Source organism: Podarcis tiliguerta, assembly GCF_965153285.1.
Source record: "Podarcis tiliguerta genome assembly, chromosome: 2".
Classification (NCBI taxonomy): Eukaryota; Metazoa; Chordata; class Lepidosauria; order Squamata; family Lacertidae; genus Podarcis; species Podarcis tiliguerta.
Genome location: NC_139535.1, coordinates 53,969,554 through 54,113,732, shown reverse-complemented (window position 1 = coordinate 54,113,732; position 144,179 = coordinate 53,969,554). Strand labels below are relative to the sequence as shown.

At 44.5% G+C, this 144,179-nt stretch overlaps 2 protein-coding genes and 1 long non-coding RNA gene across 9 annotated transcripts; 1 reads left to right on the top strand and 2 right to left on the bottom strand.

Moving 5' to 3' along the window:
- Nucleotides 1-40,797: 40,797 nt before the first annotated feature.
- On the top strand, nucleotides 40,798-46,347 carry LOC310670063. The gene is made up of 4 exons (XR_014507505.1): nucleotides 40,798-40,921; nucleotides 42,018-42,154; nucleotides 44,932-45,122; nucleotides 45,390-46,347. It is a non-coding gene; the product is annotated as an uncharacterized lncRNA (long non-coding RNA).
- Nucleotides 46,348-69,392: 23,045 nt separating this feature from the next.
- On the bottom strand, nucleotides 69,393-120,693 carry MST1R (macrophage stimulating 1 receptor). 4 transcript variants are annotated; one of them, XR_014508516.1, is made up of 21 exons: nucleotides 120,027-120,693; nucleotides 115,168-116,485; nucleotides 97,587-97,775; nucleotides 96,798-96,920; nucleotides 94,753-94,923; nucleotides 92,296-92,474; nucleotides 87,345-87,519; nucleotides 86,204-86,349; nucleotides 84,386-84,547; nucleotides 83,680-83,773; nucleotides 81,746-81,973; nucleotides 80,958-81,104; nucleotides 78,914-79,079; nucleotides 78,562-78,654; nucleotides 77,912-78,103; nucleotides 77,167-77,247; nucleotides 75,896-76,077; nucleotides 73,281-73,390; nucleotides 71,483-72,543; nucleotides 71,058-71,449; nucleotides 69,393-70,067 (listed from the first exon to the last, which is right to left on the bottom strand). XR_014508516.1 is itself a non-coding variant. In XM_083429338.1 (21 exons), the coding sequence occupies exons 2-21, from the start codon at nucleotides 116,374-116,376 to the stop codon at nucleotides 69,833-69,835; spliced, it is 4,188 nt and encodes a 1,395-aa protein (XP_083285464.1). In that variant the 5' UTR covers nucleotides 116,377-116,485; nucleotides 120,027-120,693; the 3' UTR covers nucleotides 69,393-69,832. The 4 variants fall into 4 exon arrangements, 3 of the variants coding, with proteins under 3 accessions (XP_083285464.1, XP_083285466.1, XP_083285465.1); XM_083429338.1 differs by having other exon boundaries at nucleotides 71,058-71,194; nucleotides 72,378-72,543; nucleotides 77,912-78,106; XM_083429340.1 differs by having other exon boundaries at nucleotides 71,058-71,194; nucleotides 72,378-72,543.
- Nucleotides 120,694-125,529: 4,836 nt separating this feature from the next.
- Nucleotides 125,530-141,175, bottom strand: MON1A (MON1 homolog A, secretory trafficking associated). Of its 4 annotated transcripts, none has more exons than XM_083429427.1 (6): nucleotides 140,657-141,175; nucleotides 135,509-135,653; nucleotides 132,767-133,471; nucleotides 129,790-130,555; nucleotides 128,388-128,535; nucleotides 125,530-127,944 (listed from the first exon to the last, which is right to left on the bottom strand). In XM_083429427.1, the coding sequence occupies exons 2-6, from the start codon at nucleotides 135,630-135,632 to the stop codon at nucleotides 127,804-127,806; spliced, it is 1,884 nt and encodes a 627-aa protein (XP_083285553.1). In that variant the 5' UTR covers nucleotides 135,633-135,653; nucleotides 140,657-141,175; the 3' UTR covers nucleotides 125,530-127,803. The 4 variants fall into 4 exon arrangements, with proteins under 4 accessions (XP_083285553.1, XP_083285556.1, XP_083285554.1 ...); XM_083429430.1 differs by having other exon boundaries at nucleotides 132,767-133,234; nucleotides 135,509-135,679; nucleotides 140,657-141,170; XM_083429428.1 differs by having other exon boundaries at nucleotides 132,767-133,234; nucleotides 140,657-141,169.
- Nucleotides 141,176-144,179: the final 3,004 nt, after the last annotated feature.

Here is a 144,179-nt window from a genome sequence, read left to right as displayed (position 1 = left end):
TATTTCTGATTCAGAACTTAATGAATGTGTGGTGCGAGGGTTGGGTACAGGTTGCTACGGCAACCCTAATAGTCCTTGACAGCTTAACCCACTCTGAAATCACATTGTTCTGTTCGTTGTTGGCAAAGGACGTTCATACTTGCAGGGGAAAGGAAAACATGTTCCAAAACACATCCCTGCTTCTGAAGAAGTCAGCCTCCTGGGGCTCCTTCTTTCTCAGCCAGATTGATTATTTGGGGTTGAGAAGAGGCCGCCTCAAATTGTCAAGGGCAGCCAATCTGCTTGGCAATTAGCACGCTTAAAGGTGGGATGGTGATGTCTCCATGCGCAACACCTCCTCTCCAAGTGTCTGTGGAGCAAAGACAAATTTCAGCTGGAGAAGCTCAGAGCGCTTTTGCCCTGATGCCTTTACCCCCGGGGTACAGTCACCGCAGAATGGCAGGCTCTTGCGAGGTGAGAGAAGTGCTATAGAATACCCTGTGACCTCTGTATATGCAAAGGTCTAAAGATGCCAGGACTAAAATAGCAAGAAGTTTTGTGATGGGATCAATGCTGCTTACAGCTCCCGTTCATATACTGTCAGAACCAGGCTGGGTTTAGGCATATGGGGAAGTTTAATGTCAGGTGATGACCCGGTTCTCACTGAGATGGTTAACTGTGTAACGGGTAACAGGTGGAAGCTCATGAAATTCCATTTTTAAAAAAACAACAACCTTCCTTGCACATAGAAAGCTAGCATATGAGGGAGAAGGCTAACCTAGAACTCTTCTGCCTGCTATCTATTTTTCTAGGATATGGAACACACAGTCATGTCAGCTGCTACCTTCAATCTGAAATTATACAGCCCTGGAATAGATTTGTCACCTCACTGAGAAGTAAGAACGGGAAATGTTGGATGTCTAGGAAGCGGCTTACAGCAGAACATTGGGCCAATAATTCCAGAGTAAATCAAACATGGATTCTCGGGCTATACTAGGCCTTAGGACGACCCCTAGTGGTAAAGGCAAGCCACACCATTTCAGAACCAGACACTCTGCCCCCACACCTAGATTAAGGTTATGCTCCTGCATTTGTTTACCCCATTAGGCAGAATTCAGAAATAAAGAGGGACTTAGAAACACACACACACACACTGCACAATCACAGAAATGGAAATTTAACCAGCGAAACTGAACTGTGACCAGGAGAAGCTGAAAGTGAGGAGGACAATGTCAGGTGCTACCAGAAAAGGAAAGAAGATAATACCACCAAGTCAGGCACTACTAAATATTGGGACTGCTAAGGAAACACTCTGTAGCATCTCATGGGTTTAGGAAGGGTAATTACTGTTTGAAGAAAACTTGCAACAGGACTGCCCTAGTGCCAGGAAGCAGCAGGAGTCATTTATTGGTGAGCAAGAGATCAATAGCTCAGCATAGCAGCTAGGGCTTGCTACACAGGCAAGACGCCAATTAGTTTCCAGTTTCTCTCATTCCCAGTATTTTTCTTATTGAATTGTATGCATTTTAGGCTGGGTTTGAAACCCTATTTGGAGTTGAATGGTGGAATGGTTGGGACAAGTAATGCTGTCATGTAGGCATCAGCAGTGGCATCTTGATGTCTATAGAGCTTTGCCACCTGCAACAGCTTCCCAGGAGGTAACAGGCAGGACAACCCAAACCTAGTCTGGATAGCGGTGGGTGCGATGAAGCAAATAAAATGAATTTCAGCAGAGGTAAATGTGATGTTCTGCATTTAGGAAGGAAGAATCAGATTCACAAGTACAGGATTGAAGACGCCTGACTTAACAGCAATACATGTGAAAAGAGCTTATGAGTTTTAGTAGACAACAAGTGGAATATGAGTCAGTGCCATAACATGATGGCAAAAAAGGGCTAATGTAATTCTAGATTGCATCAACAGAAGGATAGGATATAAGAAGAAATAGCACCACTCTGTTTTTCTGTGCCCAGACTTTACCTAGAGTACCATGTCCAGGTCTGGGCACCACAATGTAAGACAGATTTTGAGAAGCTGAAACATATCCAGAGGAGGGTGAAAGAAACTAAGAGGCAAAGACCTAAGTGAAAAGTTCTGTTTTTGTCTTCTGCCCCACTCCATTTGGTGCCATCTGCCCATCTAATGCTTCTTCATTGAAGTTATTTGTAAATATCTTAAACAGCATTGGGCCCAGGGCAGAACTTCCTGGCACCCAACTTCTCCAGGTTGATGAGGAGCTAGTTCATCAACCAGATGTAGATTCACCTAACAGGAGCATCATCTTGCCTACATGTTAACAGATGGTCAACAAGGATATAATGGGAGATCTTGTCAAAAGCATTGCTGAAATCAAGATATATTATGTCCACAGTATTCGCCTGATCTGCCAAACTAGCAAATCTATCAAAGAGTGAGATGGGGTTAATCTGGCACAACTTGTTCTTGCAAAACCTGTGCTGGCTCTTTGTGATCACAGTGTTTTTTCTCAGTGCTGACATTCCACCTAATGATCTGCTCTACAACCTTCCCAGGTATTGACATCAAGTTGACCAGTCAGTAGTTGCCTCACTCCCCCACTTGGAAGATGGGAGTAATTATTGTCCACCTCCAGTCTTGTGGCACTTCACCTGTTCTCCAGGAATTGTCAAAAAATATAAACAGAGGATCTGAGTTGACAGCTGCAAGTTTCTTTGGTACAGTTCTAGGGTGCAATTAATCAGGACAGCACCTGGAATCTGAAAACACCAGATTGGGACACCTGGCATTGATCTGGAATGGCAAATCCACCCACTCTCCAAGCCAGTTCTCCGTAGATTGTTGTAGCTGTTCCTTGCCATTTACATGCCATCACACTCCTCCAGGCACTGGAAACTGGATGGTCTGATGCCTAATGATGGCTCTCTACTTCCCTCAACCCAAGAAGGGCAGCCTTCTCACAGTCCAAGTGTAGAGATAGGGGAGCCAGGTTTGGCATCTATGCATGAGGTGAGCTGCTGAGCAATGGCGGCAAATGATAGCAAGTGCTCTCATGATAGAGAAGCTGTTGATTTCACACCTTCTCCTGGGAGAGGGGGACTTATCTGGACATGAAAAGCTGCTTTGTTCCTCTCTCAGCATATGGTAGAGATGAGTCAATCTAGAATTGATTGGATGGAAACACTGTGTTAACGGAACCCTACAGCAATTAGATATATAGAGTGACAGATATGTGAGTGATACAGCACTCAATGTAAAGATATGGAGCCTAATCCTGGAGATTTAACAGGTTTCTTTATGGGTGTGAAAGGAAATGCAATAACCGGCACTCCCTTTGGTATCTTATGCCTCTGAATGGTGTCAATACGCTGAATTCACCAGTGAAGTGGCCTTTCCTTTGTGGCAGAAAACCTTACACTAGGCGACCAGCGGAAACTCAAGAAATCTGCTTGTTGAAAAGGGTCTTTCATGGTCAGTCTCATTGGGACACTGCAGGAACTCTCATACTTGTGCAGATAGGATTCTGGGCATGTCCCCCTGTTCCCCACAGCACCTGTAACTCTGATGTCCTGGAACTGTGGCCTTGTTTGAGCGAGAGACTCGCTCCCGGAGTGCTTCCCAACTGTCTGAGATTCTGCTCCTCGGTGACATGCGACAAGAGTGTTGCCATCTGACTGAGTCACCCCTGCCGAGAACCCCCTGAGGGATGGGACTGTGAGTCAGACTCCTCAGCAGAAGCAGAAGCAGATCTGCAGCAGGGTGCCCCAGGGAGACAAGCTGCAGCTTCTCTGCATCCTCCTTTGCCTAACTGAGGATAATGGCATTCGAGGCTCTGTGCACCACATGCATACAGGTAGGCAGGCTGGTGAGCAGGGCTCTCTTGTGATGGACATTGGTTTAACTCAGCCATTTGCATTAAGGGCTCAGGTACGGCAGGCTGACATACAGCAATCAGAGCGCCAGATGGGAAAGCATAGGAACCGAGCCATGCAGTCGTTAGCAGATATCAGTTTTCTTCTCTTCGATTCATTTATCATGCTAATTCACTCCCGTGGCTTGTGGGATTCTTCCATGCTGCGATCTCTCTACATTGTAACAATATTTGCAGCGCTCTCTAGTTAAGCGCCTAATCATCTGCAAAGAAGAAGAAGATGAAGAAGAAGAAAAAGAAAAGGGAGAGGGCAGGGAAGTAAACAAAGGAAAGGGGGTAGGAAATGGGGGAGAAAATGTACATTTTGGGGCCAGGCAACCACCAAAATATGGCACTACAGTTACCTGTGCCATTGCAGAGGCATTTTAAAAAGTCACAGGAAAGTGGCAACAGCAATCAAGTGAAGGCATTGCATGAAGTAAAACTGAGCTGGTATATATTTAAAGGTAAAGGTACCCCTGCCCGTACGGGCCAGTCTTGACAGACTCTAGGGTTGTGCGCCCATCTCACTCAAAGAGGCCGGGGACCAGCGCTGTCCGAAGACACTTCCGGGTCACGTGGCCAGCGTGACATCGCTGCTCTGGCGAGCCAGAGCCGCACACGGAAACGCCGTTTACCGTCCCGCTAGTAAGCGGTCCCTATTTATCTACTTGCACCCGAGAGTGCTTTCGAACTGCTAGGTTGGCAGGCGCTGGGATCGAACAACGGGAGCGCACCCCGCCGCGGGGATTCGAACCGCCGACCTTTCGATTGGCAAGCCCTAGGCGCTGAGGCTTTAACCCACAGCGCCACCCGCGTCCCTTATGCACACACATATATATTTATGCACACATAAAAAGAGCCCTGCTGGATTTAGCTCAGCATCCTGTTTCCAGTAGTGCCCAGCAAGATGCTTACAGGAAGTCCACAAGCAGGGCCTTAAGGTACCTGCCCCTGGCACCTGGTTTTCAGAGGTATACTGCTCTGAACTGGAAAGTTCCACTTAGGCACCATGGCTAATAGTCATAATCCCAATCATGGGCATTCTCCGTGAACCTTTTATAATCCTCATTTTAAACTGTCTAAGCAAATAGCCAACAGCACACATCAGAGCAGCACACATTCCTCAGATTAATTATGAGCAATGCAAAGAAGTATTTTCTTTCCTCTGTTTTAAACTTCCTGACATTCAGTCTTACTGGATGGCCCTGGGTCCTTGCGTTGGAGAATCTCTATTCATTATCCACACCCTGTTCATAGGTTTGCAGTTCTATATCATGTAGCTCTTTCTTGTCTATCCTTCCCCTGTTTATAATACATCAGCCTTTCCCAGTCTGGGACCCTCCAGACAGGGCTGGGCTAAGAGCTTTTGGTACCCGAGGTGAACCACAAAACGGTGTCTTGTGCCCCCCATTAGGGAAGAAGATCTAGATCGGAAACAAGGGGTGAAATCATATCAACCTTACCCAACAGCTGAAGTGGGAATCAAAGGCTGTTGCAGGTGCAGAGCCCAGTAGACTCCAGGGGGCAGGCCCCCCCCATTTCATCCCTAGGGGTGGGAAGAGACCAGCAGCACCTCCTAGAGGCCACTGCAGAGGAAGCACTGGGGTGGGGGGACCTGTCAAGGAGGTGGCAGATCTGGCCTCCAAAGGAGTGCACTGCAGCCGTCAGTGCTACTGCAGCAGCAACAGCAGCATCAAGCAGAGCATTCCTTGGACGCTGGATCCTCTGCCCCCGTGGGTCTTGCTACCTGAGGTGGCTGCCTCACCTTGCCTCCTGGGTGGGCCGGCGCTGCCTCCAGATGTCATTGAACTCCAGCTCCCATCAGCCAGTTGTGACCAATGGTCAGAAGCAGTGGGAGTTGTGGTCCACAACATTAAGAGGACACCACATTGGGGGAGGCTGCAATATGTTATTCCGCATTCTGTAAATCATAACAGAAATCTTCTGAACCCAGCGATGCTGTTTAACACTCTGTTTGTTTCTTGAAACTAATTGCTCCGGCATTTCTCTGGAGGGAGAAAAAGAGACAGAGCATTGAGCTTGTTTAAAAACAAAAACAAAAAAACCTTTACCTAATAAGCCCAAAAGAAGGGTGGCAAGAAAAGCAGGAAGAAAGCAGAGAGAAAAGGGCAGGCATAAATGCAGAGAGATTTATAGAATCATTAAAGGCACTGGGAACAAAAAGATTACTTTCTTGGTCTCTTGTGGCTCAGAAATGACAATATCTTTGTGGTGCTCAAAAAAAGGACTGTGTGTGCTTGGTTTGGCCTAGAGCACTCCTGTCTACATTTATATTCAACCTAGTTGGATCATAAAAACTGCTCTGAGCAAGAGGTGACTTTTGGACGACTGGTTTAGCAGGCATGGCACATAGGAAAATCGTGCTTCCTGATTTGACCCCCAGAGTTGAAATGGCTTAATAAGAACTCATGAATAGGAGGTCTATATATGCAGGCCTTTTGTCCCCAGTGGACAGCTCTCCCAACTCAGCTTCCTTGAGTGATTTCTCAAGATCCATGTCTTAAGAGAGCTGCAGAGAAAGATACTCAGAGGATCCTTTGGCAGTTACCATAAAACTACAGAATATTTCCTATAAGGACTGTCTGGGCCTTTATATTCTAACCTGATCTCTGAAATCATCCACATTAATTGACCTAAGAAGCCCAGCTGGCTTCAACTGGATGTCAGGTGTTTATTATTGCCAGCTCTATGCTCTTGGCACACGCTTCCAGCAGAGATTCAGCCGGCAAACTCACCACTGATTTTCAGAGATCTCTTCTATTCTTTAAACTTTCTCAAGATGACCCAAGTTTTTTTAATGATTATTTTGCATTGTTTTTATGGTATTTGATGTTCTATTGCACTGGCATATTTTGTTGTGCGTTGCCTTGATGTGTTATATGGGGTGGGGCAGCCTCAAAATAGCTTTACAAATAAAATGGATAAATTAGTAAACATTTAGCCTGGAGCTGGAAGACAAAAGGTACTGTGGTCCTCTAGGTAAGAACTACAGTGGTACCTCAGGTTACAGACGCTTCCGGTTACACACTCCGCTAAGCCAGAAATAGTGCTTCAGGTTAAGAACTTTGCTTCAGGATAAGAACAGAAATTGGGCTCTGGCAGCGCGGCAGCAGCAGGAGGCCCAATTGGCTAAAGTGGTGCTTCAGGTTAAGAACATTTTCAGGTTAAGAACAGAACTCCGGAACGAATTAAGTACTTAACCTGAGGTACCACTGTACAGGCAAGGGACAGGGAGGGGGAGCATAGTTCTTATCTTCAAAAGACTGCCAGAGCTCCTTGATATGAATAGGGCTTCAGGTGTAACGTGTTTCAGAACATAAAAATGGAAGAAGAGCCTTGCTGGATCAGACCAAAGGGCTATCTGGTCCAGTATCCTGCTCCTCACAGTAGCTGATAGGGGGCCACAAGCAGGACATGAATGCAATTCATGCAATTCCCACTCTTATCCCCCAGCCACTGGCATTCAAAGGTCTGCTGCTTCTGATACAAGAGACACCATAGAGCCTCATGACTATCTGCCACTGCTAGATTTATCTTCCACGAATTTGTCTAAGCCTGTTTTAAAGCCCGCCAGGTTGGTGGCCTCGCAGCAGCAAATCCCGCAGCTTAACTCTGTGCTGCGTGAAGGAGGGCATTCCTTTTGTCTCAGCTTTACAGATATGATTTATGAACAGATGGCTAGAAATACTGGTGGCTTGTATTTACAAAAAGAAATTGTGCTGCTGGTTTTTAATTATCGAATGGAAGAAAAGAAGAAGAAACAAAACTCAGTTGTTTGGTTGTCTGACGCCCCCCCCCCCCCATTCCAAGCCATTTGCTTCCTCAGATATATAACTGGCTCTTACAGCATTTTAAAAAGAGAGAGATGCAGTTAATGTTATAAACAATCTTATTTGGTCTTTGATGTCAATGTGAAACCATTTCTGCATTAAATGTAACCACTGGCTGGCACAATTTGAAATTCAGGACCTTGGAGAGCGACATCTGCAGCACTCTGTGAACTCACATAAAGCATATTTATACACCAAATTCTCCTGACTCCCTCTCCCCAAAAAAGGTACACCTTGCCTTGCCTTGTATGCTACTTTGGCAGCTCCCTTGAGTAACAAGTAAACTGAAGCCTCCTTTCCCTTTAAAAGTGCGTGAAGCCCTTGCTTTGCAGTGTAACTTACAACAGGCACACTTACAATATCAAACTTTGCCTGTGTTACCAAAACACCTTTGCCAGAAATCACCAAGGGTCTCCTTAGCTCACATGACTTTATTTTGCAGACTTTATAACCAAGAGAAACTTTAAAGAGGGGGAAATGTGGTGGATTATATCGTGTTGTCCTGCTCTCCTGCTTTTTTAAAAAAATAATATTTATTGATTTTTCCAATAACATAACACCAAAACAAGAACATATCCACAAGAAACAAAAAAGAGAAGAGAAATATAAAATAGTAAAAAGAGAAAAGAGTAAAAAACACCCCAAAAAGGAGACCCTCCTCCCTACCCCCCAACACAAAAATTCCCAGTTGCGTTGTTTGGGTGTTTTTGTGTTTGCCTGCTCTCCTGCTTTTTATGGGGTCCAGTGTGTGCTTCGTTGTGGCCACGGCACTAAATGAGAAATCTATTATTTCCTTATGATAACATCCTTCAAGTTAACTAATAATCATTGTTAACTAATAATCAATGTTAACTAATAATCATTGTTAACTAATCTACCCAGTGTTTACATTTTACTCTGTTGTGTTTGCTTGGGTAATTGCGGGTGGCAGGAGGAGAGACATATCCCAAGCAGGGACAGGAGGCCGCGATTGCCACCAACTTGGATGGCTTTAAAAGAAGATTAGACAAATTCATGGAGGAGAGAGATAGCTGTCGGTGGCCATGAGGGATGTGTCTGACCTCCCTTGTCAGAAACATTATGCCTCTGAATATCAGTTGCTGGGAACCACAGGTATGCTGTTGGGCCTATGGCCTGCTTGCAGGCTTCCCATCAGCATATGGTTGGCCAACAGGATACTAACTAGATGGTCCACTGGCCTGATCCAGCAGGCTTGCTTTGTGTTCTCCTGATGGAACACCTACGCAATCCTTAACCTGGCTCTCCACAGCTAGGAGAGCACATACTTTGAGATCAGGGCTGGATGCCTTCAGAAAGCAAGAGTATTTGTTTCCAACCTGTAGGAGAAGCATCAGGAAGATTAAAAGCTCAGGAGGTCTATCTATCTTTTTCGGTTTCCTTTGTGCACAATTGCCTTGACTGTTCACACCTTCTTGTCACTCTCAAGAGGTGGCTTGTGAAACATTCATAGTGCAGGGATCTGTCACAGCAGGTGACACTTCTAAGGCCAGAGTACAAAATTAAGTTTTAAAAGCAGCTGCTGGGTGCCAGCAGGGGTGGGCTGTGAGCTGTTGCTGCTAATGTACTAGCAGATGTGAACAAGTCAAGTGTTCCCTTCGCTGGCCTGTCACAGCAAGAGAATAATATTGCTCCAACACTGTGCAGGAGCTCTGGATTTGGCTGTTAACTTCCTTTGCCCCCTGGGGCCTGCATTGAAACCATGCTGCATCACAGTGTAAGAAGACAACTGTCAGCCCCCATGCGCGTGCGCGCGTGCGCACACACACACACACAGATGCCCCCTGCTCTCTCTCTCTCTCTCTCTCACTGTGTGGTGCAGATCTCTTGAGACTTTAACATTTCAGACTGCAGATGAGGACACTGTTTGAATTCCACTCCCTGCCAGTTTATTTACAGGTAAAGAGGTCAGGACTTTACTGCCTTTCCTTATCAGAACAAGGTAAGAGGTTGAGGCCATATTTTTCCGATTATTGACAGCTTCCGGGAATTCAGAGTGATTCTCATTATATTGCATTTGTATCTACTTCTTGGGTGTTTGCTGTTATCGTTACATAACACATTCAAGTTATGCAATCTAAGCATGATGAGCTTAGCGCTTTATGGAGACTTGTCAAGCTATGTTTTGCTATGGCATCATTGTGCCAGCCTGCAAGGATGTGAGACTTGATATAGGGGTCAGGCTCAAGCAGTAGCAAAGGATTGATGTTGGACAGTTTAACTTAAGCAGGTAGAATGAGAGGGTATAGTTTGAAGGTAAGGAGGACTGGGCCTGGTCAGTGCCTGGATGCGAACTCCACATTTACCTCCTTGAGTTCTAGGTTGGAAGAAGGGCAGAATATAAACGTTAAGAAACTATGAATAAATGAAATGTCATCAAGTAACCTTCAGTTAAGTAGGAAGTTCTACGAGTCTTTCCTGGTTTCCCCCCTTTTTTTAAAAGGAGGGATTTATAGCACTCCTTGTTTATTTGCAGGTTACTTAATGAGCTATCGGATATTGACTTGTGTGATCACTCCCACAGCCTATCATACCAACAAGGTTTGTCTGTTGCAAAATACTTCAGTGTTCAATCAACATGATTGGCTGAACTTTCTTTGGTGCTCTTGAATTTAAAATTGGCCAAGCCTGAGCTTTCTAAGGGTCAATGTAAGTTCCTAGGGAGATTTTCCTCATACAGGGCTCCTTCCTTTCACTTTGTTGCTTTGGTCTGTAATATATTTGCATGGAGATTGGCTTTTGTTTCTAAGACTTTGGATGCGACAGCTCTCTATTTGAAACCAGATGCATCCGTTCACCACATCACGACCATTACCATGGCAACAGAATTAGGCTTTGAAGAGAGAGTGAGGACCATTCTTCTGCGTTACTGGTGAGGACACAGAATGTGTGTCACTGCACTTGCCTGGGAGTAGTTTGAAGACCCACACAATCTACTTCTGCGTGTTCAGGAAATAAGTCCTTTAGGAGCATGAATATCTGGGGGGTATTTAGCTGAAATGTGCTGGAGGAACTGTTTCCCACTGAGACCCTGGCTCTATATTGTCAGCAGACAGGCTGCTGTCTGTCTGGTAGAGCTGACCTAGAAACCAGCACAAGACACAGTACATAGCGATAAAGCACAAAACTTTACAATAAAAACCACATTAAAAAGTTTAAAACAAGCATCGATTGGTGGAAGGATGTATTCTTAATTGCCTGCACAGGCCTGGTGGAATAGAAAACCACTCAACAGGCATTTAAAATTTGGCACAGAAGGCACCTGTTTAGTCTCTAGTGGCAGGGAGTTCCACAGGACTGGGCTGATGACGCTTTAGGCTTGCTTTCCTGCTGTTGTCCAATGAGCCTCACCAACTCAGGAAACTACCAATGACACTCCTGTGGAAGATCTCTGTGAAAGAGCGGGGTTGGATTGCTCTGCAGTCCCAGTTTCCAGTCCTGCCCCTGACCCAATTTAGAGCACTGTAAATGTTCCAGCCCTGACAAAAAGAAAGACAACTATCTCATTCTTCTGGGCAAAAGAGTAGGTCTGGATGTGGTTTAAAGTATATCTTGACATCTCAGGGCTCTCTATAGCCCTTGGCTAAGTGATGAGGTGTTGCTTTGATTAGCTTGGGAACTGAAGGAGGACTGAGCATTCTTGATTTGAGCAGGTCCCATGCCAGGGTACAATGCAGTCTCCCCCAACCTGGTACCCGTCAGATGCTTTTAGACAACTCTGATCAGCCCCAGCCAGCGGTCCGAGAAGATGGCAATTGTGTTCCAGAACATCTGGAGGAAACCAGGGTAGTATAAAAGGTGAAGGTCCTTCTTTGTCTGTCTCAGAAGAAAGTTTTGATGGGAAACTTTCAAATATACTTTGTGTTGAAGTTCCCCAATCACTCAGTTACAACAATCCTAGAATCTGCCATGTAACAATAATCAGGGTGGAATCTGTTGTTGTTGTTGTTGTTTAGTCGTTTAGTCGTGTCCGACTCTCCATGACCCCCTGGACTGGAGCACGCCAGGCACTCCTGTCTTCCACTGCCACCCGCAGTTTGGTCAGACTCATGCTGGTAGCTTCGAGAACACTGTCCAACCATCTTGTCCTCTGTTGTCCCCTTCTCCTTGTGCCCTCCATCTTTCCCAGCATCAGAGTCTTTTCCAGGGAGTTTTCTCTTCTCATGAGGTGGCCAAAGTATTGGCGCTTCAGCTTCAGGATCTGTCCTTCCAGTGAGCACTCAGGGTTGATTTCCTTGAGAATGGATACGTTTGATCTTCTTGCAGTCCATGGGACTCTCAAGAGTCTCCTCCAGCATCATAATTCAAAAGCATCAATTCTTCGGCGATCAGCCTTCTTTATGGTCCAGCTTTCACTTCCATACATCACTACTGGGAAAACCATAGCTTTTGCTGTATGGACTTTTGTTGGCAAGGTGATGTCTCTACTTTTTAAGATGCTGTCTAGGTTTGTCATTGCTTTTCTCCCAAGAAGCAGGCGTCTTTTAATTTTGTGGCTGCTGTCACCATCTGCAGTGATCATGGAGCCCAAGAAAGTAAAATCTCTCACTGCCTCCATTTCCTCCCCTTCTATTTGCCAGGAGGTGATGGGCCCAGTGGCCATGATCTTTGTTTTTTTGATGTTGAGCTTCAGACCATATTTTGCACTCTCCTCTTTCAGCCTCATTAAAAGGTTCTTTAATTCCTCCTCACTTTCTGCCATCAAGGTTGTGTCATCTGCATATCTGAGGTTGTTGATATGTAAAATAAAGTTGTGAAAATGCTTTCCCCCTCAAACGTTTTGAAAAATATATTGAATTTGCCATAGCTCACCATTGCCATCTAGTGTCATATTTGTATAATGCCCTTTAGCTGAGTCCCTGATGAGCACAAAACCGGTGTGGCAAATGTAGAGATTAGCACCAACTGAATTTGCCCCAGTGGAAACCCAGGTATCTTGGAATTTGGCCTATAGAGGAGCAGAGTCTTCAGCCTTCTCACCACTCGCTTATTTGCCTTGTTGTATTTTCCACCCTCCCTTTCTCCCCAATAGCTGTGATTTTGCATCTCTCTGGTAGCAGGCATGGTAAGTGGCTGGCTGGCTTTTTTCAGCTACAACAGGACAAACACCAAAGCTTTCACTGGCTCCCTCAGGAGGATGTAATGGGTTTCTTCAGCATCATTAACTTGTTATCTTAAGGGGGGACAGACTTGCTCCTAAGTGCAGTGCCCTGTTCCCTCTGAGCAGGCCTGGAGTGGAGAGGCACCTACTTTTCCTGGGCATCCAGCAGAAGCAATAGGGAAGCTTCACCAGCAATCTGGAAATAGACTTAACAGCCTGATTCTATGCAGGCTTAAGAGCACCTAAACACATTCATTTTAATGGGCTTAGGGGCACAACTGACTCAGCAGGGGTTGGGCTGTAGGTCTCCCAGCTGTTGATTAGAATGCTTGTTGAATAATATTATAGCATGGGACATTGAAAACAACCAGTTCTCCCTCCCCCTCCCCACTTTTAACCCATGCGCTTTGACATTTAGAGCCACCACGTTGTGAAAACTGACATACACAGTGAACTGTGTAGCCAATATTAATTGAGATAGGGAGATTTTTTTGGAGCTTATTTAATGTGTGTTGACTGCTTAGGTAGGGAACCTTTGGCCTTCCAGATGTGTCGGACTCCCAGCAGCCCCAGCAGCAGGGTCAATAGTCAGAAATAGCAGAACAACATCTGGAGGGCCACAGATCCCCCCTTGCTGGTTTAGAACATTAGATATTGTATTCCTATGGGAAATGTATGTGCATCTGCACAAACACACACACACACACACACACACACACACACACACACAGTGAGCTATTCAAATAAATAAGAGGATAAAGAGATTGCAGAGAATTTGAATGAATTATTTGCATCTGTCTCCACAACAGAAGAGATAGCACAGATCCCAGTGTCTGAACTAATTTTTGCAAGAAGGGATTCTGTGGAACTGATACAAATAGTGGTGACAAGAGACAAAGTTCTAGACCTAATAGACAAAATAAAAAAACTGACAAATCACTGAGTCCAGATGGCAGCCACCTGAGAGCTCGTGTGGATCAGCAATTAGTTAAGTAACAGGAAGCAGAGAGCAGGAATAAATGGAAAACCCCAACAGAGGAATGTAGAAAGCAGAGTCTCCCAAGGATTAATATTAGAACCCGTGTTTTTAAACTCATTTATAAACCATCTTGAGTTGGGGTGAGCAGTGGGGTGGTGAAGTTTACTGGTGCTGCTAAATTGTTCAAGGCAGCTAAAACAAAAACAAAAAAAGGATTGTGAAGCATTTCAAAGGGACCACTTCAAACCGAGTGAATGGATGATAAAATAGCAGATACAATTTCATGCAAACAAGTGTCAAGTGATCCATGTCACAGCAAAATACCTCGATGTCAAAGATAAGGTCATGGGGTCTGAACTGGCAGCCACTGCCCTGGAATGAGACCTTAGGGTCAAAGCGGATAGATTGATGAAGAAGTCGACTCAGTGTGAGGCAGCTGTGAAAAAGGCAAATTTCATACTAGGCATCATCTGGAAATGAAATGAAAAGAAAACTGCTGGTTTCACTATGCCGTCGATGGTGTGGCTGCATTTGGAATACTACATGCAGTGAGCCCACCTCAGGAAAGGAAGAAGGTTCCCCAAACAGCACCAGACTGATCAAGGGAATGGAACAACTCTGCCAGGAGGTTACAACATTTGGGGTTTTTTAGTTTAGAGAAAAGGCAAGTTAGAGGAGGCGTGAAAGGAGTTTATAAAATTATGTGTGGCATGGAGAAAGTGACCACAGAAAAGTTATTATCCCTCTCTCACAACACTAGACCTCATGGACACTGAATGAAGTTGAACGTTGGAAGATTTGGAACAGGCAAAAAGAAAGTGCGTATTCTCTTTAAAGCCCTAAACGGCCTTGGCCCAGTATGGCTGAAGGAGCGTCTCCATCCGTATCGTTCAATCCGGACACTGAGGTCCAGCGCTGAGGGCCTTCTGGTGGTTCCCTCACTCCGAGAAGCAAAGCTACAGGGAACCAGGCAGAGGGCCTTCTTGGTAGTGGCGCCCGCCCTGTGGAACGCCCTCTCGCCAGGTGTCAAAGAGATACACAACTACCTGACATTTAGAAGACAACTGAAGGCTGCCCAGTTCAGGGAAGTTTTTAATGTGTGACATTTTGATGTATTTTTAATCTTTGTTGGAAGCTGCCCAGAGTGGCTGGGGAAACCCAGCCAGATGTGCGGGGTACAAATAAATTATTATTATTATTATTATTATTATTATTATTATTATTATTATTACATGGTGCATAGATAAACTATGGAGCTTGCAGTGAAGGCCACTAACTTGGATGGCTTTAGAAGAGGATTAGACAAATTCACGGGGGGTAAGTCCATCAATGATTACTAGTAACGATGGCTATATATTACCTCCAGTGTCAGAGACAGTATGTCTCCAAATACCAGTTACTGGAGAGCAACACTGGGGAAGTCTTATTTGACTCATGTCCTGCTTGCAGGCTTCCCATCTGGTTGGCCACTCTGAAAACTGGATGACAAACTGGATAGGTTTTTGATCTGATCCCACAGGACTCTTCTTAAGTTCTTATTTATGTTACTCCTTCTTCACCTTGAGGATGGACAGGGGCTGCCAAGTGTTCCCTGCTGCTGTAACCCTCTAAGACCTCTTCCCAGCTGTGAGCCTCGGACTCCCCCTATGCATTCTTATGAGATTATTGTGGTTTGTAAGTTATTCTGTCCCCGTCCTCCACTCCCTTGTCCTTTATCCTGCTTTAATATTAGTAAATGAGCACTTCGTTGGCTCTCCCTGACAATTACTTTGATATATACACATTACCTGTGTGCATCCCGAGAGCTGCCTGGCTGGTAATTAGCTCGGTAACTCAGAGGAAACAGAGAGGGCAAAGCCTTTATGCTGCTTGAATTCAGGTTTGCAAGGCAGCAAAAGGAAGGCCGAGGCTGACTCAACAGGAGGCCTGAGTCAGGGCTAATGCTTGGCCTCACAGCTTTGCATCGACACATAAATCTCTTAACATGGCTTAGGAGAACTTTAGCAGTAGAATATAGCCAGGTTGACCAGACACAAGAGAATACTTAAAAGATGGGAAAATACGAACAAGAGAGCTGGACACTAAGGTCACATATACAACATATATTCAACACACATTTGAAGCAAGCAACTCCACCCCCCCCCCCAAGAAGCCTGGGAACTGTAGTATGTTACAGGTGTGGGAAACTATAATTCTATAAGGGGGAAAGTACAGTTCTCAAGGGTTTTTTTTAGAGGAAATCATGTGCTTTCAATGTTCTGATACAGTGCAAAATGAATATGCAGACTGCTTCTGGGTGCAGTTCTGGAGATGGCCATAAGTGGGTTACCCAAGGCCCTTAAGCACTTTATCCTAAGGATTTAAGTTTGAGTTGTGGCCCCAGACCCCTTACCATTAGCACAAGAAGAGAGCAAAAGGGAATATATAGGAGCAAATGATGTAGAGCACAGTGTATGATGGTGCCTCTTTGGCTGTTGTAACACAACCTGTTGCTTACACTGCAGGGGTTGAGCTAGCTGCTTGTCCATTACTTATTGTATGGTAGTAAGTCTTACAGCAATAGTTTTACTTCCAAACGCAAGATAGGTGAAACATGTTAGATTTGAAGGGGGTCACCTTACCCAAGGAAATACTCATAAACATACCTGTCAACAGTCCCTTATTTGAAGGGACAGTTCCTTATTCCAGCGCCATGTCCCGCTGCTGTCCCTTATTGATGGATGTCCCTTAAATGTTGTCCCTTAAATTTCAAAGGAAGCAGCTCCTCTCCCTCCCTCCCTGCCGGCCAGGGAGGAAGAAGGCTCCAACTGTGTTGCTTGGCTGTGTTGCTCACACAATAAGAAGTCTAAGAACGACTGGGGGGTGGAGCTTGCATGCCTTGTGTGTGGCTAGTTAATGCAAGCTGAGGGGTTTTTTGAATGCAGGACGCCATTTTGTTGCACGTGCTGCTGCAAACTTTGCAGTGCAAAGCCAGGCCGGGGAGCCATCTTAAGTTGAGGCTGTATAGGCCTTGTGGTGCATGTGATTCAGATTCTATTCAGTTGAACCTCTGGTTACAAAGTTGGTTGGACAGTGTTCTCGAAGCTACCCAGCATGAGTTTGACCAGATTGCAGGAGGACAGGAAGACTGGAGTGCCTGGAACAGGTGAGGCTGCAGGTCCCTTATTTTGGCTGCTGGTCCCTTATTTTCAAGGCTGCTGGTCCCTTATTTTCAAATCTGTAAGTTGACAGCTATGCTCACAAAGTATGCCCCAGTTTTTGGAAGCTTCATAAATCCTGTCCATGCCACAGTTTGCCTCACTTAAACAATATTTTACAGTCTCTCCATTCCCAGAAATGGGCTGCAACCATACTTGATATGTGGTATCATTTCTAGCATTGCTCCCAAGATGGTCATCAGCATTTCTGTTCTGTTACAAAGTACTGCTTAGCATGCAAATGGTTTGCAGTCATCTACAAATTCATCCTCAGAGGGATCTTCTCTTTCTCCTTACAGTGGTACCTTGGTTCTCAAACAGCTTGGAACCCAAACACTGCAAACCCCGAAGTAAGTGTTCTGGTTTGCAAACCTTTTTCGGAAGCTGAACATGCCCCATTTTGAGTGTTAAGCTTCTGATTTGAGTACCACACTTCCATTTTGAATGTTACACTGAGGTCTGTCTGTTTTTGGTATTTACTGTATTTTGCATTTTTGTGGCTCTTTTTGTTTTGTTTTTGTGACTGTGTGGAACCCAGTTCAGCTACTGACCGATTGATTGTGTGACTGAAGTAGATTATTTTTTGCTTTCATTTTATGGATCAATGGTCACGTTAAATAGTAAAATTAATGTTAAATTGCTGTTTTAGGGGTTATTTTTTTAAAGTCTTGAACGGATTAATCCTTTTTGCATTACTTTGAATGAGAAAGCATGCCTTGGTTTTGGAACGCTTTGGTTTTGGAACAGACTTCTGGAATGGATTAAGTTTGAGAACCAAGCTACCACTGTATTATGCATTGGTTGATCTTATGATGGGGGAGGGGAGGTGTGGCCATCACCTGCCCCTCCAAGCTTAAGGGTATTCTGTTAAAGGAATCTGGATGTGTGGATCTTGTCCAAAGTCTGGGGCTGGGCTAGGGCCTTGCCATGACCTTGTCGGGAACCCAGAGGGAGCTTGAGTTGGTTTACATAGACGAGGCTCCCCCTACTGGTGGTTGACCCTTACTGGACTCCCTGCATGACGGGCAGGAGTCAGATATAGTCGGGTCAATTCCAATGCCTAAGCCAATAGCGCTCACATTCTGTAACCAATAAAGTTGTGGCCTAAATTTGCCCAATAACATTAACCTAATATCTGTGTCCTTGTGCCTTATTCATCAACGCGGGGGTGGTCTCAGGATCTCGACACGCAAGGGACATCCCAGGGCAGAAGCAGTCTTACCCATGCACAGCCAGTGAGGATGCAGATGTGCCATGGGATAAACAGGCATACCCACCTGGGGATACTTATTGGGACTCCAGCTGAGTACTTTCTCTTTGTGAAGGAGAAGAGAATGCACATCCCTGTCCAAACAATCAACTGCTGGACATGACTAGCTGTAAAACTGGACAATTGGAGACACAGTGCTAAATCATTTTACAGCTATTCTGAAAATCCAGGGAGAGCTTAGACTGGTGCATTACAAGCAAGAAGGCACTTGGCTTAGCTTGTCTTGTTGGCTGAGTCCATGAGACAGCGAAACAGCACTGACTCATGCAGCATGTACATGACTAAATTACAGCAGCTCCTCCAAACTGCTTTAAAGCAGCCCGAGGTTCATAGTGCTTCCATGAAGTTCTTTATGGTGGCACCACCGCTGCTGAAAAATGCAGTAATTCACAACAGTGCCCATGACTAGTGCTGAAGGGAAGCCATAGCGGGTTGCCAAAAGTCAGCAAAGCTATGTCCAAAATGCAACTTGACTCTAAAAGTTTCTGAAATGCAATAGCTGGTGCCTACCTACCAGACTAGACAAGAGGGATTCATCTACCTGCCACTGCTAGTTCACTTATGGTCCTGGTTAAGGAAAATACCTCACTACTGAAAATGGGAGAAACACAATTTAGAAAAATAGAAATGTCAAGCTAATAGTCCCCTACCTAAAAATGGGCTATTATCTACTTTTACTCCTTAACAGAGTGATGGCTTTTTCACTGGAAAAAAAAGTTTTGCTCTTTTTGAATGCAGATGTTGACTAGAATGTACATTTAATTTTTAAAGTGTCTCTTTTCAGCTCTCCATCCCACATTAAGAACATTTGCACAAATAGTGCAAAAGAGACTCAAAAGTGCCCTTACAGTCATGTGCAAAAAAATGTTCTCCATCATATCAAAAGCAACTCTAAAGATGTTCATCCAGTTGTATTTTAAAATGACAGAGGCATTAAAATTTCCCTTTTGTCTTAACTGTTTCTGACAAAGAGTCCCTGATCTCTTCTTTAATTGGAGATGTTGCTGAAGGCTAATGTATTAAATGAGACTGATTTTTCTCCCCAGGATATGTCACTCCAACTAAAAGAGTACAAGCAAGTAGAAGTGTTTTTTTGCAAAAGCCACCCCAGACCCATCACTCCCAAACAGCACGTCCATTTAAGATGGTTGTTTATGCGAAGCAGAGATGGTGAACTTTTGGTCTTCCAGATGTTGCGGGACTCTAACTCCCATCAGCCCCTGCCAGGGATGATGGGAGTTGTACCAGCAAAATCTAGAGCAGCTTTTGCCAACCTGGTACCTTCCGGATGTTGTTGAACTCAGTGCTGGCTAGGCTGATGGTGTTGTGATCCAAGAACATCTGGAGCACAGCAGGTTGGCAAAGACTGATGGAGGGTGCCATGGGTTACCAATCCCTGCTGAAAATAAGCTGATATGTGGACTAATGGTGCACAATGCTGATTTAGGGGAAGCCGGACGAGAGAGCCAATTTCAGATTCAGAGAGTAATGGCTCAAACTTGGGTTCAGAGTGGGGACACTTGCTGCAGTAACCCTCAGTGGAGAACAGTTCCCTATTTTCCTCCTTGCTCCTGTCAGACTGTAAACACAAACCTGAATGTTCGCAGTACAAACAAACAAAATAAAATAAAAACTCCCTCTCAGGCATGTGTGAGCTTAAAAGCTTTCATGGCTCCGCTTGGTATAAATAGCCCTGCTTGCTTCTTACAATGGTTGGCTGGCAACTAAAGCAACGCACGGCTGCTTGAGACATCAGCTGGAGTTTTGCAGTTAAAGGTGCAATGCTATGCAACTTTAACATCCAAAGTGGGTATTATAAGCCAGCCTTTCTCCTTAAGGAGTTTCATAGCAGGGGAAGAGATCCTTTTCAAAAGCCACCACCTGCAGAGTGTGCAGTTAAGATACAGCAAGGAACATGACCTGTTTTGTGCCCTTGGTTGGTAGCCGGGACATTTGATACCAAGCCATCACAAATAAATGCAGACAGTATTTTGAATACATTAGATTAGTATTAGGAGACAACCCTCCTGGATAGTTCACTGTTCTTGAGATGTTGACAGCAAATCTGACATTTCCCATAAAAGAGGTGCATGTGGTTGAACAACCCATGGGTATGGCGCACAGGGGAGCTCAAATCTGTGCATCCTGAATATTCATCAGGACAACAACAACAACAGTAAAAGGTAACCTTTAATGCAAACAAATAACTTTCCATTGAGGCTTTGTACCTACTTCAGAGCTCTTTAGTTCAGGTTCCAGAAAGAGCAGGTGCTTTCAAAACCCTGCAGCTAATTTCATCCGTGTTAGTAGCATGCTTGAAGAGAATTCTGCCAAGGCAAAAAATGAACTTTTCAACATGCACAAATGAATGATAAGTCATGAGAAGGAATGTAACTAGATCTTGGAGCCCGCTGTGTAAGTACCCCTGCTTTCTGTCAACTCGTACTTAGGCCAATATGTTCTGCAGTTTCTGAGCAGTAGAGCTCTAAATATCATCGGGGGTGAATTATCAGAGCATCATCACTGGCACAGAATAGATCTCTAATTAATTGCTCTCCAAACATAAACGCAGCTGTTTTCCAATAAATTTAAATATGACACCATCTGCCCAAATCTGGATTACAATACCTTACTCCACATCATTTGATCTAATACATTGAAGGCCTCAGGAAGTGCTGAAAATACTCACCATTTTTTATACCCCAAGATGTTGAGGAAGTAACTGGAGAAAGAAACATTTTCTGTTGTTCGTCATGAAATAGCCTTGAGAATGTTTATAACTGAGAGGCTTTTAAGCATTGTGTCATGGATAAAATGGTGCAAAATGAAAGAAACTGAGTGTGATGTCCTAAGCCCAGGGTGGACAGCCTGTGGCTTGAGGAATGTATGCAGCAATCAGCCTAATTTCATGTGGCCCTGAGCATAAATTCATGTGGATGACAAGAGGTGCAAAGATACTATACATCTAAACCACATTTACCCCCTCCCAAAGAATCCTGGGAACTGGAGTTGGCCACTCACAGTTCCCAACACTATTAAGAAACTACAGTTCCCAGGAATCTTGGGAGGGGTGCTTTAAATGTATGGTGTGTACACAACCAAGGAGTGAGAAAACAAGAAAATGGATGGACATGTAAAAGGGTAAAGGAGTATTGGTAAATGATTTATAATGAACTGAAAAAAATGTTTAAAATTACCTTCCCTCCAAAACTGGAGTCCTTTCTGTTGGGGATAATTCGGACTGAAATTCCCAGGTGTCAGAAAAGGTTATTTATGTGTGCAACAACTGTGGCACATGTTTTCTTAGACCCAAAATGGAAAATGAGTGAGGACCCAACCAAAGAAGATTGGCAACTTAAGTTGACAGAATATGCATAACTTGAAGACTTAACATATGGAATAAGAGAACAAGAAGAACATACATTTAAAGAAGATTGGAAAACATTTATAGACTATATGGAGAATAATTGTGTACAGCTGAAAACGCTGGCAGCATTAAGATAAATTCAACAGTGTAAATAAGTTTTGAAGGATGTAATAATGGAAAACTGATTGGTATAGTTTTTGTAAAATATGCAGGGATATAATATATGTAAAGTGAACCATGGAAAGAGAGGAAGGGAAGTCATTGATATCTTAAGTATGTGAAATGTTTATCTGAAATTGTAAAACAGAAAATTTAATAAAAATCATGTATATAAAAAAGAGAAAGAGGGTTGGCAGGAAGAGAGAGAGGAAGAAGGAGACAGAGAAGGAATATGGGTTGCCTCAGCCACCGCTGGCTCTGACAGATTACCCCTGAGGGAATGTGCCCTTCAACAACAAGAAAAAGTCCCACCTCCTGTCCTTAGGGAATAAAACTCCAGCAAAGTATGCAAGTTCAAATTCAACTTTTAAATTCTGAATGTGATTACATGTGAGGATTTGCCAAACATGTCTTCCTCTTAGCTTGTTTCTCCCTTTTGTCTGGAGTTTGTGCTTCTTCAAAGTCCATGACGCCTTTGGTAGAGGCTTTTCTCCAACTGGAGTGCTCATGCACCAGTGCTTCCCAATTACCTGTGCTTTTACTGCATTTTATTTTTTTAGATTTGCCTTGAAAGTGTGAATGAGACAAATGTGTTTTCAAAATACATGCAATTACACAGGCAGAGAGCCAGAATAAGTTCTAGCTTTCTTTGAGTTTCCCACAATAATGTATGCTGCTGTCCTAGTAGCAAAACCAGCAACAAGACTGAAAGGGAATCTGGATGAAAGTCATAGATGAAGATTGGAATATGGCAAGAGGTAGGAATCCCTGTGCAAAAAGAATCGTTCCCAGTACAAAACAGCAATCTGAAGGGACATTCTGAGATTTCAGATTGAGAACTCATATTTAGAAGCATGGTGTGGATACAGAGATAATACAGAATTTGTAAGGTCTAGGAAGATTCCTTTCACTGATAGATAATATTTATCTATGGGGATTTTAATTGGGAATCTGTTTATGAGCAAGACCTGATGAGCCCAGAAACACTGGATGTGTATCTGAGGACTGGAATTGGGGGACACTGGCTGCTCACTGAGTAATGTCTGTTTCTCACCACCCAGCCCAGCCCAGCCTCTTCTCAGCTCCAGCAGCACTGGCAGGTTCCCGCCTGCTCATCATGGACCTGCTGCTACTCTTTCCTGAGCAGGAAAGTTACTAAATATTGAACAAAGGTTTGGCTGGAGTTTTATCCTCTAAATAAATCACAGGCTTGAGCGGCCGTCAACAGAACTTCGTTGTGCTGAGCTAAGGAAATCAGCTGAGCTTTGCCTTTGATCTTCCCTTACAGCTCTACTCTCCCTTCTCTTGGTCTGTGGCATTAGAATAAATAGTTTGGTAAATTAGTTTGCTTTGTACTTTGTATCACAGAAGTACTTTTCATCATCTCTCTCCCCCCACCCCCCGTCCTCAAGCTCCTCTCTCCTCTCTGCTCCATTCCTAAACAGCCAGGCCTTGAGAGAAAAGTGGCCTGACTTATCTGCTGAGTGCCCATTGAACGTGAAGCCTGTATGAGTCAGGACCCCATCTCTCCCTCTCCTGTTTCCCTGCCTTCATGTATTATAGATGGCTTGGCTGTCAGAGAGCCCAGCTCACTGCCTCAATAATTGATGCGCTGCAGCTCCTACCTTCTGCGGGCTCCTGGGTGCCTGCCACAGCCATAGCTGCAGCAGCACACTAGTTCTGGGGGGACTTACTTCTCCATGGCTACTTGCAAAGAGAGCGAGAAGGATAATATGAAAGAAGCAAGCTCGGGCATCATCAGAATGGAGCCATTTTGCAAAGGGAGCATCCAAGGTTGCTGGACTTCCAGCAGAGTTGATGGGGATGGTCTGAAGTTCTACCTCTTCCTCTCCTAGAGCCTGATGGAGCGGCTGCTGATAGATGGCGCTTGAGGGAGGAGTCTGGATGAAGTTGGTCTTTCTGAGTGGAGCAGATGGAGAGGGTAGTCATAGTACACAGAAATCTGTAACTTGCAGCCAAGAGCCAGTCAGGAAACGATACCTGGGAGGCAGACAGAAGGTGCCTAAGCTTCTCGAGACTCAGCCCACCTACTTAGCTGAAGTGTTAGAGGAACAGCAAGGATAGATTGCAGCAGCCCAGTATTCAAGCTCTCCGCCTCTTCAGGTTTTGTTTCTTCCCCATCTTCAGATTTCATCACATTTTTCACCACGCCCTCCTAATCTGGCTCCCTCATCAGCTTTGTAAAAGTCTGCTTTCACAGCATTTGTTGCACGACCCCATGCATGCTTACTCTGAAAAAAGTTTCATTGTGTTAAATGGAGCTTCTTCTCGAATAAGTGTGCATAGGACTGAAGTCATAGTCTTGTTTTATTTTCAACACACCAAGAGCAAGTGCAGATATTCCCCATAAAGAAAACCACTTGAGACTGAGGGATGGAAAGTAGACAACATGTAAGGGCCCCATATCTGGAGCCCTGTGTGAGAAAGAGCTCACCCAGCAATGAGTTGATGGGCTCCTCAATGCCAAGTATCCATAGATACATCCCATTGTGGTAGAGAGTCTCCCACTGTGTGTTGTTAGAGTACTGGAGCACGCTAGCATGCTCTGGGAAGGGCTGAGATGTTCCTTGGAAATATTGTCTGCTTCCACCATGATATGATCATTAGAATAGGGTAGTTCTCTGCAATGTGGACCCATTTGTCAATAAATGGGCACTGATAGCAAGCCAAAGAAGAGGTAAGACCATGCCAGGATTTCCTAGGGCAGCTGGGAAACAGCTGGCAGGTGCAGTGGAATTCCAGCAGAATTGCTATTGTCCAGGAAGCAGAGCCCCATCCTTGAGCCATGTAAGGGGAAAGGAGGAAAGCTGAGAGGCAGTAGTAAGCAAGCAATCTAGATCTAAAGTCCATCTAGACTGGCAACACATTTCTAATATTGACCAGTCAAATGCCTCCAGGTAGCTTGTGTTCCAGCCATGAAGACACACAAGGGCCTTTCCTTGTTGTTTGTCTCTATCATGTTCTGACAGCAAGCAAAAGTCCAGAGGTTAAGAAGTGGTCTCTGAGAGAGGAGAGGGAAGAAATGTTCAAAGGATGCCAGACATAAATCAGTCAGTTGCGAGAGAAGGGATTGTCAGATTGCAGCAGCAGGGCCTTGGACAGCACTGAGATGGAAACTTGCTCCAAAAAGATATCAAGTCCAGCTGAGATCCACACTAGAAACTATACTATTGGGCAACTGGCAACTGTATGAATGGATGTTAAAGAAATTAATAAATAGTGGCAAGGGGGGATCTAGATATGGATCCTGTTGAGAAGGGGGAATAGGGACTTTGCCCCTTACTGAGGTCTTGATCTGGTCTGCAGGCCCCACACCTGATTTCTGCATTAGGAAGATGGCTCCTACTGATCCTGATCCTACATTAACCTTTCCATTGGGAAGAAAGCTCTTGTGGGTGCCCCAAACTGAACCAGAACCACATCAAGGGGCAAAGGGTCCAAATATGGGTCTACTTACTCTAAAATCAGCCTCAGCCTCAGAATCATTATCCATCCTTATTTTAGTTCCTAATGGTGCAAATGGTGTCACATCTAGTTTGACCCTGAGCCCATATATTCTCTCCTAGGCTGACTACCAGTCCTAGGTCCCACAAACTCGAGGGTGCATAAAGAGGTCTTCCTATTGCCTGGTGCTTTGTACCACATTGATCTTCAGTTGTCTTTAGTTAGCATTGTCATATTCACCTAGTGTGGGGTAGAGTGGAGATCCATGAAGTCAAGGGCACTGCTTACTTGAGGGGTCCCAGCCTGAAGCTTTCGAGCTCAGCGAGCTCCATCCCAGGGACTGGGATCAGGTGTGGTGTCAGCTTCTGCGTTTTGCTTCTCTCTGGCTTGTGACACCAGACTCCAGGGTTCTCTGGGGTTTTGAGGTACCTCTTCTTCTGAAACAATGCTCTGATCACTGCTCTAAGGTGGGGCCATGGTACTCAAACACCTACTGTTCAGATCAATGCTATCTCTGCACTTTGGACTAAAGTTTGGTCCTATTAGAACAACTGAATGCAACCAGTTCTCCAGAATGTTTGTTGATTATTCTGACAGCTAATGAAGAAAATAGGTATGTATCTTTTAGAATGTAAATTATTCCTTCAGTTTTAATCCAGAAAAAAAAATGCCCCAGGCAGGTATAGAACATTAGGAAAATATGCTGTGAAGTAGTGGATATCAGGTGGAATCCGTGGGGTGGTTAATATGGGGATAATCTTTTACTGGTATGCCTTTGACTGTAGTGCTTTAATCTTGTCTAGCACTAGCAGCATAGAGTCAGGACCAATGAAGCATTTGTAAAAATAGCCCATGAGCCCATACGGTTACTTACCAGAAGAAACTGGCTTTGTAGTCAGATTCTTGATTCTAAGACTGCTGCCATTTTTTAGAGGAAAGTTGTTTCATTAACCCATTTAGAACAGAATTGCCTACGACGTGACTCAGACGGGTTGCCCTGTTTCTGAAAGTCAATGTGTGTGATGTTCACTGTCATGATCTCTGCATTGCTACAGCTCAGGGATAAAGCATTAGGAGGACTTGGGCAGGCCTAATTCAAGCCTTGGTACTGCCTGCTAGGGGGTCTTAAGACAGTAGTTCTAGCAAATAGAACCACTGCCAGTCATAAGGCACAGTACGGGTCTACATGGGCCATTTGCCTGACTGTGTACGAGACAGCTAATGATATATCCTTTAACATTTCATGTACTGTAGAACAGAACAAGCCCAAGCAGCATTGGAAAGCTTGCTGATTTTATTATTCTAATAAGACGAATTAACCACAGGAGCTCTTGAAAGCAGTGAATATATTGGAAAATCTATAATCTTAAAAACCATTGTAAACAGTTACAATCATTAATAGGATTGGAATAACACTTCTGGTTTAATGGTGAATATCGGACACAATGGAGAGGTAAAATATTTGATTATTATAAAAGATGCAGGGGGAAAGGATTAACAATAGGACCCACAAAACAGAGGAGGGAAGTCCAGGAGATTCCTTAGAATCTTGTTTCTATGTGGTATGTTGGATATGTGACTGCAAATTTTTAATCTGGAAAACCAAATAAATAATTTTTAATATATAAATGAAAGCAGTGACTATACTAGCAGTATTTTTAAAAACAAAAACAAAACAAACAGCAATTTAATTGCAGGGATTTGTCCCAGAAACTATGGTTTGTTACATTATAGGGTCCCATCATATGGCCCATGATTCTGCAGTAATGCTTGAATGCCAAGACAGATAGGATAAAGTGCTTCATCACACAGTGCACAGTTAAAGTATGGAACAAACTCCCACAGGAAGTGGCAGTGGCCACCAACTTGGATGGCTTGTAAAGAAGATTGGACAAATTCATGGAGGATGAGGCTATCAATGATGACTAACTTTGATGGCTATGTTCTGTCTCCATGGTTGGAGGCAGTGATGCTCTGAATCCCAGTTGCTGGAAACCACCGGAAGGGAGAGGGCTATTGTGCTCAGGTCCTACTTCTAGGTTTCCCACAGACATCTGGCTGGCCACTGTGAGAACAGGATGCTGGATAAGGTGAGCCATTGGTCTGATTCAGCAAACTGTCCTTATGCTCTAAAGCCAGCGCAACCTGACCAGGAGACCCACATACAAAACATGTCCTTTCCACATGTTTCTGGCTTCTAAACATTATTCAGGAAGCTAGCTGCCTTCTACTGACTCAGACCATTGGTCCAGCTAGTTCAGTATTCTCACCCCAAACGTGAGTCTCCAGATGTTTTGGGACTACAAGCAGTGCTTTTTTTCTTTAAAAACATTTAGGGGTACTCTCATTTTGACTCAAGAAAATCACCATTTTATAGTTCAAATCAGGGAAAATAAATACAGCAAATGGACAAAAGCACAAAGATTCACAAAATGTTTAGGGGTATGCGTACCCCTGCGTCTCCCTAGAATAAAAGCACTGACTACAAGTCCCATCATCCCTGACCACTGATCCTGCTAGCTGGGGATGATGGGAGTTGTATTTCAAAAACAGCTGGAGACCCAAGTGTGGGAAACCCTGGTTTACACTGACTAGCAGGATTCCTTATAGGGTTTCCTCCCAGCCCTACTGGCAGGTGTCAGGGATTGAACCCGAGTCCTTCTGCATGCAAAGCAGCTGTTCTACCACCAAGCTACAACTTTCTCCCATTGCTGCCAGTGGTGTGTGATGACCCTGTAACAGAAAAGTGCCTCCTTTAAGGATGCAGTAAATGCAAGAGCTGCCTCCTGGCCATCTGATTGAGACAGGGAGTTTTTAAGCTAAGATGCTAGCGGTCTTTCTGCTTCTCCGTTCCATCTCCAGTGTTTTTATTAATTCTGCACAGCTCCTGTGTCAGAGGGCCCCCTTCCAAGCTCCAGTGCACACCTGATGCGCACACTCCGATGGCCCAGGTGGACGCTGTGTTCTAACAAGCAGCACCCTGCTGCTGTGCTGCTTAAACAAGACATCAAACATTGTTATCATCAGCCTTGGCTTCCCCAGGTTTCATCTCCCTGCCGTATTTCTCTATTGCACTGGGGCTAATTTGGGAGAACTGCTGTGTTTGATGGGGAAAGCTTTGCTCGAAATCAAAGTTTGGTTCAAAATTGGAACAGTCTTGCTGTGCTTGTAGTTCATACACTAGGTCTGTCTGCAGCAAGTAAAATGAGCAAGAAAGGGTTGACTGACATGTTTGAACTGCGGCCTGGAAAGGGTGTCGGAGCTCAGTGGTTGAGCACATCCTTGGTACGCAGAAGAGCTCTTGTTCAGTTCTCAGTAAAAAGAATTTCAGATATGAGGGCTGCAAACTATTTCTCTAGAGAGCTGCTGCCAGTCAGAGCAGGCTGCACTAGGCCAGATGAATCCATGGTCCGACTCAGTATAATGTGGTTTCTTCTGTTTGATAACAGCACACATAGGGCTGTATATGATGCTGGTCCTACTCAGAGCAGACCCATTGAAAATAATGGCCCTGACTGACTTGGGACCAAGTCCTCTGAGCAGAACTTAGTTGGGAACAACCCATAATTTGTAAGTATTCCCAGATGGAGTTCTTGTGTCTTTCTGATTCATTGGAGGGTTGTTGCCTGTCAGATAAACATTACTGATCTGAAGAAGAATGTCAGTATGATGAAACAAGTCCTTCTAATGACTACCTCATTGCCTTGTGTTACGTTCTTTGACTTAATCTAACAAACAAACAAACAAACTACAGTAGCTAAAAATGGAGAGCCATGTGTTCCAAAAGAGCCTCTTAGTTTGCCAAGTTAATTCCCTTTTTTAAAAAAAATAATTTTTATTAACAGGCCAATCACATCACATTATCCAAATCACATTAGTTCCAAATTATACAGCCAAATTTTAAATTTTGTTGGGGGTACCCATACATCAAGCTCCGAACGAGTCCAAACATCACTTATATTGCTGCTTTAATTAAACAGTTCTATCCAGTTCAATCCAGATAGTCCTTTATTACTTTCTTCATCTTCTTGTTATTATTGCCAAGTTAATTCCTATCACCTTTTGTCTCAGTCACATTAGTTGTCCTATTTACCTTACCTGAGTTTCTCCATCCTGTTTTCTAGACCTTTCTGCACCACCTAGTTTTCCCAGTTTGGTACAGGTTGCCCTTGGCTTGTTCCTTTCAACTTAGTGCTCAACTCTTTTCTATAGAATGCAGACAATTTGACGCAGCTTGATGTAGCCCTCATTTTGCTGCAACTTGCTCCTTCCTGTAAATGCTGGTTTCAAACCAGCTATCCCTTCCTTGCTGGCTTCCCAGACAGATAGAAATAATGCAGTCTCGTCTGCTAGCATCTTCAGCATTTGTGTCAGGCACCTTTACTTTCCTGAGCTCCGTGGCATATGAAGTGTGGCTGGACTGCAAATTACTGTAGCTACAGCACACTCCAGTCTATTTTCTGCCATTGCAGCACCTCTAAAAAACATAGTCTTTTTAAAAAACAGTTTTTGTTCCATGTGAAGAAGCTGGAAAGTGCTTCATGCAGCCTGTTAAATACTTGTCCTTGTTTATAAATGCATCTCCCACAGAACTGTCACCATCTTCCCTAAAAAGGTCTCCTGTGCCTTTAAGCCCTGACTGATGGTGAAAAATTCAACTGCTGCTTTCCCTTCCAATGTGGTTCTATGACTAGAAAGCTCCACCTGTTGAGTTTCTTGCAGGCATGCAACTATGAGAAGCACAGAGGGGCTTGGCATGTGCAGATGTAACACATGGGCAGCCATGGTGTTATGTACTGAGCTGAATCCTAGAAAAATAGGATCTAGAATGAAGCAGTCTGATTGGTCCGCAGGAGCCACCCAATCCAGCTCCAGGTGGAAGTGAATCAGTGACCTGATTGGCCTGCAGGAGCAGCAAATCAGGCTCCTGGATGAAATGAACCAGCAACCTGGTTGGCCTGCAGGAGCAGCCCAGAATTAGCCAATCACGCGGGGCCCATTGTGTAAATAATGTATATATAGCTAGACGTTTTGGGGGAAGTTTCATTCATTGCCACTATGAGCTGAATAAAGAGCATGAAATTCACACTCGACTCCGAGTATATTTCACATGGCTACATGTGTATGTATTTCTCCAACTCATGTGTGAGCACATCATAGGCAAGTACTGAGTCTTCAGAACTAAGAGCAAACATTTCCATGGGACCCAGTACTGGGAAGCAAAAGTGCCTCTATGAAATGCACCTTTAGTCTTCTTTGTGACAAAATGAATAAACTGAACTGAAGCTTAACATTTGCTTGTTAGCCTTCGAATCATTCTTACCATTTTTCTTTGTGTCCTTTGTATTCTTTCAGGGCCTTCTACACAATGAGACCAGCAGAACTAGGTACCGTAGTTTGCAATCCTCTCTAATATGAACATAAGTTGCCATTGTCTGGTTAAGGGCCCTGATAATCTTTGTCTCTGCTATAGCATGCTGGGAACTCGTGTTCAGTTCATTTTTCAAAATGACCTCTGAGCCCGCATTTTGTGTGCCTACATGCCTAACCTTGCTTTTGCTTCGCTAAAATAGAAATCAAAGAAGCCTTATTGCCACTGAGTGGATAGAAACCTTTCCAAAGAAGAGCTCCTCCATATATGCCTCCTACAAGTAGGTTTCCTTTTGTCTCAAGTATTGTCTGCTGTTTCTCCCAGAGAAGTTGCTTTAAGATTATATACAAAGCCTCTGGAGTTAGCTGCTCTGGCTGTGGGCATGGAGCTGAATGGGACTATGTGTCACTTTAAATGGTAAACACAGTGGCCCAGTTCACAGGTAATGCTGAGCTAACTCGTGGCTTAGCATGAGCAAGCAAATGTGTAGGCAGCCAGAGAAGAGATTGCGTCCCCTTGACTCCTTCCCAGCTGTTTTGCTGTTTGGATTTTGCTGTGTTCCACTGGAACACAGACTTGTGGTTTATGTGGGATATCTAGCCTCATATAACCAACATGCTTAAGTCTGATTAATGCAGCAAGGGGTTAAGACCACAGGGTAAGCTGTCCTGCCAGGCTTAGATCACCTTAGGAGGGACTAGGTAATCAAGCCTTTGTTCCCCTCAAGTCTACCTTGTTAGTGTAATGTGAACAATGGGTTAAATTACACAGTGCTTGGTCTTGAGGAGCACATTCACTATTTAGCAGGAAGAAACTCCAGTGAAAATCCTCGTTATTACATATTTTTACATGGCTGTTTATTTGTATATATTTTAAAATTTTACATATGGATGTTTTATGATAGCCTATATTTGTAATGCCTAATAAAGGTTTGGAGTACATCCCCTGCCCCCCATGCCTGAATGTTCTGAGGTAAGAGTGTCAGGTGCACTGAGTTACCATAGCAACACCAAGAAGGTTAAGTGTATGACTTGCTGAGTCATTCAGTCTCCCATTGGTTCAGAAAATATGCCTATGTGTAGAGATGGCTATAATAGTTTCTAGGGTATTACTTTCAATATGTCCGGTCTATGTCCTATTGCAAATGCTGATGCTATCCTGTTTGATGTCAGGGTCTAGGAGCAGGAAATCTCTGGAGACTCTGCTGGGACTCCACATAGTTTGCTGATACGTCACACAGGTTGAGGTGTGGTGAACTACCAAGTGACAAGTCACCAACATACCTGAGAAGCTCAATGTATGAGGAGGTCTGAGCTGGTTGCTCTAGACCACATGGTTTTCACAAGCTACTCTTGAGTTCCTATACCAATAATTTAGAAACTTTCACTACTGTGACTAAGTCAAGTTTTACTGCCTGTGCAACTTTTTCTGAACGCTGTTTGGAAAAGCACATGAAACTGACCTTTAGAGAGTTTGTAAGTAAACTATTTTTAACGTACCAAATGTGTGGACTTTGTCTATGCTAGGGAAAGAGGGAAACTTTGGAAGAATCTGGAAGGGTATATTTTAAAGGTCTAACAGACTGGTATTTCTATGCTTTACTTTGCTTCAGATTTAGTGATTTTAAATCTCTGCTGGAGTTCTCTCAACAAAGAGTACTTGCCCCAAACTCGCATCTTGGCATCCATAAATTCTCCTTTTATACTTGTTTTTCCTTGCCAGAAACATTTTAGCTCTCTCCAGGCAAACCACAAGCTGCTACCATGGTTTGTATTATGGTTTACAGCTCTTGGTTTGTGTGGAAGAGCTAAACCATGAACCTGACTTTTGACAACTTGCTAAGCCAAACCATGACTTAGCACAGGGTATCACCAAGACAACTTGGGAGGAGCAAAGCTGTTCTGATCTCCTCTCTGAGAGCCTCTGCATCTGTTTACCTTAAAAAATATAGTTCTTGAAACATGTAGAACTTGCCAAGAAAAGCTGCAGTGCCCTCACTAAATAGAAGCTTTCAACTATGAGCTTTCAGCTGGAAGGAGCAAGGCTTGCATCATATTACTCACTTAGAGCTACCAGCCCCACCCTACAGAGCTTTTGGTTGGAGGACTCTCATCCAGTGGAATTTGCATACAATGCCACAGCCCCACCCACTTCACTGAAGGCCAGGAAGCAATATTGTCTCCCTAGACCAAAGCTTCTCCCTTGTGCCCAAGGCTCTTGGCAAGATCTGTGAAAAATTTGTTGCTGCTATGTGCTTCATCATATTAGATTTACCCTCTGCTGCTAGTTTATGGTGGGTTTCTTATCCATCAGCTTAAAACAAGAGGAAACGGCACTAAACAGGCGGACAAGGGCAGATACCGATTTGTATAATATTTGCATACTCAGAGATGATTCCTATAAAATGCATTCTCAACATAGCAAGGAAGACTGTGACCAGGTGACTCCATGAGCCCATTCTGCCCACTGCCCAGGTGCTAACTTGATGGGCAACTTCAATGCCCCTCCTGCTCTCCCATCTTCAAGTTCTTTAAAGCAGACTTGAACCCAACAGCCCTTCCAAGAAACAAAGATAATAGTGCTACTCTAACCCTTTTACTAATTCAGTGAAAGCTCCAGCTTCCCCCTTCCTCCACCTGAGTCATCTAATATGACCGGCCAATAGGCAGAACTGCTCTTTCAAGGTTTTTCAGAGAGGTGGAAAAGCATTTGAAAAACATAGCTTTGCAAAAGGCAGTGCCTTCTCTAGGTTTGCTTATTGTTGTTGTTGGTTTTAAAAAGGCACCTTGGTTTCATCTTTTGGCAATCTCACTGTGAGGAGTTCAACCCTGAAGGAGGCATGCTCATCTATCTCCAGCATGACCTTTGAAGCAGTTTGTGTGGGGAGACACAAAATGCATATTTTGGCAACGTGTTCTAGACCCCGGAAAGGAGAATGTTACGTAATGTTAAAGTAACATTCTCCGGCAATCTCCCACAAAGTGAAAGTAGGAAGCCACTTGAATCATTTCTCTTTCAAAGCCTTTCTACATGGGACTGGGAGATGGCAACTGCAGATCTCAGAAATCCCTCAGAGTTTCCTCAGAGATGCTAGGTCACCATTCTGCCTTGGAGCCTGGATTTTGCCCAGGGCTGCATTTGTGGCTGGCCACCGAGACTCACTCAAGCGTTGATGCTGCTTAATGTTCTGAATCTTGGTTTATTCATCTTGTACCTCCTTCCAGCATTTGCAGTACTTTGAACCATTCTGAAAGGCACATTGAAGAAGAGCACATGTGCCTAGCAGGCTGCCCCTGGCCGCAGAGCCAATTGCACCACACTAAGCTTTCCTCAATATGCCAGAGTGCTTCTTCATCCAAAGAGCCCTCACTAATTCCTGGTATGCTGGGACCTGGTCAAAGAAAGGGCTGGTTCCGTGCCGATGGTTAATTGGTTTAAGTCAGCAGCGCACATGGAAATGAAGCAGTGGAAGTCAATGCAGAAACACAGGAAGCTGCCTTACGTCAAGCCCTTGTTCCATTTGTCCACTTAGCTCTCTATCGTCTACACTGAGTGGTAGCAGCTCACCAGGGTTTCAGACAGGTATCTCTCCAAGCCCTACCTGGAAATGCTGGGATCTCTTGCATGCAAAACCTGTGCTCTACCAGGTTTTGACAACCTTCCCAATGATCAGTCAAGGTTATCAAAAGGACCTGTGGAAGATGAAGGAATCGTGTTGGGATCCCCTGGCCCAGCCCATGTCCAGGCCTGCATCCCCATTTGCCGAAACTGGGATGCAGGCCAGGATCCGGCTCCCGATAGGAGGTGTGGGCTTATGCCCACACCACCTACCAGGAAGGGGCTCTGATGCTAGGATCTGATGCTAGGATTCCCTCGTTGGGGTCCCGGTGAAGCCTCTGCCATCCCACAAACCCACCACACCAAAGGGAGTGAGTGGACTTGCAATAAATCCACTCCCCCAAACCAGATGCCCGCAGGCACAGCCCAACATCATAGAATCCTTTTAGCCTTTTCTCTCTGCCTTTTCTCTCTTCCTTCCTCTCACTCTCCTCCTTTCTCAGTGTGTCTTTTTCTCAAACTGCAGCTTCTGTGTCTCACAAAGCAAGTCATAGAATTGCATGTCCAATCTCGCTCACCATCCATTCCACACAGCCACTCCAATCATCCACTACCCAAGCAGTGCCTTTACCAACCACACATATGTAAATGAATCGCACTCAACAATATTACAACCCACATATCAAGGGTCACTGCCAAGCATGCACATATAAGATACACTCCTAATCTGAAGTAGTAATGGACTCATGCTCCACTCCCACTATGTTGAACCAAAGGTGGACTGCAAACTCCATCTTGGTGGTCAAGATAATCCCACAATTAATTGAGCTCATATATGTTTATATTCACTTGCTTTGATATAAGCTAATTGGCTTATATAAGGCTGATCACTGAAGAATTGATGCTTTTGAATTATGGTGCTGGAGGAGACTCTTGAGAGTCCCATGGACTGCAAAAAGATCAAACGTATCCATTCTTAAGGAAATCAGCCCTGAGTGCTCACTGGAAGGACAGATCGTGAAGCTGAGGCTCCAATATTTTGGCCACCTCATGAGAAGAGAAGACTCTCTGGAAAAGACCCTGATGTTGGGAAAGATGGAGGGCACAAGGAGAAGGGGATGACAGAGGACGAGATGGTTGGACAGTGTTCTCGAAGCTACCAACATGAGTTTGACCAAACTGCGGGAGCCAGTGGAAAACAGGAGTGCCTGGCATGCTCTGGTCCATGGGGTCACAAAGAGTCAGACACGACTAAACAACTAAACAACAACAACAACATATGTTATCCCTATCTGTGGGCTTGGGATGTTGGGCTCTGAGCCCAGAAAGCAGAACTATCTGTACGATTTGGGTATTTTCCACCTATGCCCTCATCTGGTCAGGTGAAATGACATGTGCTGCTTTGTGTGTAAAGAATGTATGCATGTTTGCTTGGGCGCAAACAAGCCGTCTCCTTGCTGCAGTGTCCGTCCCATGTCTGCTAAAGCTAGGGCAACTGGCAGACTGCTTTACTGTAAGTCTACATGTTTTGAAATAAAGCACTAGAAGTGGCCATTCTGATGTTTTGGGCATCCTTATTCGGTATCCCTGCATCCAACCACCCCAGTGAGCCTTCTGTTTGGCCTGTGGTTCAGGACACCCGTTGGACCATCTAATACTCTGCTCCCATCCCTTACCTGAGAGGGGCCCAGATCTATAACGGAGCAGGCACTCACCCCGGAAGGTATAGATCTATTTCCATCCACTACAGAATCATAACATGCATAGTATTGCACAACCTCAACACATGATGAAGGAACAACCAGAACTGGTAGCAGACAGAAACATCAACCACACACTCAAGTTGGGGTATTATATAGGATTATATTACGTTGCTACATGTTTAACAAATATTGTACAATGGCTAAATAAAGGAGAAATGACACCTGTTCAAATATTTATTCAAAATCATGACAAAATGCCTCTTTAAAATCTACCTTGGGCATATGATGAAACACATTAAGAGATAAATCATTTAATAAAACCCGGTTTATTTAATTGGCATGACAAATATAAGACAATGGAACAAATATAAGAAAACCTTCTCACCTGATGTGTAGCATCGTCAATCATTTCTAAATAATGTTAATTTTCAGCTCCCTGGCAACATAGAATTGAGGCCTGAGTATAATATTACCACAATATGTGGTATAACAAAAAAAGAGTCAATATTCCAGCTAAGAAGCTTTCTGATTAAAAATACTAATGAAAAAGCAGAATTAGAGCTGAAATGAAAAGTTAATCACAAAGGAAGAAGTGTGTGTGTAATCAATACTTGATTTAGTTGATAAAAGAAATTTATTTAAACAGAAATGGCAAAGAAAGAAAGAAAGAAAGAACAAAAGAACATTATATATTCGGAATCTAATCCCATATCTGTTGACAAAAATACAGTGGTACCTCGGTTTTTGAGTGTCTTGGAAGCCAAACGTTTCAGAACATGAATGCTGAAAATCGGGAAGTAATTGCTTCCGTTTTCGAATGCGCCTCAGAAGTGTTTTTCAATTTTTCCAATTGAACTTGCAGCCAGCCCTTTGTGCCTTGGTTTTTTAACATTTCGGAAATCGAAAGGTCTTCTGGAACGGATTACGTTCGAGAACTGAGGTACCACTGTATATCCAAATTTTAGCAAAATGTGCTGGAAATGGGGGAGAGGCAAATATTGCACAGTATGTATACATATGGTGGACATTGTGGAACGATCAAAAGCTACACACGCACACAGTGGGGTTTTTCCTGGGGGGACGCATAACCCTAAACATTTTGTGAATCTTCGTACTTTTGTCCATTTACTATATTTATTTTTCCTGATTTGAACTATAAAATGATGGTTTTCTTGAGTCAAAATGAGAGTACCCCTAAACATTTTTTAAAGAAAAAAAGTAATGTGTGTGTGTAGGACATTACAGGAAATTCCTTGCAGAGCTACAATTCCCAACACCCTTTAGAAACTACAGTTCCCAGGATTCTTTGAGGCATGAGGTATTTTAAATGGATGGTGTGTACATTCTCTTAGACAGGCTTGCATCTCACCACTGCTAGTCTTATTAAGCTCTGACTGCCTGACTTTAAGAAGTGCAGGAGCCTGTAAAATAATTATCCTACTAAACTCATTAACTTTCTCTTGTCATTGCTGCAATGAATAATGCACCAAGCCCCTTATGCAAAATGCATGCTCAGAACATTACAATTAAAAATCCATAAGTATTTAAAAGCTTAGAAATGGACAGGAGTGGTCATCTCCATCAATATTCCAGCCCTATTACACAATCTGTGCTAAGGACATGTTTCACAAAATGCTCCTATTTATGACTCCTGGGATGGCTGCTACATTCTTCCATCACACCTGTCAGCAGGGAAGCACTGCAAGAAAGCATTCATCAGCACTTCTCTGTGATGAGTAAGCAAAAAGCTCAAACTATATACAGCAGATGTTCTACACTGCGCCAGGGCCAGCTCACAACATTGGGACCCCAATGACACAGATCCCACAGCGTGTAGCTATCCCAGTTTGATCCCCTCACCCTGCTCTCTCTCTTGGAATCGATGGTACCTCTGCGCCTACAGAGCAGAAGAAACATAAGGATCTAAGAGTGTGGCTATTTGGGAATGGGAATGAAAAGATGCAGCTGCTAGATGCCCTTGCAAACCTGCGCTCAAGCAAAGCAGGCAAGATGGAATGGAGAATGGTGAATGAAAGAGTAGATTGCACCCAGCAAGACAAGAGTAGGCAGAAAGTTCCACTGTTGCACAAGGAGACAGAGGGTTTCAACAATGTCCATATTTGGTGTGTGTTTGGAATGACAATGCCCAGTTTAATGCCCCAAACCCCCCATATTTGTAGCTGCAGTCCTAAATGTCATTCAGAACACAAAGAAACTTACTTTTGATTTGAGTAAACTTACTGTGTTGCAGTTAGACTTTTTATTTTTCTCTCCCAACCCTAGCCCATCACACCCTTTGGATGAGCATGGAGAATGTCACAAGCATGACAAGCTAACCATGCTCTTCTGCCAGTGTTGTGGGCCCCATTCTGACATGCATCAAGTGGAATGGAAGGTTACACACTAGTGCGGCGTGCATGTGGGTATTGGAAGTTTGTGGCTACAGTCAGTTATGTGATATCTCCTCCTCTGCACCCACAACCCCAATAATCACCTTGTATAGGAGGAGGAAGCCAGTTATACAGGTGGATCGATTTACCAAGGATGTTTTGGGACTGGGATGTTGGTGTGCTTGACTGTGGTGTTAAGTAATGCAATGTAGTGGCGGAGCTTCATGCTCTGGCACCGGGGGGCGGAGAGCAGGTGGAGGCGGGGCTGGCACGCATCCTGGGGGCGTGGCGCATCGCCTGTAGGGCCGTGGCGCCCAGCGCGGGCAGGGGCCAGCCACGATGGCACCCTGCCAGGATCACGCTGCCTGGGGCGGTGCGCTCCCTCCGCACGCCTCTTCCTCCGCCAGTGATGCAATGAGGCCTTTTAGTAAGAATATCATCATTTTAAATCTCAACATGTTCTAATCCAATAACACCTAGCACATACTCATATAGCTTGCCATGAACACTAGCAAGTTCTGAGTTTTCATTTTCAAAAGACAAACTTTGAAAGAACTGCCTGAGGTAAGTAATGGGGAAGAAGAAGAATCAAGAATAGAAAAAGATCTCCAAAACATACACAAGTGTTCAGAGAGAGAGAGAGAGAGAGATATTAATAAAGTCTGTTCCACTGAAAACAAGCAAAATCATATTGAGTAGGTGACTGACTGTCTATCTGTCTTCCCACCCATCTATCTATATGTTAAAAAGCTTTGTTATGATAGTGTATCACGGCTCACAGATGGTAACATTTTTGATAAATGTTACACAAAGTGCTGAACAGCTAAATTGATCTGCTAAATCTGCATACGTGTTGTATTCATTAATTTCTTTTTAAGAGTGGGACCCACACTAAAAACCTGCACTGGGGCCATCATCATCTACTTCCTCTGCTCTTCTTTGGCATTTATTGCCGACATTCTCCCCCCAATAAGATAAAATAAAAGATAACAGAATGAGGATTTGACAGACACTACCAGTTCGGGCTGCCTCTCAGAGCTGAGAGTGGGCTGGCACCAGCATCTTATGAGTCACTTCCTCTGCTCTCCCAGTAATCAGTCCCGCCCACCTGCTCAGCACCCCAACATTGCCAAGGCTTCCCACATTGCAATCTCTGCCAGCTTTCGCCCTGAATCTCTCGACTCAGGTGAGGGAAGATGTTCACACTAGCTTCCTCCTCCCTCGTCATTTGCATACTACATTCGACATGCACAACCTGTAATTCTTGAGGAGGGAATTTTTAGAGGCTGGTTAATAAATATCCTATATATTGGCACCTGCACTCCTGCTGTTAGGAGAATTCCTGGGTGATGCCATCACCTGTAAAACAGCAAAGTCTAATGAGGAAGACTTCATCTAGCACCCTCGTATATGGTTTACCCATACCATCACAAGGTATAATATTTGAAGACAAACGTGGAAAAATATCAGCCCCTCTATGGTGCAACTGCTGGATTGGACTGGCTAGTTGAATCTGGCCCCTAGACATCAATGTGGGATCAGGTAAGCCTGTTTTTATATGCCTGTTGTCTTTGTCCATGGAGTTTTCTTGGCAGGGATACTGGAGTGGCTTGCCAGTTCCTGCTCCAGGTGGATCACGTTTGGTCAAAACTCTCCAATGTTTTTTTGTTTTTTTTTAATTATGGTGCTGGAGGAGACTCTTGAGAGTCCCATGGACTGCATGAAGATCAAACCTCTCCATTCTTAAGGAAATCAGCCCTGAGTGCTCACTGGAAGGACAGATCCTGAAGCTGAGACTCCAATACTTTGGCCACGTCATGAGAAGAGAAGACTCCCTGGAAAAAACCCTGATGTTGGGAAAGATGGAGGGCACAAGTTGAAGGGGACGACAGAGGATGAGATGGTTGGACAGTGTTCTCGAAGCTACCAGCATAAGTTTGACCAAACTACGGGAGGCAGTGGAAGACAGGAGTGCCTGGCGTGCTCTGGTCCATGGGGTCATAAGAGTCGGACATGACTAAACGACTAAACAACAACAAGCCTGTTTTTTAAAATGCAGTCAAACCCAGATCAAAACATGCAGGTTTATTGCACCAATATGTTGGGTTTATGGTTTGCCATATGCCAAAGACAGAAAAATTAGAACTCAAGAAATCAAAATCAAAATACTTGCCTTGACACCATATGCTGGTATGTACTGATTGCATAATAACTCCTGGAGGTCTATGGCAAAGAGCAGTGAGAAATCAAAGCCCCACTCTGCCCTTTTGGCAGAAAGTGCAGTTTCAGGAATTCAGAGTACAGCTTTTGCTGCTGCTTCTAGACTTAAAAATAAAATAAAACACCTTGACGCAACCTTGACTGTATTCTGGATGGAAAATTAGCCTGGGAACTTGCCTAGGGGTGCATAAAGTGATGCAACAGCATAGAACAAAGGTGAAGAGGGAATGCACATTGTTCTGCTGAAGTTCTAGAAGCTCAAAGAGGGAAGTTTCTCCCCCTTTGCCCGGACGCAAGATCATGGGATGACTTGGACATGTAAAAAGAGCTATTAGGTATCAAACACATAATAGAGAGCTTCCATATCAGATGTCATCACCATAGACACAACTGTTTTTTAACAGGCATGTTCAATTGTCAGTCACTGACTGCTAAGACATGTACATATATTTTTTGGGGAGATCCAATGCAAAAGAGACCATGTCCATCTCGTGGCTGGACTGCAGTGGCCAGAGTCCTCTAGCCTGTATTGTTTAACTCAGGGGTAGGCAATGTAGTGCCTTCCAGATGTTGCTGGACTACAGCTCCCATCATCCCTGACCATTGGCTCTGCTGCCTGGGGCTGATGGGAACTGTCATCCAACAACATCTGGAAGGCACATGTTTGCTCCCCCTGGTCTAATTAGTTGCAGCTTTCCAGCAGAGCTCTTTCTAGTCACCTGCCCTCTGGGCCTTTTCATTGGAGATGCCAGAGACTGAGCCAAGGATCTCCTGCATGAATTCTGCCAGGGTCCTTTCATGTGCCAGCCTATGTGGAAGGGGGAAAGGAGATTTCAGCAGATGCAGATTGCCCTACAGTGATGAGAAAAACAGCGTAGGCTCAAATTGCTTCTTTCGCACCATTATTAATAGACACAGGAGTTCCTGTGTATCTGGACACCTTAAGAATGTGTGAATCAGCCCAGGGTCTACGGCATTTGGACCTGTAAATCTTAATTATAAACGTTGTTCTAGGCTGGGGAAAGCTTGTAGTCCAGCTCAAGTCCTTGCTTCCTATCCACAGGGGAGGTCGATTAATAACTTCCAGGAATAGTCGAGTAAAAATAATTGGGACAGTCTGGAGAGAGGACTGTGTTTGGTTCTGGAAGGGAAATGGTAAAGTTCTCGAAAAGCCTTCAGAACTTTAAAGTGGAATATTTAGTTTATGAACTGGAAAAAGCCCTTGTTCATTTCCCTTGCCAATGTGCTGCTGGAAATATTTATAGGTATCATGGATGAACAATCAGGAAAACAATGAGCACAAGCTTCTCATTTATAACCATTCTGCATGGCCTAATTAAGAAACATTAAACATTTAAACACCAGCCCACTTGATTTGAGACTGTCATTAAAAAAAAAAAGTTAGTAAGTATGATCTGTGAGCATGCAATCTGAACCTTACTCCCCACCCCCCCAATTTCTGATACTTCTAAATTCATGATAATCCTGCCCCTGCTTCAGGTGAGATGCCTAATCTATGGTGCTCTGAGAATATTGCCCATTTTGAAGAATGCTGGGACTGAGTCACCTTCATGAGACCCCTTGACACAAAGAATTTTAGTGGGCATAGACAAAATATGAGGATATAGCTGGGTCAGGTATACAGAACTATATTTTTCAAGACCTACATTATTTTTATGATTGCTAGCTGTTCTAAAATGTTTTAAACATTGTTTTAATGTTGTAGCCTGCCCTGGGACCTTATGATGAAGGGTAGTTAATAAATAAAATGGTGGCAGCAGCAACAATGAAGTATCTGGCTAATACCCAGAAGATTTTAACAACCTGACTGTAGTGGAAATAACACTAATCCCTTCCTGCTTCTTTCTGCCTGCACCAAAGCCAACCATTACATACCAGTGCTGCCTTTTGCCTAACCTGATAGGAGTCCTAGTGGCATTCTTCTGTGGTTCATCCTTGCAGCTTCCCCAGTGTGCTCAGGACCACAATACCTCCAGGACTGCCTCTGCCCATATGAACCAACCCAGACCTGCAATCATCATGCGAGGTCTTTCTTCATGTGCTTCCTCCGTGAGTAGTCTGGAGGGTGGTGTCACAAGCATGGGCATTTTCTGCAGTGACTTGCTGCTTGTGGAATGCTCTCCCCAGGGAGGCTCACCCAACACCTTTGTTACATACCTTTCGGTACCTGTCAAAAACTTCTCCCAGACCTTTGGCTAATTAAACAGTCTATGGTGTGTGTGTGTGGAAGTTACTGTTTTTGTTCGTCACTGTAGTATGTATTTTTGTGGGTGGGGGTTTATATTGTAAACAGCCCTGTGATCCTCAGGTGAAGGGTGGTATAGAAATTTAATAAATAAAAAATATATGATATAGTTGTTTTTCCTTCCAATTACTCATACCACATTTGTCTTCGATAGGTAAAAGGTAAAGGTACCCCTGCCCGTACGGGCCAGTCTTGACAGACTCTAGGGTTGTGCGCCCATCTCACTCAAGAGGCCGGGGGCCAGCGCTGTCCGAAGACACTTCCGGGTCACGTGGCCAGCGTGACATCGCTGCTCTGGCGAGCCAGAGCCGCACACGGAAATGCCATTTACCTTCCCGCTAGTAAGCGGTCCCTATTTATCTACTTGCACCCGGGAGTGCTTTCGAACTGCTAGGTTGGCAGGCGCTGGGACCGAACAGCGGGAGCGCACCCCGCCGCGGGGATTCGAACCGCCGACCTATCGATCGGCAAGCCCTAGGCACTGAGGCTTTTACCCACAGCACCACCCGCGTCCCACATTGTCTTTGATACCTGCCCACTTACTCTGTGACACTGCTATGCACTGCTTATAGGATCAGTCTAGTCTTCACCTAGATCCCCATCCTGGTTTCCTTCTCTGTACCCAGGCCTTTTCCACACTTCCAGTCTCAAAGGCTCCACTCGCATTCACTGCTTGCCACCTTTTCTCCCGAGGAATGATGCTTTGATCATCACGGCATCCAACAAAAAGTCAGCAGGGCTCTTCTCTTCTCACAGCTTTCGGCTGCTATGTGCTGGTTTCATCCCTGCGCCTCTGATCCTCCCCCACCAGCCACATCTGAATGCTCTCCACATACCTTCACCTTTGTGGTTAGTGTTGGAATTCAGTAAGACTTTAATTGGACCGGCCTCAAATTGCCCTCCTCTGCCAGAGACCTTAAGATTTTAAACTCTCATATTTCTGGACTGAATATAAAGCAATCCGTTGGAGGGCCAAACAAGTCCTGCCCAATCAGGGAAGTTCTTTAAAATAATAATAATAATAAATCAGTTACCAATGGGGGAGAAATTCAATTCTGTTCACATTTAAAGGCAAATTTACAAAATCAGTACCTTTCAAAACAATCCATGAACTGAAACAGCTATCCTTCAAAATTTGTATTTCTCTGAATTTTGCAATGCAGTTCTCCAGCCAAGCAATGTGCATAACAATGCATATACTAGGGCGAAGTATGCATATAAATGCATATATTAGTGAAGACGACATACAAAACCACATTATTGGGGGAAATGGCTGAAGAGGCATCTTTTGCCCTGGCATTCACACAGGGTCAGTGCAGGAAAAGTTAGCCCTAGGACATCGGTCTTCAGCCTGTTTCCTGTTGTGGGCTCAGGAAAAGTAATTACAAGGTTTTGGCAGTACCCAGAGTAGTGGTAGGCAGGCAGGCAGGCAGGCAGGCAGATGAGAGTTACTAGTGCAGGGTCTCTAGCCCAGAAGCCAAATGCTTAGGAGCAGGTGGCCAAAGAATCCAAGCTCAAAGGCCTTTGGCACAAGGATTTCTCTGGGTCAAATGTCAGTCTTCCTGGTCCCTCCCCAAGTCACGTGTTCTTTGGGCCCTTGAAATGCATGCATGCCTTAGATTCCTGCAAGGTCTTCTTATCCCTAGTTAGCTGATCAAAATGTTCATGGCTACTCTGATTACAGTGGTATCTCTGGATGCGAACGAGATCCATTCTGGAGCCCCGTTCGCATCCTGAAGCAAATGCAACCCACATCTGCGTGGGACGCAATTCGCCACTTCTGCGCATGCGCGTGATGTCATTTTGAGTGTCTGCGCATGCGCGAGTGGCGAAACCCGGAAGTATTGCATTCCGTTACTTCCAGGTCACCGCGGAGCGCAACCCGAAAACGTTCAACCTGAAGCAACTTTAACCTGAGGTATGACTGTACCAGGGTTTAGAGAAGCGCATGCAGAAAAGAATGCATGTTGATGGAGTCAAGTAGCATTTATTTCGGAGGGATAGGAGAGGAATGGTGTGTCTTGTTTCACAAATGAGAGGTGACACTTCACGTATAGAGGAAGAGCACTAATCTATATCTTGGAGGCAAAGCTTCTCTCTGTTCTCTTGACTCCTTCCTTCAGCTACAGCATCCTTCTCTTATTTCAGCATATCTTAACTGCACCGTGGCCTTTGCCAATATGCCTTCGAGGTACCATGGAGCTGTTGGGAAAGAGTTAGAAGAACAGGATGCATAGCTAATTAAAGCGAATCCCAAGCTTGTTCACCAACTCCCCCACCAGTTTTGATGGGTCAAGGAGCCAGTGGTTAGTTTTCAAAAACATCCATCACCACATCAGGTAGGTTTAGCCATATCTAAATAACACAAAGGGAACCTCTTGACTGTCCTACTTTGCAAAAGTGGGAGTACTTTTGCCTCTTCTTTAACAACAGGGAAAAGGTGTGTGTGTGTGTGTGTGTGTGTGTGTCTCCTCCCATATGTCAGTGCGATTGGATGCTAACCACAACAGTGCAATATTTCTTATCATCCCTCATGTTGTGGGACCATTCTGCCTCAGACTGCTGGATCCTGTCCTAACCAAAGTGGTCTTCTTCCTTGCTCTCAGGGGGAAAACATGCAGAAGACAAAGGGCACATCCTCAGTTTGTTGGCATTCCAAAATAGTCAAGGGCAGAAACTGTGAGCCCACCAGTTTTGCCACCATCAACGGAAGCTGGTCCAACAAAAGTAACTGCTTTTCTTAAGATGTATCTGCGATGGGAAGAAGCAACTGTTGCATGCATGGACGTGCAACCTAGAAGGGCAACATCTGCTAAAGCATCAGATCACTGGATCAGACAGTGGGATAACCAATTTTGAACATTGACTTCAAAGACTGATTTCTGTAATTAAAAGCTAGGAGGCTTCTGCTTTCAATTTGGGGGGCGTGCATGGCGGGCGGGGGAAGTTGGAAGATGGCGTGGCGGCTGCGCTCTGTAATTACGGCTCGGAGATGATTTCTCTAAGGACTCAAAATTAAAACCCATCTCTCATTTGAAGCTGACATGCACCATCAGCTGCATCTTCAGTATAACATCTCTGCCTCGTCCGTTGCTTAAAGGCCTTGTTGGGACGGCATGTTGCTATTTGGAGTGGTGGGTGCTCCAGCTGCTCCATTGTGCTGGGAGATGGCCATCACCCTTGGATCTGATCTGAAAGCAGCTGCTTGCGTTTCAGAGCCCCGCTAGAGCACATCACGTAGCCCAGCTTGGGCATAATCACAAGGAGGTGCTATTTTTAAATGTGCAGTTGATCATTCATAGTGTGAGGTTTGTTTCCCTGGGCAGCAGAAATGGGGGGGGGGGGGAGAGAGATGATATCTGGACCAGCCAATTAACTTAACGAAGCTGGTGGAGTTGGTTTTGAGCAACCTCAAGGGAACTAACAAAAAAGAAGAAGTCAATAACTGATTCTGCAGCATGATTTTCAAGCCATTGCAAATTCCATGAAAGAGAGGCTCCACCTACAATCAGGTCAGAAAGGCATGGAGAAATGATGGGCATCAGAAAATAATATATAAGACAAATGGAGGTGTATTGATTTCTCCTGGATGCAAGGAAGCACAGCACAGGCAGATTTGCTCAACACTTCTTGAAAGAACAAACCATTTAGTACTCTGAAATCCCAACAGATTGCTTTTATGTATCATGTTCCTGTGTGTGGATTATTCTGGATTTATAGAAGTATGGTGTTTCATATGACTCCATGCTTCTCAAAGAAGAAGGAAATTCAAGGAGATGTTGCTTACCTCTCAGAGTTACAGTTCCCAGCATCATTAACCAACTTCAGTTCCCAGGATTCTTTGGGGGAAGCCATTCACTTTAAATATGCTTTAAATGTATGCTGCTGATGTGACCACTGGCAGTCTCCAGCAGTTATCCTTGTATCCATTAACCCTCTCCTGTACACTTTGCAATCTGCCCCCAATAGTGGGGGGGGGGGGGGAGAGAGACTGAGGAACTCTCTCATATCCATACTCTGTTTCACCATCTCAGTTCAGGAAGAGGTAATCTCATTTGATCTTCACAACAACCCTATGAGGAAGGTTAGGCTGAAAGAGAGGGGCTGGCTAGACCACTGTCACCCACTCAGCTTAACTGTTGAGCAGGAATTCGAACCCAGGTCTCTCTGCTTTACATCAAACACTGGAACCATACCACTGTGGCTCCCAACTAGGGTGACCAGGTGCAAAAGGAGAGAGAGGGTTTGTGCACCTTTAACAGTTGTGCAACAGAGGAGATTTCAACAGGTGTAGCTTGCCATGCATGCTATAAATACTGAAATTTGTACTTCCAACACACTATAAAAGGTGCAGGGGTCCCCTATCCTCTTTGCCTAGCACTGAATCATGCCTAGAATGGCTGCAAAAAGTTGCCCCTATATCGTCTCAGCAAGTATGGCTGTGTAGGTGCTAGTTGCCCAACACCTGTGATATCTGGTCCAACTCTCTGATTCAAGAGCATAAGAAGTGCCTGCTGGATCAGGCCCAATGGCCCAGCTGGTACAGCATCACTGGCCAACCAGATGCCTGGGGGAAACCCACCAGCAGGACCCTTCCTGCAGTCTCCAGAAACTGGTGTCAAAGCATCACTGCCTCTGTCTGTGGAGGTATATTTATTCAGATAGAGCCTTGCACTGGTCCGCTGCAGAAGGTACTCAAAGGAATATATGCCATAGTTGGAAACATTGGTCTAAACAGCCACTCTACCAGAAATGGAAAGCTGAGGTACACCATTTTCATCTTTCCCAGTATTTTTTTTGGGGGGGGGGGACGGGACACAGGGGTATGCATACCCCTAAACATTTTGTGAATCTAAGTTGGGCCTCATTGAGGGGCAGTGTTTCAATATGAGTAGGAAAAGGAGAGTACCCCTAAACATTTTTTAAGAAAAAAAGCACTGATCTTTCCCTTCTTCTGCAGTATTGCCAGCGGTGGGTCTCTCTGTGAAAATCTGAGTCAGCCACTTGAACCAGAAATGCTGGTGCTGCAAAGGACGGTTTCTTTCTTCCACCAGGAGAAGATTAGTTGGAAAGAGGACCTTGTCAGGAATGAAAGGGGGCAGATCTGTAGATGTTCTCCATCTTCTCCCAATTTTTACATCTCCCCCACCGCTGGGAGGTGGTTGGGTCATCAAAGGCCCCTGTTCCACATGGAGTGGAGAGAAGGAAATCCCTCAGATAGGAGCCTGGAGCATATCTCTGGTAACTTCTTTGTATCCATCATTCCCAAACCAAGTGGAGATGTTGAGGACAGGACTCGCGTGTGCACACAAACACGCACACACCGAACACTGATACAGAGCTCGGAGGACACCTGAGCACACATGCTGCCTAAGGGCTGAATTAAACTTGATGCATCTGATGTGTCTTAGCATTTAATATGCACTTTAAAAAACAAAAATGGAAATGGCATCAGTTGGGGATGGCAGTTTATGATTATTGGGATCACCGCCTGCAGGCATGTGGCACCAGTGGGGGACTTCCCCGAACCTACCCTACAAAGCTAATACCAGGTTCGGAAGAGGGCTTTCCCTCAGGGCCACAGCAGAGAAGGCCCTACCCCCTGCTAGCCATGAGCCTGATAATAACCTTCCCCAGCACAAAATGAAACTCAGAAAGAAAAGGATGATATGAAAGGGCAGTGCAACACCCTATGGAGACACACACACACACACACACACACACACACACAATTTACATTGCAGATGTGAAGTTGTGTTGACATTTTTCATATTGTCACAGGCACTGAAAAAGGTGGCTATGGCAATTGCACAATCCCATTCCTAGTCCCACTTTACTATTTGGATTGCAGTGGGCATGTTTGCTGCGAAAGGAAGAAACTGAAATTCCCCCAGCAACTCGAGTTACCACTCTGAATGCTGGGAGTCCGAGTCACCTGCAATAGAAGCAGAGTACTGTGTGAGGACATCATGTGGATCTTGCATATGAACTTAATAATGGCTTTTTGTATCTCTCTCTCCCTCCCTCTCTCACGCACGCATGCACACACGCGCACACACACACATGCACACACACACACAAACCCACATTGCCTGCAATGAATCACTTCTTAATGTCATGTGTTCTCCTTACATAGAAAGCTGGTGATTTTCAAGCTGATCCTTGTTTTGATCAATATGACGTTTTCATTCAGTGGGAAATTTCTGTTAGACTTAAATGTCACTTATGGAACGACTTGCAGAAATACTGTTACGGTTTCCTACCAGATTTTTGTGAGGTGGGCTATTGGTGTGGGTCGCCCTGAGGCAATACCTGGCTAGTGTCAAAGGACAAAGGGATATGATATGGGATGATGTTCCAGGGAAGTGTCTCCATGGAAGCTGAGAGGGTCAGGTGATCGTCAGAAAAGACGGCTCATCCAGAGCTACCACCCTCAGCCCCAGCCCGGGGCAAAGTGCCAAGGTGGGTTGCAACATTAAAACGTAATACTAAATACAGTTCAAAGCAACTTACAATCACAAAAATAAGGTGGGTCCTAAAAATATACAAAAGTGTCAAAAGCTGTAATTACTGCAATTGCTGTTCCCAGCTTGCTCTGGATGTGCGATTTTTGTCTGCAATAACCCGACCTGCAGTGGCTTTCTGAAGGAGGGTGGCTAAGTAAGCTGACCATAGCAGTTTAGTTTTAAATCACTGAGGAGTGTTTAATCCCAGTGGGATCTGCTTTCCCTTATTACAGAGTAGTTGCAGCTCAAATGCATTTAGGTGGTGGTTATTGGCAGGGGTAGGGATTGATGAAAGAGAAGCTATGCACTGGGTGTGCAGTAAGTGGAAAGGAGGTTGTGGACCCTCCTTTCTTGGAGGCTTTTAAGCAGAGTTGCGATGGTCATCTGTCATGGATGTTTTAGCTGAGATTCCTGCATTGCAGGGGGTTGAACGAGGCGAGCCTCTGGGTACCTTCCAACACTAAAATTCTAGGATTCTAAGAAGAAACTGAGGCAGAGGTGGGTGTTTTAGAGTACAGTGGTACCTCTAGTTACAAACTTAATTCGTTCCAGAGGTCCGTTCTTAACCTGAAACTGTTCTTAACTAGAGACGTGCTTTCGCTAATAGGGCCTCTTGCTGTCGCTGCGCTGCCGGCACACGATTTCCGTTCTCATCCTGGGGCAAAGTTCTCAACTCGAGGTAACTCTTCCAGATTAGCGGAGTTTGTAACCTGAAGCGTTTGTAACCTGAGGTGTTTGTAACTTGAGGTCCCACTGTACCTCAGATTGCTGGCTGCCCCCCCCCCCCCCCCAGTGTGAAGTTGGGGCAGGGGGACTTGGCTGCCTCTCGGCTGTGCCTCCAACTATGCTCAACCTGTTTATGTGTAAATATTACACAGCACCAAGAAGCTTCCAGTGGCCTACTTCCAAAGGAACCCAGATCCACATAAGCTCTGCGCCCCTGGAGCTCCTCCCCATTTGAAGCAGTGGAGCGAGCGTAACAATGCAGACTGTGAAGAAGGATGCTACTTCATTGTCACAAGTGTGTAATTGTTATGCAGAAATAGCTTGATAATATTAACCCTGCTCACTTACAGTCTTGGGGGCAATCATTTTACCTTTAAATCTTGTATATATGCACAAATAACTGTTCACGTGAACATTTAGGTGAGTGTGGGTCAGGCATTTTGTTTTCAAAGCAAAATTATCACTCTGGGAGTGGAGTGTGTGTGTGTTAGAGTTTCTTCCTGCATGCTGGGGTGGTGGTGATGATGCTAAGCTTATTGGCTTGCTCAGCTCTGCCAGGAGAAGCAAACAGCCCAGCCTACACACACTCTCACTTGTTTCAGCATCCCTCCTCTTCTCCCGGCAGCCTCTCTTGATTAGCACAGGATTCTCCTTAATTTCCTCTCCTAAAATGATTTCCCCAATTCTAAAAGTAGCACGCTATGGATTTTATGCATGTAAGAGTTGCATCCAGCTAAGTTCTACGGAGATCAGCTGAAACGAATGGGCCTAAGATAGTCGTGTCTATTTATTTCAGTTGGTCTTTTCTGAGTACAACTAACACGGGATACAACACATTTTTTCCTTGTTCCTTGGCTTCTCCAACCCCCTCCTTGCTTCATTCTGAGGAAAGGCCAAGGGGCTCCTACATCAGATCAAGGCATTCTGGGGTGGGGGTGGAGGTGGCGGCTGGTAGAGGACCTGATCTGCCACTCCTGTGGTGGCTAAACATGTTGTTCATCATTTAAACCTTTAAATAATTTTAAGTGGTGTTTCTGACAGCTGTGGCAGTGCCGTCTCCTTGCTTAGAATGCCTCACACGGAGGAAGTGACCCTTCTCTCCTTCCTCAGCACAAGGGAGGTGGAGAACTTGGGTGGTTGGCTCATGGAGGCAGCAGCAGCAGAGTCAGGTGAGTAGGGGACCACCAATTTCCCACCCCCATGTCCACTGCTGGAGATAATTGCCTCAGGTTGCATCATGAGTGCTGGTCCTGCTGTCCCCTCTCTTTCCCCCATCATATACCTACCAGTGATGTTCTGCCTCTCCTCCACGCCTTGTAAAAATGACTCCACTTTCTGCAAGGCTCCCATTACCAGCTTTCAAATGAAGCATGCCGATTGCATAAGTATATGCATAATTTATGGTGCACACAGAGCTGGTATTTTATTGTCAAACAAAAATTGATGATCTACTTCTTCCGGTCCACAATAGAAAGTGTCCTTTCATACTGTATTAGTGTGGTACGCTGGTTTGACAGCCACGGACAGGAAGTCCCTACAGAGGGTGGTGAACACAGCACATAATATCATGGGCTGTCCCCTGAGTTCGCTAAATGACATCGTGGGAGACCGCTGCCTCAGGAGAGCGAGGAAAATTCTTAGGGACGACTCACACCCTGGCCAGCACTTCTTTAATCTCCTACCTTTGGGCAGGAGATACAGGAGTATAGTCAGCTGCACCAACAGGTTAAAGAACAGTTTTTATCTGTGGGCTGTTGGGCTGCTGAATGGGAAAAAATAGTGGTGCAATTGGCTTCCGACAAGCATACAGAGTGCGAACAAGACTGAGTGTATGTGGGGGGGAGGGGGGCTCATTTAATTTCACTGCACACAGGTGGTGTGGTGACAATAAGGGTTTATTATGCTTATTATTTGTTTATTATTATTATTGGTGCAATGAACAACCACATTGACGTGAGCCAATGAAAAGCCACGCACCTGAGCCACACTCATCCCAACAAGCGGAAAAGAAAGCTTTAAGGGACACAAACAGCTGGAGACACTATTTCCCGTCATAAATGGATGACCTGGAGGCCAACTAATTCCACAGTGGCAGCTGTAAACAATTCCTACCATTCTTTAGATCCCCTGTATCAGCTGTTTTCTACATTTCAGCAGCCTAGCCTTCACGCCAGGCATCTATTCAGGCCCACTGCTTCTGAGAAGGAGAGGTTTGGGGCGTTTGCTATCATCGTTGTCTCCTCCTCCGCCACTTGCCGCCCTTAGGTTAAAATGCCAAGTTCCTACAGTCTTTGCTCTTGCAGTATGTCCACCAATGCTTCTGTGCATTTGCTGGCCTTTTAAAGTATTTCCAGTGGTGTTCCAGTTACGCCCCTACTGCACACACATACCTGCATACACTCCAACATTTCCCTGACGAAAATAGGAACACCCTATTCTATACCCTTTGGCTGGCTGATATTCTACGGCTTTTTATATGTGTTTGTGGGGAGGGAAGGTTATTGCTTTGTTGTTTTTGTTTTTACTTGTCCTTTTACCTTGTGAGGACTTGTGAGGAAGGTTGGTATGTCCATTAAATAAGTAAATAAATGCCCTCCAACATTTCTCTGATGAAAATAGGGACGTACTAAGGAAAAGCGGGACATTCCTGGATAAAATTGGAAACTGGGATGGCTTCTGTAAATCCAGGACTGTCCCTGGAAAATAGGAGAGTCTAAGGAGAATGTTAAGCACCCTTTCCCCCAATAAATTGCTCTTGCTCCCCCAGTCCCCACCCTCGATCACCATTCCCTGCACTGGGAGAGGCAGTCTGCTGCAATGCTGCCTCAAGTGGCAATTGCCCCCAACGTCTCTAATTGGCCCTTCATGTGAAATTCCTTATTGTGCATGGGAGGAGTGGGGTTGTTTTCCGATGAGATCAGTGCTTTTCCCCCCTAAAAATAAAAAAGAGGTGCCAGTACTTACCATGATGGTGTTACAGTAAGTGTCACATTTTTTAACAATAAAAAAGAGGTGCCACGTACCCTTAAAAGAAGCCCTGGGTGAGATGATGTGGACAAACTCCCCTTGCAATCCATTTTATGTTTGACAACACTTCTGAAATATGCATGGCACACCAAACGCTTGGGACAGGTGTCAGCCCTGAAACCCCACCCAATAGGCCTCAATTCCTGGCACCCCAGAAGCTAGAAAGCTATTGCAGTGCAGCCCAGATTAAACCTTTGCGCTCCCTCCCTGAAGCAAAGGCTTCTTTGCAGCCATCTCCGATGACTAAGTTTGCTGTAATAACCTCTACTTAGCAGCAGGAAAGAGCAGCGGATAATTGCAGCTCCACTTCCCTTTCGCACGCCTGTATTGCCAGCTTTTCTTTTGCATTAGCTTCGGGATGAACAGTTCCAAGGTTGTGTTGTTTTGTTTGTTCCAATTTCCTCGGTAGCGATAGCAGCTTTGTAGAGGAATCCAGTTAGCACAATATAACACAGTTAACGTTGTCTGGAGGCTTTTCTTGCTTTTGCTCGGCGCTCCCTTGCTACGAGCTTCGCAACCATCCTCCAAATGCATAATCAGCAACTTCTCTCTCTCTTTTCTTAACGAGATTATTAAAGCAAGAGCAGCTCGTTGCCAGGAACGGCATCGGCTTCCCTTTAGCACAAACAAGCATTCACAGCCGTCAGTGCAATTGAAAAAGCTTTTTATCATAAAGTTCCAGTCCAAAATCCAGCTCCTTTTCCAAGAAGTCTTGCCAACCTTCCCTCTTCTATTCCTTGCTCATAGAAGAAGAAGAAGTTTCTCCAGGAATTTACCATCTTGGGTGGTGTTAAAGGGCTTTACAGAACCATTAGATGATAAGCTCCCTCGCTAACCATTTTCTATTACCCCCATGTTTTTGGGGGGTTGGTAGTGACATTATTTTTTGCTTGAGTCTGGGTCCTTGGCATTGAGTACATTTCACTGTACACACACTTAAATGATTTAACACATGTCCATTAACAACAGTCAAGCTCCTTACCACTGTTGAAATCAGAGTAGCGAAATCACAGCTAAGAAGCTCAAATATATGACTGACACCCTTCTTTGGAAATTAAACCAATGTCCAGAATTTAAAATTCAAAAACTTTACTTGCAAAAACTTATAGATGAATTAAAACATAATATTTAGTCACGTTTCTCCGAGCATGGGCTTACAGTCTCTTCTCCTAAATTCCAAACAACTGTATTTTCCTCTCTTTCCTCTCTTTCAAACAACTGTATTTTCCTCTCTCTTCAGCCTATGGTTTCTCAATTAGGCCATGCCTTGCAGTTCCTATGAGAGATTTCCACTTTTCCCTTCTCCTGCAGCTTTGCTACCTCTATTTCAAGCACTCCAACACTCTTTTCAACTTAGCAACGTTCACAGTGGAAACACAGTCATCTCATTTCACATAAAATGGAGTCTCTTCTTCACGAGATACTCCCATGTGACCAGCATTAGCCAATCACATGAGAACTACTAGAGAACTCTCTAGGATTCAGTTACCAGCCAATTGAATTTAAAGACTTAGTAATGCATACAAGCATTTACAATTTCAGTGAATTACATTACTATACTTATCAACACCTACCCCTTGGGCAGAGGAAGCAACTAGGGGAAATGGAGCTTTCAAGCAGTTCTTAGGTTGGAGCCAAAGAAAGCTCATTTTTCAGAGTGTTGAAGGTGCTGTGAGAGAGTCATGGTTGCTGGATATGTTTGTGTGTGCACCCATTCCATGGTCACCTGCAGTGAAAACGTGGTCCTGAAGGAGGTGAGGACAGGTGACCCCACCTAGGCCCAAAGTCACCCCCCTCAACCAAGCCTCAAAACTGTCCAAAATTCCTTTTGTCTTCTAAAAATGCAAAACAGCTTTTCTCTGCTCTTCTCTGCTTTTCTCACAAGATGCAAAGGGAAAATGTTATTCTTTTATCAGCACGAGAAGGCTTCAAAAAGCTAACGAATAGGCTCTGTTCAAAGCAGGCCTGAGAACTGACTTTTATCTCATTCAGTTGCAACATCTTTGGACATGCTGAGCCGCTCTCATTCCCCTTTCCTGGCAAGGGTGCCAAGAGTCCACAATAGTCCCAAGACAGGCACTTTCTGTTCATGCTCAGAGGAACTCATGGGGCAGGACTTCGGAGAAGGAGGAGAAAGGGGAGGGAACTGGAAGGGGAATATACGCTCTATGCAAATGACTGTGAACTCGTGCTTGTTTGTGAACTATCACACTTGCTCCTTCTACCAGTTCATGGATGGTAGAAATAAAGCTTTTTCTCCGAAACTATTCCTTGAGTGTCTGTTGACTCCCATTTTCCCTTTCCCGGGCGCAATATTTTTTTCCAACCGAGGACAAAGCCTCATAAGGCTACAGTCCATGTTTTCGAACTGCAAGGGAAGAATGGCAGCTCAGTGGTAGAGCCCCAGCTTAGAATGCAGATGCCCCCTGTTTCAGTCTTCAGAATCAGGGGATGGGAAAAGCCCATGGGAAAACCTCAGTGCCTCCGCACAGCTGCTGCCAGTCAATGCAGAGTAGTCGGTATGGAGCGAGAGGGCTAATTTGTCTGTCCTATGTTTCAAAGCCTTCAAAACATGCTTGACCCGGAGGCAAAAGAAGCATGTATACACCCAGAGCAACAATGTCTCTTATCACTTGACACAGGGAGATCAGTCTCTTTAAGTTCTACACCAGTTTTGCATGCACTCAATCACGAGCTCATTCTGTCCCACTTTTTGCAATCTTAAAAAAATACGTACTTAATATGTATGTATTTTATACACATTCTTGCACATCCCCCCCCTATAAAATGCACATTTTTGTGCACATACTTTTAAACCAAAGCTGCATGATAAAATCTGGAGAAGATTGTAATCCAACTGATAGCTGTGTTCTGCAAATAAGTCCAGGATGGGCAAATTACTGTATTTTTCCATGTATAAGACTAGGTTTTTTCCCTTAAAAATAATGTCAAAAATTAGGAGGCATCTTATACTCTGGGCCATCTCCCCCCCATTTTCTTAAATCTGAGTCCCCCAAAATAGGGGGCATCTTATACATGGGGGCGTCTTATAGGCAGAAAAATATGGTAGCTTTAAAATGCAGACTGAATGAATTTCTTGCTCCAACCCTATCTATCACACCAACATTGTCTTTCTTCAGCCTCGGAAAGATCATCCGTTGCTTCGTGTATGTCTGTCGCCCTAGATGCACACTCAACTGGGAACAGGGAATATAATGACCCAGAATGAGAAGGCTGGTTGCATAGAACTTGAGCCCACAAGATAATTTTCTCCTAAAGGAACAAAGAGATTTCTTAGCGTTATGTCCCCATATCTTTGACCCTCTGGGCAGAAAAGCATCTGGGGGAGAATGCTCAATGCTGTAGAGTCAGGTGGCTAAGAAAGAATGGGTTTTACAAAGCCCCTCTCTCAATTCATCTATTGATGACCCCCATGGCCCCTTCCAGGAGGAATTCTATGATTCTATGAAACTGAGCCTGAGGCATTTGGGGGTGGGGAGAGGGAGAGAGAGAGCTTTCTGGTGGAAATATGCTTGCATTTAATTAGCCAAACTGTTTCCACTGAGCTGTGCACCTCTTTATTATTGTCTGCTCCATTTGGTAGATTTAAGAGGCTTTGAAATGTCAAACAGAGCCGTTCAAGATGCATATTCACAATATTTAATACCTATTGTATATTTTCCATATAATCAAGCCACCCATCCAACCAGCCAGACATGCAAATATGTCCCAGGTATAGTGGTAGTGTCCCAGTGAGCTCCCCGCCTACCTCCTTCCCTTTCTCTGATCCCATAGGGAGGAGAAGAGGGGCTGCTGCATATGTGAATACGGCATTTACATTTGTTCCCATAAATGTGTGTGTGTGTGTGTGTGTGTGTGTGTGTTTGCACGCGCATGTGTGTTTTCCCTTGCGGAAACGGCACTTTGGGTGTTGTCTGTTTCAATTCTGTGGCCCAGAGCTCTGAGTACCTAAAGCTCCAAATAATCCTGCACCCATTTTCTTGGTGGTAGAGCTGAGCTATGTGATTGCCAATGTACAGGACTGGATGTTTGGCAGCCAATCCCTTCTCTGAGCTTTTTTGGGGGCATATCATACATTTGTAATAGTACTAAACACCAATTGCTGTTCAGTGTCTGCCTCCCAGCAAAGTCACACGGAAGTGTATCCTATAGAAAGCCAATTACATGCCCTGAAAAGTGAACCAATGATATTGTACGCTAGTTATGACACAGTGCCAAAGGGTATCGCCTGGCCAACATCTTCCCCGTTCCAAGCAATTTGCCCTGGCTGCCACTGCGAACCAGGTGGAAAACCTACCACTTAACAGCTGCTGCCTCTTTGTACATATGCAGAGCACATCCTTAGAGCGGTCAGAAAAGGCTCAGAACTATTGCGACGGAGTGTGCAAGAATCTGATGCTCAGGAAAACAAACGAGGAGAAGTGGAAGCAGCACAGTCTGCAGGAGAGCTGCAGCCAGGGAGGAGCTGCTGAAATCCACACACCCCTCTGTCTCTGCAGTAAAGAGCAGAGCTGGTGCTAGAGCAGTGGCAACAGGGTTTGGTGGGTGGGTCTGGCAGTGGTGGGTGAGATCTGGCATGTTAGCCAGGCGAAGACGGAAGACCACGCTCCGAAGATCTATCTAGGCCCTTTCACATGGTCAAAGAAGCCCATGCTGGGTGCTCTGCAGTCTGAGAGAGCACACACAGGCCAGCACAGAGACCAAGATGCTCCTGGTTGTCTTCCCATGAGGGTCTTAACCCTTAACATGCTCCTGGGCCCCTGTAAGCTCTTTTACAGACAGTTATGCAGCAGGTGAGGGACGCGGGTGGCGCTGTGGGTTAAAGCCTCAACGCCTAGGACTTGCCGATCGAAAGGTCGGCGGTTCGAATCCCCGCGGCGGGGTGCGCTCCCGTTGTTCGGTCCCAGCGCCTGCCAACCTAGCAGTTCGAAAGCACTCCCGGGTGCAAGTAGATAAATAGGGACCGCTTACTAGCGGGAAGGTAAACGGCGTTTCCGTGTGCGGCTCTGGCTCGCCAGAGCAGCGATGTCACGCTGGCCACGTGACCCGGAAGTGTCTTCGGACAGCACTGGCCCCCGGCCTCTTTGAGTGAGATGGGCGCACAACCCTAGAGTCTGTCAAGACTGGCCCGTACGGGCAGGGGTACCTTTACCTTTACTTATGCAGCAGGTGAAGGTTTTCCTAACATGGTGACATAAAGCTATCCCGCAGTCTTGTCAAGTTATGGTCCAAGGCACAGGAGCCATGCTGTGGTGATCAGTTGGCAACCTCACACATGCACAGGGGGTGGAGTGTCTTTCCTCTTTAGGGATCACCAATGTAGGATTGCACCCTAAATCTCCTTTGCATTCATCACAACCTTTGTCTTTTACTATGAGCAGGGATATTTGAAATCCGCTGTAGCGTATGGTGGGAGTTATAAGAGAATTTAAGTTCCTTTGCTGAAAATTTTAAAATGTGGCTTCTCAAAGCCCTGATCACATGGATGTAGGCTACAGACTTTAAGAGGAGAAATCGATTCATGCACATTTTCAGATGCTTCCTATTCTGTTCCTAAGCACCTCCAGTTTTCGATTCTGAGAGCTCACTCTGTTTCTAGTCACCGCCACTAGAGAAGATTAAAATACTGCATTCTCAAACACAGTGTGGGTATTCGAAGGCTTCAGCACATATCCAAAGTTTGCATTATAATGCTGTGAAGTTCATCAAAATGCTTGTCTGACATGTCTCCTTTCATTTACGGTACTTTGCTCCCCTGTTGCTTTGAAAGGTCCTTTTTAATAACGTCCTTTCATACCATGTGCTCGGATTAACCAAGTGATGACTCACAGGTAACCTGGCAACTTCTCCTCAAGGCTGGTGAATCTCAAAAGATGCAGAAGCAGCTCCCTGAATGTATGAATAATGAAATGACCATTCAACTCCAAAGATTCATATTTTTGAAACCTTGACAAACTACAAATGTGTTTTTAATCCAAACGTTTGACTGTAGATAATTCAGTGCATTTTTAAAATTTTGCCTAGTCTTTTCAGCTCTGTTGGTACCTACCCATCGTTACCTTGGTGACTAAGACCCTGTAACCATGATTTCCTCCCAGCACTGAAGCACTGGTAGCTAAGGGCCATCTTCACTTTGGGATTTGAGCGCTGTAGGCTTGTTGTCATGTGTTTGCGCTAACATTGGTTGTCCTTTGAAACTCAGATCCTGGTAAGCATTTATGAAGTTGGAAAATGGTGTTTTTCTGCTTCCTGGCTGCCAACCCAAATTGCTCACCCTCTAAATTGCTCTGCCCCTGGCAGAAAGACCTGTCCTTTGCCATAATATCCAGCAAATACGAGCCTTGGCCCCAAGGGCTGCTTCACCACAGCTTTGATTTCTGCAGGCAGGGTACTGCAGAGCAAATTTTGGCTCATTGCACAGAACATTGCTGGAAAGAACATTGCTACAAGGTGGTGTCAGTAAACAGGACAAGGAAGCAAGGAGGAGCTGGTTACGTCTATGCCCAGGAAGAACAAGGTGAGACAGAAAGGTTGGATTTAAGCAAGGGACACAACTTCATTAACTCTGTGGTGAGCAGCAGTTTGAATTCCCCCATTCTTCCTACCTGTGTTGAGGCAACAGAAGCCAGAAGACCATGCGACTCAGCTGAACTCCTGGTGAGCTTGTCCTAATGGCTTGCAGGTCCTCTCTGCCCCACATACTAGTTGAGTTAAGGGGACAGTCTAAATATGGCAACCCTACCCAGGGCACACATGTGACGTCAAATCCTCTGGAGGAGGCCGAGCGCTGGGCAATGAAACTGTGACATGCAACAGGCCCTGGGCCCCCTCAACATTGAGGAGGCTGGCCTCACTTGAGGGTGCCGAAGAAATCTCAGCCTTCTAGATAGAGTTGGCACACCTGGCAGGCCTATCTGCCCCAGGAGGGTTCTAACCCTAGATCCTCCAGAGCCCTAAGTGTTGAGGGGTTTCTCCAGAGAAGCTCCTTCTTGTGCCTCAGGCCATTCCTCCTTTACTTCCACTTTCCTGCTAGTTGTGGTTGGTCTAAACTAGGCCTTATTTAACCAGGGCCACCCATGTCTACAATCCAGCTTCCCAATCTTTCACAGTACGCAAGGTGTGGAGGATCTTACTCAGCTTTGTAGTGACCAGCTAATTTTGTACTGCAAAGCAAATTGGGTAGAAGAATGCTGACTGCTGACTGAACAACCTCTGACTGACATGAACTGGCAGGACACCGAGGAAGGGGAAGAGGATCCTGGCAAGGGGTGTAGCCATGACTGGTTTACACCGGGGCAAGCTGAAGATGGAGAAGGGGAGGTTGGGGATTTAGGAGGTAATCACGGGACATCAGAGGATGGTGACAGGGCAGCTGACAGTTCACAGGAGCCAGGGGAAGGGGAACACATCACCAGAGGCATCCCTATCTCCACAGACATGGCAGGCACTGAGGCAGACACTGACAGCAGGAGGTGCACTCTAGGAGATGGAGACAGGCAAGGGAACACAGCCCAGCTCACTTGTTGACCAAGTTGAGATCATGGGGCTTGTTAGGTCTGGGAGGAGGTCTGTGGTCACTCAGCTGCATGAGGCTCAGAGCAGGTGAGGTCCACGTGTCTTGTCAAGTAGAGAAGCACAGCTGCTCAGCTGGAGCAAACCTAGATGTGCAAAGATTATAAAGGTAGAAGGGATGCAAGGCAGAGAGTCTGTGTCTGCTCAACGTTGTATGACAATAGCTTGGCTGCTTCGGGAATGCCACTTTGGGACTGATGTTACGATATGGATGCAATGCAGCTGCAAACTGCTAGCTTGAAAACAAAACATGATGGGAATGTTGGAACTGTCTGTGGGAAACAGAGGGACAGTCACTTCACAGGGCGATGCACCGGAATTAGCTCAGAGTGTAATATGAGCTCTTCCTCTTCCTCTTGCTCTTGTACAGGAAGTACCGGAAGTCTTTGTCACTTGACTGCTGGAGTCTGAAGAGTACAGACATGTTTTCTGTAATGCTGCAAAGACAGAAATAAAAGCATGTAAATACGTTTCTGTCTATCTCCTTTTCCCTGCCGGGGGAGCAGGAGGGAGTGGGTGTGTTCTTCCCACATTTGGGAAGAATCGCCTATCGTGACCTAGCCTGGATCTTGCTGGGGAATGCAGCCAGGGAGGTCAACAGGAAATCAAGCCGGGTGCCTGGGAGAGTTGCCAGTTTCTCCCGATAAAGGCTTGATTTCCAACACTGACCCCAGGTTTTCTGACCCTCAATCTTCTGCAGAGGTGGGAAGCTGGCCTTCCTGTTTGATTTTGGGCTTTACTTGCTGTATTGGGATTGGACTGGGTTTTGAGCTTTTGGACTGTGTAACTATTCTCTAGCACTGCCCTTGGGACTGTGTGCACTAGCAGGACTTACCTCCAAGTATGCTGAGGTTCAGGACACTGACTTGACACTTGAGGTGCTGGAAGATCTTTGCCTGCACTGCTCCCCTATTGGCTGAGCTGCATTGGCCCTTTTGCCTCACTTCTGTCCTGAGGCCAGATGCAACACCGCTGCTCCTGACAGCTGCACTGCTAGGAGTGGCAAAACTGGGCTGTAGATGAGCAATATTTCTGGACAGGCTTGATTCTTTCAATCACAAAACTTCCTCCTCCGATCCCTATGACTTTAAGAGACTGAAAAACAAGGAATCGCTATCCGCTACTCTGGGCGACTTGGAAAATAACTCTTCTGAAGTCTGCTGAATTCTTGTTCCTGTTGACCCCAGTATGTGCCACAGGTTGTAATAAGCAGAGAGTAGCTACGGTCAGCAAGATTTGAAGTGATGTTTGGGGCCGGAACTTTCTGAGAGATTGCGGTGAGTTTCAAGGAATTGCAGCCAAAGAACATAAACCAGGCACAGCCTGCGGCTCAAGAGGCTCAAAATTACCTTTGTGCATGTTTCCTAAGCTTCCCAAAATCCTCCCTCAGCTAGAATAACAGAAGGCTCAAGTGCAGAAGCACTATGCATATGGAAACCAAGCTGAATTGAACAATGCCAGAGCCAATTTGGGATCCAAATTTCAAAAAAGAACAGAATTCAATACAGTGGTACCTCGGGTTAAGTACTTAATTCATTCCGGAGGTCCGTTCTTAACCTGAAACTGTTCTTAACCTGAAGCACCACTTTAGCTAATGGGGCCTCCTGCTGCCGCCGCGCTGCCGGAGCATGATTTCTGTTCTCATCCTGAAGCAAAGTTCTTAACCCGAGGTAATATTTCTGGGTTAGCGGAGTCTGTAACCTGAAGCGTATGTAACCTGAAGCGTATGTAACCCGAGGTACCACTGTATAAAACTGAAAGCTGAGATGGAGACACCGAGGGATTGTGGTTTTTATTTATTTATTTAAACCACCAACAACCAGTTTTAATAGGGGAAAATAGTAGAGATGGGTACAACAGAGAAGCTAGGACCAAAAAAGTTCATAGTGCTGAGCCTTTCCAAACTCCCTTCTCGCTGTACTCCAACCTTATTTTAAAGTGTCACTTCCTGCTCAGTGCTACTCTCTATCATAGAATCATAGAGTTGGAAGGGACCCAGAGGGTCATCTCGTCCAACTCCCTGCAATGTAGGAATCTCAACTAAAGCATCCAAGACAGATGGCCATCCAAACTCTGCCTTAAAGCCTCCAAGGAAGGAGAGTCCACAACCTCCCAATGGAATTCATTTCATTGTCAAACAACTCTTATTGTCAGAAAGTTCTTCCTGATGTTTAGTTGGAATCTTCTTTCTTGCAACTTGAAGCCATTGCTTCAAGTCCTACCCTCCAGAGCAGGAAAAAACAATTGCTCCATCTTCCATGTGACAGCCCTTACTATTCTCAGTGTTTAAAATTGCCACTTTCCTCCTCTCAGTTTCTTTCCATCTCTGCTTTATTCAAAACCTCTGCTGTTGTTTAAAATTGCCGTTTTCCTTTCGGTGTCACGGCATCCCTGCCTTACTTTCCCTCTTTCCGTGTCCTTCCCTTCTCACTCCCATGCTGTGGTCACTTGTGTTACTCAACCTGCCCTCATTTTTGATCCCCTAGCCCATCCTAACTTCCTGAAAATCCAGGAGTGCAATGAGGCACTACAAATCCTCCAATGGAAACTGTGCGACGACAGCCTAACATTTTTATTATATAGGGAGATAGAGATAGATATATTCTTGCTGTTGACCTAAGTGCTGTCAACTTTGCAATGTCAGCCTTTCCAATCTGAACTTTACTGTGAGACTCATCAGACCCTGGGTCCAGAGAGCTATTCAGTCCAATATAAAAGCTCTCTGCTTTTTCAAAAGACATAGCTTGCAACAAAGAAGGAAGGTACTATAATTTCCTGAAACTGGAAAATCCCCCGAAAGCAGGAACACTAAATTTCTCTGACTTACTGCTGACTTGAAAGGTTCTAGTGTGGGCATGGATCAGTGGTGGGATGTTCCTGCACATGTAATCATAAAACTGGTCCCTCAGCTTCCTATGGGGCTATTACAGGAAACAGCACTAGACTGGAACATTGCTACTATAAAAACCAACGGGAGAGAGAGCTTTCAAAACTCCTAGCTGCCTACCCACCCCCTTTCCCCAGAAATTATCAGGACTGCAAAACAGATTACTGTGAGGGACACCCCCCCTTTTTTTCATTTGGGATAACATATTTCAAATAGGTTAGTAAGAATATTTTAGGATGTAAAATGCACAAACTGTTCCAAGATCAGTTGAATATTCTGTGCAATTTCTTGTCGGTACTGCTTTTCCTCAGGTCAGGTCAGCCAAGGATGTGGGGGGTCCTTCTACATTTCTAGCAGCTAACATTATTATTATTTTAAATTCTGGATATTCTTAGAGGAGTTGAATAAATAGCACCTTGTCCACAGTTTTAATGAGTTATTAGTTCAAGTTGGTGATGCTGTATATTTCTCTTAATAGTTCACCATCTGGGATTGCTTCACTGATCATTACTTCCCATTTGCGAATATGACCTATCTTCATCCTTATGTAGTGTAATTTGGGACAAGATAAAATTTTCCTTTGTTTTTCAGACAGTCTTTTTTTTTAAAGCATTCATCTTGATAAGACCAAAGAGAAATTACTGGTTTATATTATTGTGGCAACAAGGACACTGTATGTAAAGTATTGAGAGACAAAAGACCCTCCCCAATTAAAGGAATGGAGAATCCCGGTTTTGGGACTCAACATGTTGGAGGGTACGAGACAAGCAGAAAACGTCACTCAGTTTAAACACAGCCTCAAGAGGAGGAGGGGAAAGAGTCAATTATTGTTTCATAGCTGAAAGAGAAACATGCAAGTTCTTCATTTTATATATACGTCGCTTTCCGGGGTGGGGGGGGGGTGGAATCATGTTCAAAGCAGCTTACAACAAAGAAATCAGGAAAGCATTTCAAAATCAAACAATGCAAAAAGAATTTCATAATAACAGAAGACAACAACACAATAGCAAATGTAACTGCGTACCAAAGAATCAGCATTTCAGTGCTATAAATACAACAAGATTACATTAACAACATTACACCTCCTGGCAAAAGCAAGAATAACATGGGAGCTTGACAGTTTCACCTTGGTCCTCTGCCACGATGTTGCTCACAGTCCCTCTTCTGAAGGAGCTTCTTATAAGGCTTCCAGGGGCGGCGGTGGCGGGGGGGTGGGTAGCCGGAAACACCCCTCCCATTATGTTACACTTTGGAGAAAAATGTGGAGTAGAAATGCAATAAATAAATATAAATAAATAAGGCTCCAGATTGTTCAGGAAGGATCCAAAGACGAGTTCTCTTCTTGACAGATTGGCTTGTTTTGCTGGACCAGACAAAAAAGTTCCCACACCAAATGCATTACAATACCAATGTCAGAACACATTACACAATACCCTTGGAAACTTAATTCAAATAAACATTTTTTCTTCACAACTTTATTTAGGTCGCAATCCTAATTATAGACACTTGTTGGGCTGTTGTTTTTATATTATGTATTTTGTTGTTTTATATTTTGATTTTATTCTGTGAACTGCCCTGAGACCTCCAGGTAAATTCAATCAATGTCTTGGTATATAAATTCAATAAAAATAAAATAAATAGGAAGCCCATGTTGAGTACACTGAGACTTAAATGCATAGGATTATACCTCATGACATCAAAATAGAAGAGTCTGGAAGCCTAGAGAATGGCAGAACAGACCCTCGAGAGATGGCAGGAAGGAACTTGTTGCTAACTTAGGAAAGAGATGGAGGATTCAGCTCCTATGTGCAGATTATAATTATTTTAGCCAATTCCACTTTTCTCCCTGATTAGCACTTCAGGAAGCTGCCACCTTTCTTTATACTGTAGGACACTTTTTCTCTTACAGTAACTTGAAGTTTCCTCCCGAGGGACTGGAGGAGTTCTCAGTGTGGAGACCATTCTATCCACCAAACATTGATTTGCTGTGTGGGTGGCAGTAGAGTAAGTAGGTGGCTATCGCTTGATTCTCCCTATTCTGTTTGGATCTTTTCTTCTCTCCCTTGCTCCTCCTTTTTCTCCCACCCCCCTCCCCAGGAGCCACATCTTATGGAGTTCACAGCCTGTAAATCCTTTCCTTTAAAAAGGAAGGGGAATGAGAAGAGAAGGTACTTTGCAGATAAATAGGAGAGGCACTCTTCTGAAGGGGGTGGGAGAATTCCAGGGCTAAGTCATTTCCCTAGCATTACCCCCCCCCCCACCATGCACAAAGTTCTGGGGCAGAGTAAAGGTGAGCTCTGGCAGCCCCTACAATAAAATATGCTTCCAATGAGTTAAGACTATGCTGTAGAGTGGGCACAGTTTCTCTTGCTGTGGGGTCCCATTTATCTACTCTCTCTGGGGCACTGCTTTGAATTCCTCTGTTGCCTCTTCTGAAAAATGCACCACTTACTTTTGTACCTGAGCCAAGGGTCTCATTTCTCTTTCAGAAACAAGGTAAAAAGCTTTTGTGCTCTGCTAAATGACAAAGAACAATGAGTCTGTATGCTCCTGTGCAGCTGCGGGAATCCAAGGCTAACCTGGTCCGATCAAGGCCTTGAGAATGAATGAAGCTATTTTTGGTCCAGGCAGTCCTTGATGTAGCTTCAAGTGGTTTTGCCCTTCTGGACACCTCTGGTTAATTCTCTTAATAATCACAATACATCTCCGTTAGGTGGTCGGAGGGAGGTCTTAAATGCATGTTCTCACAGCTGAGCCTTCATCTCACAAAGGGATTGATGGACCCATTGAAGTTTGGTCCATGCCAGCTCTCAGAAGGGACAGGACTAAATCTGTTTCCAAGCAGATTTTTAGAGGGGAATCCTTAAAAGAAAGTGGGGGGAAGCAGAAAGTGGGCAAAACAGTCCAATTAATACTGAGCATGCTCACTGGCTGCAGAATGCAGGGTATTTGTTGGGGTGAAACCAGGGGTGCAGAAAAATGGAATAGAGTGTCCTGGAAAAGGTCTTAGTGGTGGGCTGGCATCCTCCACATCGACACTCCGGATTGCAACACTTGGATGGATGCCCGTCCTGCTTGTCAGAAAGAAAGACGCTTGGTTGACATGGGATGTAACAGGAAATGAGAAGTGTTTGCTATATTTTTAGACTCGTTTATTAAAACATTTAATAAAATGTTAAAAACAGTGACAGACGAGATGGTTTCACAGTGTCTAAGAAGAAACTGCAGTTAAGAACATAAGAATTACTTTGCCGGAAGCAGAGCAAGCTTCCATCTGTCCCACCAGCGGTCAGCCAGATGCAGAGGTGGGAAACCCACAAGCAGAGCATAGAGGCAATGCTCTTCCCCTGCTGCTCACCTGCTCTCTTCTACACTGGACATTTGGCAACATTCCGCTCTTGTACATGGCGGTTCCATCTCACTGTGTTGGATGTGCCCACTGATAAGTTATAACAGGAGGGACTTCAGGCCTGGGAGTGGAGGGCAAATGTAGCTCTCCAAGCCTATCCGGCGCTTGGGCTTGACCCCAGACCACACCTCCATAGGTCAGAGCTTTCCAAACTGTGTGTTGCGACGCATTAAGTGTGTCAGCTGCAGTGTTTAGGTGTGTCACAAGAACACTCTTATAAGGGGTTAGTTTAACCGCTGATTTGCTAATACAGTGGTACCTCGGGTTATAGACGCTTCAGGTTAGACTCCACTAACCCAGAAATAGTACCTCAGGTTAAGAACTTTGCTTCAGGATGAGAACAGAAATTGCGGGGCGGCGGCGCAGCAGCAGTGGGAGGCCCCATTAGCTAAAGTGGTACCTCAGGTTAAGAACAGTTTCAGGTTAAGAACGGACCTCCAGAACAAATTAAGTTCTTAACCCGAGGTACCATTGTACTGTAAAACTGAATGACTGTGTCACGAAATGATGTGTGTCTAAAAAGTGTGTCACCAACATGAATAGTTTGGGAAGCTCTGCCCTAGGCCATGGCCCTCACCTGCCCTGCTTTGCACCCATATTTTGAGTTGGTTTTGCCTAGCTAGAAGGTGTTCTTGAACCCACAATGCCTTTTCCTTGCCTGGATGGAGGAAAGAGAAGGGTGTGTGTTTCTGCAAGAAACTAGCCCACTGTGCAAAGGTAAAATGTACATTTGTTGCTCCATCTATTATTGCTTCTGGCCCCGCCCACTTCTGGCTTGTGGTCTCTGGAATGTGGCCCTCAAGCTGAAAACAGTTCTATACTCCTGAGCTGTTGAAAAATGCCAGAACAGTCAGAACTATGCGAGCTAGGGATTGAATTTTCTGAAAATGTCAAACTTATCCACATGGAGGGGTTTTTTTTCTAATTAGAGTTACTATTTTTTAACCTGCTCAGCTAAAAATACAAACTATTCTCACATTAATATTAAATGCACATTATATGCATATATATGCCAGGTCTCCTAACGTAGCCAGCGCATAAACTGACACATATAATAATACATAGCTGTATAAAAATACTTACATATAAAAATAATGCTGCAGATATATAGGACTACATGAGGTGTATTTTGTGGATAATTTTGCATATGATTAGATTTTTTTTTAAAAAACCAATGCACACCTATATAAACAGACACTCAGTGCAAGAGATGTTGCAAAGTAGGCAAAGCTCAACTGGGCCACACCTGCCAAATTCCCTGAATGAATTCATTTTAAATGGACTCCTCCTCCATCCCTAGCAATAGCCATCTCTACAATTTACCTCATTTATATCCAGTCTTTCTTCCGAGCTTAAGGCATTTTCCATGGTTCCTGCTCTGTAGCCTACCCTCACAACAACCCTGTGAGGTAGGTTAGGCCAAGAGCAAGGATTACCCAGTGAAATTTTGTGGCTGAATTTGAACCCAGATCTCTTTCCACAGCCCTAGCTTAACCATAAAATTTGCTTTATGCTTCCTTTTTAAATGATATCCCTTTGCTAGCACCACAATAACTGGTTTCATAAGCAACCTTTTATTGTGTGTGCCATCAAAACAATCCTGGGAAGTAGAATGCTGCTATTCCCATTTTTATAAATAGAGGGCCTGAGGCCAAGAGACATGCTCAAGGCCAACCTAATGGGTCTGTGGCAGAGATGAGACTTGAACCCAGTTCTTTTAGAGAACCCAGTTCAGAGGGAAAGCTGAATAAGATGTCCTGAGCTAAATGTGCATAAGCCCAGGCTCCTTGAACACAGCAGATCTTACTTTAGAGTAAAGTTGCAGACTCCATCCCTTGGCTAACACTCTGGGGCCTGCATGACCAGAATTGGGTATGGAGACACCCCCTGCCATACCACAAGAGATATGCACATTCACAAGACACAATTATCTGATGAGTGTGATTCTTTGTGTATCTTTCACTTGAGCACCTCTGAATGGAAATGAAGATGGATTACCCAGAGAGGAAGGGTAAGAGGACTGTGTCCAGGCGTTCAGTGGATCAGTCATGGTCTGCCCAGATTGAATCAGGGGAGTCCGCTTTGGAATCGGAATCAGATTACTCCCCCACTCCTAGCTTCCCAAGTCAGACAACAGGTAGCTCTGTGGGCTGACTCAGTAAAGGACCTTGGAGTGAAGAACTCATGGGAAGTGCAGCCACTTAGAGCTGTCAAAGACAAAGGACTCGCTGTTGGAGCAATACAATGTGATGCTAAGCAAGCTGGGAGGGCCAGGGGGCCAGCCTTGATCAATGTTGAAAAGAGGGCATTTTGGGTCACTCGGCCTGCTTCCCAATTCTGCCTGCAGCTCCACTGCATAATGGATGCCATCTTAGCAATACAGACCCTCTGACAGCACATGAGTATATGCATCACATGAGACGGAAAGGCCAGCTTTGAAAAACAGTCCTTGAAACAAACAGTAAACAACACTCAATTTATTCCTTTATATACAGATTCAGCCACAGGCTGAGACATTAAATTACTTTATAGCCCTTTCTAAAACAGGCCAGCATCCAAGGCCCCACATATTCTGGATGTTTCACTATTCTAAGAGAGGTAAGGGGACCTGCCCCCACCTCTTATGGAAGGGATGAGCTTATTTCTGCCTTTTCCTGAGCCCTTTAGCAGGGGGAATCATATCGCAGAAGGTCTCCAGCCATGGTTTTCTTGAACCCACATAGGTGGGAGATGCTTGAAGGGAAGCTGCAGGACAACTGGAGAATCCAAGCTGCGGCAAGCCAAGGCTCAAATGGAGGACGAGTCAGAAAGCTTCCTCAGGCAGAGAAGTGAAAGGCTGGCAGTGTTTGCATAGTGTTAGGCTCAACTCAGGTGTGCTACCTCAGAATTGCCTCGTATCAGTCAGTGCACAGTAGCAGCCTCTTCCTCACTCAGCCCACTGGAGTCCAGATCATCCTCACAACAGGGCAAAGGAGGGAAAGGCTGGTCTTGATCAAGGTTGACATAAGTGACATTCAGGTTGATATAATGCTCCCCCTTTAGACAGGCTAAAATATGCTGGACTTCCTGGATTACTGCAGAGAAAGTTGGTCGCTCCTCAGGACTTGGGGCCCAGCAATTCAGCATTACGGTGTACCTGTCAGATTAAACACAGTCACACACACATTACAGCAGGGGGAATGTAAGGCCAAGACCTCTGGCTTCAAAGCCTTGTGGTACTGCATAGCCGTACACCATCTCCTGGGCACGTTCCAAGATAACAAACTGCCATGCATTCCCATTCCTCATTCTCCAGCAACCCCTGGCCCACAGGCAATGATCCTGCTTGTTGGCTTGTTTTCACTGGGATTTGTATAGAAAATTGGGGCTCTGGAACATTTGGCAAATAGGCTGTGTACTTATGATATGCACGGCTGGGATGGGACTGCAAGGAAGGGATGGAGGCTCTCAGAGGGTCTATCAATCTGGATATTCATGGCAGCTCTAGGCACTATTGAATCTGACTTGATAGAACAGGCTTTCTGGGCTTCACAAGCATCCCAAAGTCTGATGGACTTGGTAAGTTTCATCGCAGTGCTATATTGTGTTGCAGTCACCGCATGGCCTGTTTTAAGAGGAACTTCCAAAAAGTTCGCCGGATGTTAGTCTCTAGCAAATCTCATCACATTGGGAATCTGGGTCATCTGAACAGTATCAGGTCTCTGAACCTCATTGTGCACTGAGAATGCCGTGCAAGGCTAGCAGTAAAGGCTGTACAGAAAAAATGAATTTTAAAAGGCTGGTGCCAATCAAAAGAAAGGAGTAGTCTCTCTTCCAGTAAACCTAACCTTTGCCCCCACACTATCTCATTTATAGCTTCTTTTTACCTTCCCCTCTGCCAGGGGAATATACTCTAGGTGTAGCACACATCCCAGTTTATTGGGGTACACATTTTTCAATCTGCATAGTTCTGCATAGAATTCTAGAACACTTCCCCCAAATATGACTGCCTGTGCCTCCATGTAGAGACCAGCTGGATGCCATCTCAGCCTTCCTATCTCTCCACATACTTCAAGGGTCTTGTTAACCCGTCCTTCCCTAAGGCAGAGGTTTTCAACAGCCCTGCCCCAAGTTCATATATACTCACAGAGAATCTGGGCAGTATTCTGGCTGTGGCAACCTTCTTCCTCGCAACAAATAGCGGGTCATATCATATGGGTCCACTTCAGGGTACGGAGAAGCCCCTCGCGTCATCAGCTCCCACATGAGGACCCCAAAGGACCACTGGGCAGAAGAGCAGAATGCACAGATGGAGAACACATATAGCAGGACGCACAGGTGGCAGTGCAGATCTGTGACCCTCAGAGGGGGCGCAAACAGCCTAGGAGGGCACCCAGGAGAGGTTTGCCTGGTTCCTCAGCATCCCCCATCTACCAAACACCATGTGTTTCTACAGTGTCAAGATGCAGCCTTTCATGCACAGGGGCACAAAGACATTGAAGAGAGGCCTGCCCTGGCTAGCTTGGACAGCCAAGGGGCCTGTTTTCTGACATGAGCTAACAATATGTACACATAATCCAGAGAGTCTTATGGGTTATGTCACTCAGTGATTAGCGAGAGTCTGGAAGTATCTCTGTGTCAGAGAGACAGTAAGTGTGAATGAATGTGTGTGCTTGTATATAGCTAGGTATGAATGTGCAGGTGTGTGGATGTATATGAGTGCACTGGAGGGGGTTGGACTAGATGACCCTTGCGGTCCCATCCAACGCTATAATTCTGATTCTATGAGTGGCCGTTTATGTGGATGGCCAACCTACTTTCTGTACTGGCCCCACCCACTGCTGCCATGCAGCCCTCGGTAAGTTTACCATGAGGGATGGTGGCCCTTGGGATGAAAAAACTGTTCCCCACTCCTGTTGCAGCAATTATGCAGCTAAGACAGGAAACACTGTGAATGTGATTCTTCAACATCAACATCGTTGGACTGGTCATGTTGTTTGGATGCATGATTATCGTCTTCCAAAGCAACTACTCTGTTCCGAACTTAAAAATGGAAAGTGTAATGCTGGTGGTCAACAAAAGAGGTTTAAAGACTGTCTCAAGGCAAATCTTTAAAAATGTAATATAAACACTGACAATTGGGAAACACTGGCCTGCGATCGCTCCAATTGGAGAACAGCCTTTACCAAAGGTGTCATGGGCTTTGAAGATACTCAAACTCAGGACGCAAGGGAGAAACGTGCTAAGAGGAAGGAATGCTTGGCAAACCTTCCTCATAATCAACTTCCACCCGAAAACCTATGTCCCCACTGTGAAAGGATGTGTGGATCCAGAATTGGCCTCCACAGTCACTGTTAAGACCGTGTTCATGGAAGACAATCTTATTCAGCTATGAGCAATTGCCAAAGAAGTCAACGACCCTGGTTCCCATGTCTAAATAGCACCCACTGCCTTTGCTTGCACTTACTACATCAGACTTGGTGGTAAATTTTTGGGTCTGCAGGCTCTCAAGGGCCATCCACTTAACCGGCAGCTTTGCTCTGCGGTGTCGCCGGATGCTGTAATATTCCTTGTCGAAGACGTCTCTGGCCAGCCCAAAGTCTGCCACTTTTACTGTGAAGGTCTCATCTAGCCTGCAAAGCACAGAGAGGAGAGGGGAAGGTTTAGAGCACACACTGCAGCCAAATGAATTACAGTCCCTCGGTCACGGAGGCACCATTAAGTGACTCAAGTCCCACTTCTGGACTTTTTGACATTTCAGCCCAGGCCTGAGAAATCAGCGCTTGCAGCCCTTTTCAAGACCTATGAGCGCTTAGCGGTTTCCCAAACAGCTTTTAGAAGGGCAAGAGAGAACAGCTTAGCCCTGCATGTAATGAGCAACCACCATACGGAATGGGTGCTCCTCCCAACCAAGGCGAAGCTGTCGCACAGTGAGAGAAGCTTGTGGGGCTTGTTCTACCTGCTACTACAAGGCTTTCACAAAAATAGTAGGTGCAAAGGTAAAGCAGCTGTAGGTAGGGAATATGTATACTGACACCAGGGAGGGCCTATTTCTGTCAAAACACAGGGAATAAATCAGCTAACAGGGGAAGATGCCTGACAGACTCACCCAGGAAGCCTGAAGGCCCAGCCAGGTATTTGTTATTTATTACATTTATATTCCTTCAAGCTCAAGGTGGCACACGGAGTTCTCCATTCCATTTTATCCTCCCAATAACCCTGAGAGGTAGCTTAGGGATGAGGGAGAGAGTGTGACTGGCCCAGGACCACCAGTCAGTTTCATGGCCAAGTGACGATTTGAACCCTGGTCTCCCAGGCCCTAGTGCAGCACTGCAACCACTATGTTCTACCCACTCATTTCAATACTTACATACAGTTCCTAGCAGCAAGGTCTCTGTGCACAAACTTCTTCTGGGCCAAATATTCCATCCCTTGAGCCACTTGCAGCCCAAAGCCTATTAAATCCTTCACAGTCGGGTTCTGGGGAGGGAGAGGAAACTTAAAATGAGTTTTCCATCTGGCTCTAGAGTTTATGCCCCTCTCGAGGTCTGAACTGCTTGCTTGTAACTCCCTCAAGCCAGCACAGCTGAAGCTAATTTCAGGGCTACTTCACATGGGGGAAATTTGCTACTTGGATTTCACTTCTGGGTGGGAAATGGAGTGCGCCCTGCATGCGCACTGTCCTATGGGATGAGAGCATGAGCTGTAGGAATTTTCTGCCGGTAGAAAGTTATTCTCTTTTGGGAGCACACGTGGCACAGACACTTGCACATTACTTTACAAGGCCTGTGCAGGGTGCAAGCCATACATGGAACTGATGTCGATGCACGAATACAGTCTTATGTGCAGCTTCCCTGCTTAAGACTTTATAATAATGCGTTATGTATGAGCATGCCTTTGTGGCCCCCTAGTGGGCAGAGGCTCTCATTGCCTCTCCCGTATCTCATTCAAAGTGTGTCCCAACCACTTTTTGGTCCCAACCAACCTTGTCCCATGAGCAACATTTCAGCAAAAATAGTGGGACAGAGTATCTGAACATAAGAGGTAAAGTAAACGTAATGGTACTCCTCCTCTCTTTCTCTTTTTTAAAAGCCACGTGTTATTTTAGGGCTGGAGGAGAAGAAAGTAAATCTTGCAAAAAAATCATACCGCTGTAAAAGGTTTAAAGCTGGCCACGATTGTATTTGGTCAGCTAGCTAATGAACTGGGCTGAGAAAGGGAAAGGAACATAGGAAGCCGAGTCGGACTATTGGTTCATCTCACTCATTACTGTCAACACTTACTTGCTGCACCTCTGTAGGATTTCAGGAAGGGGACATTCCTACCCCTACTGGGAGGTGCCAAGTTGGAGTGGACCTGGGACCTTTTGCATGTAAAGTATGCACTGCACCACTGAGTCACTGCCCTTCCCAAGGAGTTTTGTTGCTCATTGCGAATGACATTTCCCCTTGCGTCCAATAAGCACACAAGGTACACATCAACATTCTGTGCTGTGTTTACAATGGCAGCGAATGAGCAGCCTCAGCAAGAGTCCCTTTTTCGAACGTACAACTGCTCTAAAAGTGCGCTGCACCTCAAACGGCAGTCTGTTTGAGGTGAGGTCTGTGGACGGTGCGCTGCAATCGTTTGAAAAGGCTTTTGCCAGAAAAGCTTTGCTCCCCACCATCCCCCAAGGCCTTGCTACTGACAAGTTGCTGGAAGGAAGCGAAGGCTTAGCTTAGATCCCCATAAAGATTCAATTCTCTGTATGTAATCATTGGATACAAGATGACATTGCTGTGGGGCCTGTTTTCAAACTCTTTAAGACAGACACAGCAGGTGCTGCCAGAGGTCACTGCTCAAACTCCAGACTTAGGCAAGATGACAACGGTCTGAAGGGCTTCTGCTTCCCTGTCTTAAATCTGTCATGGGCATGTGCAATGCATGTCAAATCTTGCTTTGTAAATGAGGCTACATGGCACATATTGTGTACGTAGATAAAAATGTTTCTATGTAGAAATAAGATGAAACTTGCGGGGAAATGATCCCATGTATACACATAGTAAAAATACACGTGTTGAGCCATCACACACCTGACAGTGTACACAAAGTTTTAATGCTATTTCCTATGTAGAAATGCTACACCTTTAGGTGGCCACACACAATAATGGTAACTGTACCACTTATTTGATTGTTGCAAGCAGTAATGATGAAGATGACAGGGGCTACAGAGGAGGTGGGGGAACTGAAGCCTGCTTACTACCCCTGGCTCTGTTTTTCTCCCCAAAGTGAAAGGGAAGATGGTGTTGCTGCAGCAGAGAGTAGCTAGTTCTGCACTGGCCAGGGTGGGAGGGAGACACGATTGTGCTCTGCGTCTCTGGCAGTAGCAGCAGCAGCAGGTACATCAGCCACCAGCTCACGTTCCTACTGCTCAAGAAGGCTCCGAGTCAGCAAAAAGCAAAGCAACACACAACCTCTGCTCCTTGGATGCTGAGGTCCCGGCTGCAAGAGCAGAAGCTACTGCAAAAATAAGGTGGTTCATACACATAGAAAGAAACCTGACGAGAATGCTTGAGCTAACAAATTCTGCTGCGCTGCAGGGTGGATTTCTCTCCCTGCCGCACCTGGGGGAGGGGGGGCCCAAACCCTCAGTTGACTCATTGTTCATTCCATGGTGGTGAACACCTAACTGGGGGAATGTGCAAAGACTGCAGTGATTGAACAGGAAGACATCCTGCAACAGGGATGTAGGGGGTTCACAAGGCCAAAGCAAAAGCTGACCAGAGTTGAAAGGGAGAGGAAGGAAGGGGGTCTGAGACAGCACTGTCACAGTACCCCCCTTCCTTAAATGTTCCACTTCACTAGGTGGGTGTGAACCACCCTCAACCCAACGGTAGCTTCAGGATCAGGAAGTCAGCATATTGGCATTGAGATGCTCATCTCCCAGAGCAAGCCCTCCAAGGGCTGACTCGCTGGCGTAAACCCAAAGTGGGAAGCAGTACACACCCTCTCCTCCGAACGGATAAAGTGTCGCAGGTCTCCATGCTTCATGTATGGAAGTACCACCCGGGGAAGCCCCTCCCTAGGGAGGGCAATCCCAATGAGAGAGAGGACGTGGGGGTGGTGAAAGCTCTTCATCAGAATCCCCTCTTTCAAGAACTCTTCCACCTCCTCCAAGTCCGTGATTCCTGGGGGAGAAAAGGAAGCAGGCTTTGAAAAGGCAACAGAGCGGCATACCCACACAAGGAACTGCAAAACTCTCGGGAAATGGGTCACTGGAGTGCAGGAGGTACGCACGAAAGCAACACAAGATCCGTTATGGATGGCACAAGTAGCTCGTTTGGACTTGGGACAGGACATGCCAGCAGGTTAAACCTACGCTTGAATGTCAACGCTGAAGGTAATAAGGGACGGATGCCTAGCCAGAGTAAGAACTGTGCAGGGCTAGGTCAATGCGGCACGTGGGTCCCTCTGCTTCCCAAGGCCCCAGGGGATGCTGTTGATAAGGAGGATTCTTCTGAGACTACACTCAGAAGGCTGACAAGGTCTTGAACGCGATTGGCTGAACTGGAAGCCTTTGGTATGTCTCCTTGGAGATGATGAACAAACAGCAGAAGTTGGTTACAAAAGCATCCCTCCCTCTCCCCCCAACCCAGTCCAGGACTGTTTCCTGAAGTGTGTCAAAGAGCTTCCTTGGGGAAGCTTTAACAGCATGTCCTCCCATCCCCAACCTCTCTTCACAGCTATAGCCACCTACTCTTGAGTGGAATGACATTGCAAAGGGACATCAAGACTTTGCCGCAGAAAATGGCACTTAAGCTAATGGTGTCTCCTTGTACCATGTCACTGAGCAAGCCGAAGGAGAGTGCAAAGTAGGGCAAGTCTCCCTAGAATCCAGATTACGGTGCCATTTAAGGAAGGAATTATCCAAGGGCCTTCCTTCGATGATTGAATTGCCAAGCCTTCCCCTACAGAACTGAATCTATGCTAGTTATAGTCCAGTCGAAGCAGCATGATGCCCCTTTTCTCAGGGGAGGGGAGGGGGTGGAAGAGCCCATTCACTTTTATTTGTTAAGCAAGCAGAACCCTCTTAGAAACTGTCCACTCCAATGCTGGAAGAGGGACATAGAGCATGTCCTTCAAGTTTAAATAACAGCAACAATGGGGCATGACCGGGTGAGCAGGGAGAGGGAACAGGCCCTTCGTCCCTTGGCTTCCTTTTGCAGGACAGTTAAGTGCAGCTGCCATTGCTGTGAGAGGAAGGAGGGATTACTCACGGTTCAGAGATTTAACAGCACAGTGTATATGTCTATGGTCCGAATCTATGTACGTTCCATGATAAACACTCCCAAAGTGGCCTGGACAGGAAAAAGAACAAAAAGACCTACTAGACACACAGCCCTGCATGCAAACCAGGTACTCTCAGCCCAATCCATTCCCTTGAGTTTTTGCATCAGCCTCTTGCAGTTAGAAGGCTGCACACCTGAGTGCAGCATAACATGAGAGTGCTGCATAGGCTGCTTCTGTGCTAGAGGCACAGAATAGAACAGAAAACACTGTGAAGACTTGCCACATTTACCAGGCTAACATGGGTGTGGGTGCTTGTTATGGCTTTTAGTTTGAAACACATAAGCCTGAACAAGAATCCAATGGGTTGCATCCAACAAAGTTGTCCCATTAGTGCAAGGACTTCTGCCTGCGCAATGGGACTTCCTCTGCCAGTACACCCCCCCCCCCTATATTCTTCAGAGGGTTGGGAGAACAGATAAGGGTTGTGGAGAAAGCAGAGGGAGAGGAAGTCCCGTTGCAAAGGCAGACATCATTCTGCTAGTAGGACAACTTCATTGGGTGCTACCCTATGTAACCCTAAAGTCTGTGCTTTCAAGATGGTAACTAGAAACACATCTAACGTGGTGGTGTGGGTGGGTAGGAAAGGGTACTCTTCAAACACAGTTTGTAGAAATTGTAACAAAGCTTTGCACACCGTGGGTGATTGATACAGGCAACCACAACGGCACTTACCTTTGCCAATGATCTGGTCCTGTTGCATAACCAGCTGCTCTTCTGGGATTAGAACATCCTTCACCTCTTCTAACAGTTGCGGCCGAAAATTTTTAATGGAGTAAGAAGGTACCCGCATGAAGGGCATAGCAGAACCGTCACTGCTTCCTGTGTAAGAGGCACTTCCAAGACTCACTCTAGAAGTACGGGGCTCTGCTAGAGCAGTGCCACGAAGAGAACAGAGGAGAGGAGAATGGCGTTAGGTAGGTGCTAGTGAAATGGTAATAATTTTTCGTTTTGCATCTCCTGCCACGGGGTCACTTCTGGATTCCTGGCAAGATGGTGTCCACACATGTCTATGGAATGCCACATGTTCCTCCCAAACAAAACGACCAAAGGAACTGGGGCATGGAAAGGGATAGGTGTTTGAGCACAGTGCTTTTTGTTTATAGGACCATTTAGAGTGAACTGTGGAGATGGTGATGGGAATCCTGGTATCAACTTGGGACATGATTGCTAGTGCAAAGCCAAATATACCATACGACTAAGCCTGCTGGCCAAGCCAAGGCAATCCCACAATAGGAAATCACTAGACCAGACCACTTATATGACCCTATCCCAGCTGCTCCAAAGCACTAGGAGCTGTTAAGCGTCTCTTTATGCATCCTTACCAGCAGTATCTGTGTAATTAGGGTTGGAGGGAAGGAGAGGGATGCTCGTCATGCCCCTGTTGAGGCTTGAGAGTCTTTCCAAGTTTTCAGTTCCTGCAGAAACAAAAAGAAACACTCAGTTCTCTTTCCTAGTTTGTACGCCCAGCCTCTCCCTGCCATGCCTAACCCTGCCCATCTTGCCAGCCCAATTACTAAGCCAGATTTGATATATGCCAATGCTCTGACTGGAGACCTCACAGATAAGATGCAAACCAGCACAATCATTAAAACATTGGAGAAATGCAGTTGAATGAATACCTTTATTGAAAGCTCTGCTCTGATCAGAAAGCTTTGTGAGAAGCTTGCAGTTTACCTGACTTCTTCTTCTTCTTCTTCCGCTGCATGAATTTGATCACGAAAAATCCCAAGAAGGAGAGGAATAGGATGGCTACAATGGTCCCCAAGGCAACAGCAACAGGAGATAAGGAGGATTTCACAACCACAAAGCCAAGGTCTGTGCAGTTTCCATTCACACAAATCTAAAAGGAGGAAAGGACATGATGGAAGCAGGTTATCAGCCACGCCAGAGCAATGGCATTCAATGGGCAGGAAGGAGCCAGGAGGTAGAAAGCTTTAGCGTACTGAACTATCACACATTAGTAAACTTGTATAACAGATTGCCAGCTGGACAGAAAGGGAGCAACTCAAATATCCAAGGTTGTTTAGAAGCCTGGAGGGCTGTTGTGTACATTGCACTATTAGTCCCAAAGCTTGTGGTCAGTCAAGATTTGGATTCCATGGAAGGGCATAGTTGGTGAGACTCCATGTGTGCTGTGGTGACATTTTGAGTGGGGGCTGTTGGAGTCCGTCTGTTTGGTCTGTTTCCTGCCCAGAAGGGGGATGATGATAGCAGTAGGAGGAATCACAGGGCAGGAAGAAAAGAGATCATGGGAAGGGGGCAGTGCAGGGCTTCATCTTTGCACAGGATTCCTTAAGTCTAGACTCAAGTGCAAAGAAGGCATCTCTGCTAAGGTTGTGATGCTCTTGTAGGAGGAGGAGGAGAACCATGAAATGTCCTGGAGGGAGATTAGCAAGATGGCAGCAGGACACATGGTACAGAGCTGTGTCTTTTATTCCCTTGAGGAGAAAAGCAGCAAGGGTGTGTGTCAGGGAGTGATACACTGAGGATGAAAAACAGCTAGTAAGGAAAAGGATAAACATCTCCTCCCCTTTGTCGTCCTCTCAACCTGAAGGAACCCAAGAGGGGCAGAAAGCAATCAGAGAGTCACATATACAGTGTAATTTCTCTCACAGAATCTATAGAAGTGACAGACAACCCACCACCCCACCCCCTCTTCAGTAGTTAAGACCACAAGTAGCCAACTCCTTCTTTAGGCAAGATTTGGCATGCTCTGTACACAAATAAACTTTAAAACACACACACACACAAAATTCTAAACTCTGGAATGGCCAGACAAAAAAGAGAGAAAGAGAACGCACATGCATTTCATAGTTGGCCTGTAGCAATGCCTCTGAGAACAGAGAGTGCCCACACACCAGCAGAGAATGACCCAGGGAAAGTATTTAGAGTCATACTGGGTGTGCCCTTGAAAATCAGTGCCATCTAGAATGTGGGCAGTGATGCAAGCATGGGCACCAGAACCAATTTTTTCACCATGTGCTGCTCAGTGCAGGAACTCCAGGGCAGTAGAACTGATTATCCACCTCTTTCTCACCCCCCACTCCTGAGAGTCTTGCGGAAACACAGATGGATTTTTTTTTTTTAATTTAAACTATTAAGAGTCCCTGGTGAATTCCAGACACGGAAAAACCCTTTCCTAATGAAAAATGAGTCTAAGGAGTAGTGCCAAGGGGAGCCAGAAATTTCCCAATGTTCTGCTGTAAAAATGTATCTGCGGCTTGTTTGGTTTGGATATGCCAGGTATTTCTTTAAAGACTTTCTTTAAAGGTCAGATAAAGTCTGCTCTGAGCTCACAAGTTGCTACAAAGGCCAGATGTTATAGATGACGTGGGATGACACATCCACAGGATGAGACCCAGATCAGTTTTCCTGGGAGCCATGTCATGCTTGGCTGCTGCCTTCGCTACTTCTCAAACATGCCTTATTAAATAGCCTATATGTTTTAAAAGGAGAGAGAAGCAGAAGTAAGGGGGCAAAAGCTTGTCAGAATGAGAATGCATGGAGCTACTGCCCCACGTTTGTTCAGTTCCATTTCCTCTGCAGCCAGTAGTGGAAAAACCAAATGAGTGACTGAAAGGTATCAGAGGAATAAGCAGCCAGAACGGACAAGATGGGAGGAGGCCAAGCTGCAAAACGGAGAATGGGCCAGAGGAGGCAGAGAGAGAAGCATGTCATGGCATCATTGCTGGTTGCGGAGAACTGTTGCAAGCTTCACCTGTGCTGGCAAACGATGCAGAGGGGAGTTCAGGTCCCCGGGGATTCGGCAGGTCACCTCGTTTTTCAGCACAGTGGGGTGGCATTCTTTGCCAGCCACTGTCATAGAGATCGCCATGCAACCTGCCAGAGCGTCCAGTCCTCTATGCTGTACAAACAAATAAAGACATATACGTTAACCCATTTCGGGAAAAGATCTTCCTCATTGGGCCTCTTGGCTTTGTTTCCCCATGTTTCCCAGACTCCCATGTAACCCTGCTCTGAATCCACAAGCACCTTTGTCTATGCAGAAGAAACTGTTTTGATGACGCTTTAGCATCCCTACCCTCACCCCAATCCCCTCCCACTCACATCTAGTACAGGGGGAACTATAAACAGCAGCACCACCCTTGCCATTTTATTTAATGGGACCCCCTTCGCTATATACAACTTGATTTCTTGGTGCCAATTCATATGCTGCTAAATGGCTCTGTGAGTTAATTTCAACCTATGGAAGTGGTGTACACATATGAGCACTGCAACTGCAGAGAAACTTCAAAACAGCCAACAATGGAGCAGCTTCTTTGTGCAGAGAATTACACATTCCCAGAAAACCCCACTTGCAGACACTGCTGCTATGTCCTCCGTGGCTGTGGTCCTATTAATGTTTACTCAGAAGTACAACCCTATTCCCAGGTGTTGGGAGGGTGTTGCCTAGGGTTGCAGCCTAGGTTTTTCTGATGCCACACTGCTCAGGTGGGCACAGCAATACTGTTCACACATATTGTTGCCCGACTGACAATTACATACATGGATCTCGATCTCATCCTCTCCTGGATTGATTGTGTACAATTGGTCTTGCTGCTCAAAGGGGTAAATCACTGGCTTGGGGTAGTAGCGGATGTGAAACGTCTGGTGCCTCAGTGCTCCATCCATCACGATCTTCAGGTTCCCATGAATGCTCGCTGCCTTGTTTTCCAAAGGGTAGCGAGGACTTTGGCACACGAGGCTCGTAGCAGACCTTTCCCCCTTACAATCCTGAAGACACCAAGAGAACAGTTTAACTTCATTTGACTTAGTTATATCTATCTGATCACTGCTGGAACACTGGATTCCGTTCAAAGGCACACCTTACTGTAAACTAAATAGGAAGGGCAGTGTGAAATTCAGGGGTTGAAGAATATGCCTTACCATGAAAGACAAACCACATAAATTCCATAGCTTAATTATGCATTCTGTGCCGCTGTATTTAATTTGCCTGCTCTGTACCTATTAATGATCAATTTTGTTGCTTCCTTGACACTGTTATTTTACCATGCTGAATCGATGGGATTTAAATCATGATTAAACCAGTGAGAGGGAAAGGGCACATTTAAATAATAATAATAATCAAGTCTCTCGGTGATACTTCATCATATATTTGCTAAACAATGGGAAACATCTAAAATCTGCAAATCAGGCAGAGTTTAAGAATTCATATTTGAGAAATAATTGAACAATTTCTTCATTTTCATAGAAAATATTCCTTTAACTCAATAGAAGACATTGATTCAGTTTAGAGATTAGGGCTAATATATTTATATCATTTAATATTCACCAACTTATTCTTTAAGAGAAACTTAGCATTTTCATTGTTTAATGATCTACTTTAAACAGTTCTGAATATTTTTTTAAACCACATTTTACATTTTTTTAAAAAAACCCAATTTTTATCTACTCTTCATGCTGGCATTTTATTAAATGTGTTGGTACCACCCTGAAAGGTGGCCTATAAACACAGACGATGACAACAACTCCTCCTCCTCTATACCCTGCACAGTATTCTATCCCTTTCCTACAGTTTTTGGTCTCTTTTTCCAATCCCTGACAAAAAGGATTTTTTAATCTGCCACAGCAAGACATGATACGATCATCCAGGATAAAAATTCTGAAGGATGTTAATTGCTGAACAAACTATTCACAATTCCAGCAGTTTTCATGTGATTTGATGGGGAAAGCTTTTACAACGAGCAGAATCAAAACCAGGTTTATTTAAGGCAAAACATAAGGAGAAATAGTTAAGAAGAATGAAAATAAAGTCAAAAACAACAGCAACCGAGTACTTGAAATATAAGGGTGTGGGGACGACTAAAAAAGTTGAACATTCTATAAAGGAAATGTTAATGTCTGAGGAGAAAATAAACACAATCTATGCATAGCTAGGTGCCCCTCAGTTCATCTTTTCACACAAACGAAAGAAAATGCCTTTAGGTAGTCCTGGAAGAACTATTCAAGGATATTCTTACTCATTTAGCAGTAGGGAGGCACCTCCCCGTACAAACATTGTTTTTGCATTACCTGTTGGTGAGCTAAAACGTCACTACAGACTGCCTTCCCCCCTTCAAATTGTAATGATTTATTGGGTTGACCGAGAACATCCCCTCCATTAGTCCTTCTCTGAGACAAGTCCCTACAAGGACATACAGGGAGGTATTCTTACTGGGTGTCCCACACTTGCGGGAATCTGTTTCACAGAAAACATCTAAAATGCTGACACTAAGAATTTCTAATGCTTAAACATAGAATTCCTCTGAAGTACTGTAAGTCCTTTTTGTTTCAAAGTGTTAAAAGCATATGGAGAAGGGTTACTTTGATATGGTATCTTATATATGCAGCATGTTTACTCAGGCCAATGGGACTTTCTTTCTAGAAAGTGTGCTTAGGGTTGCAGCCTTCATTTCTCTCCCTCCAGCTAGAATACTCACCTTAGCTTCAGTAAGCACTCCGGCAGACTCAAACTGCACCTTTGCATAATACACTGAATCCAGATTGGTGCCACTGATGGAGATATTTGAACCCCTGAAGAAGAAAAATCAGAAGGCTGTGAAAAAGTTTCCTTATCAAGAGATCCTACAGGTATATCCTGGTTGTGTAGGCAGACCTGGGCAGTAAACATAGGAAAATGGTAATGGTACATCCAGTTCTCAGTTCCTGGTGGTATAAACATCCAAGTCTGTGTAGGCCAGTCTAAGGCCTATTTAGGATGAGATTTAGGCCGCAATGCTACATACACTTAGCTGGGATTAAGTCCCACTGACCTCAATGCAATTTACCTCCAGGTATCTGCATTGAATAGCCCTGTTGCTATGGAGCTTCCATTTAATTTGGTTAAATGAGATATTTGATGGCTTGGGACCAGGAACTCTGCTTCACAAATAACATGATGTGCATCACAGAAAGCCTAGAATAGGGAATGCAATGACACAGGACGGAAAGAAGACATTCTTCCAAGAATGAGGGCAGCCTTTGACAACCAAGGGCCCTCCAGATGTTTTGGAATACAACTTCCAGCAGCCCCAGGCAGTGCTCTCTCTCTCTCTCTCTGTGTGTGTGTGTGTGTGTGTGTGCTATATTCCAAAAACATCTGGAGGGCACCAGGTTCATGAAGGCTGAATAAGGGTGTCCACTCACTCATAGCTGCAGTTGGGAGAGATATGGTGTATCTGGGGATCTTCTCGATACCAGAAGGGCTTCGGAGAAAGAAACGGCTGTTCATCTATTACTACAGTCACAGAAGCATTGCCCAGGTTGTTCACGGGAGGCGTGGTACAAATTATGGCTTCCTCTTTCTGGCTGGGGAAAAGAAGACAAACAGCATGGTAAGGCCCTGCTCAGCCACAACCCATTTAGTCCCATCCTCCACAAGGTCAGGGTGGAGGCAGTCCTTTGCATAATTGCATCATTGTACGTCATGTCACGATGCTGGGCCGTGCCTGCAAACTGCCACCATGTAAAGAGGTGGAGCCCCACACAATTATCTGCGCCTGCTCACTCTGGGAGATGTGAGAATGCTTCACCAGGGATGCAGGTCCTGACAAGACTCATGTGGCACAGCCTGATGTGAGCGTGACTAATTTAGTTAAGGAGATGCAGCATAACCAGACCCGGTGTCCGTGGTCCAGCTAGGTCAGGCACTGGCTGAGGGGTTCAAGGACTTGGGGGGGGTCCCCTCACTGCTCTGCCCTTGGCTGTGCTGCCATTCACCTTGGATGCTTTCCATTTGGTGAGTGGGGGTGCTGCTGCTGCTTAACAGCTTGGCTCCACATCTGCAGTGGCCACCCACGATTCTAAGGGATCCAAAATGCCATGCCCCACTACCTAGATCTAGCAAAGGTGTTGCTTTCATAGGTTCATAGTCTGGTTAGGGCTATATGGGTCTGAGCTTTGCATTGTGCGTAACTTAAGATGGTGGATAGTCACCGTAGATGGGAACCAAGCTTAGTTGCCATTCTGAAGTGCTGTTCCTCATCCATCTGAAGCAGGGGGATAGATGAAGGCTGAGAAAGCATGTGGCAGCCTCCACAGCCATGGCAAGTAAGGCAAGGTCCTGTCCTGGTTGGAGTGGGTGCTGAGGAATGGACTACTAGCACTGTGCCATGGCCGGGCACCAGCCCTGACCACAACTACCATGCACTTTGGGATAGAGAAGAGATGCGAAACCATGTTTCTATCTTCCATTGAAGTTGTAATTAGATCCTAAGTCATCCTCATTCATTTTGAGGAACCTTTAAAAATAGTGGGTTCAAGCTAAAACTTTCCTTTCATAAAATATAGGCAGAAGATGGTTGAGAGGAGGAGTGGTGGCTGTCCTCTCCCTCACATACCTCTGCCTAGAGTAAGCATGATATATGGGAGTATTCATAACCATTCATAACAAAGGGAGATGGCAGATGGCTATGAACTCACATGCCCTGCAAAGCTCTACTCGGTTCATTTGCTTTCACACAAGCAATAGAGACTGTGACTCATTAGGAAAGTATGACTACGAGCAATCGCCAAAGAAGAAGAAGAAGATGACTGGTGTAGGAGCAGGCAACCACAGATTTACACACAAAAGAACACAGGAAAAGAGTTGTCTCTTGCATCATCAAGATGTGGGAAGGATATTTTTGACACCTCAAACACTGACCATTTAAATTTAGGTGCTCTGTATCATTTTCCTGGAGATAATACCAAAAGAATTGAAGAGATAAGGAAGCTGGTAACATCTTATAAGGTTGCCTCAAACCAGCCTAGCTAATGTCTGTGATCAGTCCATTAGCTTCACATTAATGCTACAGTGCTAGAAAATGAGAAAAATCCAACATATCTGAAAGGTGGTCAAAAATGTGTTAATCAACTTTCTCAATGTATTTTGAAAACCATAGCTCTATCCTTTATCAAAGGCCATGAACGCAATTCCCAGTCTGACAAGCCAATGTTACAATTAAGTGTCACTATTTGCCATACCTTTCCCTTGAGACCAAGGGACAATCCCGACCATTAACCATCACCTTCCTTGTGCCTCCCACCAGAACGTTTTGTCCTTGGATAAAGATCTCTGTTCCTCCAGCCTGTGGGCCGTATGGTGGATGGATAGAAGTTATTTTAGGCAGCTGTTGATAGGGAAGAGAAGAAATGCTAAACTCACTGTATCAAACTCTCTGAGCCCTGTAACCAACTTCGAGAAAGAAAAGGGAAGACCACTGTTTTTCACAGACATTGAGGTAAGGACAAGAAGTAAAAAATTTAAGCTGTGGCAAGGTAGTTGTAAAATATTAAAAGAAATCCTGACCATCAGGACCAGAAAACAGAATAAAAGTAGAGGCTGCAAGACCTTCTTCTGGAGAAGTGTTTGCCTAGAGTGGCTGATTACAGTGGTGCCCCGCAAGACGAATGCCTCGCAAGATGGAAAACCCGCTAGACGAAAGGGTTTTCCGTTTTGGAGGTGCTTCGCAAAACGAATTTGCTATGGGCTTGCTTCGCAAGACGAAAATGTCTTGCGAGTTCCTGCGGGGTTTTTCCCCCTCCCCCCTTTTTCCCAAGCCGCTAAGCCGCTTAACAGCTGATCGCTAAGCCGCTTAACAGCTGATCGCTAAGCCGCTTATCAGCTGATCCGCTAAGCCGCTAATAGCCTTTTAGCAGCTAATCCGCTAATCCCTTAAGCCTTTAATAGCCGCTAATAGCCGCTAAACCGCTAATAGCCCTAATCCGCTAAGCCTCTAATGGGCTTGCTTCACAAGACAAAAAAAACCGCAAGACAAAGAGACTCGCGGAACGGATTCTTTTCATCTTGCGAGGCACCACTGTACTTGTTTTCAAGTAATAAAACTTGTTACTAGAGATTTCTTAAGCAGAAAAGCCAGGGCTGGACCTGGGAGTTTAAAAATACAAAGCAAGTTTCCCACCAAAGCACCCAAACCCAGTAGCTGAGATCGGCAATCTTGCATTATGCCTCTGCACCACTAGCTCCCATGGAACACCAGCTGCAGAGCACCAGAACGCCTATCACTGGCCCTTAGCGGGTCTATTAAATTCGCATTACATCAATGAACAACAGCCATGAAGAAGCATGCAGGAGCAAAGGTAGTGGAAAGAAACCAAGGCTCACCTTAAACTCAAAGCCACTGAGGACTGAGGAGCCACTGATGTAAAATGGGGTGTGCTCCTTCTCTACAACAGTGACCTCAACCTTCTGTGGCCCCAGCATGTTCACTTCCTCTTTTGGTGTCAAAGTGCAGACAATAATTTCAACATAATCTTTCCAGCGCGGCACTTCACTGTACCTGAAAAGCAAAAAGGGTGCTGAAAGGATGCACAAGAAACTAATGTGATGATGATCTGCCTAATAAAGTCTAGTGGCTCTTTAGCACAATGAAATGTAAAATTATTCAAAATAGTTCACTTGTACACTACTAACCTTAGGGCAGATATGGGGAACCTCCTGCCTGTGAACCAGACCTGGCCAGCTGGACCTCCACATTTGACTTGCAGGGCTGTTTCAGGCAAGCCACACCTACCTGCCCTACACCTGATGTCATACATGAGGGTGTGGCTTCAAAGGAACATTAATGAATTTAGCATGAGCTCAGGGTTATTGCTTTGTTGGAGCAAGGTGCGCTCCCATCAGCTTATGAACAATGCCTGCTTGCCTTGCTCCAGCAGAATGGAGGTTCAAAGAGTAGCTTTGGTTTTTAAAGGTTTAATGAGTAGGGCTATCTGCAAAAGGGCTTTCAAACAGCCCGCACTGTGCTTTGAAGTCTCAGCAATCAGGGCTTCCAAGTGCAGCATCACCTGATGTCATAGTGATGGCAGGTGACTGACAGGTGGGCAAGGTCACATCCTTCTGTCAAATTTGGCTTGAAGGGTAGGGAGATAAGGAACTGGCCTGCAGGTCACATAATGTACCACCAAAAAAAAAAGATGCGGTACATTATCTGACCTGCAGGCCAGTTCCTTATCTCCCTACCCCTGCAAGCCAAATTTGACAGAGAGATGTGACCTTACTGCTGGAGATGTAAAGAAGGGGAAGGTACATTTTACCATATGTGGGGGGATTGCAAGATTATTATTTTTTTAAAAAAGGGAAATGATATACAATGAATTGAAAAAAATGTTTAAAATAACATTTGTTAAAAAACCCAAAGCATTTTGTTGGGTATTTTAGTACAAGAGCTGCTGAAAGAAAAACTGACATTATTCATGTATGCTACAAAAGCAGCAAGAATCTTAATAGCACAAAATTGGAAGACTGGAGAAATACCATCAAAAGAACAATGGCAAGAAAAGTTGATGAACTATGCAGAGTTAGCAAAACTAACGGACAAGCTGTGTGAAAAGGACAATGGTGACTTTGAAAAAGAATGGGAACCTTTTATAACATATTTGCAGAAACAACAACAACAAAAAATGAACCCATTGGCAGGGTTTAAATAAACATTTACAACTTTATTTAAAGAGAACAAGAAGTATAACAATGGGACAACATAGTATTAATTACAAACAGCAGATTGTGTCATTTGATGTAACAAACCAGAAATGGAAGCTAAGGGAAGTCAACAGGGAGGGGGGAACTGGGAAATGAATGTTTAGTAATGATGATGGATATTTGTTGTAAGAAAGAAAATCAAGAATTTTTTTTAAAAAAGATAATGTACCGCATCTCTCCCTTACAGCAATTCATCTCTGAAGGCTGTGTTTACAGAAAGTGGCAACAAGAGGATGGGCCTTTTCCATTGTAGTTGCCTAGCTATGGAATGCTGTCCCCAGGAAAGCTTATCGATGCCAAAATTGCCAGTTTTGAGGAACCAGGAAAAGGCATTCCTCTTCACCCAGGCTTTGGGATCTCAATTTAAACTGAAATGTGATTTGTTCTATGGTCTGTTTTAATGCTTCTCTTTTAATGGGATAGGATAGGAGGAGTCCTTTTTATTCTTGTTAATAGATGAGCACCTTCAGAAAAATATGGAAATTTAGGTTTTATGTTTGCTTATTCCATGGTTTTTGGAATCTACCGTATTTACGCGAATCTAATGTGCCACCCGGGACGCAGGTGGCGCTGTGGGTAAAAAGCCTCAGCGCCTAGGACTTGCCGATCGAAAGGTCGGCAGTGCGAATCCCCACGGTGGAGTGCGCTCCCGTCGCTCGGTCCCAGCGCCTCCAACCTAGCAGTTCGAAAGCACCCCCAGGTGCAAGTAGATAAATAGGGACCGCTTACCAGTGGGAAGGTAAACGGCATTCCATGTGCTGCGCTGGCTCGCCAGATGCAGCTTGTCACGCTGGCCACATGACCCGGAAGTGTCTGCGGACAGCGCTGGCTCCCGGCCTCTAGAGTGAGATGAGCGCACAACCCGAGTCTGTCAAGACTGGCCCGTACGGGCAGGGGTACCTTTACCTTTACCTAATGTGCCATCAAATCTAATGTGTGCCTCAGTTTTCAAAACCTTGAAACTAAAAAAGGATTTGCTGGTGAATATAAATGAGCCATTAAACCTAATGCGCACCCTAATTTTCATGATGCAATTAGGCAAAAAATGGTGTGCTAACTTTGGCCCATCCATTTCAAGAGGTTCACTCTGAGTAAAAGTTAGTTGAATACGGTCCAGACATATATATTATTGTGGCAATATTCTTTGAATGCACACCTGCATATTGCAGGGTGAACTCAGGGAGTCAGCTTCTGTAAATACACAATGCCTGGGCTCCAGCATGCTGTTATAACTCCATCAACTGCCTCCTTCACAGAGGGCTTATCATCATCCTCAGCAGGGATTGTGGTGATGGATCAGCTTGGGTCAAGCAAGGGCTCCAGCTTGGAAATACTTGATCATTTCTGGAATGGAAGAATTCAATTCACCTAGTCCAGAGTTAGATGTGAAAAATGGATCGGGCGATAGCAAGACATAACAACTGTGACTCCTGTTATGTCTTCCTATATATATACCTCTGTTTCTCCCTCTAAACAGTTTTTAAGAGGCATTTCCTTAGCCAAATATGACCTGCCCTCTCGAAGAAAATGCTGCCAGACAATGCTCAGTTGTTGGTTTTAGTTTTATGCTTAATGCAGATCAAAGCTCACTAGAATGACTGACTCCAGCATGGGCCATGGAGGTGAAACTCTATTTGTACTAATAGGGAACAGTAGAAACTGCTGTTTCATTTCCGCTCCGGGAAAGCTGCCAATGTCTAAACTGTGACACACAGAAATGTCTCCTCTCCTGATTTCAACATGTAAGTGTAAGGCTGCTATGACATCATCTGAGGGCCTCACACAGGCAGAAAGAAGTACCAGAAGGAACTCTAGAAAAAGTCATATTTTAACCATAAGTCCCACATTTTGTATCTAGTCCATGAATACATTGATTAAATGAGAAGGAGAGAGAGGGGGATTTAGCCACATGGCTAGCACTGTGCTAAGTAAAAGGGGCCAATTACCCAATGACTGAACTGCTACCCTCACAGAACTGGCAGGACCTCTGCAACCATGAAGACTAGAAAATCCCCCCCCCCCCGTAAAAAAGTGCTTAGAATCTCAGGATTCTACTGAGATTGTTGGATGCCACATATATTCTACACTCCACAGTACTTTCATACTTTCATCTTGAGAGCTCTGGAAAAGAACATTCTAAACCAGCACCAATGTTTTATTCATATTATAATTCCCTTCTAATGGTGCTCAGGGAGCTGTGAGGAAAGAACAACAAAGCACACAAAAATTCATTTAAGCTGAGTGGTACAAACACTCTGAGGTGAAAGGAGAAAGAGAGTCTGTTCGCTAAGGCTCCCACACAACCTACACCGTACCCCTACAGAGCCCCATGTCTTCCTAAACTTGTCCCTTGGCTGGCCCCATTTTCCTTCAGGAAGATACCAGAAGCTGAAGAAAACATTAGACCACTGCTGGCTTAATGTCCCTCAGCAGTGAAAACACAGAGTCCAAACCAAGAGAAGAGAGCACTTTTCCACCAGTTTTCCCCAGACAGCTTATCAGCTGTGGCCTCACTCTCCCCATCTGGCCTCACACATACCATGTGGAGTCTGAACAGAGCACTGTGCCGTTGTCAGCCAAGGCTTCTGAGATTAAGGGCTCATCCAGACTTCCACTTGTCCTTCCACTTTCTGCTAGGAAAACCTGCTCTTTAGCGCTGAATCGGAACAAATGTCAATCAGGTTTTCTGCAGATTGGCGTTTGCTCCCATTCAGTGCTGGGTTTTCCTAGGGAAAGAAGTGGGGTAAATGAAAAACTGCTCAGACCTGTGCCTAGAAAGCACAGGGCAAGGGTGAAACCCCTCAGACCCGTGCTTTCCAGGCACAGGACAAGTGGAAATGTGGACCAGCCCTTAATCTACGCATCACTCAGTATGCTCCTGGTGTGAAGCACTAAAGAAGACCAAAGGGAGATAGTTCTTCATAGGGACCATGGGGCAAGCATGCACAAAGGAATTCCCTTCGATCTTGAACGCCAACCCGGAATGTAAAACTCCTGGATGAGAGGGAATATTGCTTAACTTTGTACATTATAGGCTGCCTGCTTATAGTCCATCTTATTTTGAAGGTTCAGGGCAGCTTTCAACCTGAAAATACAGGGTATAATTCAACATAGTGCTAAGCAGACTGCTCCACCAGCTGAAGTGTTTCTACTTGCCTGATGGCATGCTCTCTCCTCTCCTCTCCTCCCCCTTGTGCAGACTTCCACTAGTGGGACCAGATGGTTGAACACGGCCCTTAACTTCTCCAAATTTAAAACAGAATTTATATATAATTATAACACCATGGGAAGTCTCCATGCTTCTACTAACCTATCCAACCTGCCTTCACCCTGCAAAGGTAGCCCAGACACACAGGCCTAACAAGTCTTCCAGAAGGTGCGCAGGCTGAGATTGTGGTGAATCTCCAAAGAAAAACAGCCACCAAGAATTCCTCACTGCATACCTTTCTTACATGGATAAGGCACATTTACAGAATGCTAGTCTGTGCAGATGCAGGGCTGAGAAAGTGAACAGGAAAGAAGGAAGGGGGAATACTGTTTGCAGGCTTCGTGTTTTTTAACTTTCAAACCTTACCTGTTTTCTAGGCTCTCTTCAAACAGTACGGTGCAATTCTTCCGTCCCACTGTAACCTTGTAGTCTCCAAGGGTTGAAGGTGAGGCATACATGCCACTGAAATATGAACCTGAACGAAAGCCTGAGCCACAGAGTGTCACCTTAGTGCTGCCTTGTAGTGGTGCATTTCTGGGGTAGAACTGTGAAAGCAGATGATACACAAAGCTTTACTTACGCAGTCACCAGCAAGATTTGAATAGCCCTGTCTGCTGCTCAAGTTCCAAACACCAATAAGACCCAGTTATTGGCACCAGGCAATGCTGCAGAAATACTCTGACACAAAGAGAACTTACATGGGAATGGCAATTTTTTTCTCCAGGCCCTTCCCTAACTGCTGCAAAAAGCCTTAGGTTAGGATTCACTTTCATATGGAGGAAAGATGTTGAATGAATTATTAGGATAAGCTGTTTCTCGGACCAAGTGCACGAACATTCAACCACATGCAGTAAAAGGTGCAGTCCATATAGGGAACATAAATTGGCAGATATCCCAATTATCTGCAATTAGTTAACATGTGGTTTCAAAAACTGTCTAGGGTCAAGGCTGGCATGGTCAGGCTAAACTAATGGTGCGATGAAGTCACCAACCAGACCTTGAACAAGGGTGAATAGCAGCAAGCTGGGATATTCCCACTTCTTGAAAGTGCTACTTTGGTACTGAAAACATTTGAGCATGAACATTTAATGCTCCCTTGCTTTTTGCTCACAACAAACTTATTTTTCTTCACTGTTGAGGCCACGTGAAAGTGACTTGATGAAGGCCACCCAGTTTGCTTCAAGGGTGAGCTTAGATCTGAATCTGTCACCCATATTCAAAATCAGTATAAACATGGTATCACAGCATTTGCCTAAAATTTAATACAGGGAGCAAAATATGCAAATGGCGAAACATTTAAACAACTCTAAGTGTGCTTCTTCAATAATATTTTTATATGTTATTTATCTAGTTAAAAAATGAATTAAGAAAGAGTGAAGTAGAAGTTTAAATTTATTCCTTTATCAAGCTGTTACTCTGCCTCTTTTTGAAGCCAAACTAATTTGACCTAATGACTCCCTGTGACGACAAGTGACTAATGTTAATGGTTAAGAGTTTACCTCAGAACGGTTTGCTCTGCTAAATATTAACTCGCCTTAACGGAATATAGGAATCGCTGTGCGGACACATCAAAAGCCACAAAGCGACAGTCTTAATCAGCCCCAGCAGCAAACCATGATTATGCATAGACTCTTTATTAGTATCAAGGAGACTTTTTAGATGCCCGCAGTGGTGTGAAGATGACCCCATTCCCAGAGGAGCCACTGTACACCTGGAGTGTGTGTCTACGCAGGCTCTCTGACAGAGCTAGGGAACCTCAGGCCAAGGGTAAGTCTGTTTATCTAGTCCTCAGCCACACCTCCTTCTCCCATTCACACCTCTGACTAGTCCTAGTCATATCCTCCCTGAGCATTTATGCTTGTCTGGAATGTGCCCTTGAGCTCTGATAACAGCCATACAGAGGCTGTATTTACATTTCTTGCTTTGCCCACTTTTGCCTCAGGAGTCACCTACTACGGGCATGACACACACAGAAGGTTGCCCAGGTGAGAATGTGGCCTTGGGCCTGAAAATGCTTTCCCCCACCCCTGCTGTAAAAGGAGCAAGTGTATGTGATCTCCATATACTGGCTGTTTCATGCGCACCAGCCCCAATCTGCTTGAGACAAAGGGGGAAGCTCAATACCAGAACACCAGGAAGGCCTTCGCACTATAGCTGAAAACTCATCAGCCCACCTTTGTCCCCACATGACTGTTCCTTGTGCATGTCAAATGCAGTGAGTCGTTCCAAAAGATACAAAGGATGTGAATGTGTATCTTTGTGGGTTTTCTAATTTTCTGTTTGGGAAACAACAGCACTGCCCTCACTAAAGGCAAAATGGAGAACACAGTGCTCAATATTGCCATGCTAAAGTCACCCTTTCAGGAAAGATGAAAAGAGTCACATAGAGTAAAAGAGAGAGGGAGGGTGTGGGGGGTTTTTTTGGTTTGTTTTTTTTGTCCCCCACCCCCCATGGCTCCACTCGAGAAGTTGAGCCAGTGGTGAGGGAGATGTCTTAAGTGCTCTATTTGGAAGAACATGCAAAGCAAGAGGTTAAGACAGAAAGAAAAAATACACCCCGTGGAAAACATAATAACTAATGCAAAATGCAGGTGGTGCATGTCTCAGGAAATGCAGGCATTATGGGTCCCAAGATGCCCAGAGTACTTTAGGCTTTATGACAAACACATTTGACAAACAGAAATATAAAAAAATCCAGACATTTAACAAAGGGTGGAAGGAAGAACTAAGGCAGTCCCAAAGCACCAAATAGCTGCAGTGTGCATAAACCACCATGTCAGTGTACCATTAGGCAATCTCATACATAAGAAGATACTTGCGTACATCAGTGAGGACAGGAGAGCAGCTCTTCTGGTTCCACTCTGCCTTGCAGTCTTCCTGACGAGTGCATGCATTTCCACACCATCCACACTGCATGAAACGCTCTGCCTTCAGGCAGCGGAAGCATGTCAGGAAATGGCGACAGCCTGGACCAGTTATTTTCACCTGGGACACCTGCAAGACGGACAGTTGCCAAAGAGGATGGGTTGAGCTCAACTCTGCATGCAGAAGGTCCTTGTTTCAATCCTCAACGTCTCCAGGTGGGACTGGGAGAAATCCCTGCCTGAAACCCTAGATAGCTACTGCCAGGCAGTGCAGGTCAGCAGCACTGAACCTCCAACCCACTGTAAGATCATTTCCCCCAGCAGGCTGACCACCCACCGCCCCACACCTGGTATCATGTATGACAGTCAGGTGTGGGCAGGAAAAGATATGTCTCCAAAGGAGCCTTAAAATGCACGCCAAAGTATTCACTGGAAAATGGGTTTGTATCAAAGAATCCAAGCCCCACTTGGATCAGCTTCACTATAAAGTACTGGAAACTCCTGGGTGCAGCCAATCCAAGCAGGGATTGACGTCACCACCAAACAGCTAAATGACAGTGACTTCAAGGCTGGCTTGGATCCACTGGGATCTTCCTGTGCAGCACAGCTTGAACTCAAGCTACACTGCATAGTAAAAATGGGTCCTTTGGCATCATGTTGATGTTGGGTGATTGACAGGGAGGTGGCACTTAACTCCCCCGTGCTTGGTGTTGACAAGCCTGAGCAGGATGAACCAATGACCTGACTTACTGTAAGGTAGCTTTCTATGTTCCTATGTCAAGGGGACCGATGGTCTTTCCAACAGCACATCTTTCAAACAGCATGTACTTTGCTCACCAAAAAAATCAATTTATTTATAAGTATTTTTATACTCTCCTTTAACCATATTCCCAGGGTGGTCCACAACAGGAAAAAACCAATTAAAATGTGAGTGCAATCTACCCTCAGAACAGCCCCCCTTGTGCATCTGCCACACTTGGTGCTTGTAGCTTGTATCAAGGCATCAAGACATCAGAGAGACGAAGGAGGTGGGCTCCTAATACTCCTGGTCTCAGCAAGGAGCTGTCATCAAGTTCTGAGCTCTGTTTTACAGCTGCCTGACCAGAATATTTTTTTCTCCCCCAGTAAAGCTAGAATGAGTTGGCAGCAGAATATGCCCAAAACCTTGCTGAAATCCAGTGGGATTTTCCATTTGATGAAGCCACTAAGTCTGAGACCAAAAAAGGTTAGGTAGGAAGCCCTAGAGCTATCAGAAGAAGAAAGCGAAGCCCAATGAAATGGTGACTTAGAAGCACCAATTTTTCAATTAAAGTTCCAACATCCTAAGAGAGATAAATGATTGGCTAGAGACAGCAAGTTCAAAGGATTTCTGTAGAAAGAAATGAAAATTTAAAGGGCTGGAAGAGTCAAGGAAATGCTAATGGAAGAATAAGGTGAAAAAGTAGCTCAAATAAGCCTTTGTGATCTTGAATGGGGGACATCTGCTACTCTGACATAGCTTAAGAAGATAGTTCTTTCCAAAAAGGATCATACTAAGGGTCAATCAGCCCTGGAGGACTGTATCTCCTCAGAATGCCAGAGGTAGATTGAATGGTCTTCCGCCTCACAAATTTTCTGCCTGTGGAAAGGGAGGAGATGGCCCTTGGGGTCCTTTCCAACTCTACAATTCTATTATTCTATGACTAGGCTAGAACTCTTACCCCTGATGTATGCATTTTCTGCAGGCAGGCAGGCTTTCTATGTGGGGTGCTATCAAAACATGTGCACTCTATGTGCCCTCTAAACTGGTGTAGAATGCCTCTGCCACTCAGTTTTCCTGAATATGTACTTTGGGTCTGAGATGATGGATGATGAGATCAGAGCAACCTCAGCATTCTCTCCAGATGTAAAATCAAAGCACCTGTAGAATAACCCTCCACCCACCCAGAAACAAGCAAACAAATAATGCTTCCTTTGAAATCTCAACCTCCATGCAGTCAAGCTTCAGAGCCTCACATCTCTTACCTTTTTTCCTGTGACAAACAGCAAAGAGTCATTCAGCTTGCTGACTTCTCGCAGCACTGGCAATGTCTCCCCCAAGGAGAAGTTGGCCAATACGTTTGTGTAGAGATTGGATGGAAGAACCACCTAGGAACATACACACACAAAAGCTCACACACCCTCAGCAGCTGTTTTTAGTGGAGCAGGGACAGTTGTAGAGAACTTCTTCATTAATTTGGCAAACACATCTGTCTGCTGGGGCTGCGAATTACAAGCCCCAGTAACTCCACGTTTTTATGAACATCTCTGCACACTGCTAAGTGCTATGAGATGCTGAAATAGATGTATGAATAGATTTGGGCACCCGGGATTCATGTTCAGAATTCCTGATACTCTGCAGGTCGACTCTCCAACAACCCCAAGAGTAATTCCTAACAGCAATTTCAATTATGATAAATCCTTGAGAAGTTTAGCTGTTGACACTTCCTACGAGAAACATTGGGAATTATAATTTTGTGAGCATGTCTCCCTCAAAGAGCTAGAACTAGGGAAAGGGTTTCTTGTAGAAAGAATAAGAAGAGAATAAAATAAAATTAGCTTAAGTTGACAGTGGAAACATGGTAATATTTCCTAAATGTTAATGGATTGGCTTTCAGATTTACAGCTTTAAAAGTACCACAAGAAGCCATTTGAATACATGATGGTATTTAAAGAGATATTTAAACACTCGCGGCAGATGATAGCACAGAGGCTCACCATATTATAAACGCATATTAATAGATATAAAAAGCAGAGCTGCAGCTCTTAACTGACCTGCAGAACACGTCCTTCTGATGTGCCTAGATGAGCCACAGTCACCTCATCTATTACAGTTACAAAGATGGAGGTCAGCAGCACTCCAGCCATACGTCCATTGAAGAGGTCCACCCTGTAGTAATTTGTAGAGATGAAGGTGGGCTTCTTCCAGCAGCTGGTGTTCACCAGTGGGGCTGAGAAATTTACCTGGCATGACAGAGAACAGGTGCTGTTTCAGATGCTAAGTGAAACATGCTAGGAGTCTCAAACTGGGGACTTTGGCATCCCCGCACCACCAGGTCACCAGAGGGAGCTTCCTAGTCTGGCCTCTGTTGTACAGCAGTGCAACCTCCATAATGGCCAGAAGCTAATGCTTTGTCGTGCCAATCATAACAAGTGACTTGAAGTTTCAATAAAGGCTTGGCTGAATCTATACAACTGTTCAAGGCTGAACAACTTTTTAATGACAGAAGGTACTAAGTAAACCCCTGCCTTGCCTCTACTTGCCTCATCATCCAGCTCTGAAATTTGGGGGTTTTATTGATGGGCAGGGCATAAACCCTCAAACAAACACACAAACACACCAGGCATACAGCCCACCTTAGACCACATCATCTGTCTCTGGGCCTTTGGATCACTGCCTGCCTGCTCCGGAACCTGACCCATGGAAGGTCTGGATCACGCTGTTTGCTTCTGACTTTGCTGGGCCCTGACACGGAACAGGAAGGTTAAATACCAATTATCTAGTCTAGTCCCTCTCTATCAGCCTGCCAAAGCGAAGAAATGTAAGACAACAGCTTCTCCAGGTTCACCCTTGCCCTCTGCTGGAGCCTTATGAGACTAGAAATCCTGGTTTGTTTACATGCCAGAAAGTCCAGCTGCCTCTTTATTTAATACCCTGGCAATAAATATATTCTGCTTTCTTCCCCTATTGTACCCACTTCTATTTTGTCAAACAGATAAACAGCTATGTGATTTTTAAAAGACATATGAAGGCAGCCCTGTTCAGGGAATTTTTTTAGTGTGTGATGTTGTATTGTATTTTTACTATTTCTTGTTGGGAGCCGCCCAGAGTGGCTGGAGCAACCCAGTCAGATGGGCAGCATATAAATAATAAATTGTTGTTGTTGATGATGATGATGATTAACACACCTAACTGAATTTTTTTGAGGTATCTTCTAATATATTAAAAATTGAGTTGTTATGTGCATAATCACAAAATGTACAGTATTTGTATGTTTCCCCCCCAATCCCAGCCCATAAATGGCAGTCAAATGAGCTGGATGTGAGGTCCCTGCCAGCCAGGTCTTTCTCACTGGGCCTCTCACAGCTTCTGGCTCTGGTGGCAGAGGCAGGAAGTGCTAAGGGAGAAAAGGTGTTAGAAGCTTTTCCTCAGTCCTCCAATGTTCCAACGGCCTGTACTCTTACCATACCATATTTCATCCATGGTCCTGCAACATAAGCCATGTGTCTGTTAGGTGTCACTATATAACTGAACCAATCAGAGTCTGCATTTTTAACCAAATAGTCCAAAGTTAAGGACACAACATTCAGCCGTACACAATACATTCCTGGTGCATTGCTTCCCCCTACTTGATTGCAGCAGCACATGCTACCCTGCTACTTATTGTGCCCTAGAGACATTCTCCTCCAATATATGAAGCTGAGCTCACAAGGAAATGAGAGTCTTCTCACTTGGCCCTGGATTAACACCAGCCATTCCTAGCACACAAGCAACCAAATGTTTTCAGATTAGACGGTACACTTTAGTCACAGTCAAAGCCTGCAGAGCTATAAGGAGCAAGAGCAGATGCTGCAGAAGAGATTGACCAATTACTGTAAACAAAGCAAGCCTTAAGGACACAAAAAATTATGCAAGGCACTCTTATGAAATGGAAGAGACATCTGGAGTTTCTTCAAGATCAGATTAATGAGACACAAAGCAAAGGGCAATATAAGCAGCCAAATGACAACTACAGGAAAGAGGAAAGCGTCAGTCATTCTTCAGAGAAAAAGACAAGAGATTAGGCTTAACTGAATTCACAATAATGGAGCACACACATAGGATTTTTTTAAAAAAAGAAAAGAGGGAAAATAAAACTTGCAATAACACCCCACCAAAGCCCAGTTCAGATTTAAGAGGAAGCCATAGTTTCCTGCTACACGAATAAGCAGCTACTTATGGTTTTGAGCAAACCACAGATACCGATAACAACCAATCTCCGAGAACTATGGCTTCTTTCAAACCTAGGATTGACTTGCCTAAGATCCAGGACAAAGTGCTGCCTTTTGGAAATTGTCCCCAGACATCAATTCTGCCTTTGAAATCCCGGTAATGTCCAGGAAAATCTGGACATATGGCAGCCCTATTTAAACCACAGTCCTGCAAGCCTAATCAGCGCATCAAGTCTTCTCTGGTGGCCTGCCAGCTCATTTCCTGAATTTGTTGGCAGGGATGCTACTGCAGGGAAAAAATAGTCTGCAGAGCACCGGTGGTGACAGAATGATTTTCATTCCCATCATGGCAATGGACAAGGCAGAGATGCAGTGCCTCCTGGGCACTTCAGAAAGTCAATGTGATGTCTTGGGAATAGGGCAATGTTTATTCCCATCATGGCTTCATAGTTTCAACTCCCTGGCACCCCAATGCCATTATGGGGGTGCAAATTGCTCATCCTCACTCATTAACTCAATTATCTGATGAGGAGACTCAACCCCCTCATCAGCTGATCTGCATAGTTCAGCTGAAAAGGTTTCTCATGGGTCATAGACCCATAGAATTGTAGAGTTGGAAGTGATCTCAAGGGTCTAGTCCATGGGTAGACAAACTAAGGCCCGAGGGCCGGATCCAGCCCAATCGCCTTCTTAATCTGGCCCACAGACGGTCCGGGAACCAGTGTGTTTTTACATGAGTAGAATGTGTGCTTTTACTTAAAATGCATCTCTGGGTTATTTGTGGGGCATAGGAATTCATTCATTTCCCCCCGCCAAAAAAAATAAATAGTCTGGCCCCCCACAAGGTCTGAGGGACAGTGGACTGACCCCCTGCTGAGAAAGTTTGCTGACCCCTGAGTCCAACCTCCTGCAACGCAGGAATTTCAACTAGCTCATGCATGACTGACTGTCGTCCAACATCTGCTTAAAAACCACCAAGGTAGGAGAGTCCATCACCTCTTGTGGGAGTCTGTTCCACTGTCAAGCAGCTCTTACTGTCATAAAGTTTTTCCTGATGTTTAGTCGAAATCTCCTTTCGTGTAACTTAAACCCACTGGTTTGGGTTCTGGCCTCCAGGGCAGGAAAACACAAGCTTGCTCCATCCTCCATGTGACAACCCTTCAGACATTTGAAGGTGGCTATCATATCTCCTCTGAGTCTCCTCTTTTCCAGGCTAAACATACCCAATTCCCTCGACTGTTATTCATAAGGCTTGGTTTCCAGACCCTTGATCATCTTGGCTGCCAAGTGGACACAGTACTCCAGGCATGGTCTGACCAAGGCAGAACAGAGCAAAACTACTACTTCCCTTGGCTGGGACACAAGACTTTTGTTGAAGCAGCCAAAATAGCATGAGGGGGTTTTTTTGCTGCTGCATCACACTGGTGACTTGTGTTAAGCTTGTGGTGTGTGTCGTGTGCATGTGAGTGCGTGTGTGCTGGGTGGCCACACATAGTTTTGGCCACACCCATTTCTGGGATACAGACCCTGCAGTGTTTGTCAAGGGTGGCTGTGGACTTCTGTCTGCAAAAGTTTAATCATTTCTGTTTTTAAACTATAGTTTCTGAACAAGCTAAAATCAGAAATCAAATCAAGATCCTGGCTTGTTCTCAGTCACCCTGTTTTTAATAAACTCCTGAGTTTGGACATCATGAGGAACCATAGTTTGTTTAAAATCAGAAGCAGAAGGTTCCAATCTCCTTCTTGGGAAGAGAGATAATGTGAGCCCAGGGCTCACCACAGGGAAACATGGTTTCCTGTAATGTCTGAAGTGGGCTAAAGACCCAATATGCAGATGGGCACAAGGCCATCAACGGGGGGCTACAGGAGGTGCAAATGTACCAGGTCCCCCTCTTAGCTTTCCCTTAAAAAAAAAAAAGTAAGCCAATTAGACATGATTTTATGACATGTCTAACGAAAGTTACAAAACACGGAGGCTACTCTAATGCTTTGGCACTTGCAGGCAACACCATTGTGAAGGATGCTTAATCACTGTTGCCAAGCAACCAGAGGAAGGGATGTTGACTACCCCCCATTTGGGACTCAGGATGGGGAGCTATCCAAGGGCAGGAGGGGAAGCTGGATAACAACAACAACAACAATAATAAGCCACTCTGGGTGGCTCCCAACGGAATAATAATAATAATAAGTGAAGTGATAAAACCTAAAACATTAAAAACTTCCCTAAACAGGCATAGAGGACGATACTCTGGTATGTTTGTTTAAGCATTTTCCTCATGTCTACATTATTTCATTCATGCCCCAAGTATGCTACCTTCACAGAACAAAGCATAACTGGCTGGCTTTTGTATGTTTTACCCAAAGGTAATTCCCTTGAAATGAAGGTTTCACAAAAAAAGTGAAATCGCAACCTGCCCCCCACCCATCCCATCTAGTGTACCAGGCCCAGAAAATCCTGTTGGCTTCCCTTGATTTTACAGAAAGATCCTTCATCTTCAGGAAATATCAATATGTAATAAATGTTCAGAGAGAGAGAGAGAAAATAAAAGGGTGCTTTCTTCCTGCACATCAGGATTTGTTTGTTTTTACACTTGAAATGCAGCTGGGTTTGCGGAAAACCAAAGAAAAGGCAAAATGTCTCCCAGCGGATTGTTCACATAAAAACAATTACACAACAGACATTCATGTGATGGAACTGGTAATTTCAGGAGGAAATTCTTAAAATATTCCTTACTCCAGCAATTGACCTCACAGTATCAGGGTTAAGTCACCGTGAGGCAACTATTTTAAAATCACACCACACTGTGTGAATAATCCTAAATCTGAAACAAGGCAGCCTTGGGGTATAATTATAGGATGAAGTGCTTTGTGAAAACTGCTAAATGAATGGATGGATGGATGAACGAGTTTCTCAGAGGTAATCAGCATTCTTAGCTAGGGGTAATTCCACATCAACACACACTCCACTACAGCTCCCAGGGTCCCTTGTGGGGAAGCTATAGCACTTAAACCAGTTACAGTTGATCATGTAGCCTCTTAATTAGTTTTTCAATGCTCTGCTGACTCAGGGCCTCACCTGTCTTTGTGCGGGAATTTCCTTGATGCATTTCACACCCACCTTGCAAACTTTTCCATTTTCTCCTGCTATCAGTCACTGAGTAAGAACTGACTGGGCGAGACCTACAAATCAAAGTATGACCAGAAATCTCTCTCTCCCTCTAATCAGTTCAAAAATATTAAAAAAGTGTGCAGGTTTGTGCTTGCTTCTCCTGAGTGGAAAAAGCAACAAACATGAGTCAGGAGAAAGTCCCCTTAGTCCTCAGGTTGCAGGTCTTTTGCAGTCTCCTTTAGATCTCACCATCCTGATAGATCAGGAATACTTGGCTGTCTCATTTTTCATTCTCAACACCTATAAACAATCTAAACAGCACCAATCCCAATACAAATCTTGGGGCGGGGGGAATCCCATGGTTTACTCCCCTTCACTGTGAAAACTTCCCATTTATTTGTTTCTTTAAGTCACTTACATCTTGCCTTTCTGTCAAAATGTTCTCAAGGTGATTTACAACATAAAATATTAAAATAATCAATGTTAAAATGTTAACAACAAAAAGCAGCCATAAGATAACATTTTAAACAGTCAAAAGAAAATTTGTGGCTACAAAAAATGAAAACTAGTCCAAGAACGCTTTCTTTAAAAGCTGGTCTTAGCCACGGGTGTTAGTTTTGATGACAGTTTGCAGCTGATGTGCAAGTAAGCTAGTGCTGAGCCAAAATTTCTAAGTGACAGTTTGATAATGCTTAAAAAAACAAACAACCCCCCCTCTCTTTTTGTGTAGGAAATTATCTCTCTGGGAACCACCAATGCAAAGCCCAGAAAATATTTATTTGCTGTATCTTCCTGTTGCATATTCCCCTCTACTTAGCTAAAATGTACTGTTTTATTTGTACTTTAAACACCCAGGAACTGTTATGTGTGCCATTCTCACACACCTTGCACATTAGAAAAAGGCAGATACACTTCCAACCACTGCAGAGGCCACTCCAAGAGGACCTGAGTCTCCGAGAAGCACCCCGGTGGCCAAAGACCCATGGCTAGAAGCTGCCATCAGTGTAAGACCACTGGCCTCACCAGTCCCACACAAAGCAAGATTAGTGTTGCCCCAAATCTCCCTTTAACCAGACTTGCCACTCCTCAATCCCAGTAAGGTCTTCCATGCCTTATTCTCGGCTACTTCCTACTGTTTCCCCACTAGAACCTCTTCTACATGCACCTGAATTCCTCAGGAATTATATGTGCTGTGCGTTGATTTGGAGTAAAACATTCTCTAATAAAAGGACATTAAAGAGCATGTGCCAAGCAGTCATGGGAATGTGATGGAAATCCCTGCTTAAACTTCTACTCTCTGCAGTGAATGTATGGAAGGGTTCATGGCAGCGGACTGTGAAGCCAATTTCCCTTCCATGTATTGACTTTACATAGATATATGTTATCTGTGCTGCACAGCAACCACAAGGCTGCTACTGATACAGAGTCAAGCTTCTGTAGTTCTATGGTGCTTTGACACACCCCTCCTTGAAGACTGCTGGGGCTGAAGATGCCACGCAGCTGCCAAATCAGACGACCCGCCACTATGCTGCCACGTGCCGTGAAGACAAAAATTCCCATCACTGCTGTTCTTTAACAAGTTAGCACTGCAAGAGGAAGATGAATGAAGTAATAAAAATGAGCTTGCACTCTTCTCCACGTGCTTCCTTCCCACCTTCTGAGAGGAAGGCAGTGAAGAGGAAATCTTCATCACCATTTCACCATAACCTGAGTCAGTCTGTCCGTTCTAACAGTGATGGTTAGTGGAAAGTTGGTTTGGCAAGACTGTGGCTAGGGAAGGGGTGGGGTAGGTGAAGAAACCTCAGGCGTATGTCCCAAGCACAGGTCTGGGACTCATAGCAGGGTCCTGAGAAAGCCAACGTTTTCATTAGCTTGCTGGACAGACGCCAACATGCACTTCCAGCCACGTATTAAGAGAACAGAAAGGGGGGGAAAAGCAGAGCTATTAAAGACATTTGCTAATGTTTTTCTTATAGCATGGATTTACATTGTGGGAGATATTCAGGCAGATTTCAGCTGTCACTGAGACAACACGGGTAGTGCATGGCAGCAAACTAAGATAGTTGGGACAAGTCTTAGTTTTGGTCTGCTTTAACTTGAGCAACAAACCTCAAGGCCACGAAAGAGAGCATACGCACAGTAATGTATGAAATAGAAAGTTGTGCAAAGCTCACACGTGTGCCAGGAAATGAACAATGAATCTCTCTCACACACACTCTGTCTAAAACACAGAATGAATCTGCAGAGAAGTGAGCTGAGCACTCTGAGGGCCTGTGGGACAGTTATTTTGACCTAAAAGTGCCATTGTGTGGTTCTTCCGTACAAGGAAAGCGGCAGGAAGAGCAATTATGGGCTGAGTCATGCTCTTAATAGGTTTGGAACAATCTAGACTTCTTTTGTCATTCTCATCTTATTTCCTGAGCATTAGCAACAGGTTCAAACCACCTAACAAGAACTGGGAAATGCTGCAGCCTAAAATGTCTTCCACAAAACTTTTGCACAACTTGGTATCTTGGCGTTTCAAATTTCAGTGGCGCCCTCTGTGACACCAAAATCTGGTGCCCCCTCTACCTCTTGCCTTCCGTTCGACTTCATAGTTGTGACTCCTGCTGCAGCGCCCCAGAATCTCTGTGCCCAGTATGACCAAACTGGTCGTGCTCCCCTAGATCCACCTTTGGTTATCTTCACAGGCATGATAACCAGGATTCCATAAATTCCACATTTATTTTACTATGCACTGCCTGATTCAACTCTGTGCAACTCTTTACTGACGATCTTTAAGAGGAATATATATGAAGCATGTAGAACTTATGGAGCATTCACACCTATACAGCTGGTACAAACAGATGTCCTCCCCTAAAATATGCTGCTGTTGTTAATGTTGTTATGCGATGGGCTCTCTGTCCTCTGAAAGTGAATAGAGTGAAGATAAAGCTGATATGCCAAAGGAATTTTCACAGTGTTGATCCCTACAGAAAGAGACTTCATAATTCAGGAACATTTTTGCCCCAGAGATAGCCAAGCATTATATGAATCTCCATGGTCATTTTGTGTGAATGAACTGCACTGATCCCTTTACACACAGCTGTAGGGCCTGATTGGAGCATCTCTCAGCATGGCTCAAACAGAGCTTGGGGTTTGATTGATGTTCCTAAATCATGTTGTCAACTGAAATTGCCACTTCAAAGGATTCTACATAAAGAAAGCATTCAACATAGCCATTTGAGCACCAGCTGATGCTTTGAGGACCCTCACCCCAATCATGAAGTGAGTAACACTTTTCAAAGTCAGGAAAGCTACCTGTTATTCTTTATTTCTTTGCAGCATCTCTAATACCTCATCTGCCCAACACAAGGCATTCTTCCTCCCAGTTACACCTAGGGTGGGAGTGAATCAGGGCTCAGTAGGACTGAGACCCAATGCCAGGAATTAGCCTTGTCAACTCATGGTATCATTACAGTATATAGATGAGGGATCTCCTGTGCTGGCTTGGCCGATGGGTGTTGCAACCCAAAGCCGTTGGACGGCACCCAGTTGGTAAAGGTTGGGCTACAACAGCAGAGGAAACACAACACTGCATAACTGCAGGATATTATAACACAGATGTTATAACACAGATGCAGAGAATACAATAGCTGATTTGAGCAGCTTGCAAAAACAGGTGCCGAATGTACCAGACACAAAGGAAGCATAGGTGAGTTTATTTGTTTGAGTTCCTTTGCGTATCTATAACTTCCAGGTAATAAGCTCAAGGAAAACAGCAGCTAAGCTGGAAAGGACTTTGATAATCACGTGCCCTTTGTATTCTGCAAAGGGTTGAAATTACGGTACATTTCTAACCACTAAGCTTTCAGGTAAACTTCACTCACTTTCTAGCCTAAAGGTCACAGCTCACAGTACCCTTATGATGCCAGAATTGTTTCAGTTTCAGGAAGTCCAAAAACCTAGACTGATATTACAGCCTGAAGTCACCTTTGTCAACAAAGAAGTGCCACACTCTTAAAAATGAAAGTATAGCACCACATGGTGTGTTACTAAGCATGAAAAAAAAATCCCTTATTTTTTAGTGTTCTGCATCTTATTTGATGGAACAGGTGGGTGGTTTTTTTAAGGCTGTGAACGATTTTATTTGTCTGTGGCACAATGGGCACTGCAAAACATGTGAATAGTACAGTTCCCACAATTGCAAATCTAATCTCCTGCTAGGAAAAACACCAGGGAAGCAGGAACAAAACACAGCGCTAATATATAACACTAAAATTTATCAATACGAACTGAAATTAAAAACAACATCAAAATATTGTGGGTGGCCCTCTTTGCCATCTACAGCAGACATGGGCTTAACTACACTTCCTCTTGTCTCACTGCTTTCCCCTGGGGAAAAACTGCTCTTTAGCCCTCAATCGGAACAAAGAACACTTTGAGTTTTCTCTGGATTGCTGTCTGATCCAATTTAGCATTGAAGAGTAGGTTTTCCCTGGGAAATGAAAAACCACTCGGATCCGTGCTTTCTAGGCACGGGACAAGTGGAAGTGTGGATGAGCCCATAGGGAGAAAATTGTGCCCCAGCTTGTCTCAACCAGCCTGTCAGGAGTTCTCCCGGCTCCGCTTCTCCCCCACTTGTCAAGCCTCTTGCAAAAACCCACAATTTTTCCTACATTGTCTCCCATTGTAACCCTGAAAACGTCCCCCCTACCAACTCTGTCTTAATAGCCTATCTGCCAGGCGATGCCCTAGTCCGGAAAAACAAGCTCAACTTGTATTCTTACACTGTTAAATTGTCTGGCACCCAGGGGAAGGCTCCCAGCATTTAGTAATTCCAATTATTTAGTAATCCCTGACACTTACTCACTCAAGGAGTTATGGATAATTTTGCACCCACAAACCCTGGGACCCAAATATGCAGATCCATGCTGAGGGGGTGGGCAGTTGGGTACACTTGCCCTGGGCCTTGGAGGGCTAACATACCCTCCAACATTTATTCAGTGAAAATAGGGACATCCCATTCCATAATGATAGTTTTACTATTTATGCCCTACACATCTTACTGGGTTGCCCGAGGCACTCTGGGCACCTTCCAACATATATAAAAACACTAAACTCCCCCTCCCCCCCAACTTCCCTATACAGGATTGCCTTCAGACAAGATGGCTCAGGGGTCGGATAACTCCATACCCTCCAACATTTCTCCAATGAAAATAGGGACATCCTAAGGAAAAGTGGGACATTCTGGGATCACATCAGAAACTGGGACGGCTTCTCTAAATCAGGGACGTCCCTGGAAAATAGAGACTCTTGGAGGGTCTAGGCTAAGATGTGCAATGGTTATGCTAGGGTTGAAATGTGAAATACAGAATGCTGTCCACCAACATCCATTCCAATACTTCAGTCTTCTAGGATGATATTGCATTATAGCATCTTCACGGTACAAGAGCTGCTCAAAGGCAAGATTTGCAACTTAGCTGGAACGGCTGCCTAAATGCCTTAAAGCAAAGCCTCCTTCCTGGTTTCTTTCTGCTGCCCAAGATTCCAGGCTTGGTTTGGGGGGCATGAGCATCAAATAAGACAAGTATAACAACAGCACTTCCCTGCATGGTCCCTGTCATCTCTCAAAACCATTAATGAAGTGAATAAGCAGTTGTGATCACATGCCTATGACATTCATGGAACTCTATTACATGCAACAGTCCTAATAGCTGTAGATGCATACTTTAGGGACGAACTGCATTTTCACCAGCTACAGTTTGCATGCTGGACAAATGCAGTATCTCCACAACAATAGTGTAGCCTAAAGAAAAGGAGTCTCATATGTGACTCTTGTGTCACATATGAGAAACATTTTGCTGTGTGTTGGGGGCTGGGGACCCAACTTGTGAAAATGCACGTTGGCTGCTAAGTCTGCATGACTTGGTAAGCCAAGTTATAGTTTACCTGGATTCCACATGAATACTTGTTCTTGGCTGCAGCTCATGGGTGGTGAGAAGAAAGCTGAGCCCACCTTTGGACAACACACTAATCTAAATCCTAGCTTAGCTCAGCATGGCACAGGAGCAAAAAGGACCAGGGAAAAGCAAAGTAGCTTTAAGCTCTTCTCTGGGAGCCCACACTTTCACAACAGTCCCAGTAAGCCATAGTTTTGCTTACTATGTCATGAGAAGCAGGCCTCAAGAGTCGTTGGCCTTGTTTTCTGGTTACATTGCATGGGGATTTCACTATCGCCTACTCCCCGTTCCTCTTTTTGAAGAAATCTGTGCTTCAGTCAGACATCTATGTAAGGATGCAGGAGGATCGAGAAAAGGGGGTGACTAAGCTTTATTGCATAATAATCCATAGACTTTAATCACAGAATTGCAGAGCCAGTGACATTTATCTATTCATCCTGCCAATGTTTTTGTTTGCGTGGGCAAATATATAGGAAGGGGTGTGCAGCCATCAGGTCTCAGCTAGCCCAGATCCCACTTAGAAATGTTACATAAGTCCATGGCTTTTGTTTATTAAAGTGTTAGGAAATATTTGATAAACAGACCAAGCTACCACTTCTGGCCATGTTTATCATAGTGGCTACTGGAAGAACCGAGACATGTCAGTCTGAGAATGGGGCTAGCCACAACGTAAACCGTACATCAAGCAGGAGGGGAAAGATGGGAAATAATTATGACACTTTTGATGAATAGGGAGCATATGGGGCTTGCTCCCAGGCAAACCTGTATATTAGATTATACCCAATGCTAACAAATAAGCTTGCTTGCATTCTCTTTCCCATCCCTCTTTCTATATGATCTGATTTTTGCTTTAACCTTAGTTTTGCTCTGTCTTGCCTCTCCACTGCCCACATATTGAAAATGTCTTTACTCTTTCATCTGCTCACACACCTCTTTCCAATTCTTACTTTTACCTCTGTCTTGTGTCAATATTGGTGTACACTGTAACTAAACATCTTGCACCCACAGATTAAAGGGCACAAAATCAAGACTCAGCTTCAAAATCCTTGCTCAATGGCTGGAAAACAACATTTCCAGTCCTCGAATACACCAAGCGATAATGTACTTTTAAGAAGCATTGTCCCAGGAGAACTGTGCGATGTGCCTTTTCTCAGTGTTTGAATCAGCTCTATGTCAGTGCCACCTGGGAATACAAGATGTAATAATGGGACTATTAGCAGCTACATCCTAACAGAGATAAGGAACATGAGAGGAATATGATTTGGCTCCCGAAAGGGGGAGAAATGCTGAACGTTTGAAGTGCATTCCCCAGTAACTAAGTCGAGAAAACCAAGCAGCTGCAAATGGCTGGCTGAGACTTTTTGCATACCTTCCAATTGGCTTCTATAAATAAAATTAATAGCCATTCCCCTCTGGCCTAAAACTAACTGGTTTAAATATTTGGTTTAAATATTTGGAATTTTACACTTCAGTCCTGGTTGCAATGAACAGCTTATTTTCCCTCCTGTTGTATCATACAGAAACCACCTTGAGATTTACGAATGAAGGGTGATATACAAATTTAATGCATAAAATAAATTGAAACCAGTACAGTATAATATTTAGTGTTGGTCTGGGACTAGGGAGACCAGGGTTCATGTCCCCATTCAGTCATGAAGCTCATTGGGTGCCCACTTCCATTCAGCCTAACCTACCTCCCGTAATGTAATGGGAAAGGGAAGAACCATTTATGCCAGCTTGAACATGTTATGAGAATTATAAGGTCTAAGATATAAAATACATATACCAAGCAAACATATACATAAATATATAAACCGTATGTCTGAAACGGTACAGGAAAAAAAGTCCTGAAACCATTTTGTCTCTCCCAAATTGACCTCAAATGTTTCTCTACAAGGAGGGAAGAAATGGGAAAAATCTCCCCATTTGCTCACAAATTCTGCCCTAAGGGCACATTTAAGCTATGAATAGGGCGAGCCTGTGATCTGGACTCAGGAATTAAGTATTTATCATCACAAAATAGCCAGGCTGCCCAGGTAAACTCATTAACAGCCAGGTAAACCCATCAACAGGTTTCCTGCCAGACAGGAATCTGTTGTAGACCAACCCTTCTGTGATTTATGCATGATGTATTGGGGGGTGGTCCTGGGCTCCAGGGTGGGCAATTTCAAATGTCAATATAAGGGCTTGTGCGCCATTGTTCAGGGTCCCTCCTGCGTGTGGTTGTGAAGCACCCTGTTGCAACAGTTAATAAAAATCAGGCTTACTAGCTGCTTTGCTTCTCAATATTCTCTGGTTGGCCTCTGCTATTTTCTCCTACTGATAGAGAACCTACATAAGGACTCTATACGGGCTCTTGGGTACCCCATAAGGGACAGGGAGCAGTTGTTTTTTTCTTATAACAAACTCCTTGGAGAAAAGGCAGGATATAAATGTAATAATAAATAAATAAAATTATGTATGGTGTGGAGAAAGTGAGCAAGGAGAAGTTTTTCTTCCTCTCACACAATACTGTAACTTGGGGGACGTCCAGTTACACTGAATGTTGGAGGGTTCAGGGCAGACCAAAGAAATAACTTCTTTGTCTGCAACTTAATTAAATACAGTGGTACCTTGGGTTAAGAACTTAATTCATTCTGGAGGTCCGTTCTTAACCTGAAACTGTTTTCAACCTGAGGTACCACTTTAGCTAATGGGGCCTCCTGCTGCCGCCGCACGATTTCTGTTCTCATCCTGAAGCAAAGTTCTTAACCTGAGGTACTATTTCTGGGTTAGCGGAGTCTGTAACCTGAAGCATCTGTAACTCGAAGCGTCTGTAACCCGAGGTACCACTGTAATGGAATTTGGTCCCCTGGGGAAGCAGCAATGGCCACCAGCTTCAATGGCTTTAAAACAGCTACCATGGTTGTGCTCTGTTTTCAATGCTAAAGGAGGCAGTACTACTTGCTGGGAATTCCACCTGTGGGGAGCACGGTTGCACTTCAGCTGGCATGCTTTCCATAGGCATCTCGTTGGCCACTTTGAGAACCAAAGGCAACATTATGTGGGACTCTGACCTGATCCAGCAAGTCTCTTCTTACATTCTTATACCCTACGCTGCCTGCACAAGCAGACTGCTCCCTTGAGTAAAGAAATGGGACCATAAGGAACACATGGACCAAATTTCGCACACATTGGAGCTGCTATGTATTTCTTCCGTGTTTCAAGCATGCCTGGGATATCAGGTACCAAAGCAAACTGTGGCATGCATGCTGCAGCACTGAGGAACGCCAACGTTGGCCTAAGGGCAGTGGTGCTTCTTAAATTACCCTTTCCCACCTCTGTTCAATCGTAAGAGCCCAAACCAAATGCACATTCCCAACCCATCCCAGCAGGGAGATTACGAAAAAGATTGCAAAGGAGAAATACTTGATTTTCCGACTGCCTACGCTTCAGAAAGGGTGTGCACTTGGATTTCAGCCACCGCAACTGAATTCTGGTTTTGCCCCCATCCGGCGTAAACTCGTTGGACTAATCGTTTTATCTTATTATATTCCAGCTTTAACGAAAGTGATGCAATAACATCATCGCCATGGGAGACTCCGTAAACACCCACCAACACAAAAGCCTCCCCACTCCCTTTCAAAGAAGCGGAAGTACATGTTGCAGCAAGCAGCCATGAAACAGCTGCATGTGCTAAATGATGGTAGTGAAGCTGATGAACGTAGACTGAGATGGAGACTGCTTCACAGCTTCAATATTAATGAAATAGGTAGATTAAAAAAAAAAACCCAAAGAAAGTCAGAGGCACAGAATGTGAAATGGATTTGGGAGAGCACGTGTGTTGGCGTGGGGAGGGAACTCAAAGATGGAAGATAAGTATGCTTTGACTGATTCTGTTTTAAAACTTAAAAAAAATCCCCAGCATGCCAGAAGCCTTAAAACATGCAATTCCAGAAACCACATTGGCTCGAAACATAATGCTTGTTATTCTAGTTGCACCCCACCCTCCTTTATTCAAAGTATCTTCTTTTCCCAGTATTTGAACGTATTGTGGCCATTCTGAGAAATAAATGAAGATCAGCAATACTTTTAATCAATGGGTAAGTTCTAGAGAATCTTGGACTATAAAGATTAAAATGCTGGTCTGGAAACAAACCTATGAAGAATTCCCAGCAGAGTTATCAATATATCTAACAACTTCCAGATGCGTAACCATGCTAGTCTGTTGAACCTAAAACAACAAAGAGCCTTGTGGAATCTTACAGAATAACAGATTTATTGTGGCACACACTTTCATGGATTAGTGCCCAATTATTATTATTATTATTATTATTTAGGGAAGTTTAGGGAAGTTTTTAATGTTTGATTTTATTTTTAATATTCTGTTGGGAACTGCCCAGAGTAGCTGGAGAAACTAAGCCAGATGGGCAAGGTATAAATAATAAATAGTAATAATAATAATAATTACTACTACTATTGTACCTTGCTTTTGAGTATAATGAAAAATCAGCAAATTAAGTAAGGTTATTATTAAAGGTTAAAAAAAACAACATTATCCTGGATCTTTAGGGGATTTGCACTGGCATCCACAAACCAAGCATACAGGATTTTGATCACTTTTTCCATACAAAGATGAATGAGAAAGGAACTATGCTTTGTTCATAGCATGGAGCTGCTGCTAAAAATGGCAACCCAGAGCCTGGTTCTCTCCATCTTCCCTGTAATGTAGGGGTCATAGGGGTAGGCCAATCTGTGGACCTCAAGATGATGTTGCTGGACTCCACCTTCCATCAGCCCTGGCTGCCATGACCAGTGGTCAGGGATTATGGGAGCTGTAGTCCAGCAACATCTGGAGGACCAAAGGTTAGACAGCCATCCTGTATGTGCAGAAACCCTTTCAGTACCATAATATCACCAAACTGTGTGTTTTCTCCTTCACCCAACATATTGTCGGAGGTCATTAGCCTGGGTGGGGAATGTACAACAGAATGATATCATGGAATTGGGTAAGTTTTCCAACATGTTGATGAAGAAGAAATATTTGTTGGCTGAAAGATACTGTTCCTAGCAACCCTGAAATTATTAACTGTGAGGATATGTAAGATTAATGTTTGCAGTCTGTTATGTTTTCACATTTTTAAATTATGGTTTTGTTTTACAGTCAAACCTTGGCTCCCAAACGCCTCCGTTTTGGAATGTTTCAGCTCCCAAACGCAAAAAACCCAGAAGTAAATTCTCCAGTTTTCAAATGTTTCTCGAAAGCCGAACATCCAGCGCAGCTTTCACGTGTGTGCAGGAAGCTCCTGCAACTAATCAGAAGCCACGCCTCAGTTGTTGAACATTTCGGAAGCTGAACGGGCTTCCGGAAGAGATTACATTCGACAACCGATGTTTGACTGTATTTGTATTGTATTTTTTACCACTTTACTAACTGCCTGGAAATGCAATAAATAAATAAATAAATAAATAAATAAATAAATAAATAAAGTTTCCAAAAGTTTGACAGAACTCTCATGTTTCATGAAAAGCAATACTGTACTAGTATCAAGGTCTGAAGAAATGTTTTTTCAAAAAAAAAGAAAGAGAGGACACAGCAGAGGTCTCTTTTGGTTTTGTGTAATGTCAGTTCACCTCAGTTAACAAGTATGGTCTGGTAGCTACAGTGCTGGGATTTTTCACTCAGGTTAAAAGCCCACATCTGCCATGTTTACAGCTGGCCAGCTCCATTCCACCCCCACCAGATTCCGCCCTTGGACAGCTACGGCATTTCTGATAAAGGTAGCAAAACCAAATACTCAGGTTGTAGATACAAGGAATGATCCTGCTTTGCGGAAAAGGCAGACAATGGGAACAAGTGGGAACTAATGGAAAGGTTAATAGAAAAAGGAAGGAAGGAAGGAATCTAGGTCTCTTTTTTCTCTAAAATTCAGTGCAGAAACTCTCCTCTGGCCTGTGCTTTGTTTCACTAACCTTGCCCTTCCCCCAGGTGGGTGGTTGTTGTTTTTTGGTTCCCTACACTTGATGGGCAGGGGGTGTACCTTGCTGGCAGCCTGCAGAGTCCCAAACCGCCCCAGAAGGTGGAGTCCCAAAGCACTGGGCTCCCCTACTAACACCCAGGCAACCTGTCTACCACTTGTTTCTGTCTGTTCTGACGTAAATATACACTGCTCATGTAACCTTGCTTCACAGTTTCTTAATTTCCTGTCTTTAAAATGGGTCTTAGTGCAACTTATCTCAAAGAACTGTTTTGAATATTTTTTTTAAAGCCTGTAAAAAATACTGTATATAAGTGACTACCGATAATTTCCTCCAACCAGGCCTAAGAATCACCTCTGATATCACATACAATAATTTCATGTAAGAAGACTGGAAATGATTGCTGGGAACTCACATCATGTGGACAGTACTCCAAACCCTGATAAAACTTCAGTCCTCGAGGCACACTGTTGTGGACATTCACATTGCAGCACTCCTTCATCCCTTCATCGATAGCCTCATTTATCTTGTTCACGGGGAAAGCGCAAACTGCTGAGTAATTCCGGGGCACTTTGCTGCCTGGCAGGCTTTCAGCAAACACCCCAAAGAGGACCAGTTCTCTGTCAGCATCACTGACAGTGATCTCAGGAGCCAGTTTCGAGCCAGGCTGCGTAGCATGAGCTGCTTGCAAAACATTAAAAACGACATCCCTGGGGGTTGCCCCAAGACTCCTCTTCCGCTTGGTGTTAAAGCGGCAGTCCAAGTTCAGTTCACGGTACGTGCGCACTTCTGTTTCTTCGGTACTGAGCCGTACGATCCTAGTGTGGTACACGCTGGACTCAGGGTTTTCTTTTTGGACTGTTAAGAAATATACAAAATCCCCGTATTCAAAGGAATACACATAGTTAATTGGGTATGTGTCTTGAAACACAGGTAGCACCGTTAAGGAGTGGAAAGGATGGTCAAACCCTTCCGCGTTACTCTTGAGTCTCCGTATAGACACGGATTTGGGGCTATATGTCTCCGCAATGTTTCTGTTAATGGTAGATGCAACGTAAAAGTATACCGTGTTTGTCATATCAGAAACTACAACTTTAGTGCCTAAAGGACTGGCCACACAGTCTGGACACTCTGAAGGCCTGTTAAATTTAGCAGAGAACAGGCATTTGGTGTCGACTGACACAACATTGCCAATTTTTTTAATCTCATGCTGGAAGCAGACTCCATGATGGGAAGTCCCACAACTATAAAGCCAAAATTCTTGAGGATCCAACACCAGAACTATGTTATCTGTATCTTCGGGGTTCATTGGCCCTTTCACGGGGCACTTGGCACAGATCTCACACGCGGCGTTACCCCAGGGACCAGTCACTATTGTAGACAGAATTTCCATCTTTGAGTTCAACATGAATATATTGTTCCGAACTGCAACAAAGATCACATCATCGTACTCAGAAGTGACAATGTTCTGAATGGAACTCCCAGCATCGAATGTAGGGAAGCTGTACTTCACTGTGAAATCTCTGGTTGAGTCAGACCATCGAGGTGGGCATTGCCATGCCTTCCCAATGATTATTGTGGGCAATAACCCCAATGTGAGGCAAAATAACAATGATACACCCATACTAGGGAGGTAACAGTAATGCAGAGTCCCAGACCTCAGAGACTACCTCAGCTTTTCAGTTCTGTGTGGAGCTGAAATCCATCCAGAATAGTCTACCATCGCATTGCAGCTGAAAAGGAGAGAAAATATGAATGACTGACATTGAAGAAAAAAGAAAACAAGCTTGCATTTAAGTGTTACGGAGCATCTGATAGAAGAGGAAGATATTCAGAAGCTGTGTTAAGTCTGCTGCAGCTAAAAAATGGCACCTAAAAGATGAACAGATTCCTTATCTTTTTATATTTTATTTATACAAATATTCATATTCTGGGAAGCTTCCAACATAATAAAAACACAGCAAAACATCACACAATTAAAAACTTCCTGATACAGAGCTGCCTTCAGAGAGTTGAATAGTTGTTTATCTGTTTGACATCTGATGGAAGGGCATTCTACAGGTTTACAACAAAAATAAATAAAATACATAAAACCAGTGCTATTTTTCTAGAAAAAGAGGTGCCAGAACTCACCATGAACACCTCCCTTGTTCTCTTATAATGACAATGGTGCCCACCTGAGAGGTGCCAGAACTGGGTTCTGGCAAGTTCTGGCTGAAAAAAAAGCCCTGCATAAAAGCATATTGTAAAAACCAGTTAAAAGCAGAAATCAATTAACAATTGTGGGAAGAGGTATTCTTAACTGCCAGGACAGGCCTGGTGGAACAGAAAAGTTTTCAGCAGGTGTTTAAAAGTTGAAACAGAAGTTCCCTTCTTACAGCATAAGTTTTTGTGGGTCGCACAATAAAAGGGAGTTGGATCTCCTTGTCTAAAGGAATCTTCTACAGAGGCTATACTGTCCGTGGAAATCCAGCCATACAATGTTCGTGAAAATCCGGATGTATGGCAACCCATGTCGGCAGTGCCATTTTTGGCAAATAAATTGTGATTTTGCCAAGAAAGCTCAACAACTTTTAGCTGGTGCCCATCGTCACATCTGTGTCCTAATTGTTGTTGCTTTTGATCTGATGTTTTCACCAGACAGTAAAGGATCTAGGGTGTGAAAATCTCATGGATTAAAAAAAAAAAAATCCTTTCTTTTCTCAGTAAAAATTATACCAAAAAGCAGGTGGAGTATGTAATAATAACTTCGTAAGTATTATTTCCTATATATGTAATTGGTCTACATCAGTTAATATTTACAGGCAGTTTTACACTGACTATCAATGGGTTTATTGCACAGTGGGTTTATTTTAAAAAGGTTTTAGTAATGTTAAAAATTGAATTAAAATTATTCATATTAATCATTTTAATTGAATTTAATATGATAATACAAACAATAGAACACAAAAAGTAAAACATAACAACAGATGACTGGTACATCTATTATTAATTAAAGTTTGACAAGGCAGTTATTTTTGCTACATTTTTCAGTAATTGAACCAATATAATAATTCCCTTTCCTTTTATTTCTGATTTTTACATAATCTGGATGATAAAACTGCCAGATGCTTTTGGCAATTTGGGACTGACTTCTTCATGAGCCTTATTTCATTTCTAATAATGTCTGCCATATAAACCTTTCTATTTCTGGAATCAAGAAAGAAGGTTACCCCCACCATTCTATACTGGATGCTGGGACAACGCCCCTGCCAAAGGCCTCAGAGTTTGAAAAGGAAATAAAATCATACCAGATTGCATAAATTTATATATATACACTGTATTTTTCCATGTATAAGACTAGGTTTTTTTGTTTTTTACCAAAAAATTAGGTTTAAAATTGGGGCTTGTCTTATACACAAGTAGTGCTGAGGGGTGTTTTCTTAATTTGGAGTCCCCAAAAATACATGGGGGCGTCTTATACATGGAAAAATATGGTATGTTTTGAGTGACCTCTTGCCACTTTTAATTTATGCAGCAGCATAATATTTAATATTTACAGTCAGTTTTACATTGGGCGGGGCAAGTTGGGGCTGGGCGCATTGCCTGGAGCCTCACCGCTGCCTCCCCCTCAGTTGTAGGGTAGCTGAGGGAGAGCGGGTGCAAGCCCCAAGCTGCCGTTTTGGGCAGTGCAGAGCCTGCAGGCGCCCGAGCCACCGCATCACTTCCAGGAGAGATGCATGGCTCGGTCGCGCTGCAGGCCCCATGGTAAGTGCCGCCCCCTGCAGTGTGGCGCCCAATGCCCCCAGCCCCCCCCCCCAGCTATGCCTTTGAATTTATGTGATATCTTTTCGTTTCTCAGTGGTAGGGTATCTGCTTTCATTCACATCCCTGGTTCAATCTCCAGCATTACCAGGTGGGCCTGGTAATAATCCCTGGCTGAACTGCTGCCAGTCAGTGTAGGCAGTACTGAGCTAGATAGACCAACGGTCTGATTTTCTATAATGCAGCTTTCGATATTCCTGAAATCCCCAAAGAATAAAAAACAATGGCGCTCTTTCTTTGAATTAACAAATGAAGCAAACATTAAGTGATCTGGATAATCAAATCTCATTATCACTGGGTGCAGCACACACAATCCTACATATACGGGAAGAAATGCGCACACAGTGCAAAGGTGCATTCTTGGGTGTGGCTAACACATAATAATGAAACACCCAGATACTTTATTTTAAGTGCCTACTGTCCTGTAGAAATATCTCCATCCATTAACTCTGATCCTATGCATGCTTATTCAGGAATGCCATGAAGTTCAACTGAGTTTACTCCCAAACAAGTGCAATAACATGAATAACCCAGTAAGTTTATTTCCCTAGTGCACAACTGAAAAGATGGAGGGGTTTAAGGGGGTTATGACTTCAAACATTACACAACAGCAAAACCACACTTGGCACCAGGAGTGTACACTCACTGGGAAGCCCCAGCAAGGCCAAAGTCCCTGGCAACCCTACCTGCATAACACACACCAACAAGCACTGTTTCGGGATGAAACATTTTTGCCTCACCCTTCAATCTTAAAGCAGCTTGAATAAATATCAATTATATATATATACACACACGCAGCATTAAAAATAATAATAAGTACAGCTCCAAAAGCACAGCAAAACACTATCAGGAGTAAATCAGAAAAAAGCAAGTGCCCTTGACACACCCATCTATCAAGAGAATATCAGGAAGGAGGTACAGTCATCGACTATTTTAATAGCTTCTTGCTTGCTGGCTAAAGCGTAGCAAGTGAGGATGCCAAACGAACCTCCTTGTTGTTTTCGCACACTGCATTTTTCGTGGGCGTGCATATACAAGGGTGCATTAAAAGAAAAGAAAAGCCGTGTAATAGTTGTGGGCAATGGGTGTCTACTAGTGTGCCCTGCTGCGAGCTGAGGCCAACTCCGGAGCAGAAGCGAAAGCGAGGCTGGCGGCATTGCCCTCGCTCGAATTCTCCTTCTCCCAAGCGCCCTGGGCAACAGGTGACCCAGGCGGGAAAAGCCCTCTCCCCCCGGAGGGCGGGCGAGCGCCCAGCCCAAATCCCCCTCGGGGCAGGCGCGGCGGGACAGCGAGAAGTTTCGCCCCTTCCATGCGCCCAGATCCTGATTCAGATCCCGCTCGTGGACTGGAAAAGAAACCGAGTAGGGGCAAGCCTAGGCGAAAGGTAAGGCCGGCAGCACCGCCCACCTAGCCCCTCTCAGCTCCTTCCCGACCCCATACAGCGCGACTTCCCCGTGGCCAAGGACTCACCCCGCCGCAGCCGCAGCCGTCTCGGACTCTCTGAACTCGGCGCCGACTACACACCTGGCCGGGGAGGCTCCCAGGCGGAGGACGGGACGGGACCGGGCGGGGACAGCGCGCCGAGGGCGGCACTCAGCCCGCCTCCGCCTCCTCCTTCTGCCGGGCCGCTTCCGCAGCAGCCCGTTCCCGCCTTTGGGTCGCGTCCCAGCGCCGTCGTCGAGGAGTGGAGCGGAGCGGACGCCCTTGTAGGACAAATGACTTCCCAGGGAGGGAGGCGCAGCCCGGGTTGGCGCGCTCAGAAGTCTGGCAAGAGAGACAGGGCGACAGGTCCTGATAGCCGGCGCTGGCGACTGTGGCTACTTCTTCGGGGCCAATTCTCGGCGGAACAGGGCGCAACCCGTCCCGGCTCTCACCCCGCGATTTCCGCTGCGGGCTGAGGACTTTGGCCGGCTGCGGCTCGCGCAGAGTACCTTTCTAACGTCTGCAAGGGAAAGACGCGTGTCTGTAATCACCGCGGTGCCTGACCGGAAGCCGTGATTGCCTCCGTTCCGCGGCGTGTATCCCTTGGGTTTAGTTTCGTGTTGTGTTGGGTTTGGAGTAGCAAAAAGAAAAAGAGTGAGAGAACTCTTAAAGACTTTAAACTTTTTATTATGCTGTAATAAAGTTGTTACTTTTAATGTTTTCCACAGTAGCCTTTCTTCTGTTTGTAGGCTCGTTTTGATTTCAGACATTACGAAATAATACAGCGGCATCGGCACTTGTCTGGCATGCGGAGTATGTGGGTGGATGGTTACGAGGAGTTGCATGAAATTTATTGCTTTTAAAAAAATTAACTCAGAGGATCCTGGGGAAGGGCTACAGTATGTCGTAACTGGAAGCTGCCCGGGAGAGTACGCAGCACACGCCCTCTGACGATTACTTAAGGGTGCTGGGAATTATAGCTCTGAGGGGTGAACTAGGATTCATTTTTGAGGGTGTTTCAATGTGTATACATCCTGATTAATACTTTCCACTCCTGCCGCCTTGCAGCTCAAAATCGCCTTCTCCCATCAGTTTTCTCACAGGTGTGGGAGAAAGGGGATACTCCTAAAACATTTTGCTGCAAATGTCTCCCCCTTCCCCCTCCCCATCCCCGGTCAAGAAGCATAGTAGTTACTCAAGGCCAACTTAGCTATTTGGCTCCTGAAAACTTTACAAGCAGCCTCTGGCTGAGAGGAAGAAAAGGCAGTAATATAAATAAGGAACAATTCGCTGCGCTTTTGTTGTTGTTTAGTCGTTCAGTCGTGTCCGACTCTTCGTGACCCCATGGACCAGAGCATGCCAGGCACTCCTGTCTTCCACTGCCGCCCGCAGTTTGGTCAGATTCATGTTTGTAGCTTCGAGAACACTGTCTAACCATCTCGTCCTCTGTCGTCCCCTTCTCCTTGTGCCCTCCATCTTTCCCAACATCAGGGTCTTTTCCTGGGAGTCTTCTCTTCTCATGAGGTGGCCAAAGTATTGGAGCCTCAGCTTCACGATCTGTCCTTCCAGTCAGCACTCAGGGCTGATTTCCTTAAGAATGGATGCGTTTGATCTTCTTGCAGTCCATGGGACTCTCAAGAGTCTCCTCCAGCACCATAATTCAAAAGCATTGATTCTTCGGCGATCAGCCTTCTTTATGGTCCAGCTCTCACTTCCATACATCACTACTGGGAAAACCATAGCTTTTACTATACGGACCTTTGTTGGCAAGGTGATGCGCTTTTACTACACCCCAAATCAGCTGCCTCGGGCAGCTGTCTCATGCTGCCCAACAGAAGGCAAAGCGGTTCTTGTTCTTGAAATATGCAGTGGTAAATACAGAATGGACGGGTAGGTGGGCTGCTACTGTGTAATATGGGTAAGGTAAAGACTCACACATGGATCCTAAAGTCGGTCAGTGTTATTCCCTCCCTTGCACACTTCCTCCCACCCGTCTGCCACAGACAAGGCAGAGCCAGAGAGTTGCACTCTCTCTGTGCAGCAAGTAATATCTCCAGGTGAATATCGTATTACTGTAATGTTCACAAGAGAAACACACCTGGCAGGTTGACATGCGTCTGTATGCTCACAAGCACACATGCCCTCAATGGCCTGGTGGACTACATAATGCTAGATTCAGCAACAGCAGCAGCATGGGGGGAGAGGGTACAAGTACGAGGGGAGGATTATTCTGTGTTTTGAAATCATGAGAGGGGTCCCTCTACAACCTACCATCTTTGTGCGGAGGGAGCAGAGTTGCTTTCAGCGATCAGAAGGAAACAGTTCTAACTTTAAGATGGCTTGCGGGAACACTTTTTATTTACAGTGGTACCTCGGGTTAAGAACTGAGTTCATTCTGGAGGTTCGTTCTTAACCTGAAACTGTTCTTAACCTGAGGTACCACTTTAGCTAATGGGGCCTACTGCTGCCACCGCGCAATTTCTGTTCTCATCCTGAAGCAAAGTTCTTAACCCAAGGTACTATTTCTGGGTTAGCGGAGTCTGTAACCTGAAGCGTCTGTAACCTAAAGCATCTGTAACCCGAGGTACTGGGTTCTAAAAATCTAACATATTTCATGAAAGAAGAGAGAACTATCAAGGGGGGGGGGGTCACCCAGACATCTCAAACCATTATTTTTAGCAATTTTCGTTTCCTATATGGTAGTAGATTTTTAAATACCATAACTAGTATTAATGCAACATGGCTACATCTTATGACCCATAAATCAAATTGCATCTTATCAATCTTTATTTCTCTGTTTTCCTGATTATTTCTGATTCCATTTCCTTCTTGGCTTCTTTACCCCTGTTGCCTTTCCACATACAGTATATATTTTTATTATCTCTATTGTGCGTTTGCAAATGAATTATTTACATCTCCCACAAACGTCATGTGACAGCAGCCATTCCAATAGACAGCTGGCTGCCTCTGTGGGCGAGATGGGAGCAGGCCCCGTTCCATTGGCTTTGCTGGAAGACCAGCTCCACTAGGTTCCTCTGCCCCCAACCCATTTCTGAACTCTTTCCATTCCTAGTACTTATAAGAACCGCTATTTAAGAATCAGTGCCTGAGTTTGCTTTCCTTCTTCCTTTAGTGTTGTGTATTTTTGTAAGCCCACAGGAAGGGGCTGTCTTCCTTTATTCCACATAAGCTGCACTGAAAGGTTTTTGTGGTGAGGACTGAAAGGCTGCAAGGTAGACATGCTCTAAATAAATAAAGAAACCTTACAGATCTGGGATTGCTTTCTCCCACACGCGGCAGACACTAATTCCCATCATCTTACCATAACAGTAACTGTATCCCAAAAGATAAACGTTTTAGTTATCAACTGATCTGCAAAGAGTTTCACAATCTTGCCCTACATTTTTCTTAACAAAGGTTATTAAAATGTGATTTGTGTTGAGAAGATTTAAATAAGGCAATGTAAGGGTTGTTAAAGCTGACAACTATTTTACAAAAGGCATCAAGAGCTCCTTTCTACACAGGAATTGCTTGCGCTGAATTAAAGTTGCAAAATCAAAACCATGATTATATCATCCATCTCTGGCATTCATACTATTATTTCCAGTTTCTTTGTAGGGCTCCTTCCGGCTTTTCTCCAGGCATTTTAAATGCCCTTGTGAAATATTTTCTGGGAATCTCTCTTTAGTGGGGTAGCATAGTAGTTGCTGTGCCCTCCCTCGAAGGACAGAACAAGCAATGCAAACAGGAGATTTAGTTCAGCAAGCTAGAAATCCCCAAAGGGGCAGATTCCCCCACAGGATAGTTGTGGGTCCCCAAGAGTAATTTAATACTGGGGATGTGCGATCATCCACGTTCAAAATGATCAGGGAGATCTTGAGATGAAGAATAAAATCAACGAAGCATCCAGAAAAGGGTGACTTCAACTACCATCACATAGACTGGCTACACATGTGTTCCAGTCATGACAAATGGGTGAAATTTATTGAAACCCTAATAATTGCTCTAGTACAGTACATATGGGACGCAGGTGGTGCTGTGGTCTAAACCACAGAGCCTAGAACTTGCCGATCAGAAGGTCATTGGTTCGAATCCCCACGACGGGGTGAGTGCCCGTTGCTCGGTCCCTGCTCCTGCCAACCTAGCAGTTCGAAAGCATGTCAGAGTGCAAGTAGATAAATAGGTACCGCTCCATTGGGAAGGTAAACGGCATTTCCGTGTGCTGCTCTGGTTTGCCAGAAGCGGCTTAGTCATGCTAGCAACATGACCCGGAAGCTGTCTGCGGACAGTAAAACGGCCAGTAAAACAAGATGAGAGGCACAACCCCCGAGTCGTCTGTGACTGGACTTAGCGGTCAGGGGTCCCTTTACCTTTTTATAGTACATATGGTCATGTACATACAGTACATAGTACATATGCACCCTGGGCATAATATTTGGTGGTGCCCAAGAACATGCTGCAGGCTATAAGTGTTGCTGAACCAATTAGGAGCAGTGACCAGTTGGCTCAGCAACACTATTAAATGCTGTTAAAGTAAACATACCTGTAAATGGCAAATTGCCAAGAAAATTCAACATGGTCAGATTTGTCAAAAGAGAAAACTTCCCAAAATGAGGGGATTAATAAAAAGGAAGCTGAAAGTCAAAGTCAATAAGGTTTTGTCACTCCAAAATGGCAGGGTGCTGTTGAAAAACACAATATTAGAAGCTCAACTGAAATGTATACTACAGGTCAGGAAAGGAGCAAGAGGATGGCAGTGGGGTTAACAAGTAGTCAAATGAGCTATTAGAGGGAGAAGTCTTCCTTCAAAAACTGGAAGTCTTGTCCAAATGAGCAGAACAAAAAGGAACACAAACTTTGGCAAAAGAACTGCAAGCAGGGGTGCTCATAAGGGATGAACAACAAAACTTCTCTTACACTCTTTTGGAATTGATATCTTTGCCTAATCCTAAAGCAAGCCCTATCTGGGCTCACCCTTGATATGACATGTACCAGCTGCAAGTTGCACAACCCAACAAAGAAAGTAACAATTTTACTGCAAATTTCCTGAAACCAAATGGTTTGATTAGCAAAAGGTTAGGTAAGGTTAGGGGAGATGTTATCCAGAAAACTCAAATGATGTACTTTGGATTAATGAAAGTACTATTTAGAGAGATTTTACATGATATGTGAAGGACAAAAATGAGTGTGGATTAAGTAGGATTTTTAGTTGGGTAATTGAGGTTTTCTCAATGGAGGTTCCAATATACTGAAAATGAAAGTTACCGTAAAAGTTATTAAGGAATTGATCATGAATATTGTAACTGTAGAAATCTAAAGCAGCTACAGTATATGACTTTATAATTCACATGTGTAGCAGAAGATGTGACCTTGGACTCACACACTGTAAGCACAGGAAATTTGTTCATTTTAAAAATTCCATTTGGATCGATTTCTTGTTTGTGTTGTCACTGCCCTGATCAGTAAGAAAGCTTTCACACTGCTGACCCTTTGCTGCCACCCTGTGGCTGTCATGTTCCCAGCCTTTTAGAGACAGGAGTTGACACAATGCTTTTGCTCATTTGCTTTAATGAATTACATTGCCATTGGTACGTCACATTACCCTTCTCTCCCCCCACCTTCCCCCCCCCTCACACAAGCTTAAACAAGCTTAGCGTACTGAGTTCCTACAAAGTCTCACATCTAAGCCTGGGGTCACATGGAGACAGCGAACTTGGGCCTAGAGCTGTACAACTGCAGCATGCATGCAAAACTGAATCCAAAAAGCATCATTCACATGGAAAACTGGATGTCAGGGAGAAGAGGTCCAGCCTAGCCTTCTCCCCGACATGCTATTTCTCCATGTGCCAAAAACTGTTATATTCCTTTTGTACAAAGGAATGTTTGGTCACATGAGCACCCCCCCCCCCCGCAATCTGAGGTGGTACAACCCAGGCAAAGGTTTACTACCCGTCTGAGATCATGGCCAAGGATAAATAATGCCCAGTATTTAGTTGAGGTAAATGAGACTTTAGAATAACTGTATGGTCTTCTCTTTGTATATATTACAAAGATCAACCCGAGAGAGAGAATTCTCTTTGCTGATCTACTTTGGAACTTGGAAGACCTAAGCACAATCCTTTGTATTTTCCCAAACCTCTCAAATGTAGTCCACACCTTCTGATCTGATTTTGTTGTTTGCTATGTTTTTCGCTGGGTAGAATATCAGCTATATAGGTGCCTCCCTCCAGATCTGTCTCTACATTTCTTATAATGAGGCAATTACAAAGTGGACTGGAGGCACAATCGCCACTTCCCTATGTATGCTTTTCACTATACTATTTGTTATTCCTGGAGCACACCGCATTCTTTAATTATGTGTATATGGTACGTGGAATGTGATTGCTTCACCGTGGATGGGAATAATCTCCTGTTACATCACAGATGTGTTGGGCATTGGGAGTAGAACTTAGCTCCTTTGTCGCCCGTGAAATCTGCAAGTCTACCTCCTGAGTAGACTGCATCATCTCCGAGCATTCCTAGAACACGAGGCCAAAAAAGCATCTCTGTCTTTTCTCTTCCTATTTGCACCTTGTAGTAATGTTATTAACGAAAGGATAGAATGTAAAATATAATTGCAGACAGATATAAGAAAAAGGTGGTTTAAGCTTGATGTGGAAAACACCTTTGTCTTTTTGTCATCTAACAGTGTAAATCATTCTGTCCTTGGGATGGATAAAATCTGAGCTTTTGATTTCTTCTGGTACGTCCTCAGTGTGAAAGTGATCAGTCTAAACAATTGTTAAACAATTAAAAGAGTCTTGCGTTATCCACACCTATCCTTGAACCTGCAGCTTTCCTTTGTGGTTGAAATTATGAGTAATATAATAAAGAAAAGTCTATCGGGCACCCAGAGCGGCACACAAGCCGTGCACCCGGGGGTGGTGCGATTCACCTGAGGGGGTGATTGGCACGGCGGCAATCCACCCAGGGAGGATTTTGTCACCCCCTCTAGGATGACACCCGGGGTGGACCGCCCCCACCACACACCTCTTCCTACGCCCCAGTCTATGTGGGCAGCATGTGGAGTATAATAGCAGAGATGTGGATACATCAGAGCTTTGCAAACTAGGAACTTGAATAAAAACTAGAAGGAATAGGTGACCTATGCCTATTCCAAAGGGAAGTGTGCAGCAGGGAGCCAGACTGTTCATAAAATGCTCTCTCTGCTCGTCAGTACGTGCTGCTTTGATGACCCACTGCTTCAGGTGCAAGGCAGAGTGGCACAAGTTGGACACAGAGGACATTTGGGAAGTCATTAAAGATTAGGGAAGCCATGGGCAATGAAGTACACTGGACTCCTTGATGCATTGGCTTGGCCAACAATACAGGAAAACAATTGCCTGAACTTCTCCCAACAGAAGCTAGTTAGGAGAGGAGGGGAAACACACTCTGGAGATGTGGACAAGATTTGGTTTAAGGCAATCTAAAAGAAAAAAAGTGGCAGAAATTACATTCTATGTTTGGGATGAAGAGCATCTTGGGTAGCAATCACATGGATGAAGGCCAGGAGGATCCATGTTTCAGTTCCAGACGCAGTAGGGTTAATGTTTAAAATGTAGTACAAACTGAAATGCAAGTCTCCTTCCCAGATGCTCCTTGTAGGCACAAAACTCGGTTCTCCTCAGACCCACCTTTTCTCCTCCTCCTCCCATTTCTGGTTTGGGAGGGAATCTCCGAGAGAGGATCTAGTCTCCCCAGAGGCAAGAGGACGCCCCTTCAGGCATTCACTGGCACTGAGGAACCCCAGGCAGACGACACAGGCCGCAGACACAGGCCGCAGCAGTCAGTAAGTCTGGGGTGTTAATATAAAGAGCCGGTCTTCTTCCTTGCGGATCCACCTCATAAGTTTGTTGACAGCGCTGACAGCTGCTGCTTTGGTTCCCAGGGGGCTGAAGCATACGTAGAGCTCAAAGGCACTAGTTACCTGAAGAAAGGAAATGTTAAAGCTCCGTTACAACGTGCCAACAGTGCAAGCCCACTCCTCTAGAAGAAGAATTGCTGCCATGGTGGTTGCCAAGATTGAGGTTCTGGTATTTTTCACTGGTTCAGATGTTGTTGGTGAGAGAGGATGTTAATAAGAAATGAGAAGAAATCTGATGAAGAATTATTTGCTGCTTTAAACCTTGCATGCTCTTTTAACCACCACACTTACCATGCAATTTTTAAAGATTAAGTTAATGGACATTGGGAAATGTACCCAGAGGACACACCCGCAAAGAGCAAATGTACAAAAAACAAAGCATTTGTTGCAATACAAGCTAGCATCCATTTCTGATCTTGTAATTCTAAATTGGTGAATCCAGTTACAGCCCCAAGTTTTGCTTTTACTGTGATTTTTCTAGCAACTGCTGCTGAGGTGTAACTTACCCAAGCCAGGAGATTTTCATTAGATCCAGTGTAATAGATGTAGCTCAAAGGACGGGAAGAATTATGGGCCCGGCTGTGTAAGTACTGATACAATCCCAGAAGTCTCTCTTTTTCCTCTTCAGTGATGTAGGGAGCATCAATCTCTGGGCTGGAAAAAGAAATTTCCCCTTGGTTAAACCTCTCGTCATGAATGGAAATGAAAATGGACTACAGCAGAATAGCGTCTTTTCATAGGACAAAAGGAAAACTATTCAGAAATTCAGAAACAAGTTCAGAAAGAAAAAGATCTGGGGCAAAAGCCAGTGCTAAGGAACTAGCTAAATGCATTCCTGGTTATCAGATGAGCTGTCACTGAAACAGAATTCTTGCAGTTCAAAGTCTGGACTCACTTTTGATTCTAGAGGTCAAACCAGTGGGCCATGCAGTGTCGCAGCGATATGTTATGCATCCTATGAGCTCTGCAGTAGCTTCGTGCCCCAAAGCTAAACATGGAGGCCATCCTGACTGGTATTGACTACTGTGCCACAGAGAAGGGTAGACCAATCAGAACAAGGTTACCTGAAAGACCACCTGCCCTTGAATATTATTATTATTATCATCATTATTTTTTTTTATCGCCTTCTACACAATCGTCTTTAAGGCACAAAACCAGCAAACCCTCCCAAACAGCAAGTATATTTAAAGCAAAATTAAAACAATACAAAATAGGCACTTTCCCTGACCCATAAAATTGGGCCCTGTACTGAATTCCTGTTTTTATAATACAGTGGTGCCCCGCAAGACGAATGCCTCGCAATACGGAAAACCCGCTAGACGAAAGGGTTTTCCGTTTTTCAATGCACTTCGCAGGACGAATTTCCCTATGGGCTTGCTTCGCAAGACAAAAATGTCTTGCGAGTCTTGAGATTTTTTTCCGCTCCCCAACCCCTTTTTCTAAGCCGCTAAACCGCTAATAGCCTTTTAGCAGCTAATCCGCTAATCCCTTAAGCCTTTAATAGCCGCTAATAGCTGCTAAACCGCTAATAGTGCTAATCCGCTAATCCGCTAATAGGGTTGCTTCGCAAGACGAAAAAACCGCTAGATGAAGAGACTCGCGGAACGAATTAATTTCGTCTTGCGAGGCACTACTGTACTGGGGATTTTTTTATTCAGTTAGTCTGTCCATTAATTTCAATGGGTCTACTCTGTGAATGACTAACATTGCCTACAACTCTGTTTTTAGGATTCTGTCCTATTGTTTCTATGTTGCATTTCATATACCACTTAGATATCTTTTAACACTTAAGTCATTTAGAAATGCTTTTAAATAAATAGATAAATCCCACCCACCCTTGCCACTTAGCAAAGCATCAGATAATATTTATGGACTGAAAGAAAGATGTGGCCCAGAACAGATTCTCACCTGGTGAAGAGTCCTGAGCTCTTCGATTTGTAGATGAAGTGTCGGAGGTCTGGGATTCCCACCTGGGAGACAGTGTAGAAAGGAGTGCACAGCGCCTCCACGAGGGCATGATAAACACCTCGCTTCTTCAGCCGTTCCTGGAACCTGCGCTTGCAGTCAGACGCTGTGAAGAAGTCCTCACGGTCAGTGGAGATCAGAAGGAGACACAAGTCCGTGTCCTGCTCCAAGTAGGAAATGTGAGCGTGGAAGAAACCGCTGGAGTTGAATTTGGGCAGGCAGATGGGAGTCCAGGCTTCTCCTTCTCTAAATGAGGAGGATGAACTGATGAGGTTGAAGAGTAGGTGAAGGTCAATCGGATGCAGGAACTGGTCCTTTTTTCTCACCAGGGATACCAGCTGGTTCTTGGATAAGAGGATGGAGAAGACCAGGCTTTTGGCTTTGGCTTGCTGGAGGCAGGAGCTCACGGCATCCCTGACTCCAGCAGCCATAGGGAGGCAACGTGCAGCCCCCATCAGAAAGCTCGGGTCCCTCGCCATCAGGTCTAGCAAGTTGTCCGTGATGCGCTCGGAGCCTGCCAGCAGCCTCCTCAGGTCATAGTTCTGCTTCTGCTGGAAGATACGGCTGAGCTGGGTCCACGTCAAGAGACTAAGGATCTGGTAGTAGATATAAAGAAGCTCCTGAGCAATTTCTTGTTCTGACTGCCGTGTCTGTGCCACAGCAACCAGCACCAGGGGGCTCCTGCGCACAAACACCACCTTGTACCCATCTGCCAAGAAGGCAAGGGTGGGGAGGGAGAAAGCGAGAAGAAACACATCAGTTTCTTTAGAACACAGTGGGAAGTCCTGAACACAAAGCAGCTATGGTTCTTTTGAGGCAACTTATCTGTGGGTAAAAGCCTCAGTGCCTAGGACTTGCCGATCGAAAGGTCGGCGGTTCGAATCCCCGCGGCGGGGTGCACTCCCGTTGCTCAGTCCCAGCGCCTGCCAACCTAGCAGTTCGAAAGCACCCCCAGGTGCAAGTAGATAAATAGGGACCGCTTACTGGCGGGAAGGTAAACGGCGTTTCCGTGTGCTGCGCTGGCTCGCCAGATGCAGCTTTGTCACGCTGGCCACGTGACCCAGAAGGGTCTCCGGACAGCGCTGGCCCCTGGCCACTTAAGTGAGATGGGCGCACAACCCTAGAGTCGGACACGACTGGCCCGTACGGGCAGGGGTACCTTTAGCTTTACCTATCTGAATCCATAGATCACTTGTGGGGGAATCTCTGGCCTGCAGGCCTAACTAGGCTTGGCAGGGGTCCTAATTTGGTCTTGGAGTCTGTTTTCCACAAGCCACTCCCACCTATCCCACAGTCTGCAGCAAGCCCCTTTCAAGTTGTCACCTGATGCCATAATGATGTCAGATGATTGACAGGTGAGAAGTCGCACCCGCCTATCAAAGTTGGCCCATGTCAAGTGGGGCAAGGAAGACTCCAGCCCATTGGCCAGACTTAGTTCCCTAACCTTATTATAGATGGAGGGAAGAAAATCAATTTCCTTAAAAAGCAAATTTTCTTGAAACAGTGTGATAAAAAGCCTACACTCTCCTGGAAACCCAGTGTTTAAAACCTAACAAAGAATAGGAAATACAGAACTCTATTGCGTATGCAGTTAGCAAGGTTGCCTTGCTATGGCATAAGGAAACCATCTTTACCAGGGGATCATATTTTAACTTCATAGAGTGACTTCCCATTCTTAAATATCTACTTCTCACCAGGTTGGTCAATTTGCATCTGAGCTCTACTACTTCAGATTGCAGGTGAGGGTTCGTGTGACTGACAGCTACTCTACTAAAAAAAGTTCCTATACATAAAAGAAAAACCCTAGACGTCATGGAGAAGGGTTCTAACCTAGCCTTCTCTCTGGGGTGTGTGTGCGTGTGCGCGCGTGCACGTGCGCATGTGTATTTAACATGCATGGATTTTTTGTGATCCCCATCAGCAATTTAAAATGATATGGTCCAAGCTTGGGTTTCCCTGCTCAATGAGAATTAGGGGTAAGAAAACAATAAAAGAAGGCAGGGAGAGCATCTAAGGTAATTGCTAATGGTTAGGGCAGTGATTATCAGGATTTAAGGACGCATACTTATAGAATAGGGATGCGGGTGGCACTGTGGTCTAAACCACTGAGCCTAGGACTTGCCTATCAGAAGGTCGGCGGTTTGAATCCCTGCGACAGGGTGAGCTCTCGTTGCTCAGTCCCTGCTCCTGCCAACCTAGCAGTCCGAGAGCACGTCAAATGCAAGTAGATAAATAGGTAGCACTCCAGCAGGAAGGTAAACAGCGTTTCTGTGTGCTGCTCTGGTTCACCAGAAGCGGCTTAGTCATGCTAGCCACATGACCCGGAAGCTGTCTGTGGACAAACGCTGGCCAGTAAAGCGAGATGAGCGGCGCAACCCCAGAGTCGTCCGCACCTGGAGCTAATGGTCAGGGGTCCCTTTACCTTTACTTATACTTACCAGCCTTTGACTGGTATCTACATGTAGATTCCCCATCCCAGAGACTGCAGCACTGTCAACATGGTTATCAACATCCATAGCTAGCAGTCTGGAAAGGCTCTCTTGACCAAACATTGATTTAGATAATCATTTTTACTACACTTTGGCCTGGGTCTTGCCTTTCAAAGAAATCTATAGCTTCCTTCTCTGGCTTAGTTTTGAAGCATTTTCTAAATGGAATGTGAAAATGGCATATTGTTCTCTTCTGATTATTCTGTGTACAAGTTGGGACTGGCAATCGGATATTCGATGACATCTCATATTTCCTAAAGCTGCTGGGTTAGAAAGGAACAAAATAAAAACATGTCCCCATGCCACTCTGGCAGGGGGCTATCCTGGGGAAAGACCATTCACACTCCTTGCTCCTGTTTCTCCGGTTCTTTTCAAAATGGTAAGATAGCGGTCTCTTGGGAAGAAACCCTGTCAGTGTGACTCCTAAGTACCTGCATGAATAGACCTGATGGAATTCTTCTGTGCTTCAAGGAAGGACACCAGAGCCATCATCACCCCCATGGTGCTGGACAGTGCCTCTTCGGACCCATAGCGGGAATACACCGGCTTGCCTGCCTCACTCAGAACAAAGACATGCTTCTGGTGCATGCGCCAGGCATCCATGGTCACATCTTCTTCCTCCTTCCCAGACAGCACAGAGTCTCGGCGCGAGGCCTGCGGCGAGAGCTCCATCTTGTCTTCTTTGCTGTGCCTTATCTCTTCCTCCAAATCCAGGGCTATGCCAGTGAGCTGGGTGCTCAGTTCGCTGAAGTCCTTGCTGATCTCCTCCATCTTTGCCTGCTCACCTTGGCGCTCTTCGCTTTCCTCCAGGCTCTGGGGAGTCGCATCCTGATTCTCGGTGCTGGTCAGGTCTTCATAGGACTTGGCATGAACAAACATGGCTCCCTCCTGGCCTGCCCCTTGTAAACAACATGCCAGAACAAATACTGAGTTACTCCCTGGAAGGAGCAGATAAAAAGCTACAACAATGGCATCATCAAAGAGCGAGTAGGAAAACTCATAAATGCCCACAAGACACATACGATGGCAAAAATCTCCCAACATTTTACTTAACCTTATGCCAGAGTTTTTGTTCCTGTGCTCCTCATCTAGTGGGTTACAAGCTGAAAACCGCAGATTGCAATGGTTGTGCCAGGCTGTAAGGAAATATCCTTTGGTTAAATAGCATGCATGCTTCCTAATCCATAATGAATGCGCCTCCTTAGAAAGCACTCCAATTCTATAGCTTTCTTTAGAACACACAGGGCCTTTCATTTTAACATTTTGATGTGGTAACTGCACTGCGGGATAGCAGGAAATTGAGGTCCTTGTACCCGAAACCCTTTGACTCCCATCTAAGTATCTGATATTCATTATCTTCCATACTAAAGCAGAGCATGTGCATTCTTTAGGTACATTCACTATCTATCACAAAGGAACTGCTTCACTGAGCCTTTTGTGGTAGTTTTACAAAGAAAGAAATGAGAAAACAATTCTCCACAAGCAGCTGAAAAGTACATGCAGGTTAAAGATGTACTCCTAGGAGCACTTTCTTGGAGTAAGCCCCATCAATAAGTGGAATTTACATTACGAAGTAAGCATGTTTGGGATTGGCTACTTGTTGATTACAAAGCTGACCTCAGACAGGTTTATTCTCACCATACAGCCATGTTGAACCTGCAACAGGTCTATTGGTCTATATCCTGTTCTGTGCAGACAGAAGAAACACCTTGGTGCATCTGAAACAGCAAAACCAGATGCTTTCATCTGTCCCAGCTGCAACAAAACATGTCTCTCCCATATCGGTCTCCACAGTCACTGTAGGCACTGTAACTCAACAACGGTTTCACTTTACCCCCAGTGGTGCCTCTTCTCTCGAGACAGACGAATGACAACAACTGTTGTGGATTACCTCTTGCTTTCCAGCAGTGCAGAATTTAGTTAGCTCTGTTTTGTGTCCTCTCCTTGTTTTGATCAAGGGAATATGACATTTATTATTGCTGGCATAAGGTGTGGGCGGTCAGGAAATGCTGCCTAAGGAACAGGTCAACAGCTTCTGGTTTTGTCATTATGACACAGTCTGTGTTTATGCCAGCCTCAGATGAGCGCTGTTGGCTGGAGATTTTTTTTGGTCAGTCCACAGAGTTGATCAGATAATGGTGCCTGACTATAAGTTCATAACAATTTTGGGAAGTGGGGTGGAGAGATCAGCAGGCAGTGAAGAGCCCAAATCACAGAAAAAATGTTTTTGTGTATATGATGTATACTTGATTGAAAATAGATTTGAATACGAATTTCCAATTTTAAACCAAATTCCGGCTCAGCTTAAAAAGTAGGAGACTTATAAACTACTTAATCAAAGAGGTCTCTAAGGGTGTGTTCCCATTACCACCTTAGACTACAGGGGTCAGGAAAGCTTTTCAGCCATGGGCCGGTCCACTGTCCCTCAGACCTTGTGGGGGGGCAGACTATATTTTTCTGGGGTGGGGGGAAATGAACGAATTCCTATGCCCCACAAATATCCCAGATATACATTTTAAATAAAAGGACACATTCTACTCATGTAAAAACACGCTGATTCCATCTGCAGGCCGGATTTAGAAGGCGATTGGGCCGGATCCAGCCCCCAGGTCTTAGTTTGCCTACCCATCCCTTAGATTAGAGCATAGTGATGTTGATTTCCCCCCTGGTGCATTTCACACCTCCCTAGCTGTTCACATCAGCACAGCTTCCTTAGTGTCAATTTGTTTCTGTTCACACCAGGGAGCGGAATAGGTATTCGCAAGAGGTGTGAAGCTTGAGAAACAATGCATCGAAGAGTAGTATTTTATAACCAAGTTCAGGATAACATGCATTTGGATAATTTCATGTGAACACAGATTAAAAACCCAGTACTGAAAAGGCAGTGAGTGCATAGGAAATAGCAGGGGGAACACAGTATAAGCGGTGCGCAAAGAAAATTGTAGATTAAACACAGCACCCTTTTGCATTGCCACTCCGCTGTAAGCGTGCCAACTGTGGAACTGACAAAAACAGGTGTCGTGGGAGGGGAAAGCGCTAAAACACTGGCCCCAAATAAAGGGGAGTGGGACAGAGAACAGCCCCACCTGCCTGGCAAAGCTTTGGATTGGGTGGTCCCTCTTCCTTTGCTTCGCCCTCCCCAGCCCCCTCTAAATTGCTCTGCCCACACCTACCTGGTTCTGTTCCCTGCATGAGACCTGGGGTAGGGCTCTCTGACCTCTCAGCCTGCTTTCTGTCACATGGGACCAATGAGCCATTGGGCACATCTCCATCCTTCTTGTGAACATCAGCAGCCATCCCTTGGAAGCTTGTGGGGACCTGCAAACAAGCAAACAAAAAAAGACCTGCTAGCTTTTATTCCCCAAAGCAGTGCAAATCTTATGCAGTTACCTAACCTGAGTGACAAAACAAGTGCATTGGAGCACCTCCGTAGCATCGGATTTATATGAAGCAGGAAGTCAGCCTGGAAATGCTTCGGGTTTAATTACACCATAGTTATCCCATATAGAGTGAGCATTTTCTAACTGCGTAGTGCAGCGTTTGTTTCTTCTCAACACCTCCCTATGAGAAAAGTTACTATCATTTTCACTTTACAAATGGAGAAGGGAGGCTAAGATACAGTGGCTTGCCCAAAAACCACCCTCTGAATCCATGGCTGAGCAGATATTTGAACTCAACAATGCTCTCAAGACCTGGAAGTATGGCTCTGGCCAGCAAGCAATGGGGACAGATGTTTCAACAGCAACGGCACTAAAACCACATGATTCAAGTGTTTGGTAGGGATGGCTAGATCTGTTGATCCCGTAGTAAAATGGTCAGTCTTTTCCTGCAATGTGTAACAATCGAACAGGAAGCAGGGGCAGTGGTCCTTATTCACAGGACAATTAAAGTATCATATGTACAGAATAATGTTTTTATTTGAAACCGTGAAGCGCAGGAGGGTTTGGTAATGTACTCAGTTATATATCTCTCCTTACTGATGAACAGTCTGCTTCTGCAAGAGACTCCTCGTGTTAACACCAGCTCAATAAAAATGTGTCTTTTTCATATTGATTGGTTAAATGTCAACCATGTCCCATCGGTGTTTGCCTGTGGTTGTTAAAATCAAATGATAACGGAGGAGGCAAATCCTTATGAGATTAGGTGGACAAATCACAAAAAGACTCAAAAGCAAATGAAAATGGGTTCTTTCATTTGCCTTTAGGTTTCACAGCTATTAAAGCACACGACTTCCATATTTTCAAACTTTTGACGGCACACACAGGATGGGAAAGACATTCTGGTTATTTCAGTTAAAGCAGAATTGGTTACAAGCTGCATGCTTTTAGTCTTCAAATATCTAGGCACATAATGAAATAAATTAAATGGTAAGAGCTGGTAGCACTGAACACCCTTTTTCGTTCCAGATACCTTGCTATCCATACCATGTTGAAGAACTTTACACACTGGGGAATTTTCACCTCCTGATGATGTAAAAAAAAGTGCCATGTATGAAGATGAGTGTTTATGTTAAGTTGGTTGGCAGCAGGGTGTTTATTTTATTTTAACATACGTCCTTTGTAGTTACTGTACTTATTTTTAATCTCTGTCATCTACCACAAGACTTTGGGATCTGCTGAGCTAACTTGTTACAGTGCAACCTAAACCTATGTACTGTGAAATAAGTGATACAGAGTTCAATGGTTCTTACTCCTAGGTAAGCAAGTATAGGATTGGCTGGGGAAACCCAGCCAGATGGACAGGGTATAAATAATAAATTATTATTATTATAGGATTACAGCTTGAATAAACTCATGCTACCATCTGACACACTTTTTCTGGGTGTTAATCCCAATGAACACAGTGGAAATTATTTCTGAGTCAAGGTGCACAGGATCTGCGAGTGGTTAACAAAATAAATAAAGTTATTATAGATCAGTGCTGAACTGAATTTAATTTCAACTGCATTGCTTTTAAAAGAGGGGGGAAATTCCCACTAAACAAGATTAAAAAATAGGTAGAAATGGAAATCCAGAAGTAAATTTGTACTTGACTGTTGGTATGAGTTAAGCTGATCTGTTTCCTTACCACCTTGCCTCTTTCTCCTGCTCTCTCATCCATCTTCCTGGAACAATGGTTAACTGACTTGAGCCATTACCCCACCTGCTTTTGTGACTGGTTTGCTTTTTTCCCTTGTGCAGCAATGTAAATTTTCAGCACAAATTTGTGCAATCCTATGCATATATTTGGAAGTAAGACCCAGCGATTTCAGTAGAATTTACTTCTGAATAAACATGCAAAGGTTTGGACTGCATGCTATTTCAGAATTCTAGGTCTGCAAACCAATGGCGCATAGCCAGCTGTACGCTTTGAAGTGATGCTTGGCCCGAGGAAACACTGCTAAACAACAAAAACCAAAATACAACTAGCTTAAATACTAATAGGCTTTAATGAATGATAACATATTAAAGAATTTGAGTAAAATACAATGAAAATTTAAGCATTAATTTTACTAAAATCTATCAAGGTTTAATATATTAAATGACATACAGAGAAAAATAAAATAATATACACAATATATATTAAAAACAAATAGCTACATTAAAAAAATTATTGGCAAAACAGAGCAACACAAAATTCAGCAAATGAAAAGAGCAACTATTTAATAGGTGTTTGGTTCAGAATACATACTTAATCTGCATGTATTGGTACGGTGGGAAAGTCACAGGTTCTGCATTTTTTGTTAGAAATTGGGCTTTTGTGGTTTAACCCAGGAATAGGGAACAACACATAGGTTAGCAACATCTGGTTCCCTATTCCTATATTAGACAAGAGAACTCCATTCTTACAAAAAAAGAAAAGAAAAAGCAGAACCAGTGACTCCCATCAATCCTGGCTATTAACCATGCTAGGGATGGCTGCTGGGAGCTGGAGTTGAACATCATCTAGAGGTCAGAGGTTCCCCTCTGGTCTATCAGATAAATCATATGACAGATGTTTGTCTCTTTTTAGAGAGGAAGTATTATTCCATACAATAACTCTGGGTGATGTGCGAGAAGCATAGTGAAGAGATACCAGGAGATAGGAATTCCTCCAACGTCCCTAGGTGTGTTTCACCTACATTCTGCAATTAGGTCCCACGACACACCTTTCAGAAGATGGTTTTGGACGGCCTGCACCTTAATTTATTCATTTATAAAAATATTTATATACCACTGTATCATAAAGATACACATAAAGATCACAGCAAATTACAACAATATAAAAACATACAACCAAACAATAAAATTTACGTATGAGCTGAAGTATCTGCAGCAGACCACTAATTAAGATAATTGTAGCTTATGATTATTTCTTAACAACCTTGAAGAGCTTGCAAGTTTGAGATTCTATAAGCTGTAATTAATCAAGCCCTAACATTTTTTCAGGCCAACTAACTCCTTATTTAGAAATTACCAAAATGTTTATTTCAACAGGACAGAGATGAGAGGAAACAATCCCTGTCTCTATTCCAAGACATTTGGGTCACCCCAAATTGTATCCCCAGTTGCATCAGACTTTTTTTCTTTACATAAAAGAAACTCACTGTCTTATGTAGCACAAAGTAAATGGTCCCCAACAGGCCAGACTTGGGGTGGTGGTGAGAACCTGCCCATCCATCCAGATTTTGTTATCAACATGGGCAAGCTAAGACACACACCCAATTTTATTCCATTTTGCCTCCCAAGGTTCTCAGTGCAACACACATGATATTCTCTCCTCTTTAATCCTCATCACAACCCTGGGAGGTTGGTTAAGCTGAGAGATAGTGACTGGCCCAAGGTCACCCAGTGAGTTTGGAGTTGACTGTGACTAAACTCACAAACCCAGTGAGTTTGTGGTTTAAACTGGACCTCCCTGGCTCTAGTCTGACACTCCAACTACACAACACTGGCTTTACTTTCTCCTGGGTGAGCTGCCATTCACCCACAAAGACCTGGGAGACCTGAGTTCTGTTCTTACATTGCTACAGAGCAGCATTTTGCACCTGGCTATCGGTCACTTGCAATCAAGTGAAGATGCCCGGGTGCCAGGATGGCACCTGATGTCTCCACCATCTGGAGGTGCATGCCTGGGGATCCTTGGACCTGGTCTGTTTTCACACACTGGCAACACATCCTGTAGAATTCGATCCATGATATTTTATCTGCACAATCAGAATGAATTACAGGAACCCAAAAGTCATACAGTGGTACCTCAGGTTAAGTACTTAATTCGTTCCGGAGGTCCGTTCTTAATCTGAAACTGTTCTTAACCTGAAGCACCACTTTAGCTAATGGGGGCCTGCCGCTGCACCGCTGGAGCCCGATTTCTGTTCTTATCCTGAAGCAAAGTTCTTAACCTGAAGCACTATTTCTGGGTTAGCGGAGTCTGTAACCTGAAGCGTATGTAACCTGAAGTGTATGTAACCTGAAGTGTATGTAACCTGAGGTACCATTGTATTGAAAAATACAACTTTAGAGCCGCCTGGCCCCAAAATGGCAACTAGGCATTCCATTTTGGCAACTGTAAGCCTGGTTTAAGGAGCCATTTGGTGCTGAGCATATATATTGGAGTTTCTCACACTGCTACAGAGTACAGACTGAGTGTGTGGGCTTGGACAAGCTACTCTTCTTTCAGGCTCAGTCGTTTCCCTATACAATGACAATAATGGCCATTTATAACAATAAAAGGTATCAGCATGATAATGGTTATAAAGTGCTTTTGCAGCTGTAAAGCGTAACATAGGCATTTTGATATCAGTATTACAGCCTTTTGCTCTAGGATGAGGAGGCACACAGGGCCACAGGTTTGATCTGCTGCTACTTGGTAGAGTTAATTGCTCTGCGGACAGACATTCAGCCCAGCACATTGCTCTAAATCAAATAACTATTTATGCTTTTGTACAACTTCTGACACCATCTAAGCCACACTGAGAGCACCAGCACACAATTTAAGTAGTGGGGACATAGCCAGCCCTTTTCAGGAAATGTCCCTGACTTTTACTTTTGCTACATTTCCTGCTGGGCTGTCTCTCTCTGTCGGAGTAGAATCTCCTAGGGAGCACAGTGTGATCCCAAACCACTCTGGTTCCTTTGCTTCTGGTTTCCTGAGGAACCTTATCGCCGTTGGCTTTGGTAGTACAGCAGACGGATTTGTACAAAATCCAGTTTGGAAGCATTTCAGTTTCCCCGATTCCACAGCGGGCCATTTATGTTGCTCAAATAACGTGGAATATATGCAAGGCTGAAGAAAGAAATCCACAGGCCCAGCCCCTGTATGTGCCTTCCTGTTTGGTCTAGCAGCACACAAAGGATACTTACAGCTTTGACAGGAACAGCCTGCGGAGGAGTGGAAAGCGCCAGTGAGTGTCTGCTTCTGCAGCTGCCTTGCCGGTGATGTCTAAGCAGAAAGGGAAGAGCGTGAGCCTCCAGGGGAAGAGGAGAGGGGGTTCTGCATGCTGCTATCTCCTCTGGAGACTCTGATGCTGCACAGTCACAGGCATGCTTCCCAGTCTAGCCAGCTGAGTCTGCCCTCGCCAGCTAGGAAGGTACAGTGCACTACCTACTTTTCCTTTCAAAGGTCACTTTCTGGGCCACAAGTCCCAGTGCATCTTGGGGAATGTAGTTCCAAACTCTGCAGTTACGGTGTTTCAGTGGACAAAATACGATCTCCACAGAAAATGGAAGAGACTTCTGGTTGATGCACATCTGCCTAGATGTGAAAATCTGTGAAGATTTAAGCTTTCTCTCAACATAGGAAACCTTGGTGTCTGTGTTTGATGATAAAAATAGGAGTGATTTAAGTATCACTTAGTTCAAAGCACTCTACATGCATTCTATCTTGAATCCTTATGACAGCCTCGTAAGGTCAGCTGACACTATTAATCTCATGATGAAGATGGGGAAATGGAGAGGAAGTCCTGTTTCAAACTATTAAATCCTCTAAAATGTTCTGTTGTAATGTTTTTATTAAGTCACATCACATTCTTAATGTGATGTGAGGAAAATGTGAGGAAATGTGAGGGAAAAAAGCCATAACAAACATGTGGCATGTTTTTTCAGAAGTCTCGCTGGGTTTTATTCCCAAATAAATATGTTTGTGATTACAGCCATGCTGCCACATTACTTAGAACTGAATTCTCCTGTGTTCATTCAGATTTACTCCTAGAGAAGCATGTATGACCGAGTCTGCTACAAAAATAAGTTGAAGGGCTTTGAGCTGTATGCATTAAGATCTGTAAATCAGAATGTTCACATTCAGCCAGTGTACTGTAGTGGTTTGAGCTCTGGACAAGGACCTGGAAGACCATGGTTCAAAACTCCACTCAGTCATGAAGCTCACTGGCCGACCTTGGACCAGTCACTGACTCTCAGCCTAACCTACCTCACAGGGCTGTTGTGATTAAATGAGAAGAACCATGTATAGCATCTTAAGCTCCTTGGGGGGAAAGGTGTGATATAAATGCAATAAATAAATAAATTTGACTCAGTTAACTCAACCTTGGTAGTCCTTACAACTTCCATAATCACAGTTCACACAACTTTTCAGTTCAATCTGTTGCAGGTTTATACAGAGGTAAACCACATCCAATACAATGGGACTTAGCCCCGAGTAAGTATGTGTGGAATGGCAGTCATAGCTATTTCCTTGCACCAGTTCCAAATTATGATCTGTGAAATAACCTCCACAGGTACAAAGCTCTTGAAGGAGCAGCATGTTGCTCTTGAATGATCCCCACCCCCAAAAAAACCTATTGTGTTTGTCCTTATAGCACTATTTTGGAAATCACAGTAATTAGGCACTTTAGGGCTGGTGCAGAAAAACTGGTGGAGGTAGGCAAGATTCTATCAATTGAAGATGCAGAATTGCAACATCTGGTGTGAAAATGCTTAAGAACTTAAGGATCAGACCAAAGGCCCATTTAGTTTAGAATCCCTTTCCCTACAGTGGCCAACTAGATGCCGCTGGGAAGCACAAAAGCAGGCAATAGGTCTCTCTCTGTTTCTCTCCCAGAAACTGGCATTTGGAGGTCTGCTGCCATTAAGTGGTTTAAAAGAATGAACGTAACATTGTATGAACATGCCACTAGTATCTCCATCAGCACAATGAAACCAAAGGACAGGGACAGGTTTACTGGGCCTTTTCCTGCCCAATGCTTGATGAGGCTGAAGGCCTCCTCCACTTCCTGTGTCTTAGTGCCGCCTTCCCTTCTGGTTTGCAAACCTAACTTCATTCTGCTATGCTTACCGGTACTTGCACAACCCAGACCCATCTCCAAGTCATGATAGTGTGTGACTAATACACAAACCCTCCACAAGTGTTATTTTGTTACTCTCCACGCCCTTCTTCCAAGGTACTTAAACAAATAAATTACAGTATATAAAATGTAAGGTAGCACTGCAAGAATTAAAGAACCAAATACTGACTGCAACTTCATTAAGCATGCCTTTGTTTATCAATTTTATTGCAAAAAAATAAAAGGTGAAAGAAGAGTCTTGAGGCGAGCCTCCAAACGTATTCAACGAGAAACCTTGTCCAAACAACACGTGGAATAACAACAATAGTGTTTCAGATCATGTGTAGAATGCCCGCCCAAACTTCGATATGTTATGATAACTTTCTCAGAGAGCTTCACATAAAATTATGCTATTCTTCAAAATAAATCTGCTTCAGCCCTTCTTCTATACGACTGGAATGTTTATACAACCGCAGTACTGACCAACTTCATCAACAGCACAAATCTTGTCGTTGCTGTCATCGTTCTTACGGGCTCAAACCATGAATATAAAGCTGCAAGTCCCAGCATTACACAGCGACGCTAGAGAAAAGGAGGAAGTCGGTTGCGGAGCATCCTGGGAAATGTAGTTATAAGACATACACTCCTCCGCATTGAGCATGTGAGTTCTTTTTCTTTATTTCCTCTTTCCAAGCAGAGCATTTAGGGCGTATAGGAGCATTTTAAAAATGCAAATATTAGAATTACAATTCAGTTGTCTGATGATTGATTCCCCGAGTCCTTCTGTAGCTATCTTTTTCTTATTCCATGGGGCATAAGTGAGAGCTGTCCACACAAAACAAGTGGGACCGGACCTGCAACAAAATGTTTATTAATTTATGGATTTACATTTACTTGCTCTTCACCATATGCTAGTTCAGAGTGATCTTGTTCGCGGTTCAACCAAGCCTTCCTCCACGAAACTACATTGCATTTCCCCACCCCTGTAACAATCGATCCAGCGTCCTGCAGCTACTGATGCTCAGTCCTCACTAGGTTGACTTCTTATTTCCCCCAGGGAATTACTCCGAGTTCCCTCTTGTACGTGGCTGCTGTCTGGTAGCAGCACGCAAATAACGAAATTGGAGTATAGAATAAAGAAATCCAGGATTTTGGCTTAGCTGTGCTTTGGTAGCAGCAGCAGGAGCAGCACTTTCTCCACCTCCAGCACCCGACAGCAAATCACGCCTTTTCTAACTCAGAGCTATTATTATTATTATTATTATTATTATTATTAAGTTTTAAGACAGTTAAAAGTTCATTTCTTTTTGTTGATGAAATTTATATACCACTGACTGTAAGAAAAACCTTTAAAGCGGTTCCCATGCCAGTGCATTGTTTCCAAATTGAGAACGTGCAACTTATACCAGTTTTAGTGCAGCTCCCTACTAATATTTTCAGTGAAAGACAGGCTGACGTTGCTCTAGCTTTCTTGCAACAAAGGGCTACCTACGTTAATAAGCCCCACCCAGCATCCTACTGCATATAAGAAAACGTATGCTTCATTGACTTGACTGCAAACCCGTGGGGCTTTAAAGTTTGAAAGCACTCGACCAAAAAAAGAAAAG

What these genes read in the sequence shown, in the direction of transcription:
- MST1R (XM_083429338.1), bottom strand. Translation starts at nt 116,376, where the DNA reads ATGGGTGTATCATTGTTATTTTGCCTCACATTGGGGTTATTGCCCACA. An exon ending in TCTCCCAACTGCAGCTATGA is followed by an intron (nt 83,774 to 84,385) that starts GTGAGTGGACAC and finishes TTTCTTCTTCAG; the next exon opens with GGGTTCAAATATCTCCATCA. An exon ending in TGCATCGTTTGCCAGCACAG is followed by an intron (nt 79,080 to 80,957) that starts GTGAAGCTTGCA and finishes TCCTCCTTTTAG; the next exon opens with ATTTGTGTGAATGGAAACTG.
- MON1A (XM_083429427.1), bottom strand. Translation starts at nt 135,632, where the DNA reads ATGGCTGCTGATGTTCACAAGAAGGATGGAGATGTGCCCAATGGCTCA. An exon ending in CATCAGGTCTATTCATGCAG is followed by an intron (nt 130,556 to 132,766) that starts GTACTTAGGAGT and finishes CCTTCTTGGCAG; the next exon opens with ATGGGTACAAGGTGGTGTTT. An exon ending in AGCTCAGGACTCTTCACCAG is followed by an intron (nt 128,536 to 129,789) that starts GTGAGAATCTGT and finishes TTCTTTTTCCAG; the next exon opens with CCCAGAGATTGATGCTCCCT.